The sequence below is a fragment of the Rutidosis leptorrhynchoides genome, chromosome 3, assembly GCF_046630445.1.
Source record: "Rutidosis leptorrhynchoides isolate AG116_Rl617_1_P2 chromosome 3, CSIRO_AGI_Rlap_v1, whole genome shotgun sequence".
NCBI classification, from domain to species: Eukaryota; Viridiplantae; Streptophyta; class Magnoliopsida; order Asterales; family Asteraceae; genus Rutidosis; species Rutidosis leptorrhynchoides.
In genome coordinates this window covers 131,260,387-131,404,565 of record NC_092335.1, presented here as the reverse complement: position 1 = coordinate 131,404,565, position 144,179 = coordinate 131,260,387, and positions in this window count along the sequence as shown.

The following is a 144,179-nucleotide window of genomic DNA, read 5'->3' as shown; positions in this document are numbered from 1 at the left end:
TTATGGAAATACAAAATCTTGTGGTTCAAAAACAACGTTTACAAACACCTATGATTTCACCAACGTTTTTCGTTGACAGTTTTCTATATGTTTCTCAGGTTCATACGTGGCTATGTGATACATGCTTCCGCGTACACTCATACTTGCTTGGGGTCAAGCATACATGCATACACTCTGATTTCTTGCTTGGAGTCAAGCATACATACATACATACGCTAGTGATAGCACATTTGGATTCAAACATTTGTTTACATACTTACGCTATTTATAGCAACCGTGACTTTCAACTTATATTATGTCGCAAGGTTATTTCATTTATACTTTATGACTTTTGTAAACATAGACTTGTTGTCGAACGGTTTTGTAAACTAAACTTGCAAGTCTTGTACCTTTCAAATGAATGCGACATAATTTTGGTCAAACGAGTCTCATATAGGGACTACGACTACGCAACGGGACCTAAGTTAACGGCGCCGTCAATAACGGTTTTGGTCGGGTCGTTACAAGTGGTATCAGAGCGTTGGTTGTAGGGAACTAGGACGTGCATTAGTGTGTCTAACAGAGTCGTTAGGACGCATTAGTGAGTCTAGACTACAACCGGATAGTTAGCATTTGCATTCTGACATACATTTGCTATAGATAGCACTTACTTGACTACTTGTGCATTATACTTGAATCATTCTTAGGCAAACTTTTTAATGGTACCCAACCTTCATCATACGAACTCGTATTCCGCCACTTTTTGGTAACACACGTAAATTCATGATTCATACACGTATGGATGACGACGACTTCATTAGTCACACTTGTTCGGGAACTCTGTCTCCCGGATTGTTATTTGCCACCGTTTCAACTTACTATCGGTTTCCCACTGGTGTTTCTTACTATCTACTTTTTGGTGTTACTACCATCACTACTCTAGGTGAGTATCGTCATCAACATTTATCACTACGGTTGCGTGCTACTCGTTATCATGACTCGTTACTCTTTTCATACCTGAATACCTTATTGTCTGACTCGAACCACATCGACGTGAACAATCATTTATACACTTCCCTCGGGGAACGCTTCTTTATAGTTGCACTAATTCTTTCAATTCAATACGAGTCACGTTAGAGACGTCGTTACACTTTGTTTATTTTAAACTTCACGATTACACGAACTTGAATCTATAGAGTGATGTGGGGATGGAGGTATGAGTTAGCGTAATATAACGACACTCGATCAACGTGGTTATATTACGGTAAGACATACCAAAGTTCTAGTGACGCGTGATGGTGGTTAGACTCGATCAACCTAAACACCACCATGTGCCATGTACATGACTTCATCTTTTCATGTTTGGACATCCGAAAACTCCGAGAATATTGATAACAACCATACCGGGGACACCCCTTCGACTTTTGTCGAACTATACTTATGCTTCCGAATGAATTACCGATTCCTCTCGACTTCAACCGTATGTTACACGTGTATACTATCTCGTCCTCGCACAGTCTTATTGACTAATTACGATTTACTCGTTATGCTCACATCGGGGCGGAAATTTCTCTTGCATCACCCTCGTACTTCCGGTTCAGGAGGTCCTTATTCTAAATTCTCAATGGAGAGCGACTCTTCACGTCATACAAGTATTCGCCTCGAGGGTGGATAGTCCTAACAATCGTTTTCAAAACCCGATAAGAACTTGCCCCGACGAATGTTTTTGGAAACCGATAAATCTTCCGCGACGCGAATTTTCTTGAGAAACTTGTCCTAGCTAACGTTTTCAATTCCTAGCAAACTTGTTCAATATGCCTTAGGGAAATGTACCCCGTTTCGGATCGAGATCCTCGTTTCACTTCTAGATTTTGGAGTACCTTACAAAAAGCCTCGGGACCGCATTTGGACATGAGTACCGCGTACCATCCACAACCCGACGAACTGAACAAACATACGATTTAAGTCTTGAAAACCATAATACGAATTTGTATTACCAACTTCAAATTTACTTGAGAAAAGTATTTTCCTTTAACCGAATCCTCGTACTACAATGATTTTCATTCGAGTTTTAACGTCACTCCTTTTGAAACCACATGTGACCGGAAACGTCATTCTCCTTTGTCGAACCAAGTAAACGATGATCAATTCACCGGGGCCGAGGTTATTCATGAGCAACCGAGAAAATTTATTCATATTCAGGTAAAACCCTACGCGACTCGTAATCACCAAGAGCTACGCCGATGTTAGACGTAAACATTTCAAATTCCACGTGGGAAACCGCGTCACGTTAAAAGTCGCACCTTGGAAAGGTGCAATCCGTTTCGGGAAAACGTAGGAAGCTAAATCCGCGATATTTTGATCCTTTAAATTCTTGGGGTGTTTTGGACCCGTCGCTAGCCGTTTAGACTTTTCCGACTCATTTTGGGTCTCCGTTTATCCTACATTCGATGTATCAACTCAAAGACGTGTTTTGCGAAACAAGAACTTGTCATTCCTTTTCGATAAGCTTACTATCGACAATAAACTTCATTCCTAGGAGGACCGGTTGAAACCATGAATCGTGAACCCAAACTCTAAGACGACGTTAAACCCCGACCGTCCAAGTTCGTTGAAATACCATAGAACGTACTTCTCCCTCATTCGTAGAATTGGCAACACAAGATCTCGAGGAAGATTCAACAACTACTACTTCCAACTAAATTTCGGGACGAAATTTCTTTTGAGGTGTGGATAATGTAACATCCCGCGTTTTTCCGTTAAATTTATTTTAACACCGTCTTTTTTTTTAATGACATCTCTCGTCACCTATATTTGTACACTTCGTTAACTAGTGTTCTTGATAATCCCGTTACTCGATTACAACATCTCTCGTTAACTTGCGTTTTAAAAATATTCGATCGGTTAAATTCCGCACCCGCTTCTAAACTCGAGGGACTAAAATTGACACGGGGCAAACTAGTTGACTAGGTCAACTAGTCCACCCCAATCACCACCATTCAATCACCTCCATCTCTCTCTCTTTCTCTCTAGCAAGAACACACACACAAACACCCAATTCAATCATTCATCATCTAAATTCGATCTAGGAGGCTTACAACAAAACAAATTACATATTTGGAATCCTCTCTTCATCCTCTACAATTTGATACCAACTTCATCTCGTTGGGGTAACATTTCTAAAACTCTAGATTTCTCTAAATTCGTGTTTTTGATTTGAAATGGTGTTAGTTAGTGTCTATGGCTCGTGTCTAGCATGAATATATGATTTACTTGCTCGATTTGTTGTTTTGAGTAACTAGTTTGAACATTTGAAATGGGTTTGCTTAATCTTGCATTTTGGAAGATTAAATGTTGTTTGATTGTTAAAGTTCATGTTTTAATTGTGTTACTAGTATCACTAGCTTCGTTTTGATGCGTAGGTTGATTAAGAAAACTTCAAAAAAACCCGATTAATGATTTTGTGATGTTTGACTAGGGTTTGATAGTTCTTGACATGAACTTTTGATGCTTGAATGCCATGAAGTGGTAATTGTTAGTGTTTAGTGGTAATGTATGCTTCATTACCTTCAAAACGGCATATCGTATGTGTAAATTGGATTCCCGAATCATAAAATACGTTTTACGAACTTGAAACTTTGAAAATAAACCTTCCTTGATCAATTGACGAGTTTTCGGTTATTGTAAATGATGTTTTTGATTGATGATATGTGGTTAGTTGTATTCCTCGTCAAAATACCTTTTCGACGATATATGATAGGCATTATAAGTGTTTGCGGGTCAAGTGTTGTGTTAGAATTGGTTTTGGTTCGTGCATATCTTTGAAAAACAGGAAAATAGCTGAACAGCAGGTGGCGCGGCGCGCACCTCACCCCGCGCGGCGCGCAGAACAACCTGGACAGATTCTGACCTCCGTGTCCCATTTCACGTGAAATGTTTGACTAGCTACCGACCTCCGATTCACATGAAACTTGTTTTAATATACTTATATATGAATAAAAACCTCAGAAAAATAGTTCGGGACCCGACCCGAACGCGTTGACTTTTTCGTTGACTTTGACCAAGTTTGACTTTTAGTCAAACTTAACCAAACTTTTATGCAATCGTTCTAACATGCTTTTATACTTGATTCTCGCATGAAACTTGGCAACGTGATTCACATGCTATATTTAATCGAGTCGTAACGAGCCATAGGACTAATTGAACACATTTCGCCCGACCTTGTGTCGTAACCGGTTAATTGACACAACTTACTTGTTTAGGTCAAGGCTAAGCAACTTTCATGCATACGTTACTTTGTGAAGTACTTTTATACTCGTGCACTCGAGGTGAGATCATAGTCCCATCTTTCAACAACTTTTATACTTTTAAATTATGGGATGAGAAACATATACAGTTTTATACTACATACTTTTATACTTTGAACACAAGTACAAGGAAACAAACATTCCACAGCGAGTTAGAACAAAAATCCTCAATTCGATTATCATTAGTTACACTTGCAGGGTGTAAGCGAGAACTTATATTGTGTGGCCATACGGGTTTGACAAACCCTCATTACGGACGGTTCGCTACCGTCTACGGATGAAATATATTTTCGAGAAACAGTGTATGTTCTAACACTATTGTGATGGGGTTCTATGGAAGGAAACGTTAAGTCTTGATAATTGGGTGCTCGCGAACAATACTTTTGGAATGCAAACGATTTAGATAATCAACGTTATGGAAATACAAAATCTTGTGGTTCAAAAACAACGTTTACAAACACCTATGATTTCACCAACGTTTTTCGTTGACAGTTTTCTATATGTTTCTCAGGTTCATACGTGGCTATGTGATACATGCTTCCGCGTACACTCATACTTGCTTGGGGTCAAGCATACATGCATACACTCTGATTTCTTGCTTGGAGTCAAGCATACATACATACATACGCTAGTGATAGCACATTTGGATTCAAACATTTGTTTACATACTTACGCTATTTATAGCAACCGTGACTTTCAACTTATATTATGTCGCAAGGTTATTTCATTTATACTTTATGACTTTTGTAAACATAGACTTGTTGTCGAACGGTTTTGTAAACTAAACTTGCAAGTCTTGTACCTTTCAAATGAATGCGACATAATTTTGGTCAAACGAGTCTCATATAGGGACTACGACTACGCAACGGGACCTAAGTTAACGGCGCCGTCAATAACGGTTTTGGTCGGGTCGTTACACGACAACCGCTTATGCTAAATACGGCTTCTGTTTGCTCAAACCATCGGGTGAGCACAACTGGTCTCCCGGTTCCATCGAAAGTGTGAGGTTTGCACCCCATGAAAGCTTTATAGGAGCATCCCTCGTTTGAGTTACCGGCTCCATTGTTGTTGTTGTTGTTGTTGTTGTTGTGGTTGTTGTTATTGTTATTGTTGTTGGATGAGTGACCAGCCATGGCCGCATCCACGGTGGTGGCTATCATGCGTTGAAGAGCTTGCTCAGGAGTCTCATGGCGTGGTACACGGCGATGAGGCATTGTTCCTTCAAAACACAAGAATATCGTTGATTAGTATTCTCAATAATACTAACCGTGATATGGAATGAGGATAAAGAGAAAATTTTCCTTGACTTGCCTTAAATTCTTTATGTCATAATGTCGGAATGTTCATATGAGTCACCGTAATATAATATCGGAAATTATATTACCCAAATTCATATGTGCATTCGACATTATTTCACTAAGTCAAGGTGGCGTGTCAATCAAATTAAACAACGTGGGATTAAGATGGAATAAAAATTAGATATGAATAGAAGAGTTCGAGTATAAATGCACAAGTAGTCAAGTAATTTCTACTTCAAGTATATATGCTGGTTGTAGTCTAGACTCACTAATGTACCCTATGACTCGGAGTTGACACCAATGAAATACAAATGAACCACAAGATTTATAGCATTGAAATAAGTAAGTAAGTACAAATGAACCACAAGATTTATAGCATTGAAATAATAGTAAACCATTCTAAAATTTATTATCACGAGCACCCAATTATCAAGGCTTAACTTTCCATCCATAGAACCCCATCACAATAGTGTTAGAACATACACTGTTTCTCGAAAATATATTTCATCCGAATAACGGTAGCGAACCGTTCGAATGAGGGTTTGTCAAACGCATATGGCCATACAACATAAGTTCTCGCTTACACCCGGCAAGTGTAACTAATGATAATCGAATTGAGGATTTTGTTCTAACTCGTATGTAGAATGTTTGTTTTCGTACTTGTGTTCACTTTGTAAAATGAAACGTTTATGTTTTCTCATCCCAAATGTAAGTTTAAAAGAGTAAAGGTGGGACTATGATCTCACCTTGAGTGCAAGAGTAATAAAGTACTTCACAAGTAAACGTGTGCAAGGACAATTGCTAGTCTTGACCTAAACAAGTAGGTTGTATCAATAACGGTAAAAGCAGTCGGTCAAAATGTTCAATTAGTCCTATGGCTCGTTATGACTCGATTAAGGTAGCATGTGAATCAATTGTCAAGTTTCATGCAAGATTCAAGTATAAAAGCATGTTAGAAACGATCGCATAAGTATTCGGTTAAGTTTGATTAAAAGTCAAACTTGGTCAAACTTGGTCAAACTTGGTCAAACTTGATCAAAGTCAAAGTCAATAGGGTCGGGTCGGGTATACGAAAATTTTTCTATGAAAGATAAGCATATATAAGTATGTTGGCCAAGTTTCATGTTAATCGGACATGTATAGCATATCGGGAATTAAATGAAAAAATAAAATAAAATTTTGGACAGCAGCCTTCAGATGCGCTGCATCTGCAAGTGATGCGTCGCATCATTCTGTAGATGCACCGCATCCAGAGGTGATGCACTGCATCCATGTCTGATTCAGTGAAACTGCTTAAAGTTTTACAAGTCTCGGACCAAACTTCAATTTATCATAACTAATGAGCCGTAAACACCTAAAATGCATACCATACATCGTTGGAAAGGTAATTTAATGAAGAATACAACTAAACACTTTTCATCACACAAAATGTCATTTAAAATAACCAAATTCTCGTCAAGTGATCATTAAAGGTTCATTATCAAGGTTTCAAGTTCCAAAATGCATACGATGATTCGGGAACTTAATGCACATATATAATACGCCGTTTCGTAGGTAATTACGCATAAAATACTACTAAACACTTACAAACAACATTGCAAGGCTTTTAATGCATCAAAGATCATATTTAAGGCCACCAAACCGTAAGTAACAATCATAAAATCCTTAATCATGTTAATGAGGCTTTTCCAAGTCAACTTACATACCAAATTGAAGCTAGCGATGCTAGTAACACATTTAATACATGCACTTTTAACATCTAACAACATATGATCAACCAAAACTCAAGATCAAAAACACCCATTTCAAGTTTAAGCTAGTTACATCAAAATGACAAGAACAAGCATATAAATCATATATTCTTGTCAAACTTGAGCCTTAGACAATAATTAACACTTTTATAAGTTAAAAACATCAAGAAAAAAGAATCTAGTGATTTTAGAAAGTTACCCAAACTTGATGAAATCGGTATGGAATTGAAGAGGAAGATGCAAGGATTCCAAATATGTAATTTGTTTTGATGTTTGATTGCTAACTTGAAAATAGATGATAAATCTTTGAATTGGAGTTTGAGAGAAAAGTTAAAGTATTGAAAGAGAGAAGGAGGTGAATGAATGAATGAGAGTTCATGGTTGACTAGTTGACCTAGTCAAGAGTTTGATCTCTTGGCAAGTTTAGTCCCTCGAGTTTCAAAGCGGGTGCGTGAATTACCTAAACGAAATATTTTAAAATGCGTATTAACAGAAGATGTTATAATTATATAACGGACTTTAAAGTAGTATATCATAAGGTAAACGGAAAAAGGAGAGATGTTACAGGTACACCGTGTTGGAAAAGAATTCCCTTCAGTGAATAGTTGTGTAAGTTTTCATATCTCGTCGGTTTCTGAATACGTTTAATAAGGTTATTCCCCTTCGTGGTGAAAAATGGGATTGTATGAGGGGTCCCTCCCCATTGAGAGATCGGATGATAAGATTTCCTTATACGTAAGTATGAGTGTAATGATATGAGGAGTTTTCATTTTCGATGCAGTCGCATCGCGCGTCTTGTGGTCAAATGTTGAGACTTGGTGGAAGGGAGATAGCACACATAGTCATATATATATATTGGAGCTGAGTAGTAGCTGGACGTATATCAGAAGCATAGGGACGATAAGTCAAAGAAGAAAGGGGGTATCCTTGGATTGTATGTTATCTTGGGCTCCAGTAATATCAGACGGTAACAGTGTAATAACCGAGTTATGTATGTGGTACGTGGTGATGAGAAGGTTGATCGGGTCCGAAACTAAGTATTCTAATTCTTCATGCAAAATAACGAATTTCTGTTTCCTTGATTTCGAGTCGAGAGAGGATGCCTTTCAGGCGTTCACTTAGAAGTATTTTCATATTTGAGTTCCATTTTGTGCTACACGAATCTGGCTAGCGAGTTTGGTGTGGATAATCACGTTCAAGGTTCGGACACGGAGATGTTTAATTCTTTCCTTTTGGCTCAAAGCATCGGCTACAACATTTGTCTTGTCCGGATGGTAATCATTTAATGTTTCCGTCCATCGTCGTTGTCTCATGTTTAGTTGTTTTTGATCGAAGATGTGTTGAAGGCTTTTGTGATCGGTAAAGATAGTACTCTTGGTTCCATAAAGATAGTGTCTCCACATTTTGAGTGAAAAGACAACGGCTCCGAGTTCGAGATCATGTGTCGTGTAGTTCCGTTCGTGAATTTTCAATTGTCGGGAAGAGTAGGCAATAACTTTCCCCAGTGGTATTAACACATAACCAAAACCTTGTTTAGAGGTGTCACAACATGCAACAAAATCATCGGTGCCTTCGGAAAGAGATATGGTAAGTGCGGTGGTTAACTTCTTCTTAAAGATATGAAATGTCGATTCTTGTTCGACGGACCAAACGAATTTCTTTCCTTTTATGAGTTAACGAGGTTAAATGACGAGAATACAGAAAAGTCGAAAATGAATCTTCGGTAGCCGGCGAGATCTAAAAATTTACGAATATAAGTCGGAGTCGTGAGGGTTTCCCGATTACGTGTGGCTTCAATTTTTGCGAGATCTACTTTAATACCTTGACCACTAACAACATGGTTTAGAAATTGGACTTCGTTTAACTAAAATTCACACTCAGAGAATTTGGCATAGAGTTGATCTTTCCTCAAGGGTTCGAGCGTAGGACGGAGATATTGTTCGTTTTCTTTTTCGCTTTGAATAGGTTAAGACATTATCTATGAATACGATAATGGATTTGTCTAGATAAGCTTGCATACGTGATTCATAAGGTCCATGAATATGGACGGAGCCTTAGTTAAACGGAATGACACTAAAAGAAATTCATAACTATAGTAGCTAGTTCGAAAAGAGGTTTTGGAGACATCTTCTCCCTTAACCCTCAATTTATGATAATTGGAATGGAGGTCGATTTGGAATATACGCGAGATCTTTGTAATTTATCAAGAGGTCATCGATGCGGAGAAGAGGATATCGGTTCTCAACCGAAAATTATTTAGTTCACGCTAATCTATACACATGTAGGGAAACATTTTCTTCTTAACGAATAGGATTTGGGCTCCCTAGTTCTATAGGTATCAGGTCAATTTCAAACTCTTTAACCAAGAAGTTTCACGTACACCTTCCGATAAAATTTGTCGGCACGCAATAGTTTTCCCTTGGTCACTTGAATGGCATAATTAGCATCTAGGGGAGTGGTGGAGTGCAAAGAGTATGAGCCAAAGCCTTGGATACAAAAAATTTATCGACACCCGAATCGAATAAACATGAAACATAAGAGTCGTTGAGAAGAAACGTACCCGTGACTAGTTCATTGTCACCTCGGGCATCCTTGACGTTAATGTTGAAAGTTCAACCGCGTGCATTGGTGTTAGCTTTCTTCCTTGGGCACACATTCTTAAAATGACCCGGTTGGCCACATCCATAACAAACACCCATTTATGGCGCATTGGGCCCCTTTTGCGCGACGGGGGCGGTACTTTTACAATCGTTGGCCACTTGGCCACTTCTTTGACACTTGATGCAAAATGGTTTGCCACATTCACCCAAATGATGTTTGCGGCACTTGTTACAATAAGGTAGGTTTCCGGCATACCCTTTCTTGCCACCGGAGGCGAAAGGCTTCTTGGTGAAATTGTTGTGGTTGTAGTTGCTTGATTGAGAGGCTTCCCATTTTCTTTTGTTGATACCCGATTGATCCGCGGCCGTTGGTGCCGGTGCTTTAAATCCATTCACCGTTTCTATAAATTGGTGGGCCATCGTTAATGCCTCTTGTAGGTTAGCGGGTTTGGATGACATTACTCCGTGTTGAATGCTCTTAGCGAGGCCATCCATGTAAAGTTCAACTCTTAGGGACCCGGGAGTCATGAGGTTTGGACACATTAAGGCTTGTTCAGCAAACTGTTGATTGTAAGCTTCGATGTCATTCCGAACCGTTTTTAAATTTCTTAGTCCCTGTTCGAGTCTTCGAGTCTCTTCCCGCGGGAATTATTCGGTGATCATTCTTTCTCTCAATTCGGTCCAAGAGAGTGTGTGGGCTTCATCGATACCCACAGATTGTACATACGTGTTTCACCATGAGAGAGCAATACCGGCGAAAGTGTGGGTGGAAAACTTGACCTTATCTTGGTCCCGACAACCGCTTATGCTAAAAACGGCTTCCGTTTGTTCAAACCATCGGGTGAGAGCAACCGGTCCCCCGGTTCCATCGAAAGTGGGAGGTTTGCACCCTATGAAGTTCTTGTAAGAGCACCCCTCGTTTGAATTATTGACTCCATGGTTAGTGTTGTTATTGAAGGAGTGACCGGCCATGGCCGCATCTACGGCGGTGGCTATCATTTGTTGAAGAGCTCGTTCGAGAGTTTCGGGAGGAGTGTTGTGTTGACCTTAGTGAGCCATTGTTCCTTGAAAATGCAAGAATATCATTGATTAGTATTCTCATTAATACTAATCGTGATATGGAATAAAGATAGAGAGAAAATTTTCCTTGATCCGCCCTCGATTCTTTATGTAGTAATGTCAGAATGTCCACATGAATCACCATAATATAATCCCGGCAATTATATTATCCTAATTCATATGTGCATTTAACATTACCTCATAAAGTCAAGATGGCGTGTCAATCAAATTAAACTACGTGAGATTAAGATGAAATAAGAGTTAGATACGAATAGAAGAGTTCGAGTATAAATGCACAAGTAGTCAAGTAATTCTTACTTCAAGTCTATATGCCAGTTGTAGTCTAGACTCACTAATGTACCCTATGACTCGGGGTTGACACCAATGAACTCTAAATCCCTACAACCAATGCTCTGATACCATCTGTAGCGACCCGACAAAATCGTCATTGACGGCGCCATCTACTTAGGTCCCGTTACGTGGTCATAAGTCTTTAAAATGACGTTTGACCAAAATATGTCGCATTCATTTCAAATGTAAAGATGTTTCAAGTTTACAAAAGTAGTTCAACGACTAGTTACATTACAATGTTTAACGTACAAATGAAACCTATGCGACATAATTTAAAAGTAAGTCAAAAGATGCTCCATGTATGCATGTATACTCGACATCCAAACAGGTATCAAAAGTAGTGAACGGAAGCATGTATCACAAAACGTTCAAGGACCTGAGAAAAACATAGAAATCTGTCAACGAAAAACGTTGGTGAAATCATAGGTTTAAGTAAGTAAGTGAGTAAGTACAAATGAACCACAACATTTATAACATTGAAATAATAGTAAACCATTCTAAAATTTGTTGTCATGAGCACCTAATTATCAAGGCTTAACTTTCCACGAACCCCATCACAATAGTGTTAGAACATACACTGTTTCTCAAAAATATATTTCATCCGAATAACGGTAGCGAACCGTCCGAATGAGGGTTTGTCAAACCCATATGGCCATACAACATAAGTTCTCGCTTACACCCGGCAAGTGTAACTAATGATAATCGAATTGAGGATTTTTTCTAACTCGTATGTAGAATGTTTGTTTTCGTACTTGTGTTCACTTTGTAAAATGAAACGTTTATGTTTTCTCATCCCAAATGTAAGTTAAAAAGAGTAAAATTGGGACTATGATCTCACCTTGAGTGCACGAATATAAATGTACTTCATAAGTAACCGTGTAACGAATGCTAGTCTCGACCTAAACAATTCGGTTGTATCAATATCGGTAAACACGGTCGGTCAAAGTGTTCAATTAGTCCTATGGCTCGTTACGACTCTATTAATATAGCATGTGAGTCAAATTGTCAAGTTTCATGCAAGATACAAGTATAAAAGCACGTTAAAACGATTGCATAAGTGTTTGGTTAAGTTTGACCAAAAGTCAAACTTGGTCAAAGTCAAAGTCAACGGGGTCGGGTCGGGTATCTGACAATTTTTCTGAGCTAGTGATGTTATGCGAGGTGTATACGAAATATTATTATTTTTACTACGAAAAACTATTAAATACGATACAATTTTACACAAGTTATTTATTTATTTATAGAGTGGATATACCTAAACTTTGCTACAACACTTATAGGCAGTGTACCTAATCGTACAGTAGTGTAGTTTTTAGTAAGTCCGGTTCGTTCACAGGGAACTTGCCAAGTTTAACGCTATATTTTTAAAAACTGTATTTGTAAAAATATAAATATAAATATAAGTAGTATTATTATTATAAAAGGGGGTTTTTACCGTTTAATGACCGGTTTGTCGATTTTAAAACTTAAGTCGCAGTTAAAACCTAATGTAAAATATTAAAAATAAATATAACTTAATTTAAAGCGTAAAGTAAATAACGATAATGAAATTGCAATAAATAAAAGTGAGATAATTAAAATGACAATAAATTAAAGTGCGATAATTAAAAGTGCAATTAAATATGAAATAAAGGAATTATGCTTATTTAAACTTCCGTAATCATGATGTTTGACGTGTTGATTTTAGTTTATTACCAAGGGTTAATTGTCCTTTGTCCTGGATTATTCAATATGTCCGTCTGGTTTTTGTCCATAACAGTCCATCATTCATAAATATAAAGTGCGAGTGTCCTCGTCAAATTATCCTTATATCCGAAGTAAAATATTCCAACTAATTGTGGACTTAAACTATAATTACACCAAGTGTCCTTATATATAATTCACCCCTGTTTTAATAAGTCCATTGACTATTAATCCATTCCCGTATCCGGTTAAATGAACGATTATTAGTACTTATAAATATCCCGCCCATCGTGTCCGATCGAGTGTATATGGTTATTTATAGGTACGTCCAATTGTAAATCTTTATATTAAATTAACAAACTATCATTTAATTAAACAAATATAAAGCCCATTAATAGCCCATTGTTTAATTTCCACAACTGTCGTTCTTTTGTCCAAAGCCCAATTATGGTACAAAGCCCAATTACCCAATTTTAATATTTAGCCCAAATCACTATTACTTCGGCTTAAATAAGCATAATAATAACTTAGCTACGAGACATTAATTTAAAAAGGTTGAACATAACTTACAATGATTAAAAATAGCGTAGCGTTACACGGACAGAATTTCGACTTACACCCTTACAACATTCGCTAACATACCCTTATTATTAAAATTAAAATTAAAATTAAAATTAAAATTATAATATATATATAATACGTGAGAGTAAGAAGAAAGAAAAAGATGTGTTTTTGTTTGATGAAACTCGTCGCCTTTTATAGATGTGGCCAGCATTTCAGGGCCAGGAGACCGCATGGAATTTTCACTTCAAGGCCATGCGATCGCATGGCCTGCTTTTCCAGCTCACATTTTGTTGTTTGCTTCTTGCCGACGGTTTTATAAATATATATATAATTTTTAAGAATTATTTATATATTATATTATATTTATGTGCATAGTTAACTTGTAATTTTAGCTCCGTTGCGTCGAGCGTTGAGAGTTGACTTTGGTCCCGGTTCCGGATTTTCGAACGTCCTTGCGTACAATTTAATATCTTGTATTTTGCATTTCACGTCTTGTACTCTTGTAATTTTGAGATGTTTCTCATCAATAATTTGAACCTCTTGGATTGTACTTTGTACTTTTTAGCTTTTTGGTCGTTTGTGTCTTCAAATCGTCGAATCTGTCTTTTGTCTTCACCTTTTATTATTTAAACGAATATCACTTGTGAATCGAACAATTGCAACTAAAAGCTTGTCTTTCTTGAGGGATAATGCTATGAAATATATGTTCGTTTTTAGCATTATCAGCTAGTTAATCATATATAAGCATATTAGAACAAGTTACATGTTAATCGGAGGTGCGTAGCATAGTTAGAATTTTACGTGTAATTTCAAAGTGGAACAGTCCCTGAACACAGCAAATGCCGCGTCGCGACAATGGTGGGTCGCGCCGCGACAACGTGCGTGGTCTGGTGCCTGGTCTGTTTCAAAAGTTCAAGCCTCGAACCAAATATCATTTGAACACAATTAATGAACCGTAAACACTCACAACACGTATCTTATATCGTTGTAAAGGTATTTTAACGAGGAATACAACTAAACACTTTGTAACAATGTTTCATAGCATTCAAAACATCAAAAGTTCATTTTAAAAGCTATCAAACCCTAACCAAGAATCGCAAAATCAATAATCATGTTAGTGATGTTTTTCAAGTCAACCTACACATCAAATTGAAGCTAATGATGCTAGTAACACATTTAATACATGAACTTTAACATTTAAACAACATTTAATTAATCAAAATCAAAGATTAAGCACAGCTATTTCAAGTTCATGCTAGTTTATGCAAAACAACAAGATCGAGCAAATAAATCACATATTCATGCTAGACTCGAGCCATAGACACTAACTAACACCATTTCAAGTCTATAAAATTAATTTGAGAAATCTAGAGTTTTTAGAAATCTTACTCTAAGTAGTGAAATTGGTACCAAAATGTAGAGGATGAAGAGAGGATCACAAAAGTACAATTTGTTTTGATGTTTGCTTGTTTGAATTGAAATAGATGATGAATCTTTGAAGTTGGGTGAAAGGGTGTTCTTGGTGACTAGAGAGAAAAAGGAGGAGGTAGGAGAAGAATTGAAATGAATGGATGAGGTGGTGGGTTGACTAGTTGACCTAGTCAACTAGTTTGCCCACTAGCCAACTTTGGTCCCTCGAGTTTAAAGCGGGTGCGTGAATTAACCAAACGAATTAATTTAAATATGCGAGAGTAAACGAGAGATGTTACGATACAACAATCGAAATGTTAAGAGTGCTAGTTAACGGAAGGTACGAATATAGATGACGAAAGATATTATCTAGAAAAAAAAGACGGTGTTAAAATAAATTTAACGGAAAAAGGCGGGATGTTACAACTAGTGTGCATTAGTAAATTACTAAGCGTAATTAAGAAACCAATAAGCCAAGTAATTGTCATTAGAAAATAACAATTAGTATTACGTAGTCATAATATTCCAATTATGACAAAAGTTAAACGTGTACCAAGTACGTAGCTCGCTTTAAATGTCAAGTGACACTAACGGTCATAAAAGCATTCGAGGATCAAGTTAAGTGATTAAACACTTAATAGCACGTTGTAAGGTATTAACGGAAGTAATTTATCATGAAATAAGATTCCAAAGCATAAACTAGCTCAGTACGCACATATACGCAGATTTGTGAATGTATAGAGCACAAAAATATAAGTCGAAAAATTCGGGTCGTTACATTACCCACCTGTTAAAGAAAATTTCGTCCCGAAATTTTAAGGAGTGACCAACCACGGTACCGAATTTGAAGAAGAAGGGGCGTATCAAAGTTCCGAGAGACTCGTGAGCTCAGAAGTGAGCTATTTACCTTGAAAGGTACTTGGGCGTATAAAAGTAAGAATATGTATATGCCATTAATTAAGTCTCTTAACCTTAAGATTAACAAATTGATTTCGTTTCTTGTTAACATGAATATGTCATCTGAATATATACCCACAAAAGGAAAGATGATGTTTTTAGCCTTACATGCATCTTCAGTAAGTTGGATGCATGAAATGCATCATGAATGTTACCAAACTTATCTAAAACATTGAGTGCTTATATCGTAATACAAAGCTGACATGTAGAATGGAAAACATGGTGATCACAACCTTGCGATTTGATGTCTGGATAGTGTTAGCCACGGTTTTTACTAACCCCTTAATTTCATAAAGAGACCATAGGCATAAAGAACCCGATATTTAAGAAACATTTCATTTGAATAAATGAATTGAAATTTTAGCTGAGAGTGACTAATCAGACTTACATGCAATGAAAGCCATAATTATTTATAGTGTCTTCAGGACGGTCTGAACGAACAATGAAAGATATCACCCAGTTTAACATGCTGCAGGTGAACTTATCCTGGGATGGAATGAAAGCACAGTTCCATAATGTAACTATATGCTTTCAGTTACATGCTGAAGTTAGGGTTAACATCGACTAGTACAACATATATTTGCAACTAATGAAGGAAGAAATATATATAGAGTAACCAAGTCAGTGTCATAGATGTTTTAAGCAGTCCCTTCCAAGAGGATAACAAGATTCATAGATTTTTAACGTAATTTACATTACATTTCCGAAAGAAAATCGCAAGGAAGATGTGATCTTTGAACGAGAGTGAACTCTTTGTACAACGAGCGAGTTGATTCTGAATTTATCCTTATACTTAAGGGGATGCACGGATGAGTAGATACGCGAACCCTTGGTCATAAAGAGTGGTTTACTCCAAGTGAAAAGAATCTCAAAAATGATTTCTTGCACCTCAACATACCGATTCATAGTGTTGATGTTTACGAGGGTGTTGCAATTAGCCGTGAAATATTGAGAGTAGAAACCCACCTAGTTCCTTTCCTACAATAGGGTGACCACTGAGTGTACCTCAGAAAACTGATTTATTGGCCCGCTATTTTGCCATTTCTAACCTTAAAAAGGAACATTTTATGAGCGCAAAGACTTCTTAACAAATTTTATAAAACTGCCATCCAAAGTGGCTCAAGAGTTTTTAACAAAGATCTTAATGGTAAGCTTCATCCCTAAACGGGAGACGAGAAGAAGTGTGATCCATACATGGTGCAGTTTAATACGAAAAACTTTAATAAAATCAACCAAGGAAGTTTTGGAAAACCTTTAAACGTTTGATGTAACAACATAAATGGAACGAAGTTCTTAGTAAATTTGGAAATATGTACAACGTGTACCATTTTGCACAAAACTATTTGACTTAAGTTGAACAACTCAATAAAGGAGCGATTTTTAAATAACTTGAAGGTATAACTTAGTATGTACTAACCAAAATAAGTAAAGGTAATTTTATTAACTTAATTATATATATACATATATGATTTTATATATCGCATAAGTGACAGAAAAATTTTATTACTTTAATTTGCCCATAAACCTCGTGAGGACCGCACAAATAAACAACGTGTAAAATTTTTGTTAAACATAGTTTTTCGTATTTCAGAGGTTACGGGTTGAAAAAGATCGAGTGAAAATCTTTGAATCATCGGGTGACATGTTACTAGGTAATGAAAATGTAGTTTTGATAATTATCAAGACATAAGTCTTTGGGACAGAAATGTTCACGTGCGAAGCCGTTGCTAAAAAATGAGGTATGAAGGATAGAGCATGAGGACGAGAAGTTAATTGCTTCTTGACTTTGCAAAATGCCAAACTGGTCATGACTAATATTAAAGTCGGAATACTGATGGTGTTAATATCACTAAATGAGAATCTCTTAGAATAAGTCAGAACTTAGAGTTATGTAAGAAAGAGCATCGTTCCAACAGAGTTATGTAAGAAAGAGTATCGTTCCAACAGGTGTGGCAAATAAGATCCTTGGGGTAACGCAATAATTTTGAGTGGTTTAAGTGTTAGTGGATGCCCGAAGGCTCTGTATGACGTGGTAGTAAGTGCCTTCATCACACACACACACACACACACATGAATCTCTCGATATCAATAGTTGTAAAGTCTTCATGATGACTTGGATACGAATAAGCAACGGAAAATTTTATATAATACGCAACAAATTTTTTTATAGAAATCGTTTTAGGTGACAATGTAAGAAAAGAAATGAAGTTCTTAGTAAACTAGAGTTATGTACAACATGTACTATTCTAAGTAAAATATATTTTGAATAAAAGAATTGATTTGTAAAAGTGAAAGTAAAATTCCATATGTACTAGTCAAAAATAAGTAATTACTTACTTTATTTTATATAACATATACGATTTCAAAAATTTGCACGAATGGCAAACAAAATAAATTTATTTTTATAAAACTTTGAGAGGATCGCACAGTAAAATAGTGTGTGTAAAATTTTGGCAAACAAAATTTTCATATTTCGGAGGTTACAAGTTGGAAAAAGATTGATAAGGATAGAGTTAAAGATTTTTAAAAATTTGGGTGATATTTGAGCAAAAATGTTACGAGGTAATGAAAACTATTGAATTTAAATGTGGTTGATGATTATTAGTAGGGCACAAGTCCTTCGACCAAAAATGCTTAAGTGTAAAGCTGTTGCTTATAAGTGAGATACGAATGGGAGAGTATGAGGATGAGAATTAACCACCCATTGATTTTGGAAAATTTTGAACTGGTATGACTAATATGGAAGTAAGAAGGATGATGTTATGATTATCATCAAATAAGAAATCTCTCGGAATAAGTTAGGATTTAGAGTCGCGTAAGAATGAGTATCAAATAAGATTCTTGGGTAGTCTTTAATATAGAATTTGAATTGCTGAAGTGACGGGATACAATTTCCTTCATGTATCGTTGTGCAAGTTTGTCCATCGTATCGGTTTCCTTCATGGCTAGAAAGTGAGCAGTTTTGGTGAGGCGGTCAACAATAACCCAGATAGTGTCATAACTGCCTAACTTCATGATGAAATCCATTGTTATTCCTTCCCATTTCCATTGTGGGATTTTGGGTTGTTGAAGTAACTAATAAGGTTCAGCTTCGGGCTACTTCTCTCTCCATAAACTATTAATGGCTCACCATTCTCGCGAGGTATATGAATAATCTTCTCACTATAAATAACTTTCGCTTTCATCCTTGAAAGCCAGTCCGTTCCAACTATTTCATCAAAGCTTCCTAACTTGATGAGTATTAGGTTAATCCTAAAGTCCATTCCAACTATTACATCAAGCTTCCCAAATTGATGGGTGTTAGGTTAATCTTAAGGTTAATTCCAACCAAATCTTATTATACTACCCTGAAAAATTCTACCAATCTTCTCAAATAACATCTGCTTGTGCGTAGGTAACTAATCCTTTCCAACTACTACTTTAAAACTTCCAAGTTTTGTTGACATGAGGTCATCTCCAAATGACCCACCTGTTAATTTTAAGGTACTACCTTAAATTATTCCTCTATCTCTGCCAGCTTACCATTAGCTTGTCCTATAGAATACTTAACTCTCATGGTTGTTAATGGCTTATTAGTCATAACACTAGGGTCCTTAGATATAAGGTTTCTATCACTCTAGTATTAAAAAACTTCGAGACAATAAAATGTTGTGATGAATCGTACCCTAACTATAATCAGGATCCATCCGAGTCTATATTGCTAAGATAACGATTGCTCTATCGCAAGAAAGTCCAAAGTTTTTCCTATATGAGAACATTTTCCTTAAGTGTCCAGGGTGTCTATATCTATAACAAATTTCCGGGTTATCAATTCTGCAATCAAGGCCCTCCTTGTACAGTATCTGGGCTAAGTGGTTATCCTTTCCCTACCTCTAATAGACCATAATGCGTATACTCAAGTGGTTCCTACCAAAATTTTCTTTGAATCACTTCATATTCCTTACGTAGTAACATTGGAACTTCTGCATGATTTACTTCAATATAATCACGCTGGCCTGGAGTCATTATATTGTACTAAATCGTATGTTCATTCCAATATCACTCCATATGGTCAATGTAACGTGATCACTTCAAGTTCTACTCAATTTCATCTAACAGTGCTTTATCTATGCTATTTCAAAACAAAATCTATAAAATTAATCTCATGGTTCCTCGGTGTGGGTGCGTAGGTTCCGTAGGTCATGCATCAATGCCTAAAAGTCTCGAAATTTTCTTCAAAATGTTCGGGTTCAGGTAATGTCGTTAGATTTCTTTCTAGAAATTCAATCTGGGTCTCGTGTCGAGTTGTACGTGTAGCAAGTAGTAATACAATATGTCTTGAGGTGACTCCCAAGTCTTTGGGTATGGCTGAGCATCAATAGGAGACACTCTGACCTTGTGAAAGGAGATGCCTTCCCGACTTCTCCAATGCCTAAAAGTGTTAGGGACCTAAGTCCAGAAGTGTCGTTAGATCGTCGAGCAGTGGTGAAGGATGAAAGAGATAAGTGACGGTCATGAATTCGTACGGGATACGGGTCAACTTGCAGAAATTGAACAACCTTCTAATGTTCATACGTTGTACGTGGCTAATTAGGGTGAGCTCGGGGGTGGGGCAAGGTGCGGTTACTCTGACAAGTCCTCACATATCTCCTCCTCTGAGGATCAACTTTAGTGGGCGTGTAATTCGAGGGGTACTCTTCCCAGATTGCGTGAAGTAATGTTTCGATATCTGGAACGGTGGAACGGTAGTAATACGTGGATTACAATACTAGTCATTAGGATTAGACGAGTGGGAAAAGGGTTCAGAAAAACATTTGAACTAGGAAAGATAAATTTTCCAATTCGGTACAGCGAATAGCAGACATGTAGCAAGAACGTAATCATGCATAATAACTACAGCAGCCTAGATCATCTACAGTAGTACATAGCATGGTAATAAGAACAGTATCAAACAGAAGTATCATTCAAAAAGCAGATAGTAGCATGCAGTAGCGAGAATAAGCAGTAGCATACAGCAAGCTCACATGGCAGTAAAAGTAAGCAGTAGCATGCAGCAAGATCATATAGCAGTAAAAGTAAGCAGTAGCGTGCAACAGTTCCACATAATCAAGTAAATGAGCAAGTTGTAGATTAGTCCTATTAGTGAATCATACTCGACTCGGTCAAGATGCACTAATGCAACCTAATTCCCTACAACCAATGCTCTGATACCAAATGTGATGCCCCGTACAAAATCAACGTATACGGATCATCAACAACAGGTCCATTACACGGTACAATACTACATGATGTTTTAAAACAAGTTTTGCATTCATGAAAAGGTGACATCTTTACCAACGTCAAATGTTTTACAAAGATAACGTGCTTCTACGAATAGAAAGCATTAACATAAGTACGTGACACAAAGGTCATTACAAAGTCATTGTTCAAATGTAACATAAGTTGTGAATGCAAAGTAAAAGTTTCATGATTGAGACATCTCTAAACAATGCAGCGGAAGTCTAACACAGCGAGTCTGTAATAGCAAGTCTATAGCACCAAGACTAATACAGCAAGTCTAACAGCGGAAGCAACAACGTCTAAGCACCTGAGAAATACATGCTTAAAAAGTCAACACGAATGTTGGTGAGCTATAGTTTGTTTGTAATCATTAGTGTAATGTAGACCACGAGATTTCAGTGCTTCAAATCAGCATTTAAAATCAGTATGATAAAGTATATGCTTATCCGTGGGCACTCGGTAACTAACTTAATGTAATATTACCCCCTAAAAGTACACTTGGCGAGTGCATTTGTTTACGAAGTATTAAACACCCGTTGAATGCTAGCGCGACTAGCCCGAGTGGGGGTGTCAAACCCTATGGATCCATATCTAAGATTCGCGTTCACCGATTCATAAACCAATGACTAAACGTTACCGAGCTAAGGGGAATCTTTGTGCCGTTATGTCACCCACACATATATAAAGTTTAAGTACTCATGTCTAGTATGTAAAACATAAAAAGCGCATGTATTCTCAGTCCCAAAAATAGTTCAAGTAAAAAGGGAAGCTATAACTCACAGTGAATGTGCGGTAAAATCGATACGAAAATGTAAGCAAGTGTAAGTCGGTCCAAACAAGTAAGTTGGTCGATCCAAAAGGTCCTCAACCTAAGTCAAAGGTTACTAGGTCAGTAAATTGTCCCCAAAAGTTTAAAAGTGAATAAATTAAGTCTTAAGTATCATCATCATCATCATCCGTAAAAGACAAAGTAAGTTTTCAACAAGAATAGAGATCGAAGCAAAGGCTGACTTCGGACAGCTGCTACGACCTCTATACAAGACGAAAAGACGAGTGGTCAGTGGCCAAGGCTCCGTTTGTGAGTCCTTGTACTGCTGTCCAATTTTCAGATCCTAACTCGATGTCGTTTGACCGTGGCGATGGTTCAAGCGCGAGTAGGTCAGAATTTTCAGCACGTCGTTACAAAGGCGTAGTGATTTTCGGAAGGCTATAAATCCTAAATCGTATATCAGATTTAGGCAAGTCTTGAACGAAAAGTCATCTACTCGAACCGAACTATCTGAAAATAAATTTTCCAGAAGTCCCAGGAGTCTGATCAGACCCCGAAAAATAGTAAACAAGTGCTCCAGTGGGTTTCTTGGTGCTTGATGCTCATCACGGTTCTCATCCTTGATGCTCATCACGGTTCTCATCCTTGATGCGTGTAAGCTTCAAGTATACAACTCTTTGATGTTTTAGCATCACTTTGGCCAAGTTTCAACTATAAACACACAACTAAGAGTAAAAGCTAACATTCTACAAGTTTTGAACATCAAGGTTGTCTCTTTATTGGATAAACACAATAAAGCTTCAACCTTTGTCTTTTTGACACAAGTTTATGCATCTTCATCATATGAGATGATGAAGACTTGATTTTTATCACCATAAAAATCATAAAAAGGTTCCAAGTAAGTGAGATCTACAATAATAGCTTAGATCTTCAAATATTAAGAAACCCTAAGCTAGAAAGCTTGGATCTTTACAAGATTAATGAGACCATAAGCTAGAAATCTAAGATCTAGTAAAAGTAATGAGACCATAAGCTAAAAAGCTAAGATCTTTAACAAAATAATGAAACCCTAAGCTAGAAAGCTTGGATCTTTAATGTTCTTGAAGATCCTTAAAGCAAAAGGCTAGATCTTTAAGTTTCATGAAGATCATAAACACAAGTTTTGATCTTTTTAACAAAATAAAGGGATCATAAGCTAGAAAACTTAGATCCAACAAAGTAATGAAGATTCAAAGCTAGAAAGCTTGAATCTTTCATGTTCTTGAAGGATTCAAATCAAAGTTTGAATCTTCAAGATATAACAAGATCAAGAAGCTAAAAAGCTTGATCCTTTAATGATGATGATGATGTCGTGTAGAAGAAGAGAAGAATAAGAAGAAGAAAATTTAAACTTACAATTTTTAGTGTAAGAATAACTAGAGAGAGAATTAGAGAGTAAGTGTGTGTAAAATATGAATGAGATCAAGTGTGAAATGGGAGAAATGAGCTTGGTATTTATAGTGTGGTGGTGGTGGTCTCCAAAACTGGCGGCCAAATGGGGGGGACAAGGGGACACCTTTTTGCTTTTTGTATGGTGGTGGTCTAAAGGTGGTGCTTATTGTTGGGATCCCATGCAACATGTATGGTAATGGTTAACAAAAATGCTAGTATGTTGGCTCATATTAATGAGTTTTTGTCCTACTTCTTAATGGGTCATAATCCATTTAAAATTGGGCTAACTTAAAAGTCCAATAACTAGAGTAGGGTGGGCTTAAGTCCAATAAGGTAGAAAGTCCAACAAGACTAACTAGTATGCATTAGTAAATTACTAAGCGTAATTAAGCAACCAATAAGTCAAGTGATTGTCATTAGAAAATAACAATTAGTATTACGTAGTCATAATATTCCAATTATGACAAAAGTTAAACGTGTACCAAGTACGTAGCTCGCTTTAAACGTCAAGTGACACTAACGGTCATAAAAGCATTCGAGGATCAAGTTAAGTGATTAAACACTTAATAGCATGTTGTAAGGTATTAACGGAAGTAATTTATCATGAAATAAGATCCCAGAGCATAAACTAGCTCAATACGCACATATACGCAGATTCGTGAAAGTATAGAGCACAAAAATATAAGTCGAAAAAGTCGGGTCGTTACACTCTGCACTTAAAAATTAAATGGAGGCCATCAAATCCCTCACGGATAAGATGGAATCTCTCGCCTAACAACTCAGAGAATTGAAGACGCAGCCGCAACAGGTTAACCAGGCTCAGGCCTGGGTTAATTGTACCAACCCGCAACCCACTAAAGAATATCAAGTTGAGTACGAGAACCCTGACGGTTCAGTATGTTACGTTTAATACCCAGCTCGTCAACCAAATCCCGGATTCAATCAACAACCTAGGGTTAACCAATTTCAACTAAGCAACCAGCCTTTTTGCTATCGCTACCTACCTTATCCAGCCCAACAATCTCGATTGTCCTATGATCAACCACTTCCACTCACTGGTCCACCACTCGAGGAAAATTTCCTAACCACCCAAATTACAAAAGTAACCAACCTCAGTCTCGGAGCTGATGATCAGTTGACGTAGTTCATTCAAGGATAACAACAGCTAAATAAGAGAACTGCATCTAGGCAAGACCAGACAGAGATACTAATGAGAAACAATTGGCTCTGCTCAAAAGTCTAGAAACGCAGCTCGAACAGTTATCACAACGCCTTGAAACCCGACCCCAAGGAAGGTTACCAAGTAATAATATCCAAAATTCCACATAGAAGAAGCTAAGCAAATGGATTCCGTAATTCCAGAGGAAGAACCACGGAGAAGGTCAGCTAGGCTCAAGAACAAAACAACATATACTCAGAAGCTGCCCACTGCAACTCCAGTTCATGTACCTTACCCTGGAAGGCTATAGGAGGAACCATCCAAGCTTGATTCCTTCAAACTCGATGGAAGATTCCTGGACACCATGTCCAAAGTTCCCAACCAGAAGAGATACATCCGAAGGCTACTCTCTGCAAAGGAAAGGATACCAGATTCTAACAAAATTCTAGTGAGTGAAGAATGCTCGGCATTACTAAGAAACTCTCTACCGCAAAAGCTAGGAGACATGGGCCGATTCATTTTCCTGTGTTCGATCTACCAATCTGGAACCATTCATGCACTAGTAGATTTAGGAGCAAGTATAAACCTAATCCCCTACTCTCTCTACAAGAGATTAGAGTTAGGAGACTTGTCACCAACTAAAATGACAATCCAACTTTTCGATCACACAATTCGATATCCTAAGGGCATAGTTGAGAACGTCTTGGTGAAAGTCGACAAATTCTTGTATCCTACGGATTTCGTAGTGATGGACATTAAGGAAGACCTACACACACCAATAGTGCTAGGAAGACCTTTCATGAATACGGCTAGGACTGTCATTGATGAGTACAATCAAACCTTGATCTTGCGATCACATGGGGAGAGCGTTACCTTCAAAATTGACCGACCTACCGATCTTTCTGGACAGACATAGATGTTTGCTAATTCCACCAGACAGATCACTTTTGATGACGAGTCTTCACCACCAGCCACTGATATCGAGATGGGTGTCGAATCATAATTTGCAGATGACCCCGAAATGGAAGAAGAGGATCCCAACGAAGAAATAGAGGAAGAGGAAGAACCTGAAGAGGAAGAAGAAATGGAAGACATAAAAGAAATTTCGATAATACCATCTCTAAGCATTAAGCGTCATGAAGAATTAATGAGGCTTGAGAAGGAAGATCACAGTTTAAATATTCGTTTCAAAAAGAAGACTGATAGGGTTAAGGTTAAAGATATAGAAATTGACCCTGCAAGTATCAAAGTAGAGAACCAGAATACTGAAGAAGCCCGCTCATCAGACGAATCCTCAGAAGACCATTATACCGATGATGACGAGGAAGAGCAACATGAAGACATTCTAGATAACTCATATTCTCCAACCGAATCAGATCAAGGAGAACTGGACTCTTCTTCAGATCGGATTCCGGTCATATCTACACACGCCGACATGATAACCTTCATCAATGACACCGATGAATTTGAAGACATTCTCGAAGCCATCCATAAATCAACAATTGATTTCACGCTACGCTTAACGGAACGAATCATGGCTATCCAAGAAGAATACAACCTCCACCTCCAGAGAGAAGACAATAATGTTGAAATCCTAGAAGAGCGCATTCAAGACTTTATCAATACCCTTCACGATCATATCTACCGCGAGAAAGGTAACGAGAGCACAATTCAGTGGTTCCCACTATTCTTGAGACAAGATTCTGTCGAGATCAGAAGATCATTTACTCTAAGGTTTACAACGCCTTAGCCGAATCTGCACTTCTTTTCTCAGCAAACCAACGAGAAATACTGACTCTCATCCGGAAGCATATGGATCTTTCCACCGGACGCCCAACTTATCACTCTGATTTGCAAATGATTGAGGATATTCACAGCTTATTCGGTCTCTTGGAAAGAGATAATTTAGAAAGCACACCAGACAGGCTAGTGATTTATGTAACGATTGATCACCATGCTGATCTAATTATCAAAGAGTTACGAGACGCAGTCACAGAAGAAGTAAGACACAACAATCCGTTTTCTCATCTTGAACCAGACCGAGTCAACATTGCCACCTATGTTACGAAGCAGATAACACGTATCTTCCACGAATTCACGGATCAAAGTTTCATATTTATAGCTGGATGTCGGGAGATATACTCAAAGATGGTGACATTAATGCTCGGGTCAGGATTGCTTTTCACTTCTTTTCAGCTTCGCCTTTTAACTGATTTGTGCAAAGCTACAGATTCTTATTGTGGAGATCACCATTCTGAAGATTTCGAGATACTGAAGATATAGTTTCTAACACTATTTGAAGAGAAATGAGCATCCTCTCAAAGAGATAATCACCACCAGCACTTCCTCAATGATTGACATTCATGGGTCAACCAGCAGAGCCATGGATCATATTCTCATCGGACTACAAGATTTATCACGAGCTGAAATTGCACACTACCTATCTTTTAGAAGATAGTCAAGAGAAGTACTGGATCTTCTACCACTTTTGGTCCGACACTTTCTCAGGATTTACCCACCAAGACTCACATTCCCTCGAGAAGATCAGGATCACAACTACCAGCGGGGAATTTCTGCTTTTTAAGCATCACTACGGTCGAGCCAACGACCTTAAACAAAAGCGCTTCTCGGGAGGCAACCTGTGCAATAAAGTAGAGTAATAGAATAAAGGATGACAAATGAGCCGATCAATAAAGGACGTAACTTCCAAGATTGCAAGCCAGCCAGTTTCTTCAAAAGCAACCACATCTACTGGGGGTACTCCTTTCTTCCCGTTACTAGCTCAAACTTTAAATTATGCCACATGCTAGCTTATCACTAAGTGTGGGATTCCAACCCAAATAAACACTAGACAAATATTCTTAAATCTTCAACTAAAACTCCTAAGTGTGGAATACACTAGGAACATTGAGAACAATGTTTGTCCAAGTGTGGGATGTTGGTATAAACTTTTTATGCTATATTAAGTTTACCCATTACGAAGATTCCAAGTTCTGAAGCCAAATTTCAAAATTTTTAACAAGAGAAAACCTTTCTGAAAAAGTATTTTTGAAAACCTAAAACGTTTGTAAATAAAAAAGTAAGGTTTAAGTAGGGTGAAAATCTTGTTAGGATGAACCAAATCTCTAATAGAGCATTGCATGACTAGGAATTATCGACCTAAATTGATTATGGTGAGGCACCTAAATAAGACCAGCATTCATCTTTAATGCTTCGCTATTTTCCGTTGAGAGTGCCGACGTCTGTACTCAGAATCAGAACTTGCTCTAGATCTACATTTCCAAAGCAGCGGAACGTGATTCAGTTATATTCAGAAGAGCTAGCTGATGTTATGCGAGGTGTACTAGGAAATAGTATTATTTTTACAACGAAATACTATTAAATACGATACAATTTTACACAAGATATTTATTTATTTATAGAATGGATATACCTAAACCTTGCTACAACACTTATAGGCAGTGTACCTAATCGTACAGTAGTGTAGTTTTTAGTAAGTCCAGTTCATTCCACAGGGAAATTAAACAAGCTTAACGCTATATTTTTAAAAACTATATTTGTAAAAATACAAAAATATATAAGTAATATTATTATTATAAAGGGGGGTTTTTACCGTTTAATGATCGGTTTGTCGATTTTAAAACTTTAGTCGCAGTTAAAACCTAATGTAAAATATTAAAAATAAATATAAACTAATTTAAAGCGTAAAGTAAATAACGATAATGAAATTGCGATAAATAAAAGTGCGATAAAATAAAATTGCGATAATTAAAGAGTACGATAATTAAAAATGCAATTAAATAAAATGACAATGAATAAAAGTGCGATAATTAAAAGTGCAATTAAATATGAAATATATAAATTATGCTTATTTAAACTTCCGTAATCATGATGTTTGACGTGTTGTTTTTAGTTTATTCCCATGGGTTAATTGTCCTTTGTCTTGGATTATTCGATATGTCCATACGGATTTGTCCATAATAGTCCATCAATCATAAATATAAAGTGCGAGTGTCTTCGTCAAATTATTCTTATTCCCGAAGTCAAATATTCCAACTAATTGGGGATTCGAATTGTAACAAGGTCTTAATACTTTGTTTAATGAATACACCAGGTTATCGACTGCGTGTAAACCAAGGTTTTACTACTTTGTTAACAACTACTCCAATTACCCTTGAATGTAATCCACCCCTGTTTCAACAAGTCTATTAACTATTAATCCAGTTCCGTGTCCGGTAAAATGAACAATTATTGGTATTTATAGATATCCCGCCCACCGTACCCAGTCAAGCGTATGTGGTTATATATAAATACGTCAAATTATAAGTCTATATATTAAATCAACGAGGTATCGTTTAGTTAATATAAAGCCCATTAATAGCCCATAGTCTAACTTCCACAAGTGTCGTTCTTTTATTCAAACCCCAATTATGGTACAAAGCCCAATTACCCCGTCTTAATATTTTAGCCCAACATCATGATTACTTCGTCTTAAATAAGCATAATAATAACTTAGCTACGAGACATTAATTTAAAAATAACATTAACCATAACTTACAGTGATTAAAAATAGCGTAGCGTTACACGGACAGAATTTCGACTTACACCCTTACAACATTCGCTAACATACCCTTATTATTAGAATTTAAAATTAAAATTAAAATTATAATATATATATATATATATATATATATATATATATATATATATATATATATATATATATATATATATATATATATATATATACGTGATAGATAGAGAGATGGATAAAAGATGGATATATCGTTCACCAAACTGCGAATTTATAGGCATGTGGCCTCTCACCTACTGCCATGCAATCGCATGGTTTTTAGCCTTCCTGGCCATGCGATCGCATGGCCACTTTTTCCAGCCCACATGTTGTTGTTTGCATTCTGCCGACGGTTTATATAATAATATATAATATATAAATAATTTTTATAATTATTTAAATATTATATTTTATTCTTGTGGATAGTAGACTTGTAATTTTTAATCCGTTGCGTAGAGCGTTGAGAGTTGACTCTGGTCCCGGTTCCGGATTTTCGAACGTCCTTGCGTACAATTTAATATCTTGTATTTTGCGTTTCGCGTCTTGTACTCTTGTAATTTTGAGACGTTTCTCATCTATAATTTGAACCACTTTGATTGTATTTTGTACTTTTGAGCTTTTTGGTCGTTTGCGTCTTCAATTTGTCGAATCTGTCTTTTGTCTTCACTTTTTATTATTTAAATGAATATCACTTGTAAAATAGAACAATTGCAACTAAAAGCTTGTCTTTTTTGAGGGATAATGCTATGAAATATATGTTTGTTTTTAGCATTATCAAATATTCCCACACTTGAGCGTTGCTTGTCCTCAAGCAATATAGTCTTGAAAAATACTAGAATCACTTCTTTATTCTTCACAATTTGTACATCAGTGATTTCTATACGGCGGTATAAACAATGGTAGTAACGTTGTGGTTTACAGTCCCACATGACTATAAAAATTTAGATACTTTAAGGAAATTGGATCTTTATGAAAACATTTGATCTTTTGAAAATTTAATCTAGCTTTTACCCTAGATAAGTTTTCTGGAATAACCCTTCACCGGTGTTTGCAAATTGTTTTTGTGGGTTTGGTGGGTTTCAGATTTGAAAATTTTAGCTCAAAACTTGCGGTTTTGTGTCACCCACTTGCTAACCTTGTATTGGGAAAGCAACACGTCCAGTATACTTGCTCCGTATATTACCTTTCGGTAAACTACCATCTGGTTGTAAAGGAAAGCGTTGAACAAGCAACTGTTAAGGCAATGACCCCTGACATGCTTTTAATTATGGTCTATAACGTGTCGGATGCAATTACTATCCTTGGTAGGAGCAATAGTAAGGCTCACCCTTTAGTTTTTCGGTTTGGCACAAGGTCCTGTCTTCGACCATACTATGCAACCACCGTTCTTACGGTTGACACCCGATTTGGTTCAGGTGACCTAATGAATTCCAGGTGAATTCATAGGATTTTATATTTAATGGTAATGAACGTATTAAAAATGGGTTTTCAGAAAACAAATCGGTTTGTAATTTTTATCAAAATATTTTCTCGTTCAAGCTCGAGTTTAGATATCATCGAATTCCATGAGTTTGTAATTCTCAATTTTTAAGGTCAATCTCTAGGATTGAGTAATATCAGGCTTAAAAGCTGATTTTTGATCTTTTAAGGAGATTATCCTTTCTGGGGGTCTGATTCATTAGTCTTATCAAGCTAATTTGCACGGCGTCCTCCCCATTTTACAAGACAGATCCTCTCATAGTTAGGATAAGTCTGACCACTTGGCGACCCTGTTTGATGCTGAGGTCCGTGGATTTCCTGCTGATTTTAGTGATGACTTTTCTAGATTTTTCGTCAACCTACAGCTGGTCTGGACGACAACTTCATGACCTAAATCAAGAAGCGCGTGTCTTTTTCAGAAGACTTTACTTCCTTTTAATGATGGAATTGATTCATCGTGTAGATCCATCTATTCTTTCAAATATATTATAGTAAATCGGGTGAAACTGATTAGTTTAGTCTAAAGCAAAAGCATCTTCAGTTATTTATTACAGAAATATGTGATATATGTTCAAAATAACTTGGTAAATTTTTCCCACACTTGGCATTTTATTTTCTTTTATTTGCCTTTTTATTGTCCTCTATTCCATTTTAAATGAATTCTAACATTTTGGTTTGTTTCTCAATTTATGTCCTTTCCAAGGTAACAATAATTTCGGTGTTAACACATAGTTTTATCGCTCATAAATATATATAAACATGATTTTGAATTCATTTAATTGAAAATTTTGAAAATTTTACTAGAATTGTGTAGTCAGTATATAAGACTAGGGCTGTTCTTTATTATCAGAGAGCACTAGATTCTAATACAACTACTGCATTACTAGTATTTTTAATGGTAACCAAGTGTTTTAAGTTAAAAAATTTTAAAAATCCGAAAGAATTTAACCCCTTCCCACACTTAAGATCTTGCAATGCCCTCATTTGCAAGAAATCAGTAACAATTTAAATTATTGAGGGTGATTAGCGTAGAAAAATGATTAAATTTTACCAAAGTTTCCAAACATATTGGCGTTTGTTTGCTGAATGATAAATGGTGCACATCATTTGTTCATTCCGTCTTGTTGTTACATCACATTTGTTTTTCGTTTTGTCGTCAAAAGTATTAGCTTTTGCTGAACTTAATGCCAGTCTTTGAAAATGCGCTGTTTTACCCTGTTGTGTATAATTAACAATATACATACATACAAATATAAACAAGCATGTTAATTTGAAATGGGACTTAAAATCCCACTTTCAAATCAAATATGAAATATTAGTACAACATAATAAAAATATTAAACAATACATTAATGTATCACAATATCATATGTTTAAACATAAATAAATAGAAATAATAAATAATAAAAATCATAGAAATCACCAACAGGAACTAAATCAATCTGGATAGGGGTTCCAGTTCATGTCATCGTCCGGGTTCCATGCTTGGTGATAGGTGTACTGGTAGGCCTGGTTAGGGTCGTAGAGAGTATATGGTGGTCTAATCTCGGGCTGGTGTGGAGGATAGTAAGCGGGTTGGGTCGAAACGTAGTGATCCTGAGGTGACATCCGGCTCATAATGTGACGCTGATGATGGTCCCATCTATCATGCTGTCGTTGCCTGGAATGTTCGTAATCATTCTGGGCTTGCCACTGCTCCATCCGACGAAATCTCTCCGCGTTTGTCATATCTACCTCATCTATATGCTGGTAGACGTCAGTCATAGCCTCCCGAATGACATCCCTAATGTCATCCGCTTCCTCCATTTCCTCGTCTGATCCTCTCTCTACCTGTGGATGACTACCTTCATAGGGTATTGCCTGGTTGCGTCTACTCTTCAATACCTTAGCACCCGCATAAACCCTCAATCCTAAAGGCTCAACCTGTTCCCTACATTCCAAAAGTGGACCCCCTTGGTCCTTATCTACACCTAAATACTCTTCAATGAGAGTAACAAAAATACCTCCTCCAATTATCCCCCCTTCCTGTATTCCTTCAACCATCTTTGACAAATAAAAACCAACACAGTAAGGGATATTAACAAAGCCTCTTGGGTCTCGAATACACTTTAGGTAAAATAAATCATGTAAGGTCAATTTTTCCTTGTTGTGACCTCTCTGTGTAGTCGAGTTAGCCAAAAATCTATGAATTATACGAAGCTCGGCTCTGTTAATATGTAAGTAGGTATGTGTTCCTGCCCGCCCAAAAATATTATAATCTGACATACGCCTCCAAACGGTGTTCGTATCAAAATTCCTATCTACCCTTTCACCACGATAAATCAAATTCATACAATCGGGTAGTAGTAATTCAGCGGGCGTATATATCTGCAAAGCCCTGGCCATGTCCAGCATGGACATCCTGTACATCCTACGACCAAGTATAAATCTAAGAAAACTTCTATCATCTAATCTATCTACATCTACATTTAATGCTATAGTACTCATCAGCTCAACACACCATTCCTTATATACAGGTCTACGAATGGTGAATAAACGTTCCCAATCAGTAAAAGAAGTGCTGCCATACCTTTGGATCAAATGCTGTCTAACTGAGTTAGCAAGTTGGACCCTTTTCAAAGGATTCCAATCAATTACCCTAGGCACCTCTACATCTTTCGTTACTAATTTGAATTTATTACTTTGATATGTCGGGTAATCTCTCCAGCTTCTATCGAATCTCAGATTAGGATGCAATGTATGTTCAGGAATCGTTGGGTATTCTACTGGCGGATGCATCGGAACTACTATGAATTCATTATCAAACTGTAGCGGATCATAATAAGGTACATGTTGATCAGGCTGATGTTGTTGTTCCTGTTGTGGTTCTTGTTCGGGTTCTGGCTCGTATTGCGGTTCATATTCTGGTTCAGGTTCTTGTTGTGGTTGTCTAGATGATGATGAAGCACCAGCAGTATCAGTTTTCTGCAAAACACATTAAACACAAAATTTGTGCATCCAAATATGCATTAGTGTTAGCAAAATAACAACTTAAATTAACCACAATAACATGTTAAATCAAAATTAAACTTATACATATTTTCACATTTTTTACAATTCTACATTTTTTCAAATTAGCACATATGAAAATGTATACAAAGTTCATAAGCATTTAACTCAAATAACATGTCAAAATAGTCATAACTAGAAATTAAACAAGTCTCAAATGGCAATTATATCAAATTAATCAAGTTCATGAATTTTGTACCTAAAAAGTCTACTTTAATCTCCAAAAATCATGTTTACGATCAATGTTTGGATCATTTAGCTACCTAAACATGTTACACTACTTAATTTAGCAATAATTCATGACAAAAATCGGCCATAACCTGTTTATATCAAAAAGCCCCAAATTGCTCAAGAACACAAACCCTAGATTTCTAAAAATTTTGAAGTTTTTGGCTTCAAATCATGTTAAATAGCATCAATCTAGGTTATACATGCATAAAATGCTAACAATTTAACACTAATTACACTAGAAATTAACAAAATTAAATTAGGTACAATATTGGTAATTATCACAAAAACTAGAAAATTTATGAGTTTAGGGGTGTAATTTTTACCTTTTTGTTGAAGAACCCGAACCTAGGCATGATTAGAGCAAGAAATTTGACGAATTGCGGTGAAAATTTGCGAATTTAAGAGAGAATTTTGGGGTATTTTCGGATGTTTGTGTGTGTTGTGGTGTGAAGACAGAACCAGTCGACTGCCTTTTTATCTTGAGCTGAAATCCAGCTCCATGCGATCGCATGGGTAATGCGATCGCATGGGTAATGCGATCGCATGGGTCTGGTATTTTTTTTTTATTATAAAAAACCTTATAACTTATAAAACATATAATTAATAAAATTTTTAAAAATTTGTTTCTTTTTAGGATGAGGGCGTTTCGGATCGTTGTCCTAGTCCGTCCCTCGATAAAATTTTAAAATTTGTCAATTCAAAGCGCGGTTTTAAAAGTAAAGATTTTTGGGTTTTTTTAAATGTTTTTGGCATACTTTAGTTCAATAAGATTAAAAATAATGATAATAAAAGTTCTCGTCTCTCCCTTGGGTAGAGTAATTTCGGTTCAAAGACCTAGTCTTCAACTCACGACGAATTTTTAGAAATCAATTTTTAACTTAGCGAAATAAAGTAAATTTTTATTTTTAAATTCACACCAAACTTAAATTTAAAATGCATAAAATTAAAAATTCATATTAAAAATTCAAACCAAACTTAAATTATATTTTTTGTTTTTATACATACAAACTTATATTAAAAATATTAAATTTTCAAATATTTACAATTTTAAATATATTAATTTTAAAAAGTTACATTAATAATTTAATATTAATATATTAAATTTAAAAACATAATAAAATTAAAAATTAAAAATCTTTTTGGTCTTTTATCCCACTTTAATCAATCAAATATTATCAAAAATATACGCCCCTCTTTTCGGTAAAGTAATTTCGGCTATATTACCTTGTTTTACTCCTGACGAATTTTTGAAATATTTTGGGTTGATTGATTAAAGATATTTATACCTTACGAATAAACGGTAAATTTCGCAGTGATATAATAAATTTTTGTATGATATCAATAATTTTGGTCGCAAAACCTATTTTTATTGAATATCAATTTAATACTTTATAGCGAACAATTTAGCGTTTAATATCAAAAGGTTAAAAGCAATAAAATAAAAATAAAAACTGTACATACTTACCTGTGAAATAGAATTCTTAGTGACTTGCTTTAGCCCACTCATAAGATAGTCGGAATAATTGGTTTTCCATAGCTACATAGGCGTAACCTCGAGCATTCAACATTTTTTCTTCGAAACATATGAACGGTCAATCTATGCATAAAGTAACAAATTCCGCATTGGAATATGTCTGATTCGTCGAGCATTTTCTTTCGTGTGACCATTTTCCGCATTTGTGACATCTTTCAAGGTGTCGTGCTCTTCTTTTCGCTGCGGATTTTGATTTTCCTTTACCAAATTGTAACTTATTATTTTCGTTTCTGAATTCTTTTCTTACTCCGTCCAATTTACCTCTGATTAATGATACCAATTCACTTGGAAGGGTGTCATTATTACGTTTAGTGATCAAATTGTGTAGCATTATACCATGGTTTAATTCACAGGAAGTCTTCATCTCGTAAAACCTAAAAAAATAAAAATTCAGAATGGGGGGAGAAGACTAGTTCTTTTGGGTCTGCTAGGGAAAGACCATTCGGATTCTATTCTCGAGAACTACACGAAAACAGAAAATCTAACTCTAACAGAAATACATATTACCCTAAAAAGATTCGAACCTCCCCACACTTAGTTGAAATTGTGATTAACGTTATTTTTAATTGGATCATCAACAACTTGTATATCTTTGACTTTTACTTCAATCCATTTGTTGATTTCCTCCGTAACTTTCACAAGTTCAACTAACATCGCCTTTTCTTTTGGCGATAAATTGGATATTAATCAGTTACATAACTTAAAGTTTCCCTTAATCCTAGCATCGTGAATCCGTTTATAAAGTTTCTTCGTTGAACTGTTAAAAACGGGTTCATCTAATTTCTTATCATCAACGGGGTTCTTTGTGATTGGATCATCATTAAGTGTTTCTTCATCTTCCCCACACTTAATCGTTTTTATTGGTTTAACAGTTTTGGTTGGTGGAGATCTAAACTTTCGGTTCACAAAGGTGATCGATTTATCACCATCCCTAAGTGTCATTCTACCTTCTCTTACATCAATGAATGCCTCGGTGGTTGCTAAAAATGGGCGACCTAAAATTAGAGGAATATCGAGGTTTTCCTCCATATTAATCACTATGAAGTTTGCAACAAAGGTCAAACTTCCCACGTTAACAAGTAAATTATTTGCTATTCCAACCGGGTGTTTAATGGTTAGGTCAAATGATTGAACACCTATTTTGGTTGGTTTTAATTTACCCATACCTAATCTTTTGTATAAGGAAAGAGGCATAATATTTGCATTTGCTCCTAAATCTGCGAGTCCATTATATACAGCACCATCATTAAGCAAGTAAGAAATGATAAATTCACCCGGGTCTCCTGCTTTAGTAAGTCTAGTTGGTTTGTAAACCTTTTTCGGGTGTTCTTTTCTTGGTTCTTTCACTTCTATTTGAACTTCTTGTTCACATTTTTCTTCGTTTCTTGGAATGGGAGGTTTGTATAAGAATTCTTCTTCATTACTCCAATTTAAATCCTCCCTATTTTCCAATTTTGATTTTTCATATGTTGTTGATAACATATTTATGTTTTCATTTTGAAGGTTTTCTTGGGTGGTGAAATTATGATTGACTTCATTGTCAACTTCCATCGGACCATGTATGTAATGTTTAACTCTGTGACCATTAACTTTAAATTCAATCCCATTTGAATTTATTAACTCTATTGTTCCGTATGGGAAAACTCTTTTGACTATAAATGGTCCAGACCATCTTGATTTCAATTTTCCAGGAAATAGCTTGAATCGTGAATTGAAAAGAAGAACTCTGTCTCCTTCTTTAAATTCTTTTGAACTTCTGATTTTTTTATCATGCCATTTCTTCGTTTTTTCTTTATAGATTAACAAATTTTCGTTTGCTTCAAGTCTTAATTCTTCTAATTCGTTTAGTTGACTTAATCGTAGACGTCCGGCTTCATGTAAATCAAGATGACATGTTTTCAAAGCCCAAAATGCTTTGTGTTCAATTTCTACTGGAAGATGACATGCTTTTCCGTAAACGAGTTTAAAAGGTGTGGTTCCAATTGGAGTTTTGTAGGCTGTTCTAAAAGCCCAGAGTGCATCCTCCAATTTCATGGACCATTCCTTCGAATTTGATCCTACGGTTTTTTCTAGAATACGTTTTAATGCTCGGTTGGTATTTTTAACTTGTCCACTTGTTTGTGGATGATAAGCGGTGGAGATTTTATGAGTTACTCCATATCTTTTGAGAACTTTCTCAAGTTGATTATTACAAAAATGAGTACCCCGATCACTTATTAAAGCTTTCGGTGTTCCAAACCTTGCAAAAAGACGTTTTAAAAAGTTGACTACAACTCGTGCATCGTTAGTCAGGAGAGCTTGTGCTTCCGCCCATTTAGGTACATAATCAATGGCAACGAGAATGTAAAGATTATTATGAGATTTTGGAAATGGACCCATAAAGTCAATACCCCAAATGTCAAATACTTCACATACTTGAATGACATTTTGTGGCATTTCATCACGTTGACTTATTTTTCCGGCCCTTTGATAAGCATTACAGGATTTGTAAAGAAGGTGTGCGTCTTTGAAAATTGTAGGCCAATAGAATCCAGCATCGTAAACTTTTCTTGCTGTGAGCTGAGGCCCATAATGCCCTCCTATTGGTCCTGTGTGACAATGGTTTAAGATTTGACTAGCTTCATCTCCGAATACACATCGGCGTATTATTCCATCGGGACAACTTTTAAACAAATGTGGATCTTCCCAGAAATAGTGTTTTATATCACTAAAGAATTTCTTTCGTTTTTGGTACGATAATCCTTTTTCAAGGAATCCACATACTAAGTAGTTTGCATAGTCTGCAAACCATAGAATTTCATTATAATCTATCTTCAATAGATATTCATCAGACAAGTTGTCTTGTATGGCCGATTCATTTAGAACTTCTAATTCGGAATTTTCAAGATGAGAAAGATGATCAGCGGCGAGATTTTCTGCTCCCTTTTTATATCGGATTTCAATATCGAACTCTTGTAAGAGTAAGATCCAACGGATTAATCGTGGCTTGGCATCTTGTTTTGAAAATAGGTATCTAAGAGCAGAATGGTCGGTATAGACCACCGTTTTTGCTAGAACGAGATATGAACGAAATTTGTCAAAAGCAAAGACAATAGCAAGGAGTTCTTTTTCAGTAGTTGTGTAATTTATTTGTGCTCCTTGTAACGTCTTACTAGCATAATAAATAGGTTGAAATCATTTTTCAATCATTTGTCCTAAAACGGCTCCCATTGCAAAATCACTTGCATCGCACATTAGTTCAAATGGTAGATTCCAATTTGGTGTTATCATGATCGGCTCATTAGTGAGTTTTTCTTTAAGAATATTAAAAGATTTGATGCATTCATCTAAAAATATGAATGGAGCATCTTTTTCAAGGAGTTTATTCATAGGAGTGGCAATTTTAGAAAAATCTTTTATGAAACGTCGGTAAAAACTGGCATGCCCTAGAAAACTCCTAACTCCTCTAACATTAGTGAGATGCGGAAGTTTAGTAATTACATCTACTTTAGCTCTATCCACTTCAATTTCTTCCTTTGAAATTTTATGACCAAAAACGATGCCTTCTTTAACCATGAAATGGCATTTCTCCCAATTAAGTACTAGATTTGATTGTTCGCATCTAATAAGCATTCGTTCAAGATTAATTAGACATGTTTCAAAAGTATCACCGAAGACTGAAAAGTCATCCATGAAAACTTCCATGCATTCTTCTATCATGTCGTGAAAAATCGCCATCATGCACCTTTGAAAGGTTGCAGGGGCGTTGCAAAGTCCAAATGGCATGCGTTTGTAAGCAAAAGTACCATAAGGGCACGTGAATGTGGTTTTCTCTTGGTCCTCGGGTGCTATTGGAATTTGAAAATATCCGAAAAAACCATCAAGAAAACAATAGTAACTATTTCCGGCTAATCTTTCCAATATTTGATCAATGAAAGGTAAGGGAAAGTGATCTTTTCTGGTGGCGTCATTTAATTTTCTATAATCAATACAAACACGCCATCCTGTTACAGTCCTAGTAGGAATAAGCTCATTTTTCTCATTTGTGATGACAGTCATGCCACCCTTCTTAGGCACGCATTGAACTGGGCTTACCCATGGACTATCAGAGATTGGATAAATTAAACCTGCATCAAGCAGTTTAATAATTTCTATCTTAACAACATCTTGCATATTTGGATTTAGTCTTCTTTGGCGTTGCACATATGTTTTATGACCTTCTTCCATGAGGATTTTATGTGTGCAATACGAAGGACTTATTCCTTTAATATCATGAATCTTCCATGCAATAGCTGGTTTATGAGCTTTTAGCACAGAAATGAGTTGAGATTTTTCATTTTCAGTAAGAGAAGACGATATTATTACAGGTAATTCAGATTCACCATGTAAATAAGCATATTCCAAATGGTTTGGAAGTGGCTTTAACTCTAATGTCGGTGGTTCTTCTATCGATGATTTATATCGATATCTGTCTTCCTCTTTTAGCATTTGAATTTCTTCTGTTGTTGGTTCATATCCATTAGCCATAAGTGTAGCTAACATTATCAGTTTCACAATTGGTTCAGTTCCTTCTCCTAAAGAACATTCTCCTGTTCCTTGTAATTCTGGAAATTCTTCTAACAATTCTGCATGTAATTCTATAGTTTGAATATAATAACATGTATCATCTGCAGATTGCGGTTGTTGCATGGCTCTATCCACTGAAAAGGTAACACTCTCGTCCTCTATACTTAGGGTCAGTTTCTTACCAAACACGTCTATTATTGCTTTAGCCGTGTTTAAGAATGGTCTTCCTAATATGAGAGGAACTCGAGAATCTTCTTCCATATCCAGAATAACAAAATCTACTGGAAATACTAAAGTACCAACTTTAACTAGCATGTTCTCCATTATCCCTCTAGGATATTTTACTGATCGATCGGCTAGTTGTATGCTTATTCGTGTTGGTTTCAATTCTCCATGGTCTAGTTTAGTGTATAGTGAATACGGCATTAGATTTATACTAGCACCTAAGTCTGCCAATGCTTCTATTGAACTAAGACTACCCAGAAAACATGGAATTGTGAAACTTCCTGGATCTGATAATTTTTCTGGTATCTTATTCAACAGCACTGCAGAACAATTAGCATTCATAGTAACAGCCGAGAGTTCTTCCATTTTCTTTCTATTCGTGATTAGATCTTTCAAAAATTTAGCATATCTAGGCATTCCTGAAATCACATCAATGAAAGGAAGATTTACATTTATTTGTTTAAACATATCCAAGAATTTGGATTACTCGACTTCAAGTCTCTCTTTTCTCATTTTACTTGGGTAAGGAAGTGGTGGTTGGTATGGTTTAACATAAGGTTTAGCCTTAACTGTGTTATCTTCATTAACCTTTTCAACTACCGGTTCTTTTTCCTTATCTTGTTCAGACTGTGGTTCTTGTGGAGTAGGAATAGCTTCATCAGAAATTACAGGTATTTCAGGTGGTTTAAGTGTAATACCACTTCTTGTGGTAATGGCTTTAGCTATTTCATTCCGAGGATTAGCATTTGTATCACTAGGTAAACTTCCCGGTTTTCTTTCACCTATCAACCTTGCTAGGTTACTTACTTCTTGTTCCAAATTTTGAATCGAAGCTTGTTGATTTCTAAATGCTTGAGCATTTTGTTCATTGGTTTGTTTCTGAGATGTGAAAAACTGTGTTTGAGATTCAACTAGCTTCGACATCATATCTTTTAAATTTGGCTTTTTATCATCGGTTTGTGGTGGTTTATTTTGAAAATTAGGTCTTTGCTGATTGTAAGTATTGTTGGATACTTGTTGATTGCTAGGACCTTGTTGGTTGTTGTATGAAACATTTCAGTTATAATTCTGGTTTTGATTATAGATTGGTCTTGGCGGTTGATAATTATTCTGATAATTATTTCCAGGCCTTTGGTTTATGTATGAAACATTCTCTCTTTGTTCCATTGTTAGTTCAATACTGAGACAATCTTTTGTCAAATGTGGTCCTCTACACTGCTCACAACTAATTCGCATTGAGTGAATATCCTTAGTCATCTTTTCCATTCGTCTCTCGACAGCATCTATCTTTACGGAAATGGAATCTAAATCATGGCTAGAATCGGCTCTAGCTGCTTTAGATGATCTAACGATATCTTTTTCTTGGTGCCACTCATGTGAGTGGGAAGCAGTGTTATCAATAATTTTATAAGCATCAGTTGCGGTTTTCTTCATAATGGAACCACCAGCTGCTATATCGATGTCTTTTCGTATAGTGATGTCGCATCCTTGGTAGAATATTTGTACTATTTGACAGGTGTCTAAACCATGTTGCGGACATCCTCTCAATAATTTTCCAAATCTGGTCCAAGCTTCATATAGAGTTTCATTTGGATTTTGTGTGAACGTAACAATTTCTCCTTGAAGTCTTACGGCTTTAGATGCCGGAAAGAATTGTTTAAGAAATTTTTCAACTAAAACGTCCCATGTATCAATCGCCCCTGCAGGTAACGATTCTAACCAATCTTTGGCTTCTCCCTTTAAAGTCCAGGGAAATAACATAAGATATATATGTTCATCCTCCACTTCTCGGATTTTAAATAGTGTACAGATCCTATTAAAAGTACGAAGATGTTCATTTGGATCTTCCTTCGGCGCACCACTAAATTGGCATTGATTAGTTACCATGTGTAGGATTTGTCCTTTGATTTCATAATCTGGCGCATTGAATTTGTTGAATCTGAATCACTAGAGGATTCTGATTTAATGGTTGGTTCCTCAACAATCTCTGTTTGAATGATTGGTGGTTCCGGAGGAAAGATTAATGGTTCAGGATCTATGAATTGTCCCTGAATATTCTCCGGATTCTCAATTGTGAGGTCGGGTTCAAAAAATGGATTATCGGAAATTTGAATTGGAGTACTTGGTTGACTAGATGACGATTCTAAAGAAAAATCAACGGCGACAATATTTGCTAGATGTCTTGATCGAGTTACAGGTGGTGAACGTACAAAAGGTGGTGAACGTTTTGCTCGGTGCATTCACTGAATTTCCTATTAGTTATAAAAATAAGAAAAATTATATAAGTTATCAAATTAATAGACTTTTCTGATTTTGCCCACGTTTCGAATAGCCAAAAGATGCAGCAGAGGGGCAGGATTCGTTTGGTCTCAATATAATTGAGTACTGTTTGGCTCCAATAACCCGGTCCACGTACAAATCCAACTATTACTACGAACCAGAAAATGGATGTCTATCAATTTAACCACTTAAAATAATTTTCCGTTTTGAAATTTTAGAGAAGAAATATAAAAAAAAATTCTATGTCTAAAAAACTAGAATGTCGAGAATTAAGAAAGAAAAAGAGCGCGTCGAAAAACGTCGAAAAATAAAAGGGTCGAAAAATAATAGGCGTCAAAAAATAAAAATAAGAAAGTAGCGCGTCGAAACTTAAAAAGGAACTAAAAACTAAGAATTAAAAGTTGCGTCTAAAAATATTAAATCTTAAAAGAAAAACTATATCCCAAATGGCAATAACTTAAAAAGGTACTAAATTTTAAAAACGGCGTCGCAAAATTCTAAAGCACCTAAATCTTAGTCTAAAGAAAAAGCACTTAAGGGATTTTACGGCAAAGCCTAAAAATCTAGAAATAAAAATAACTATGGCAAATACTATGTCTTAAAACTAATTATGAGCGAAAAAAATACAATTATTACGCTAAAAACAAATAAAAAGATACAAAATATAAAAATAAACTTAAAGTTGTAAAAAGTACAATTTTTTATAAAAATATTATTTTTATATTATTTATTTTATAAAACTATTAATTTTATAATTTATTAAAACTAAATAAACTAAATATATAAATTAAATACTAAAAACTAAACTAAATTAATAATAAATATAACCCTAATTAGGGTTTTAATTATAATAATAATAATAATTACATAATGATTGCTGTTGGAGAATCAATTAGGGCGTGTCAGGTACCCTCATGCGATCGCATGAAAATTTGCCTTCGGGCTCATGCGATCGCATGGGCTAGGGTTTTGGGCCAGTATATGGGCTGCTACAGTACGGGCCGAGTAATTTTTTTTTTTTTTTTATATTTTCTGATTTAGATATTTATATAATATATTTAAATAAAACTTATATTTTTATAAAGTAAAAATAAAAATAAAGAAACTTTATAAAACTTAAATATTTAACAAACTCTTAAAAATATATAATTTGTTTTTCTTTTTATATTTTTGAATATATTATTATTATTTTTAAACGTATATTTTTATAAGAAAAATAAAAATCTTTTTTTTTATATATATATATATTTAGCGTTGCGCTTTCGGCGTTTTAACGTCCCCGGTAGCGGCGCCAAAAATACTTGATGTTATGCGAGGTGTACTAGGAAATAGTATTATTTTTACAAAAAAATACTATTAAATACGATACAATTTTACACAAGATATTTATTTATTTATAGAATGGATATACCAAAACCTTGCTACAACACTTATAGGTAGTATACCTAATCGTACAGTAGTGTAGTTTTTAGTAAGTCCGGTTCGTTCCACAGGGAAATTAAACAAGCTTAACGCTATATTTTTAAAAACTATATTTGTAAAAATATAAAAATATATAAGTAATATTATTATTATAAAGGGGGTTTTTACCGTTTAATGACCGGTTTGTCGATTTTAAAACTTTAGTCGCAGTTAAAACCTAATGTAAAATATTAAAAATAAATATAAACTAATTTAAAGCGTAAAGTAAATAACGATAATGAAATTGCGATAAATAAAAGTGCGATAAAATAAAATTGCGATAATTAAAGAGTACGATAATTAAAAATGCAATTAAATAAAATGACAATGAATAAAAGTGCGATAATTAAAAGTGCAATTAAATATGAAATATATAAATTATGCTTATTTAAACTTCTGTAATCATGATGTTTGACATGTTGTTTTTAGTTTATTCCCATGGGTTAATTGTCCTTTGTCCTGGATTATTCGATATGTCCATACGGATTTGTCCATAATAGTCCATCAGTCATAAATATAAAGTGCGAGTGTCTTCGTCAAATTATTCTTATTCCCGAAGTCAAATATTCCAACTAATTGGGGATTCGAATTGTAACAAGGTCTTAATACTTTATTTAATGAATACACCAGGTTATCGACTGCGTGTAAACCAAGGTTTTACTACTTTGTTAACAACTACACCAATTAACCTTGAATGTAATCCACCCCTGTTTCAACAAGTCTATTAACTATTAATCCAGTTCTGTGTCGGGTAAAATGAACAATTATTGGTATTTATAGATATCCCGCCCACCATACCCAGTCAAGCGTATGTGGTTATATATAAATACGTCAAATTATAAGTCTATATATTATATCAACGAGGTATCGTTTAGTTAATATAAAGCCCATTAATAGCCCATAGTCTAACTTCCACAAGTGTCGTTCTTTTATCCAAACCCCAATTATGGTACAAAGCCCAATTACCCCGTCTTAATATTTTAGCCCAACATCATGATTACTTCGTCTTAAATAAGCATAATAATAACTTAGCTACGAGACATTAATTTAAAAATAACATTAACCATAACTTACAGTGATTAAAAATAGCGTAGCGTTACACGGACAGAATTTTGACTTACACCCTTACAACATTCGCTAACATACCCTTATTATTAGAATTTAAAATTTAAATTATAATATATATATATATATATATATATATATATATATATATATATATATATATATATATATATATATATATATATATATACGTGATAGATAGAGAGATGGATAAAAGATGGATATTTCGTTCACCAAACTGCGAATTTATAGGCATGTGGCCTCTCACCTACTGCCATGCGATCGCATGGGTTTTAGGCTTCCTGGCCATGCGATCGCATGGCCACTTTTTCCAGCCCACATGTTGTTGTTTGCATTCTGCCGATGGTTTATATAATAATATATAATATATAAATAATTTATATAATTATTTATATATTATATTTTATTCTTGTGCATAGTAGACTTGTAATTTTTAATCCGTTACGTCGAGCGTTGAGAGTTGACTCTGGTCCTGGTTCTGGATTTTCGAACGTCCTTGCGTATAATTTAATATCTTGTATTTTGCGTTTCGCATCTTGTACTCTTGTAATTTTGAGACGTTTCTCATCAATAATTTGAACCACTTTGATTGTATTTTGTACTTTTGAGCTTTTTGGTCGTTTGCGTCTTCAATTTGTCGAATCTGTCTTTTGTCTTCACTTTTTATTATTTAAACGAATATCACTTGTAAAATAGAACAATTGCAACTAAAGGCTTGTCTTTCTTGAGGGATAATGCTATGAAATATATGTTTGTTTTTAGCATTATCACTAGCCATTTATCAAAAATAAGCCTTTCACACCTCCGCTACTTTTACTTCACCAACTCATCCACATCATCTTTACTATCACTCAAAAAATCCAGAAAATGAGATTCCTTCCGAAAACCCGATGTTATAAACCTCTCGAGTATCATGGCAAAGGTCTTGAAAAAGTTTACCGGCAAAAAGTTTCTCGAGATAAAATCTCCAAAAAAAAAAAATTAAAGTTCTGAAAAAGGAGCAGAACTTATAAAGAGAAATGCCAAAGAAGAACTTGACCGCAAATGCTTATCAAATGAAGAAAAGTTTAAAAGTGTTTCTCAAAAATATCAGCACTCCTATCTATCTTAAATTCCGAATAAAAGTCTACAGAAAGACTGTATTACCCTTTTTCTCACCTCTTGAAAACAAACTTCACTGCCACTCCAAAATTTCCTTTCCATAAAATGACAAATGACCTAGAGGCTATGGTTACTACCGCTCTAACATTAGTAGCAAGGATTTGAGTCTTTATCAAGCCTATGATGATGGGTGCAGCATGACTGGCTATTAGTGAATTCATTTCTTAGATCTATAGGGAACCCTAAATACTTGTGTGATTTGAGTGACCCGTGAAAGCTATCCTAAGTCATGCAACCTCCTCTCATGTTTGCAGAGATAGTTTCAACCCTAACGTAGACGACTCACCTTATTTTTTGCTCTTATAATAAAAAGCAAACCACTTAGGCTAATAGAAAAGAAACTCCGAAAAGATTTTTTAAGGTAAAAATGAGAAGTTTGCTTAAGGATAAGCAAAGTCTAAGTGTGGGATATTTGATATCGGCTAAAAAGTCACGTTTTCACCCCGGTATTTAGGTCAAAAAACAATAAAGTTTCGAACTTTTTCGGAAAAATACCCGCTTCGTCAGTTAAAATTGAAGATCAAGTGATTACGAAGACGGTGCAAAAAGAATCAAGAGAATCAGAGCTAAAACGAAGATTCTAGAGCGAAAACAGTGAAAGACAAGAAATCAAGTTACGATCCAGCAAATCAGCAATCCAAACGGGCTGCCAAACGGCCTGCCAGTATGGCAAACAGCCTGTCACACGCCCAAGGCAAACGGTCATGGTAAACGGGCTGACTGGTCAAACGAGCCCGGCAAACGTTTTGCCAAACGGCCTGCCAGCCATTTGCAGGCAAAATTCAATCTTATTTAAAGGGTCTTTGTCATCCATTTCAACACACACTTCAATTCACTTCATTCTCTCTCTTTCTACAATATTAGTCATACTTTCAAGGTCTTCGACACCGTGCGGGAAATCTACTACCCGGAGAAGAACGCCGAAGATTGCATTAGGAGCGGTATGGAGTTTGAAGTTGTCACTTTTGTATTCGAAACTCGTTTAATCTACTGGTACTTCTATCAATTATCTTTATATAATGTCTTCTATCATTATGTTTTGTGATGTTGTTGCCATGATTAGCGAGTAGTTATCTTTAGTGTATGCTATGATGTAATCAGTTAGAATGCCGAAATAATATTATGGTTTGCGTATGTTGTCGAAATGCTTTCCGATTATGCTTTAAAATCAATTGCTTTTCCAACTAATAGAACGTAGTTATTGGCCCTGTTATTGGGAAGTCGCGAACCCTGATTCAGAGTACACTATCTGTGTCACCCCTTGGTAAGAGAAGTCTATCGGATACAACGCAAGATCGACTGAGGCACACCAGTTGTAGTAAGTCTATCAAGCTTTCGATTCCGACTTAGGACTCTTTCGTAGTGAAACATCTAACTAGAACCTTAGTACATTGTCGGTCCTAGACCATGCTAGTTAATAATGCTAAAAACGAACATATGTTTCATAGCATTATCCTTCAAAGAAGACAAGCTTTTAGTTGCAATTGTTCTATTTACAAGTGATATTCGTTTAAATAATAAAAGGTGAAGACAAAAGACAGATTCGACGATTTGAAGACGCAAACGACCAAAAAGCTAAAATGTGCAAAATACAATTTAAGTGGTTCAATTTATTGATGAGAAACGTCTAAATGTTACAAGAGTACGAGCAGCAAAACGCAAAGTACAAGATATTAAATTGTACGCAAGGACGTTCGAAAATCCGGAACTGGGACATGAACCAACTATCAACGCGCGACGCAACGGAGCTAAAATTACAAGTCAACGGAGTACAAGAATAAAATATAATATATATACATATATATAATTATATAAAATTATATATATTATATTATATATTAAATAAATACGAGCAGCCCACGTTTAAAATGCAATGTGACCAGGAAATGATGGCCATGCGATCGCATGGCCATGAAGGCTTAATCCCATGCGATCGCATGGCACCCAGCCACTTGCCACATCTATAAATTGAAGCGTTTTTCGGACGAATTTTACACACAAAAAATTCAATCTCTCTCACTCTTAATATATATTTATATTTATGTTTATATTTATATTTTAATTTTAATTTTAATTTTAAGTTAATAATAATAAGGTTATAGTGGCGAATGTTTTAAGTTTGTAAGTCGAAATTCTGTCCGTGTAACACTACGCGATTAATACTCATTGTAAGTTATTTTCAACCTTTTTAAATTAATGTCTTGTAGCTAAATTATTATTATGCTTATTTAAATCGAAGTAATCGTGATGTTGGGTTAAATATTAAAGATTGGGTAATTGAGCTTTGTACCATAATTGGGGTTTGGACAAAAGACCGACACTTGTGGAAATTAGACTATGGACTATTAATGGGCTTTATATTTGTTTAACTGAATGATAATTCGTTAATTTAATATAGAGATTTACAATTTGACGTATCTATAAATAACCATATACACTCGATCGGACACGATAGGCGGGATATTTATAAATACTAATAATCGTTCATTTAACCGGACACGGGAATGGATTAATAGTCAATGGACTCATTAAAACAGGGGTGGATTACGTACAAGGAAACTTGGCGTAATAGTTAACAAAGTAGTAAAACCTTGGATTACACGCAGTCGATAACCTGGTGTAATTATTAAACAAAGTATTAAGACCTTGTTACAGTTTAAGTCCTCAATTAGTTGGAATATTTGACTTCGGGTATAAGGATAATTTGACGAGGACACTCGCACTTTATATTTATGACAGATGGACTGTTATGGACAAAAACCAGATGGACATATCGAATAATCCAGGACAAAGGACAATTAACCCATGGTAATGAATTAAAATCAACACGTCAAACATCATGATTACGAAAATTTAAATAAGCATAATTCCTTTATTTTATATCTCATCGCACTTTTATTTACTGTCATTTTATTTATCGCACTTTTAATTATCGTACTTTTTTAATTATCGCAATTTTATTTATCGTCATTTTATTTATCGCACTTTTATTATCGTTATTTACTTTACGCTTTAAATTAAGTTGTATTTATATTTAATATTTTGCATTAGGTTTTAATTGTGACTTAAGACATAAAATCGACAAACCGGTCATTAAACGGTAAAAACCTCCTTTTATAATAATAATAATATTACTTATATATATATTTATACAAATATAGTTTTAAAAATAAATATAGCGTTAATCTTGGCTAGCTCCCTGCGGAACGAACCGGACTTACTAAAAACTACACTACTTTACGATTAGGTACACTGCCTATAGTGTTGTAGCAAGGTTTAGGTATATCCACTCTATAAATAAATAAATAACTTGTGTAAAATTGTATCGTATTTAATAGTTTTTCGTAACAAAAATATAACTATTTCGTATACACCTCGCATAACATCAAGTATTTTTGGCGCCGCTGCCGGGGAAACTTAACGCCGAAGCGAAACGCTATAAAAAAAAGATTTTTATTAAGTTTTAATTTCTTTTTGTAAAAATACGTTTTAAATATTAAAAATACAAAAATATAAAAGAAAAACAAAATATATATATTTTTAAGAGTTTGTATAAAATATATAAAATTATAAAGTATTTCTATTTTTTTATTTTAGTTTTTAAAGGATAAGTTTTTATTTATTTTATATAAATATTTTATAAGTTAATTTTTTTTATATATATAAGTATTCGGGCCTGGTACTGTAGCAGCCCAAGACCTGGCCTAGTATCCGAAGCCATGTGATCGCATGGCCCAGACACGTAAACCTCATGCGATCGCATGAGGCTGTCTGAGAGCTGAAACCCTAGCATTTATTACGGAATTAGGTTAATTATTATTATAAATTAAATCATTTAGGGTTAGATTTAATCATTATTATTATTAATTAGTTTTAATTAGTTTGTTTAATTAAATTTGTATTTTAAGTTTTATTTAGTTTTATTAATTATATAAATAATACTTTTATAAAATAATAATATAAAAATAATATTTTTTATAAAAATTGTATTTTCATAACTTTAAGTTTTATTTCTATATTTCGTACCTTTTTATTAGTTTAATTCGTAAAATTGTATATTTTTCGTTCGTAATTAATTTTAAAATTAGTTTTTGCCGTAGTTATTTTTATTTCTAGATTTTTAGGCTTTGCCGTAAAATCCCTTAAGTGCTTTTTCTTTAGATCAAGATTTAGATGCTTTAGAATTCTGTGACGCATTTTTAAGATTTTAGTACTTTTTAAGTTATTGCCGTTTTGGATATAGAATTCCTTTTAAGTTTTAATTCCTTTAGACGCAACTTTTAATATTTAGTTTTTAGACTTTTAAGTTTCGACGCTGCATTTTATTATTTTTCGACGCTTATTTTCCGACCTTTTATTTTTTGACGTTTTTCGACGCACTCTTTTTCTTTCTTAGTTCTCGACGCTCTAGTTTTTAGGACATAGATTTTTTTTTTCTTCAAAATTTTGACGAAAAATTATTTTAAGTGGTTAAATTAATAGACATTCAAAATTTTCTGGTTCGTAGTAATAGTTGGATTTGTTAGTGGCGAGTTGTGGGCTTCCGATTTAAAGGGTCCTGGCTACCTGCTGCATCTATTGGCTATTCGAAACGTGGGAAAAATCAGAAAAGTCTATTAATTTGATAGCTTATATAATTTTTATCTTTTATAACTAATAGGATATTCAGTGAATGCACCGAGCAAAACGTTCACCACCTTTTATACGTTCACCACCTGTAACTTGATCAAGACATCTAGCTAATATTGTCACCGTTGATTTTTCTTTAGAATCGTCATCTAGTCGACCAAGTACTCCGATTCAAATTTCCGATAATCCATTTATTGAACCCGATTTCACAATTGAGAATCCGGAGGATATTCAGGGACAATTCAGAGATCCTGAACCACTAATTATTCCTCCCGAACCAAAATTACTCATCCAGAGATTGTCGAGGAAGAAACCATTAAGTCAGAATCCTCTAGTGATTCAGATTCAACAAATTCAATCATGGAAAATCTAGAACCTCTAAGTATGGAAGACCGAATGAGGGCTAAACGCACTAGCCAAGGTCACGCAATTACTCAACCAGACATAAATGCGCCAAATTATGAAATCAAAGGACAAATCCTACACATGGTAACTAATCAATGCCAATTTAGTGGTGCGTCGAAGGAAGATCCAAACGAACATCTTCGAACCTTTAATAGGATCTGTACACTATTCAAAATCAGAGAAGTTGAGGATGAACATATCTATCTCATGTTATTTCCCTAAACTTTAAAGGGAGAAGCCAAAGATTGGTTAGAATCGTTACGTGAAGGGTCGATTGATACATGGGATGTGTTAGTTGAAAAATTTCTTAAACAATTCTTTCCGGCATCTAAAGCCGTGAGACTTCAAGGAGAAATTGTTACATTCACACAAAAGCCAAATGAAACTCTATATGAGGCGTGGACAAGATTTGGAAAGTTGTTGAGAGGATGTTCTCAACATGGTTTAGACACTTATCAAATAGTACAAATATTCTACCAAGGATGCGACATCACTACAAGAAAAGACATCGACATAGCAGCTGGTGGTTCCATTATGGAGAAAACCGCAACTGAAGCTTACAAAATTATTGATAACACTGCTTACCACTCACATGAGTGGCATCAAGAAAAAGATATCGTTAGATCATCTAAGGTGGCTAGAGCCAATTCTAGCCATGACTTTGATTCCATTTCTGCAAAGATAGATGCTTTCGAGAGACGAATGGAAAAGATGACTAAGGATATTCAAGCAATACGAATTAGTTGTGAGCAGTGTGGAGGACCACATTTAACAAAAGATTGTCTCAGTATTGAACAAACAATGGAACAACGAGAGAATGTTTCATACATGAACCAAAGGCCTGAAATAATTATAAGAATAATTATCAACCGCCAAGACCAAACTACAATCAAAATCAGAATTATAACCGAAATATTCCATACAACAACCAACAAGGTCCTAGCAATCAACAAGTATCTAATAATACTTACAACCAGCAAAGACCTATTTTTCCAATTAAACCACCACAAACCGATGATAAAAAGCCAAATTTAGAAGACATGATGTCGAAGCTAGTTGAATCTCAAACTCAATTTTTCACATCTCAGAAACAAACTAATGAACAAAATGCTCAAGTATTTAGAAATCAACAAGTTTCAATTCAAAATCTGGAACAAGAAGTAAGTAACCTAGCAAGGTTGATAGGTGAAAGAAAACCGGGAAGTCTACCTAGCGATACAAATGCTAACCCCGGAATGAAACAGCTAAAGCCATTACCACGAGAAGTGGTGTTACACTTAAACCACCTGAAATGCCTGTAATTTCTGATGACTGTATTCCTACTACACAGGCACCACAGCCTGAGCAAGATAAGAAAACAGAACCGGTAGTTGAAAAGGTTAATGAAGATAACACATTTAAGGCTAAACCTTATGTTAAACCATACCAACCACCGCTTCCTTACCCGAGTAAAATAAGAAAAGAAAGACTTGAAGTCGAGCAATCCAAATTCTTGGATATGTTTAAACAAATAAATGTCAATCTTCCTTTCATTGATGTAATTTCAGGAATGCCTAGATATGCTAGATTTCTGAAAGATCTAATCACAAATAGAAAGAAAATGGAAGAACTTTCGGCTATTACTATGAATGCTAATTGTTCTGCAGTGCTGTTGAATAAGCTACCAGAAAAACTCTCAGATCCAGGAAGTTTCACAATTCCATATTTTCTGGACAGTCTTAGTTCAATAGAAGCATTGGCAGACTTAGGTGCTAGTATAAATTTAATGCCGTATTCACTATACGCTAAACTAGACCTCGGAGAATTGAAACTAACACGAATAAGCATACAACTAGCCGATCGATCAGTAAAATATCCTAGAGGAAAAATGGAAAACATGCTAGTTAAAGTTGGTACTTTAGTATTTCCAGTAGAGTTTGTTATTCTGGATATGGAAGAAGATTCTCGAGTTCCTCTCATATTAGGAAGACCATTCTTAAACACGGCTAAAGCAATAATAGACGTGTTTGGTAAGAAATTGACCCTAAGTATAGAGGACGAGAGTGTTACCTTTTCTGTTGATAGTGCCATGCAACAACCAAAGTCTGCAGATGATACATGTTATTATATTCAAACTATAGATTCACATGCAGAATTGTTAGAAGAATTTTCAGAATTACAAGGAACAGGAGAATGTTCTTTAGGAGAAGGAACTGAACCAATTGATGAAGCTGAAATGTTAGCTGCACTCATGTCTAATGAATACGAACCAACAACAGAAGAACTTCAAATGTTAAAAGAAGAAGACAAATATCGATACAAATCATCGATAGAAGAACCACCGATATTAGAGTTAAAGCAACTTCCAAACCATTTGGAATATGCTTATTTACATGGTGAATCTGAATTACCTGTAATAATATCGTCTTCTCTTACGGAAAATGAAAAATCTCAACTCATTTCTGTGCTAAAAGCTCATAAACCAGCTATTGCATGGAAGATTCATGACTTTAAAGGCATAAGTCCTTCGTATTGCACACATAAAATCCTTATGGAAGAAGGTCATAAAACCTATGTGCAACGCCAACGAAAACTAAATCCTAATATGCAAGATGTTGTTAAGAAAGAAATTATTAAACTGCTAGATGCAGGTTTAATTTATCCAATCTCTGAAAGTCCATGGTTAAGCCCAGTTCAATGCGTACCTAAGAAGGGTGGCATGACTGTCATCACAAATGAAAAAAATGAACTTATTCCTACTAGGACTGTAACAGGATGGCGTGTTTGTATTGATTATAGAAAATTAAATGACGCCACCAGAAAAGATCACTTTCCCTTACCTTTCATTGAACAAATGTTGGAAAGATTAGCCGGGAATAGTTACTATTATTTTCTTGACGGTTTCTCCGGATACTTTCAAATTCCAATAGCACCCGAGGACCAAGAGAAAACCACATTCACGTGCCTTTATGGTACTTTTGCTTACAAACGCATGCCATTTGGACTTTGCAACGCCCCTGCAACCTTTCAAAGGTGCATGATGGCGATTTTTCACGACACGATAGAAGAATGCATGGAAGTTTTCATGGATGACTTTTCAGTCTTTGGTGATACTTTTGAAACATTTCTAGTTAATCTTGAACGAATGCTTATTAGATGCGAGCAATCAAATCTAGTTCTTAATTGGGAGAAATGCCATTTCATGGTTAAAGAAGGCATCGTTCTTGGTCATAAATTTTCAAAAGAAGAAATTGAAGTGGATAGAGCTAAAGTAGATGTAATTGCTAAACTTCCACATCCCACCAACGTTAGAGGAGTTAGGAGTTTTCTAGGGCATGCCGGTTTTTACCGACGTTTCATAAAAGATTTTTCTAAAATTGCCACTCCTATGAATAAACTCCTAGAAAAGGATGCTCCATTCATCTTTTCGGATGAATGCATCAAATATTTTAATATTCTTAAAGAAAAACTCACTAATGCGCCGATCATGATAACTCCAAATTGGAATCTACCATTTTAACTCATGTGCGATGCAAGTGATTTTGCAATGGGAGCCATTTTAGGACAAAGGATTGAAAAACGATTTCAACTATTTATTACTCTAGTAAGACGTTACAAGGAGCATAAACGAATTACACAACTACTGAAAAAGGAGTCCTTGCTATTGTCTTTGCTTTTGACAAATTTCGTTCATATCTCGTTCTAGCTAAAATGGTGGTCTATACCGACCATTCTGCTCTTAGATACCTATTTTCAAAACAAGATGCTAAACCACGATTAATCCGTTGGATCTTACTCTTACAAGAGTTCGATAGAAATCCGAGACAAAAAGGGAGCAGAAAATCTCGCAGTTGATCATCTTTCTCGTCTTGAAAATCCTGAATTAGAAGTTCTAAATGAATCGGCTATACAAGATAACTTTCCTGATGAATATCTTTTGAAGATCGATTATAATGAAATTCCATGGTCTGCAGACTATGCAAACTACTTAGTATGTGGATTCCTTGAAAAAGGGTTGTCGTACCAAAAACGAAAGAAATTCTTTAGTGATATAAAACACTATTTCTGGGAAGATCCACATTTATTCAAAAGTTGTCCCGATAGAATAATACGCCGATGTGTATTCGGAGATGAAGCTAGTAAAATCTTAAACTATTATCACACAGGACCAATAGGAGGGCATTATGGGCCTCAACTTACAGCAAGAAAAGTTTATGATGTTCTGCGAGGTGTATATAAAATAGTTTATATTTTACTAGGAAAATACTATTAAATACGATACAATTTTACACAAGATATTTATTTATTTATAGAATGGATATACTTAAACCTTGCTACAACACTTATAGGCAGTGTACCTAATCGTACAGTAGTGTAGTTTTTAGTAAGTCCGGTTCGTTCCACAGGGAAATCTTTAAACAAAGCTCAACGCTATATTAGTTTACTTTTATTAAAAATACAAATATATATATAAGTAATATTATTATTATAAAAGGGGGGTTTTTACCGTTTAATGACCGGTTTGTCGATTTTAAGACTTTAGTCGCAGTTAAAACCTAATGTAAAATATAAAATAAATACAAGACTTAAATTAAAGCGTAAAGTAAATAACGATAATGAAATTGCGAATAATAAAAATGCGATAAAATAAAATTTGCGATAATTAAAAAGTACGATAATTAAAAGTGCGATTAAATAACAATAAATAAAAGTGCGATAATTAGAAGTGCAATTAAAAATAAAGGAAATTAAATATGAAATAAAAGAATTATGCTTATTTAAACTTCCGTAATCATGATGTTTGACGTGTTGATTTTAGTTTTATGCCCATGGGTTAATTGTCCTTTGTCCTGGATTATTTAATATGTCCGTCTGGTTTTTGTCCATAACAGTCCATCAGTCATAAATATAAATTGCAAGTGTCCTTGTCAAATTATTATTATACCCGAAGATAAATATTCCAACTAATTGGGGATTCGAATTGTAACAAGGTTTTAATACTTTGTTTAATGAATACACCAGGTTATCGACTGCGTGTAAACCAAGGTTTTACTACTTTGTTAACAATTACACCAATTACCCTTGAATGTAATTTCACCCCTGTTTTAATTATTCTAGTGGCTATTAATCCATTCCCGTGTCCGGTTAAATGAACGATTATTCGTACATATAAATACCCCGCCCATCGTGTCCGATTGAGTGTATATGGTAATTTATAGGGACGCCCAATTGTAAATCTTTATATTAACATTAACAAACTTTCATTTAGTTAAACAAATATAAAGCCCATTAATAGCCCATAGTCTAATTTCCACAAGTGTCGTTCTTTTGTCCAAACCCCAATTATGGTACAAAGCCCAATTACCCAATTTTAGTAATTAGCCCAACATCATGATTACTTCGTTTTAAATAAGCATAATAATAACTTAGCTACGAGACATTAATATAAAAAGGTTGAACATAACTTACAATGATTAAAAATAGCGTAGCGTTACACGGACAGAATTTCGACTTACACCCTTACAACATTCGCTAACATACCCTTATTATTAGAATTATAATTAAAATTAAAATTAAAATATAAATTATATATATATATATATATCGTTTACATATGAGAGAAGAGAGAAAAAGATTATTAAATTTTGATCAGAATTCGGTTTGCTTTATAGCCAGAGTTGAAATTTGGGGCTCCGCGACTCGCGGCAAAATCCCCTTCAAACTCCGCGAGTCGCGGAGGTTAATTTTACAGCTCAGTCCTTGGAGTTTTCTCTGCCGACGGTTTTTAATATATATATATAATATATATATAATTAATATAATTAATTATATATTATATTATATTATATTTATATACATAGTTAACTTGTAATTTTTAGTCTGTTGCGTCGAGCGTTAAGAGTTGACTCTGGTCCCGGTTCCGGATTTTCGAACGTCCTCGCGTACAATTTAATATTTTGTACTTTTCGTTTTGAATCTTGTACTCTTGTGATTTCGAGACGTTTCTTATCAATAATTGGAACCTTTTTGATTGTCTTTTGTACTTTTGAGCTTTTTGGTCGTTTGCGTCTTCAATTCGTCGAATCTGTCTTTTGTCTTCACCTTTTATTATACAAACGAATATCACTTGTAAATAGAACAATTGCAACTAAAAGCTTGTCTTTCTTGAGGAATAATGCTATGAAATATATGTTCGTTTTTAGCATTATCAAATATTCCCACACTTGAGCGTTGCTTGTCCTCAAGCAATATCGTCTTGAAATACTAGAATCACTTCTTTATTCTTCACACTTTGTACATCAGTGATTTCTATACGGCGGTATAAACAATGGTAGTAACGATATGGTTTACAGTCCCACATGACTATAAAAATTTAGATCCATTAAGGAAATTGGATCTTTATGAAAACATTTGATCTTTTGATATCTAGTTTTTACCCTAGATAAGTTTTCCGGAATAACCCTTTACCGGTGTTTGCAAAATATTTTTGTGGGTTTGGTGGGTTTCAGATTTGAAAATTTTAGCTCAAAACTTGCGGTTTTGTGTCACCCACTTGCTAACCTTGTATTAGGAAAGCAACACGTCCAGTTTACTTGTTCCGTATATTACCTTTCGGAAAACTACCGTCCGGTTGTAAAGGAAAGCGTTGAACAAGCAACTGTTAAGGCAATGTCCCGTGACATGCTTTTGATTATGGTCTATAACGTGTCGGACGCAATTACTATCCTTGGTAGGAGCAATAGTAAAGCTCACCCTTATAATTTTTCGGTATGGCACAAGGTCCTGTCTTTGACCACTATGCAACCACCGTTCTTACGGTTGACACCCGATTTAGTTCAGGTGACCTAATGAATTCCAGGTGAATTCCTAGGATTTTACGTTCAATGGTAATGAACGCATTGAAAATAGGGTTTTCAGAAAACAAATCGGTTTGTAATTTTTGATCAAAATATTTTCTCGTTTAAGCTCGAGTTTAGATATCATCGAATTCCATGAGTTTGTAATTCTCAATCTTTAAGGTCAATCTCTAGGATTGAGTAATATCAGTCTTAAAAGCTGATTTTTAATCTTTAAGGAGATTATCCTTTCTGGGGATCTGATTCATTAGTCTTATCCAGCTAATTTGCATGGTGCCCCCCCATTGTACGAGATAAATCCTTCTCATGTTTAGGATAAATCTGACCACTTGGCGACCCTGTTTAATGATGAGGTCCGTGGATTTCCTGCTGATTTTAGTGATGACTTTTCTAGATTTTTCGTCAACCTACAGCTGGTCTGGACGACAACTTCATGACCTAAATCAAGAAGCGCGTGTCTTTTTCGGAAGACTTTACTTCCTTTTAGTGATGGAATTGATTCATCGTGTAGATCCATCTTTTCTTTTCTTTCATCGGGTAAAACAGTTTAGTTTAGTCCAAAGCAAAAGTATTTTCAGTTATTTGTTACAGATATATGTGACATATGTTTAAGATAACTTGGTAAATTTTCCCACACTTGGCTTTTATTTTCCTTTTTATCGTCCTCTATTCCATTTTAAATGAATTTTAACATTTTAGTTTGTTTCTCAATTTATGTCCTTTCCGAGGTAACAATAATTTCGGTGTTAAAACCTAGTTTTATCGTTCATAAATATGTATAAACATGATTTGAATTCATTTAATTGAAAATTTTTACTAGAATTGGGTAGTCAGTATATAAGACTAGGGCTGTTCTTTTTTATCAGAGAGCACTAGATTCTAATACAACTACTGCTTTACTAGCATTTTTAATGGTAACCAAGTGTATAAAGTAAAAAAATTTTAAAATCCGAAAGAATTTAACCCCTTCCCACACTTAAGATCTTGCAACGCCCTCATTTGCAAGAAATCAGTAACAATTTAAATTATTGAGGGTATTTTTGTGAAAATGATTAAATTTTACCAAAGTTTCCAAATATATTGGCGTTTGTTTGCTGAATGATAAATGGTGCACATCATTTGTTCATTCCGTCTTGTTGTTATTTCACATATATTTTGCATCTTGTCGTCAAAATTAGTTGCTTTTGCTGAACTTAATGCCAGTCTTTGAAAATGCGTTGTTTTACCCTGTTGTGTACATAAGATAAACTGCAAACATATATACATATTTTTGAAGTTTGGTATATTACCCCACATTCAAAAATTATTAAAATCTAAGAATAAAAGTTAGATAATTATAAAAATGATTACAATATTAACAAAAATATTAAATGTATCAATAATTACAAATTACAAAATAAAAAAAATAATAAGTAAACTAAGGATGATATTGGTACCAATAGGGGTTCCAGGCATAACCATAAGTGCTATAAAATGCTTCGGCAGGGTCATACGTAGGATATGGTGGCTGCATCTCTATCGACCAAGGAGGGAAGACGGGTTTCGGTGTAGGAATATAGTTTCTACCTATATGTTGGCAATGAGCTATGATCTGGTTCTGATGAACTTGCCAATCTTCAAATGCTCTCTGTCTAGCATTTTCGTATTCCTGAGAAGCTATAAACCTATGCATTTCTTGCATCTCATTCCCCCCTCCTACATTACCTTGCTGCTGGTTTCTCTCCACCTGTGGATGTCTACCATGGTATCGTACTGCGGCGTTATTTCGCCTCTTCAAAACTTTCGCACCATGGTATACATTTAAACCTATAGTGTCGCGGGGTTCCGGTTCTTCTACTAATAATCCCCCCCGACTTATATCCACACCGAGATATTCACCAATCAAAGTAATAAAAATTCCACCTCCTATTATGCTATGTGGTCGCATCCCCCGAACCATAGCTGATAAATAATAACCCACACAATATGGTATACTTACAGCGCTCTGTGGGTCTCGAATACACATATGGTAAAACAAATCTTGTTCATTTACTTTTTATTTGTTCTTACCCCTTTGTGTAATCGAATTAGCTAAAAACCTATGTATCACTCTTAATTCGGCTCTATCTATATCCAAATAAGAGTAGTTTCCCCCTTTGAAACGGTGATGGCTTGTCATTTGACTCCACACACCGTGTGTATCAAAATTCTCATCTATCTTTCTACCGTTTAGTATCAATCATCTACAATCGGCAGACGCCAACTCCTCAGGCGTATATATACGTAAAGCCTGAGCCATGTCCTGTAAAGACATGTGGCGCATCGAACCGCCTAACAAAAATCTAATAAAAGAACGATCGGTTAAACTAGCTACCCGATCATTCAACTCTATACTACATAACAATTCTTCACACCATACTTTATATACAGGTCTACGTATGGTGAATAAGCATATCCAGTCATTAAAAGAAGAATTACCATACCTCTGTACAAGTAATTCCCTAATTGGCCCGGCCAATTCTACAGCTTCTAAGGGTCCCCATTCTATGACCCTCGGTACCTCAACAACCTTAGAGTGAAGAGTATGCAAACCCCGTTGATATTTTGGATAATCTATCCAAAGTCTGTCAAATCTCAGGTTCGGGTGCAACTCTTCCAAATGCATATCGGAAAAGGTCATGACTGGATGAGGTACATCCTGCTTGTAGTAGTTATCCACCTCCTGTTGTTCCAAATTCTCAGCAGGAGCATTGCGGGCTTGGGATGAAGATTCACCCCTTTCATTCTGCAAAACACATCAAACACAAATTTTGTGCATCCAAATATGCATTAGTGTCAGCAAAATCATCAATCAAAATAATTACAATGACATTATCAATTTATATCAAACTTAAGCTCATTTTCACATTTTTATCAAATCTACACTTTTTCAAATAAGCATATACGAAAATGTTCGCCAAGTTCATAAGCATTCAACTCAAATAACATGTCAAAATAATCATTACTAGCAATTAAACAGGTCTCAAATGGCATTATCTTTCAAAAATCAAGTTCATGAATTTTAGACTTGAAAAAGTCCACTTTAATTCTCAAAATCATGTTTAGGCTCAAAGTTTGGATCATTTAACTACCTAGACATGTTACACTACTCAATTTAGCAACAATTCATGACAAAAATCGGCCATAACCTGTTTATATCAAAAAGCCCCAAATTTGCTCAAGAACACAAACCCTAGATTATTCAAAATTTGAAGTTTAAGGCTTCTAATCATGTTAAACAGCATCAATCTAGGTTATACAAGCATAATACATAAACAATTTAAGTCTAATTACACTAAAAAGCATCAAAATCAAATTGGGGAAAAAATAGCTCAAGAACACCAAATTTCGAATTAAATGGTGTTTAGGTGTAGAAATTTACCGTTTTTCTTGAGTAATTCTTAGATAGCGTCCTTCTCAACATGATTTTAGCAAAAGATTTGGTGATTAACGGTTAAAAATTGGGATTTTTGGGGTGTTTTTGGGTGTATTTTCGGGGTTTTTTCGCAGTTTAATTCGCTGTGTTTTTGTGGTTGAGTGAACTGATCGTTCAGCTCTTTATATATATTTTTTCTGATTTTCGGTCCCTCCGCGAGTCAAACATGATTTTCGGGGTTTTTTTTTTTTTTTATATCATTAACTTATTAAAACAATTAAGTAATTAATTTTAAAATTTTGTTTCCCTTGTTATTTAGGAAGAGGTCGTTTCGGATCGATGTCCTAGTCCGTCCTTCGACAAAATTTTAAAATTTGTCTTTTTGTAGCGATTGTTTTAAAAGCTAAGATTTTTGGGTTTTTTAATGTTTTTGGCATACTTTAAATCAATAAGATTAAAAATAATGATAATAAAAGTTCTCGTCCCTCCCTCGGGTAAAGCAATTTCGGTTCAAAGACCTAGTCTTCAACTTACGACGAATTTTAAAAATCATATTCTTAACTTAATGAGATAAAGTAAATTTTTGTTTTTAAATTCACACAACTTAAATATGAAATTCAAAATTAATATTAAAAATTCACACCAAACTCAAAATTTAAAATGCATAAAATTAAAATTTAATATTTTAAAAATTAAAAATTCATACCAAACTTAATTTAAAAATTTATAAATTCATATCAAACTTATATTAATTTTTCAAATATTTACAATTTTAAATATATTGTTTTTACAAAGTTTACAATATTAATTTAAGATTTAAATATTAATTTTAAAAACATGGTAAAAATAAAATTAAAAATCTTTTTGTCTTTTTATCCCACTTTAATCAATCAAATATTATCAAAAATATGCGCCCCTCTTTTCGGTAAAGTAATTTCGGTTCCAAGACCTAATTTAACTCATGACGAATTTTTGAAATATTTTAGGTTGATTGATTAAAGATATTTATACCTTAAGAATAAACGTTAAATTTCGCAGTGATGTAATAAATTTTTGAATGATATCAATAATTTCGGTCGCCAAACCTAATTTTATTCAATACCAATTTAATACTTTTTAGCGAACAAATTAGCGTTTATTATCAAAAGGTTAAAAACAAAAATAAAAATAAAAACTGTACAGACATACCTGTGAAATAGATTTCTTAGTTATATGATCTATTCCATTCATAAGATAGTCGGTTTAATTGGTTTTCCATGGCTACATAGGCGTAACCTCGAGCATTCAGTGTCTTTTCTTCTAAACATATGAACGGTCCGTCTCTGCATAAAGTAACAAATTCGGTATTTGAATAGGTTTGATTATTTGAACATTTACCTCCATGTGACCATTTTCCGCATTTGTGACATCTTTCTAGGTGTCGTGCTCTTCTTTTCGCTGCGGATTTTGATTTTCCTTTACCAAATTGTAACTTATTATCTTCGCATCTGGATTCTTTTCTAACTCCGTCCATTCTTTCTCTGATTACTGATACCAATTCGCTCGGTAGTATGTCATTATTACGTTTAGTGATCAAAGCGTGTAGCATTAGACCATGGTTTAGTTCACAGGCAGTCTTCATTTCGTAGAAACCTAAAAAAAATAAAAATTCAGAATGGGGGGAGAAGACTAGTTCTTTAGGGTCTGCTAGGGAAAGACCATACGTGTTCCATTTTCGAGAACTACACGAAAACAGACAATCTAACTCTAACAGAAATACATATTATCCTTTAAAGACTTGATTCTCCCCACACTTAGTTAGCTGTGGTGTCGAAATTGTGATTAACTTCGTTGTTGACTTCCATCGGACCATGTATGTAATGTTTAACTCTGTGACCATTAACTTTAAATTCAATCCCATTTGAATTTATTAATTCTATCGTTCCGTATGGGAAAACTCTTTTGACTATGAATGGTCCAGACCATCTTGATTTTAATTTTCCAGGAAATATCTTGAATCGTGAATTGAAAAGAAGAACTCTGTCTCCTTCTTTAAATTCTTTTGAACTTCTGATTCTTTTATCATGCCATTTCTTCGTTCTTTCTTTATAGATTAACGAATTTTCGTATGCTTCATGTCTTAATTCTTCTAATTCGTTTAGTTGACTTAATCGTAGACGTCCGGCTTCATGTAAATCAAGATTACATGTCTTCAAAGCCCAAAATGCTTTGTGTTCAATTTCTACTGGAAGATGACATGCTTTTCCATAAACAAGTCTAAAAGGTGTGATTCCAATTGGAGTTTTGTAGGCTGTTCTAAAAGCCCAGAGTGCATCCTCCAATTTAATGGACCATTCCTTCGGATTTGATCCTACGGTTTTCTCTAGAATACGTTTTAAAGCTCGGTTGGTATTTTCAACTTGTCCACTTGTTTGTGGATGATATGCGGTGGAGATTTTATGAGTTACTCCATATCTTTTAAGAACTTTCTCAAGTTGATTATTACAGAAATGAGTACCCCGATCACTTATTAAAGCTTTCGGTGTTCCAAACCTTGCAAAAAGACGTTTTAAAAAGTTGACTACAACTCGTGCATGGTTAGTTGGGAGAGCTTGTGCTTCCGCCCATTTAGATACATAATCAATGGCTACGAGTATATATAGATTATTATGAGATTTTGGAAATGGACCCATAAAGTCAATACCCCAAATGTCAAATACTTCACATACTTGGATGACATTTTGTGGCATTTCATCACGTTGACTTATTTTTCCGGCCCTTTGACATGCATCACAGGATTTGCAAAGAAGGTGTGCGTCTTTGTAAATTGTAGGCCAATAGAATCCAGCTTCATAAACTTTTCTTGCTGTTAGTTGAGGCCCATAATGCCCTCCTGTTGGTCCTGTGTGACAATGGTTTAAAATTTTACTAGCTTCATCTCCAAATACACATCGGCGTATTATTCCATCGGGACAACTTTTAAACAGATGTGGATCTTCCCAGAAATAGTGTTTTATATCACTGAAGAATTTCTTTCGTCTTTGGTACGATAATCCTTTTTCAAGGAATCCACAAACTAAGTAGTTTGCATAGTCTGCAAACCATGGGATTTCTTTATAATCTATCTTCAATAGATATTCATCAGGAAAGTTGTCTTGTATGGCCGATTCATTTAGAACTTCTAATTCGGGATTTTCAAGACGAGAAAGATGATCAGCGGCGAGATTTTCTGCTCCTCTTTTATCTCGGATTTCAATATCAAACTCTTGTAAGAGTAAGATCCAACGGATTAATCTTGGTTTAGCATCTTGTTTTGAAAATAGGTATCTAAGAGCAGAATGGTCGGTATAGACCACCGTTTTTGCTAGAACGAGATATGCTCGGAATTTGTCAAAAGCAAAGACAATAGCAAGGAGTTCTTTTTCAGTAGTTGTATAGTTCGTTTGTGCTCCTTGTAATGTCTTACTAGCATAATATATAGGTTGAAATCGTTTTTCAATCCTTTGTCCTAAAACGGCTCCCATTGCAAAATCACTTGCATCGCACATTAGTTCAAATGGTAGATTCCAATTTGGTGTTATCATGATTGGTGCATTAGTGAGTTTTTCTTTAAGAATATTAAAAGATTTGATACACTCATCTGAAAAGATGAATGGCGCATCCTTTTCTAGGAGTTTATTCATAGGAGTGGCAATTTTAGAAAAATCTTTTATAAAACGTCGGTAAAAACCGGCATGCCCTAGAAAACTCCTAACTCCTCTAACATTTGTGGGATGTGGAAGTTTAGCAATTACATCTACTTTAGCTCTATCCACTTCAATCCCTTCTTTTGAAATTTTATGTCCAAGAACGATGCCTTCTTTAACCATGAAATGGCATTTCTCCCAATTAAGTACTAGATTTGATTTTTCGCATCTAATTAGCATTCGTTCCAGATTAACTAGACATGATTTAAATGTATCACCGAAGACTGAAAAGTCATCCATGAATACTTCCATGCATTCTTCTATCATGTCATGAAAAATCGCCATCATACACCTTTGAAAGGTTGCAGGGGCGTTACAAAGTCCAAATGGCATGCGTTTGTAAGCAAAAGTACCATAAGGGCACGTGAATGTGGTTTTCTCTTGGTCTTCGGGTGCTATTGGAATTTGAAAATATCCGGAAAATCCATCTAGAAAACAATAGTAACTATTTCCGGCTAATCTTTCCAACATTTGATCTATGAAAGGTAAGGGAAAGTGATCTTTTCTGGTGGCGTCATTTAATTTTCTATAATCAATACATACACGCCATCCTGTTACAGTCCTAGTAGGAATAAGCTCATTTTTCTCATTTGTGATGACAGTCATGCCACCCTTCTTAGGCACGCATTGAACTGGGCTTACCCATGGACTATCAGAGATTGGATATATCAAACCTGCATCTAGCAGTTTAATAATCTCTTTCTTAACTACATCTTGCATATTAGGATTTAGTCTTCGTTGGCGTTGCACATACGTTTTATGACCTTCTTCCATAAGGATTTTATGTGTGCAATACGAAGGACTTATTCCTTTAATATCATGAATCTTCCATGCAATGGCTGGTTTATGAGCTTTCAACACAGAAATGAGTTGTGATTTCTCATTTTCAGTAAGAGAAGACGATATTATTACAGGTAATTCAGATTCACCATGTAAATAAGCGTATTTCAAATGGTTTGGAAGTGGCTTTAACTCTAATTTCGGAGGTTCTTCTATCGATGATTTATATCGATATCTGTCTTCTTCTTTTAGAATTTGAATTTCTTCTGTTGTTGGTTCATATCCATTAGCTATAAGTGTAGCTAACATTTCAGCTTCATCAATTGGTTCATTACCTTCTCCTAAAGAACATTCTCCTGTCCCTTGTAATTCTGGAAATTCTTCTAATAATTCTGCATGTGCATCTATAGTTTGAATATAATAACATGTATCATCTGCAGATTGTGGTTGTTGCATTGCTCTATCAACTGAAAAGGTAACACTCTCATCCTCTATACTTAGGGTCAGTTTCTTACCGAACACGTCTATCATTGCTTTAGCCGTGTTTAAGAATGGTCTTCCTAATATAAGAGGAACTTGAGAATCTTCTTCCATGTCCAGAACAACAAAATCTACTGGGAATACTAAAGTACCAACTTTAACTAGCATGTTCTCCATTATTCCTCTAGGATATTTTATTGATCTATCGGCTAGTTGTATGCTTATTCTGGTTGGTTTCAATTCTCCAAGGTCTAGTTTAGTGTATAGTGAATACGGCATTAAATTTATACTAGCACCTAAGTCTGCCAATGCTTCTATTGAACTAAGACTACCCAGAAAACATGGAATTGTGAAACTTCCTGGATCAGATAATTTTTCTGGTATCTTATTCAACAGCACTGCTGAACAATTAGCATTCATAGTAACAGCCGAGAGTTCTTCCATTTTCTTTCTATTCGTGATTAGATCTTTCAAGAATTTAGCATATCTTGGCATTCCTGAAATCACATCAATGAAAGGAAGATTTACATTTATCTGTTTAAACATATCCAAAAATTTGGATTGCTCGGCTTCAAGTTTTTCTTTCTTCATTTTACTCGGGTAAGGAAGTGGTTGTTGGTATGGTTTAACATAAGGTTTATCCTTAACTGTGTTATCTTCATTAACCTTTTCAACTACCGGTTCTTTTTCCTTATCTTGATCAGGTTGTGGTTCTTGTGGAGTAGGAATAGTTTCATCAGAAGTTACAGGTATTTCAGGTGGTTTAAGTGTTGTACCACTTCTTGTGGTAATGGCTTTAGCAGTTTCATTCCGGGGGTTAGCATTTGTATCGCTAGGTAGACTTCCCGATTTTCTTTCACCTATTAACCTTGCTAGGTTACTCACTTCTTGTTCCAGATTTTGAATAGAAGCTTGTTGGTTTCTAAATGCTTGAGCATTTTGTTCATTGGTTTGTTTCTGAGATGTGAAAAACTGTGTTTGAGTTTCAACTAGCTTCGTCATCATATCTTCTAAATTCGGCTTTTTATCATCGGTTTGTTGTGGTGGTTTGTTTTGAAAATTTGTTCTTTGCTGATTGTAATTATTATTGGATACTTGTTGATTGCTAGGACCTTGTTGGTTGTTGTATGGAATATTTCGGTTATAATTTTGGTTTTGATTGTAAATCGGTCTTGGCGGTTGATAATTATTCTGATAATTATTTCCAGGCCTTTGGTTTATGTATGAAATATTCTCTCTTTGTTCCATTGTTAATTCAATACTGAGACAATCTTTTGTCAAATGTGGTCCTCCACACTGCTCACAACTAATTCGTATTGAGTGAATATCTTTAGTAATCTTTTCCATTCGTCATTCCACAGCATCTATCTTTGCGGAAATGGAATCTAAGTCATGGCTAGAATCGGCTCTAGCTGCTTTAGATGATCTAATGATATCTTTTTCTTGGTGCCACTCATGTGAGTGGGAAGCAGTATTATCAATAATTTTGTAAGCATCAGTTTCGGTTTTCTTCATAATAGAACCACCAGCTGCTATATCTATGTCTTTTCTTGTAGTGATGTTGCATCCTTGGTAGAATATTTGTACTATTTGACAGGTGTCTAAACCATGTTGCGGACATCCTCTTAATAACTTTCCATATCTTGTCCACGCCTCATATAGAGTTTCATTTGGTTTCTGTGTAAACGTAACAATTTCTGCTTGAAGTCTTACGGCTTTAGATGCAGGAAAGAATTGTTTAAGAAATTTGTCAACTAAAACATCCCATGTATCGATCGCCCCTTCAGGTAACGATTCCAACCAATCTTTGGCTTCTCCCTTTAAAGTCCAGGGAAATAACATGAGATATATCTGTTCATCCTCCACTTCTCGGATTTTAAATAGTGTGCAGATCCTATTAAAGGTACGTAGATGTTCATTTGGATCTTCCTTCGGCGCACCACTAAATTGGCATTGATTAGTCACCATGTGTAGAATTTGTCCTTTGATTTCATAATCTGGCGCATTAATGTCTGGATGAGTAATTGCGTGACCTTGGCCAGTGCGTTTAGCTCTCATTCGGTCTTCCATACTTAAAGGTTCCAGATTCTCCATAATTGAATTTGTTGAATCGGTATCACTAGATGATTCTGATTTAATAGTTCGTTCCTCAACAATCCCTGTTTGAATGATTGGTGGTTCCGGAGGAAAGTTTAATGGTTCAGGATCTACGAACCGTTCCTGAATATTCTCTGGATTCTCAATTGTGAGGTTGGGTTCAAAAAATGGATTATCGGAAATTTGAACTGAAGTACTTGGTTGACTGGATGACGATTCTAAAGAAAAATCAACGGCGGTTATATTTGCTAAATGTCTTGATCTAGTTACAGGTGGTGAACGTACAAAAGGTGGTGAACGTCTTGCTCGGTGCATTCACTGAATATCCTATTAGTTTTTTTAAAAAGGAAAGAAAAATTATAATAAGTTATCCAATCAATAGACTTTTCTGATTTTGCCCACGTTTCGAATAGCCAAAAGATGTAGCAGAGGGGCAGGATTCGTTTGGTCTCAATATAATTGAGGACTGTTTGGCTCCAATAACCCGGTCCACGTACAAATCCAACTATTACTACGAACCAGAAAATTTTGATGTCTATTAATTTAACCACTTAAAATAAATTTTCGTAATTTTAAGAAATTTAGATAAGAAGTAGAAAAAATTCTAAGTCCTAAAAACTAGAATGGCGAGAAATAAGAGAGAAAAAGAGTTCGTCGCAAAAGGTCGAAAAAGAAAAATGGTTGAAAAATAAAAGGTGACGGAAAAATAAAAGAAACTTATAAAAACTTAAAAATACTTAACTAATTTAACCTTATTACTACAACTAACTTAAAATTATAATCGCAAATTGATATTACTAATTGGAATGATAATTGGTACATAGTAAAAGGTCTAAAAATATTAAAGCTTACAGGAAAAACTAAATCCCAAATGGAAATAACTTAAAAAGAAACTAAAACTTAAAAAGGCGTCGCAAAATTTTAAAGCACCTAAATCTTAGTCTAAAGAAAAAGCACTTAAGGAATTCTACGGCAAAGCCTAAAAATCTAGGAGTAAAAATAACTATAGCAAAAACTAAGTTTAAAATTAAATATGAGCTAAAAATACAAAAGTTATGCTACAACGATTAAAAAGGTACAAAATATAAAAATATACAAAAAGTTGTAAAAAGTACAATTTTTATAAAAATATTATTTTTATATTATTTATTTAATAAAACTATTAATTTTACAATTTTAATAAAACTAATTAAACTAAAATATATAAATAAAAAGTAAAAGTAAAAATTAAACTAATAATAATAATAATAATAATAATTAGGTTTAAATAATAATTATAATTAATAATAACCCGTAATTAATGCTCGATTAGTGCTTCCTGTCGCCTGTCAGATACCCTCCGCGAGTTGCGGTGATTAATGAAGAAAACCCCGCGAGTCGCGGGGTTCAGAATTTCAGCTGACAGGTTTTATCTTCAACGCGTTTTTCTTTATTTATTTATTTATTTTATTTTTTGTTTTTAATTTTTATATAAATAAAAGATATTAAAATTAAACTTATATTTTTATAAACTAAAATAAAAATAAAGAAACTTATAAAACTTAAATATTTAACAAAATCTTAAAAATACTTATATTTTTGTTTTTCTTTTTATATTTTCGAATTTTTAAAACGTATTTTTACAAAAATGACTTTTAATAAAAGTAACTAAAAATCTTTTTATTTTTTATTTTTTATATTAGCGTTGCGCTTCCGGCTTTTAAGATAGTCCCCGGCAGCGGCGCCAAAAATGCTTGATGTTCTGCGAGGTGTATATAAAATAGTTTATATTTTACTAGGAAAATACTATTAAATACGATACAATTTTACACAAGATATTTATTTATTTATAGAATGGATATACTTAAACCTTGCTACAACACTTATACGCAGTGTACCTAATCGTACAGTAGTGTAGTTTTTAGTAAGTCCGGTTCGTTCCACAGGGAAATCTTTAAACAAAGCTCAACGCTATATTAGTTTACTTTTATTAAAAATACAAATATATATATAAGTAATATTATTATTATAAAAGGGGGGTTTTTACCGTTTAATGACCGGTTTGTCGATTTTAAGACTTTAGTCGCAGTTAAAACCTAATGTAAAATATAAAATAAATACAAGACTTAAATTAAAGCGTAAAGTAAATAACGATAATGAAATTGCGAATAATAAAAATGCGATAAAATAAAATTTGCGATAATTAAAAAGTACGATAATTAAAAGTGCGATTAAATAACAATAAATAAAAGTGCGATAATTAGAAGTGCAATTAAAAATAAAGGAAATTAAATATGAAATAAAAGAATTATGCTTATTTAAACTTCCGTAATCATGATGTTTGACGTGTTGATTTTAGTTTTATGCCCATGGGTTAATTGTCCTTTGTCCTGGATTATTTAATATGTCCGTCTGGTTTTTGTCCATAACAGTCCATCAGTCATAAATATAAATTGCAAGTGTCCTTGTCAAATTATTATTATACCCGAAGATAAATATTCCAACTAATTGGGGATTCGAATTGTAACAAGGTTTTAATACTTTGTTTAATGAATACACCAGGTTATCGACTGCGTGTAAACCAAGGTTTTACTACTTTGTTAATAATTACACCAATTACCCTTGAATGTAATTTCACCCCTGTTTTAATTATTCTAGTGGCTATTAATCCATTCCCGTGTCCGGTTAAATGAACTATTATTCGTACATATAAATACCCCGCCCATCGTGTCCGATTGAGTGTATATGGTAATTTATAGGGACGCCCAATTGTAAATCTTTATATTAACATTAACAAACTTTCATTTAGTTAAACAAATATAAAGCCCATTAATAGCCCATAGTCTAATTTCCACAAGTGTCGTTCTTTTGTCCAAACCCCAATTATGGTGCAAAGCCCAATTACCCAATTTTAGTAATTAGCCCAACATCATGATTACTTCGTTTTAAATAAGCATAATAATAACTTAGCTACGAGACATTAATATAAAAAGGTTGAACATAACTTACAATGATTAAAAATAGCGTAGCGTTACACGGACAGAATTTCGACTTACACCCTTACAACATTCGCTAACATACCCTTATTATTAGAATTATAATTAAAATTAAAATTAAAATATAAATTATATATATATATATATATCGTTTACATATGAGAGAAGAGAGAAAAAGATTATTAAATTTTGATCAGAATTCGGTTTGCTTTATAGCCAGAGTTGAAATTTGGGGCTCCGCGACTCGCGGCAAAATCCCCTTCAAACTCCGCGAGTCGCGGAGGTTAATTTTACAGCTCAGTCCTTGGAGTTTTCTCTGCCGACGGTTTTTAATATATATATATATAATATATATATAATTAATATAATTAATTATATATTATATTATATTTATATACATAGTTAACTTGTAATTTTTAGTCCGTTGCGTCGAGCGTTAAGAGTTGACTCTGGTCCCGGTTCCGGATTTTCGAACGTCCTCGCGTACAATTTAATATTTTGTACTTTGCGTTTTGAATCTTGTACTCTTGTGATTTCGAGACGTTTCTTATCAATAATTGGAACCTTTTTGATTGTCTTTTGTACTTTTGAGCTTTTTGGTCGTTTGCGTCTTCAATTCGTCGAATCTGTCTTTTGTCTTCACCTTTTATTATACAAACGAATATCACTTGTAAATAGAACAATTGCAACTAAAAGCTTGTCTTTCTTGAGGAATAATGCTATGAAATATATGTTTGTTTTTAGCATTATCAGTTTACGATGCTGGATTCTATTGGCCTACAATTTTCAAAGACGCACACCTTCTCTATAAATCCTGTGATGCTTGTCAAAGGGTCGGAAAAATAAGTCAACGTGATGAAATGCCACAAAATGTCATTCAAGTATGTGAAGTATTTGACGTTTGGGGTATTGACTTTATGGGTCCACTTCCAAAATTTCATAATAATTTCTACATTCTCGTTGCCATTGATTATGTATCTAAATGGGCGGAAGCACAAGCTCTCCCAACTAACGATGCACGAGTTGTAGTCAACTACTTAAAACATCTTTTTGCTAGGTTCGGAACAGCGAAATCTTTAATAAGTGATCGGGGTACTCATTTTTGTAATAATCAACTTGAGAAAGTTCTCAAAAGATATGGAGTAACTCATAAAATCTCAACCGCTTATCATCCACAAACAAGTGGACAAGTTAAAAATACCAACCGAGCTTTAAAACGTATTCTAGAGAAAATCGTAGGATCAAATCCAAAGGAATGGTCCATGAAATTGGAGGATGCACTCTGGGCTTTTCGAACAGCCTACAAAACTTCAATTGGAACCACACCTTTTAAACTCGTTTACAGAAAAGCATGTCACCTTCCAGTAGAAATTGATCACAAAGCATTTTGGGCTTTGAAGACATGCAATCTTGATTTGCATGAAGCCGGACATCTACGATTAAGTCAATTAAACGAATTAGAAGAATTGAGACATGAAGCATACGAAAATTCATTAATCTATAAGGAAAGAATGAAGAAATGGCATGATAAAAGAATCAGAAGTTCAAAAGAATTTAAGGAAGGATACAGAGTTCTTCTTTTCAATTCACGATTCAAGCTATTTCCTGGAAAATTGAAATCAAGATGGTCTGGACCATTTATAGTCAAAAGAGTTTTCCCATACGGAACAGTAGAATTAATAAATTCAAATGGGATTGAATTTAAGGTTAATGGTCACAGAGTTAAACATTACATAGATAATCCAATGGAAGTTGAAGATGAAGTTAATCACAATTTCGACACCACATCTAACAAAGTGTGGGAAGATTCGAATCTTTTAAGGGTAATATGTATTTCTGTTAGAGTTAGATATTCTGTTTTCGTGTAGTTCTCAAGAATGGAATCCGAATGGTCTTTCCCTAGCAGACCCTAAAGAACTAGTCTTCTCCCTCCATTCTGAATTTTTATTTTTTTTAGGTTTTACGAGATGAAGAATTCCTTTGATCTGAACCATGGTCTACTACTACACGCTATGATTACTAAACGTAATAATAACATCTTTCCAAGTGAACTGGTACCATTCATAAGAGGTAAAATGGACGAAGTAAGGAGAGAACTCATAAACAATCATCATAAGACACATTTTGGTAAAGGAAAATCAAAATCCGCAACAAAAAGAAGAGCACGACACCTTGAAAGATGTCATAAATGCGGAAAATGGTCACACAAAGGTAAATGTTCGAACAATCAAACATATTCAAATACCGAATTTGTTACTCTATGCAGAGAAGGACCGTTCATATGTTTAGACGAAAAGTTATTGAAGAATCGAGGTTACGTTTATGTAGCTATGGAAAACCAAATCACACGACTCTCCTATGAGTCGGCTAAAGCAGGTCTCAGAGAATTCTTTCTCACAGGTAAGTATGTACAGTTTTTATTTATTTTTATTTATTGCTTTTAACCTTTTGATAATAAACGCTGAATCATTCGCTATAAAGTATTAAATTGATATTCAATAAAATTATGTATGCGAAACCGAAATTATTGGTATCATACAAAAATTTATTACCACACTGCGAAATTTACCGTTTATTCTTAAGGTATAAATATCTTTAATCAATCAATCCAAAATATTTCAGAAATTTGTCAGGAGTAAAACTAGGTAATATAGCCTAAATTACTTTACCCAAAGGAGGGGCGTATATTTTTGATAATATTTGATTGATTAAAGCGGGATAAAAGACCAAAAAGATTTTTAATTTTATTTTTACCTTGTTTTTAAAATTAATATATAAATATTAAATTAATATTGTAAACCTTTTTAAATCAATATATTTAAGTTTTTAAATATTTTAAAAAATTAATATTTTCAATATAAAGTTTGTAAAATTAATGTATAAAAATATTAATAATATTAATATGAATTTTTAATTTTATTCATTTTAAGTTTAAGTTTGGTGTGAATTAAAAAACAACAATTTACTTTATTTCATTAAGTTAAAAAGTTTATATTTAAAATTCGTCGTGAGTTGAAGACTAGGTCATTGAACCGAAATTGCTTTAAACGAGGGAGGGACGAGAAATTTTGTTATCATTATTTTTAATCTTATTAAATTAAAGTATGCCAAAAACATTTAAAAAAACCAAAAATCTTTGCTTTTAAAACAATCGCTTTAAAATGACAAATTTTAAAATTTTGTCGAGGGGCGAACTAGGACAACGATCCGAAACGCCCTCATTCTAAAAGAAAACAAATTTTTAAAATTAATTAATTGTTTCATAAGTAAATGATTTTATAAAAAAACAATTACCCCCATGCGATCGCATGGGGTTTACACTGCCAACCCATGCGATCGCATGAGCTGGAAATGCTGGTCAGGAACAAAAGTTCCAGTGAGCTGCTCTCTGTTCCCATTTCACACACACACATATATACGAACACATACACAAAAACACCCCTAAAATCACCAATTTTTCACCAAAATCAATGAAATTCGTCACAATAATCCGCTACAAACATGTCTTTTCTCAGATGGGGAAGCAGGAAGGTAAAAATTTCACTCCTAAACTCATAAATTTTCTACTTTTTTTGATAATTTTAATTAATTGCAATAATTTGATTTTGTTAATTTCTAGTGTAATTAGAGTTAAATTGTTAGTATATTATGCATGTATAACCTAGATTGATGCTATTTAACATGATTTGAAGCCAAAAACTTCAAAATTTTTAGAAATCTAGGGTTTGTGTTCTTGAGCAATTTGGAGCTTTTTGATATAAATAGGTTATGGCCGATTTTTGTCATGAATTATTGCTAAATTAAGTAGTGTAACATGTTTAGGTAGCTAAATGATCCAAACATTGATCCTAAACATGATTTTTGAGAATTAAAGTAGACTTTTAAAGTATAAAATTCATGAACTTGATTAATTTGATATAAATGCCATTTGAAACTTGTTTAATTGCTAGTAATGATTATTTTGACATTTTATTTGAGTTGAATGCTTATGAACTTTGTAAACATTTTCATATATGCTTATTTGAAAAAGCGTAGAATTGATAAAAATATGAAAATGAATATAAGTTTAATATGGATTAAACATGTTATTATAATTGTTTTAGTTTGTTATTTTGCTAACACTAATGCATATTTGGATGCATAAATTTTATGTTTAATGTGTTTTGCAGAGAAATACAGATACGGACGGTGCATCATCGTCTAGGCAACCTGATCCAGAACCACAGCCAGAGATGCAATATCACGAACCGGAACAACAACCTGAACAACAACAATATTATGATCAACACGTACCATACTATGAACCAGAACCACAATTTTTTATTGCCTACATAGTATTTCCCGTTCACCATATAATAGAACACCCAACGATTCATGAAGAACAGTTGCATCCCAATTTAAGAATTTATAGAAGTTGGAGAGATTACCCGACGTACCAAAGTAACAAATTTAAACTTTGGACCAAAAATGTAGAAGTACCAAGGGTAATAGATTGAGAGCCTTTGGAAAGGGTCCACCTAGCTAACCCAGTTAGGCAGCATCTAATCCAAAGGTATGGCAGCTCTTCTTTTACTGATTGGGAACGTTTATTTACCACTCGTAGGCCTGTATATAAAGAGTGGTGTGTTGAGCTAATGAGTACTATAGCTTTTAACAAAGATGTAGATAGGTTAGATGATAAGAGTTTTCTTAGATTTTTACTTGGCCGTAGGATGTACAGGATGTCCATGCTGGACATGGCCAGGGCTTTACAGATTTACACTCCCGCTGAATTACTGTCACCTGATTGTACAAATTTGATTTATCATGGCGAGCGGGTAGATAGAAATTTTGACGCTAACGCCATCTGGAGGCGTATGTCAAATTTTAATGTGTTTACGCGGGGAGGAAGACACTCCTATTTAGATATTAATAAAGCCGAGCTTCGTATAATACATAGATTCTTAGCAAACTCGATTACACAAAGATGTAACAATAAGGAGAAAATGACCTTACATGATTTATTTTACCTTAAGTGCATTCGAAACACTAGAAGCTTTGTTAATATCCCCTACTGTGTTGGTTTTTATCTGTCCAAAATGGTGGAAGGTATACAGGAAGGGGGAATAATAGGAGGAGGTATTTTTGTTACACTCATTGGAGAGTATTTGGGTGTAGATAGGGATCAAGGGGGTCAAATGTTGGAGGTTAGGTAACAAGACAAGACTTTAGGTTTGCAAGTCTATCAAGGTTCAAAGGTATTGACTAGGAGACGCAATCAGGCAATACCATATCAGGGCCGCCATCCACAGGTAGAGAGGGGTTCGGATGATGAGATGGAGGAAGCGGATGACATTAGGGATGTCATTAGGGATAGTGCTACTGACGTTTTCCAGCGTATAAATGAGGTAGAAATGACTAATGAGGATAGGCATCGTCGGTATGCGCAGTGGCAAGCCGCGAATGAGTATGAGACTTCCAGGCGACGCCAACACGATAGCTGGCAAGTTCATCAGCACCAAATCATGAGCCAGCTATCATATCAGGTACCAAATAACTACATCCCGACTCGGCCTGCTTACTATCCACCACATCAGCCCGACATGTGACCACCCTATGACATGTACGACCCCAATCAAGCATACCAGAACACGTATCACCAACCATGGAACCCGAACGATGATATGAACTGGAACCCTTATCCAAATCAATAGTGTTCCATTGGTGATGTCTTCTCTTTTATTATTTTTATCTATTTTAACATTTTGATAATTTAATGTAATGTTTAATATTTTTATTTTGTACTAATATTTCATTTTTGTAATTTGAAAGTGGGATATTAAGTCCCATTTCAAATTACCATGCATGTTTATATTTGTATTGTATGTATTTGATTTCATGTACACAACAGGGTAAAACATTGTATTTGCAAAGACTGACATTAAGTTCAGCAAAAGCTATTAATTTTGACGACAAAACGAAAAACAAGTGTGATGTAACAACAGATGGAATGAACAAATGATGTGCACCATTTATCATTCAACGCAAACAACAATATATTTGGAAACTTTGGTAAAATTTAATCATTTTTCTACGCTAATCACCCTCAATAATTTAAATTGTTACTGATTTCTTGCAAATGAGGGCATTGCAAGATCTTAAGTGTGTGAAGGGGTTAAATTCTTTCGGATTTTTAAAATTTTAATTTAAACACTTGGTTACCATTAAAAATACTAGTAACGCAGTAGTTGTATTAGAATCTAGTGCTCTCTGATAATAAAGAACAGCCCTAGTCTTATATACTGACTACCCAATTCTAGTAAAATTTTTAAAAATTTTCAAATAAATGAATTCAAAATCATGTTTATACATATTTATGAACGATAAAACTAGGTGTTAACACCCAAATTATTGTTACCTCGGAAAGGACATAAATTGAGAAACAACCCAAAATGCTTGAATTCATTTTAAATGGAATAGAGAAGAATAAAAAGGCAAAGAAAGAAAAATAAAAGCCAAGTGTGGGAAAAATTTACCAAGTTATTTAGAACATATATCACATATTTTTGTACAAATAATTGAAGATACTTTTGTTTTGGACGATTTTAATCAAGTTTTACCCAGTTTATTGTAATAGACTTTAAAAGGAAGTAAAGTCTTCCGAGAAAAAGATACGCGCTTCTTGATTTAGGTCAGGAAGTTGTCATCCAGACCAGTTGTAGAGTCTACGAAAAACCTTGAAAATTTTTCTCGAAATTCAACTGGAAATCCACGGACCTCAGCATCAAACAGGGTTGCCAAGTGGTCAGACTTATCCTAACCATGAGAGGATCTGTCTCGTAAAATGGGGGGCACCGTGCAAATTAGCTTATAAGACTAACGAATCAGATCCCTTGAAAGGATAATCTCCTTAAAGATCAAAATCAGCTTTTAAGCCTGATATTACTCAATCCTTGAGATTGACCTTAATGATTGAGAATTACAAACTCATGGAATTCAATGATATCTAAACTCGAGCTTGAACGAGAAAATATTTTGATCAAATTACAAACTGATTTGTTTTCTGAAAACCCTATTTTCAATGCGTTCATTACCATTGAACATAAAATCCTAAGAATTCACCGGAATTCATTAGGTCACCTGAAACAAATCGGGTGTCAACCGTTAGAAAGGTGGTTGCATAGCATGGTCGAAGACAGGACCTTGTGCCAGACCGAAAAACTATAGGGTGATCTTTACTATTGCTCCTACAAAGGATAGTAATTGCATCCGACATGATATAGACCATAATCAAAAGCATGTCACGGGACATTGCCTTAACAGTTTCTTGTTCAACGCTTTTCTTTACAACCGGATGGTAGTTTACCGAAAGGTAATATACGGAGCAAGTAAACTGGACGTGTTGCTTTCCCAATACAAGGTTAGCAAGTGGGTGACACAAAACCATAAGTTTTAAGCTAAAATTTTCAAATCTGAAACCCACAAAACCCACAAAAACATTTTGCAAACACCGGTGAAGGGTTATTCTGAAAAACTTATCTAGGGTAAAAGCTAGATTGAATTATCAAAAGATCAAATGTTTTCATAAAGATCCAATTTCCTAAAGGATCTAAATTTTTATAGTCATGTGGGACTGTAAACCACATCGTTACTACCATTGTTCATACCGCCGTATTAAAATCACTGACGTACAAAGTGTGAAGAATAAAGAAGTGATTCTAGTAAAGTTATATTCAAGTTCTATATTGCTTGAGGACAAGCAACGCTCAAGTGTGGGAATATTTGATAATGCTAAAAACGAACATATATTTCATAGCATTATCCTTCAAAGAAGACAAGCTTTTAGTTGCAATTGTTCTATTTAAAAGTGACATTCGTTTAAATAATAAAAGGTGAAGACAAAAGACAGATTCAATGATTTGAAGACGCAAACGACCAAAAAGCTAAAATGTGCAAAATACAATTCAAGTGGTTCAATTTATTGATGAGAAATGTCTAAAAGTTACAAGAGTACGAGCCGCAAAAAGCAAAGTACAAGATATTAAATTGTACGCAAGGACGTTCGAAAATCCGGAACTGGGACATGAACCAACTATCAACGCGCGACGCAACGGAGCTAAAATTACAAGTCAACGGAGTACAAGAATATAATATATATATATATATATATATATATATATATATATATATATATATATATATATATATATATATAATTATATAAAATTATATATATTATATTATATATTAAATAAATACGAGCAGCCCACGTTTAAAATGCAATGTGACCAGGAAATGACAGCCATGAGATCGCATGGCCAGGAAGGCTTAATCCCATGCGATCGCATGGCACCCAGCCACTTGCCACATCTATAAATTGAAGCGTTTTTCGGACGAATTTTACACACAAAAAATTCAATCTCTCGCACTCTCAATATATATTTATATTTTAATTTTAATTTTAATTTTAAGTTAATAATAATAAGGTTATAGTGGCAAATGTTTTAAGTTTGTAAGTCGAAATTCTGTCCGTGTAACACTACGCGATTAATACTCATTGTAAGTTATGTTCAACATTTTTAAATTAATATCTTGTAGCTAAGTTATTATTATGCTTATTTAAATCAAAGTAATCGTGATGTTGGGCTAAATATTAAAGATTGGACAATTGAGCTTTGTACCATAATTGGGGTTTGGACATAAGACCGACACTTGTGGAAATTGGACTATGGACTATTAATGGGCTTTATATTTGTTTAACTGAATGATAATTCGTTAATTTAATATAGAGATTTACAATTTAACATATCTATAAATAACCATATATACTCGATCGGCCACGATGGGCGGGATATTTATAAATACTAATAATCGTTCATTTAACCGGACACGGGAATGAATTAATGGTCAATGGACTCATTAAAACAGGGGTGGATTACGTACAAGAAAACTTGGTGTAATTGTTAACAAAGTAGTAAAACCTTGGATTACACGCAGTCGATAACCTGGTGTAATTATTAAACAAAGTATTAAGACCTTGTTACAGTTTAAGTCCCCAATTAGTTGGAATATTTGACTTCGGGTATAAGGATAATTCGACGAGGACACTCGCACTTTATATTTATGACTGATGGACTGTTATGGACAAAAACCAGATGGACATATCGAATAATCCAGGACAAAGGACAATTAACCCATGGTAATGAATTAAAATCAACACGTCAAACAACATGATTACAGAAGTTTAAATAAGCATAATTCCTTTATTTTATATCTCATCGCACTTTTATTTACTGTCATTTTATTTATCGCACTTTTAATTATCGTACTTTTTAATTATCGCAATTTTATTTATTGTCATTTTATTTATCGTACTTTAAATTATGGCACTTTAATTATCGTTATTTAATTTACGCTTTAAATTAAGTTGTATTTATATTTAATATTTTACATTAGGTTTTAATTGTGACTTAAGACATAAAATCGACAAACCGGTCATTAAACGGTAAAAACCCCCTTTTATAATAATAATAATATTACTTATATATATATATATATATATACATATATATATATATATATATATATATATATATATATATATATATATATATATATATATATATATATATATATATATATATATATACAAATATAGTTTTAAAAATAAATATAGCGTTAAACTTGGCTAGCTCCCTGCAGAACGAACCGGACTTACTAAAAACTACACTACTTTACGATTATGTACACTGCCTATAGTGTTGTAGCAAGGTTTAGGTATATCCACTCTATAAATAAATAAATAACTTGTGTAAAATTGTATCGTATTTAATAGTTTTTCGTAACAAAAATATAACTATTTCGTATACACCTCGCATAACATCACTAGTGTAGTCACCAAGCATATAAACTTCGTACGTGCATGCTGAAGCACAACGGTTGTTGTAAGCTGTACCTTTGCTAAGTAAGGCCATGGAACCCGGTCAGTGCTGATTAATACACTTCACCATAACGCGGTCTCAAGCATTGCACCTCTCTTGAGGGATTTTTGGTTGATTAAGGAACTGTTTGTTTAAACACATAAAGGATTGGACCATTAGGATAACCGAACGTGTTCATGGAAGTCAACTTGACTTGGCCATGGTGTTCTTTATGGTTGAACTCTTTTTAACGGCCTAACTATCTTTTAAACCCAATCATTAATGAAAACATCGAAACACATTACGTCTCTCGAATACGGTAAACCCCGTATTCTATTATGCTTAAGAAAGTTTAGACCTTTGTGGAATGTTAATACGTCACCCACCGAGTCGCTCAATTGGATGAGCCGTCTGAACGTGTATGCCTGTAGTCAGACTGCACAGGCGTCGGGGGTAAGGGACGTTACTGTCTATTCAGAATCTTCAAGCCTATCGCATTACCCAGTGACATGTCTTACGACAGGGGCGTTTAGGACCAGTGTAATGAATACAAGGTCCCTACCTATTCATGAGCCAGCATTCCATAATCCCGGCAGAATAACTGGTGAAATCATAGTATGCACTTGTTTTAACCTTATCTGAATTACGAATTTTATTGCATTTACTTTATCTGTATTATAAACGAGAAAACCCAAATTTAGGTAACCACTACTCCTTCACCTTATAATCATCTTAAGCTTTAAATATAGGTTCGATTCTACTGATATCTTAAAAATACGACCCTAGGTCATACTTCCCTTACTCAAAATAAGGAGTAGTACGATTTAGGCCCCGCTAAATATAAATATAAAACCAGTACCCCCCCTTATGGTGACTGATTCTAACGTGTTGCGACCTAAAGACACCGCACGAATAAAACCGTCCGTTTCGGCCATATCAAGGGGCATTTTGAAAATAGTATGGATGAGAGACAAGAAATTAAAAGCCGAATTAGATCAATTGATCTTTGTTGTCATCATTCAGATACTATTCGGATAATATGTAGTCACCAAAGTCGCTTGCATGTTGTTGTACCAATTGTTAAGCCAAAAACAGAATCCAAAGGCATATGGCATTCCCTACAATTTTAAATATGCTCACAAGGTACAAAATGTGTGGGGTAATACTCGGGGGAGTATGTGCACCCACAATAAGAATCAAAGAGTTCCAACGTCATCACAAAAATAATCCAAACATCCATAGGTATAATGACGAACTCAACCAAATAACTTAATCATCATGATCACAAACAAATGATAATCTCTATGCTAAGCAAACAAGAATAAGATAGTAATGATCATCAACAACAAATGCACAACCAATGAATTAATCAACATATTCATCAACACCATATGCATAACAAGAACAAATATAAACATTACAGTCCTAAATAGTGTCGAATTATTACATGCCAAGTTCAAATTCATCATTGTTTTATTCGGGAATTACATACCCTCCGGATATGAATAACTACCATCCATCAAACATTAATAAACATAAGCTAAAGTGTTTCACCATGCAACCAAATTAACACAACCAACATCAAATTATTTTAACTTCCCAAACCATCTGCCAACCATTATTACAAACCAATTGTCTTAAAACAAGCTTCACAAATCAATAATTCAAAAGTTTAATTCAAACAACCAAAAGGAAGAGTGAGAGCACAAGAAACCGAGTTACCACCAATTATACCCACCATAGTAGGAACGTCCAGATTGGTCCGGATTCAGGTAATCTTCGTAGTTGGGTAGCCTACTCCATTCGTCTTGTTGTTGTTGTTGTTGTTGTTGTTGTTGTTGTTGTTGTTGTTGTTGTTGTTGTTGTTGTTGTTGTTGTTGTTGTTGTTGTTGTTGTTGTTGTTGTTGTTGTTGTTGTTGTTGTTGTTGTTGTTGTTGTTGTTGTTGTTGTTGTTGTTGTTGTTGTTGTTGTTGTTGTTGTTGTTGTTGTTGTTGTTGTTGTTGTTGTTGTTGTTGTTGTTGTTGTTGTTGTTGTTGTTGTCGTCGTCGTCGTCTCAATCTCTCAAAATTCTCAAACTCAAGAGCTCTCCTTAATGCTTCATTGTGGTCATAATCAATTAAGGGTTGGCTTCTTGGGTGCTCATAATCATACGGGTTGTAGGTGGGGGCAAATGGCATCGGGGGACTCGGGTCCGTGCGATTTAGTTGATTGCAATGGACTTGCCATTGAGATTCTGCACGGAGGCCCGAAAAATTATAACGCGCCTCGTACTCTTGGTTGCCTTGATTGATATTAAGTTATGAAAATTGGTTGGCAAACCAAGAATAGTCATATTCCCCCGGGACACCACTTCGTGAACCTTGTGCTCCACTACTAGACCCTATGTTTCCTGTTTCAAACTCATGCCTAACCCTTTCTTCTTCTTCTTCTTATTCATCTTCTTCTTCCACATTAATGTTTCGTATATCAAACCATCTCCTCATCACCTTGTTTTCGTCTTTCTTTAAAATCTTACCCCCCTTATAGTCCATGTAACTGAATTTACTTATTTCCTTAGCCGCACACCCCTCTAAATCAATCCCCAAGTGCCTAGCGATCTGGGTCACAAAAACTCCACCTACCGTTCCTTTCTTACCCTTGTTCCCGTGTTTGTCGAATAGATAATCGGCTAGTATGTGTGGGACATGAACATGGATCTTGTTGAAGATGCGGTCGGTAAGCCAAATGTCCAAATAAGACATTTATCGTTGCTATGAAAACGGTAGTTCACCGTATTAGCAAAAAAACAGGCTATGATCCGAAGTGGAATGGTCCTTAAGGTGTTGGCCACGGTTTTTCCTGGGCTAAATGGTCCAGTGCTCATTTGGTGCCAAACACCAGGATAGTCAAATTCTCTAGTGTTGGTGGTGGGGATCTCGCATGCGCAAAGATAAGCCCAAAGGATTTCAGTTTTGTTCCTATATCGCGGTAAATTCCTAAGGCCTTTAAGAATTGAAGCATACTCATGCTTCGGGCTTATCCCGCTAGGTAGAAGTGCATGTAATTTGGGTCATCAATCTCTTCTACCCTAAAGTTGACCCTTAGGGTGGATGTGAACTCTAGGGTGGGGAAAATGTATGCCAGCTCGTTCAAGTTAAATAGTGGGATCCAAGGGCTAAGTGCCAATCCCTTGAAATCAACCTTAAACAGGCTCTCACACTCTTTACGCATTCCCACTTCATCTAAGGGGGACAAATCGATGTACTTTCCTGGGTAAAACTGATCCTTAAGCCTAAGTTCAAGGCCCGCTCTATAACGCTCATTCATCAGGATGTGTTGTAACTAAGGGTCTAATGAAAGCCTTTGTATATCTTCCGGAATCATTGTTTCTTCTTCTTCTTCTTCTTCTTCTTCTTCTTGATGTTCCTGAGGTGGTGCTGGTCGCTTTCCTCTTCCCTTTACTCCAATCGTCTTTTGTCGTTTTCCGCCACTCTCGGTAGCACCGTGTGTTCTTTGGGTTTCGTTGGTCTACAAAACAAGATAAACAAGAAAAACATTGTGGAGAGGTATAGGTTAGCTTATAAACAATTTGCATTCAAGTTTCAATCATCATCACCAAGTTGATTCCAATAATTCGCAACAAGTTTTATCATGCAATTCATGTGAATAGATAGCATACATGACTAAAACAAATGCAATTAAGCATGGTAAAGCATGAAGTAAAACAAGGATAAACCACTTGGCACAATCTCAAGTTCTTCAAAAAGTTGCAACATTTAGCTTATGCAATGAAATGTCAAAACATATGTAATATCAAAAGCTAAACATGCATTATCATCAATCATTAAACTTCATACAGTCAAACATGGTCAACATGAAACAATTGCAAAAAGTCAACCCTAGTCAAAGTCTAAGTTGTTCAAAATTTGGCTAAGACAGAGAGCATTCATCAAATTATCGCAATTTTTCATGTTATAACATTCATAGGCTGCAAACAAGTACATCATCACTAATCACATATCAGATTGGTCAACCAAGTCAAACCCTAAACTTATGAACCCTAATTTGTAATTTCAAATCATACAAGCATGAAAGACGGATTCAAAGCAAGATAATCATGGTAACCGATCAATTAAGCATCAACAACATCAATTAACACTCCAATTTGGCTCAGAATTAGAAACCCCCAAATTGGATGAACCCTAGAATTTCAAAGTCAAAGTCAATGTAACCAGTCATGCAAATCATGTTAATAAACATCAATGTAGTCTAGAGTCATCAAAATTTGACCATTAACATCATTAATCAAACATAATCAACAAATCAAGCATAAAGAGAAAAATAGCAAAAATCACAAGAATCATGTTAAAGATTGAGTTTAAGTGATGGATTCTTACTTTTCCCATGTTAGAGATTGAAGATTTGCAAGAAATTGAAAATTGAAGTTTTGTGGTGATTAGGATCGATTAGTGTTGAAGAACGCCGCTATTTAGAGAGAAAATTGAGTTGTGGGTGAAAAAGTGTGGTTTTGGGTCGTGCAGAATGTTTAAGCAATTAGGTCCAGAAGCGCCACTTTTGATTTAAAAGCGTCGTTCCTAGCCCACAGAAGCGCCACTTTTATAATCAAAAGCGTCGTTCTTGGAGAATGAAAGCGCCGCTTTTGAAAACAAAAGCATTGCTGTTGCCTATTGCCCATTTTTGGTCCCAAAACACAGGTTAAAGCGTCGCTTTTTAAAACAGGAGCGCCGCTCTTATTGAGTAAAAGCGCTGCTTCTGGTTCAAAAGCGTCGCTTTTGTACCTGAATGCAGTTTACTCAGTTTTAAGTCCATTTTGACCCGTTCACAATCTATTTTTGGTATTTTTAAGTTTACCCATATGCATGAAATGCAACTACATGAAAATGCAACTAACAAAAGAAATATCATACAAACCTAAATGAAATGCAACTAAAAAAAAGTTATGTACACAATTGCAGAAATTTTTTAATGAGTCTATCACCCGACTCCCATCCCCTTGAAACTTCAACTAATACCGGGGTGGTAAACCTCCCCTCCCTTTGAACTAAGGGAAACATTTTCATGACCACCATCATCTAGCATTAACATGAATCAATCATTTGTTACTTTAGCTTCGTTAATTAACTCCTTGAGTTTGACTTTTTCATGTTTTGCAAGTTCGAAACTAGGCGTTTTTTCAAATGTTCATCCTTTTTAGATGAAGCCCGATGCACCCGCCCGTACAATTTTCGCATGGACTTGTCAATAACATCATTTTGATCATTAGGTTTACTTGTGGTTCCTTTGGTTAATCCCCCCTACATTCATTTGATGAGCCAACTTGTGTTGTGCTTGTAATGCATTGCATACTAGCAATAATTTGTGGTGTGGTCAAGGGTGTGGATGACGATTTAAAACATTTGGTTCGTATGCTACTGCATTTACCCTTATCTCTAAGTGTCAATTTCCTGGTTCTAAAGTCAAATAAAGAACCCGCGGTTGCCAAGAATGGTCTTCCCAAAACAAGGGGTACAATCGGGTCTTCCTTAATACCGACAATGACAAAATCAATTAGAAATTCCATGTCCCCTACTTTCACTATTAGGTCATCGGCGATCCCCACACTAGAGCTAACAGATTGGTCAATTAACTTTACTCCCATTGTAATAGGTGAAAGGTCACCTAAGCCTAACCTTTTATAAATATAATAGGGCATGAAGTTAATACTTGCTCCCGAGTCAGCTAGGGATGTGAATATCTCTGACCCGTTTATATTACAAGGGATAAGGAAAGGTTCGAGATCACCCACTTTTGGTGGTAGGCTACATTTATTTAAAATCCCATCACAATCCTTTTTCAAGAAAGCGGTGGATGCTTGCTCAACATCTCCCTTTTTGGCCATAAGTGTCTTCAAAAATTTCAAATAATTGGGCATATTCTAAAGCACTTCCGACAAGGGGAGTTTAACATAAATGTTTTAGTTATTAGTTAGAGTTGACTTACAATCCACATCCTTTTGATGTGGAGGAGGCAATGGTTGTGGATGTGAGACCGATGTCCCATTTTTCTCCTTGGTTGTTGTAACAAGAACCACGACCTCGTTCTTTTGCTCCTTTGCATTCAAGACATTTTCGAACTTAAGCTCTTTCTCAACCTTTCCCAACACGATTCGCTCAAAATCACCATCTAATTCCTTGTATGTTGACTCGGTAGCCTCCATGGACATTACACTTTTAACTTGATAGGGAATGAACTTTGCATCTTCCGAATCATCTGAAAATTTGAATACCCCTAGATCCATTGTATCGCTTTCCAATGCGTCATCTAAATCAAACTCATTCTCTTTAACATCAAATGTGAAAGCATGATGATATTCGGGTTGATCCTTGATATCGGCCAAAAAGTCACATTTTTATCCCCTATATTAAGCCCTAAAACAATAAAGATTTAAACTTTGTCGACAAAATTATCGCTTTTTCGGTTGATTTTGTAGATTAAGTATTACAAAGGCGATGCAAAAAGAATCAACTAAAATGGAGCTAAACGAAGATTCTAGAGCAAAAACGGTGAAAGACAAGAAATCAAGTTACGATCCAGCAAACCAACAAGCCAAATGGCCTGCCAAACGGCTTGCCAAACGGCTTGCCAGTATGGTAAACGGCCTGCCAAACGGTCAGAGCAAACGGGCACCTTAAACGGGCAAACCTGGCAAATGGCCCCTGCAAACGGCCTGTCAAACGGCCTGCCAGCCGTTTGCAGGCAAATTTCAAGTCTATTTAAAGGGCTTTCTCCATCCATTTCAACACACACTCAATTTGTAATTCATTTCATATTTTCAAGCTTTTAGTTAGTTTTTAGTAGTAGTTAGCTTAGCTTTTATTTTCCGGAGGATATCCCGGCGAGTCCCTGCGATCTCGGGCAGATTTCTTCGGCCTTTTCAGGTTTTTATCCGAAACGCTTGTCTTTTGTATTAAACATGTGTTCTTACTTTTTATGTTTAATAATGCATTCCGATGTTACCATGATAGCTTAATTAATATGTATGTTGCCATGATAGAAGTTTGAGTTAGCGTAATTATGTTAATTTAGTACGATTACTCTTATAATACTGAACAAGGAAGTCTGATAGATTTGTATGCTAGCATCTTAAGGATTGACCAACCTAGGTTGTGATTAGGACTTGTCCACCTATATGAAATTAGCTACTTCTTAGGATTAAGACCCCTGGTTATACTATATCTGAAGATTCTATGAACTCGGTATGGCCGGAGTTCCCGAAAGGCATTTAATTAGCTTTTCGGACACGAAACTTAGGAATTGAGACATGAATGACCTAGTATGCCTATTGACTGTTCCAAAGAGACTTCTTAGGAGCTGTTAAGATCTAGTTAGTGCCTTCACTGTGTGACCCAAGCCTATTGCATGTTCTTGCTTGATTGTTGCCTTAGGTCTTAGTCATATTAACTGTTTAGGTATTCATTAGATTTCTATCTGCTTTACTATCAGTATATTAACTGTGATGCTGTATAATGTTTGAATTGTTATGATCTCATTAGTATGATGGAATGGTTGTTAGTTTTCATTTAAGGTTTTGCCAACTTAAACTGACGGATTCCTTCCGTTTGTGATCAGTGTTCAATCAACACGGTACGTTGTTATTCAGTTAACTAAACTAATAACGAGGGTTAGGATTAGAGCTTAACTCAATAATAAACCTAGTACTTTACTGAGAATAACCTCCGAGGTATTGTTACCTTTCAATTATACGACCAAGTGACATACTTCTCACTGCTCAAAGAGAACTCCGAGAGTTTAGAGACAAGTAGGTCTGTGTAATTGGCTTATCCAACCAGATCTACATCATTCCAAGCATAGTCTTAACATAAGCATAATTACCTTTCCCTAACCCAATACTGATATCTTGGTCAATATTTCCCTGATCTGCATACTCTGGATATCCTTCCACTTATTTACTTTCCTGCATTTAGGACTTTTAGCTAAAAACAACTACTATCTTTTATCCAGGTAATTTAACTAAAATACAATTATCCACTTGATCTTCAATTCGTTAATCAGTAAAAAAAATACGACACTAGGTTAACTTACACCTTCTACACCTTAGAAAGTAAAAGTAAATTTAGGCCCCGCACAATATAAATAAACGAAGACACTGTATGCTACCGAACCGGACATCCTGCAACCTAACAACACCGCACAAATAAAACCGTCCGTTAGTAGCATATCAGTAGCTTTCTCTTGGCGCCGCTGCTGGGGATTGAATATTTTGATCGAGAAAGATTTTTAACAGATAAAAGTATTGTTTGGTGGTGTCTAAGAAAGACAATTATACACGGACTTGGTTGTTGGATTTTCCGAACAGTCTCCAATTATATTGGAACCAAAAGGATCCTGCCTCTCTGTAGTCGGCCTGGCCACCTCGATACAAGTAATCTGTAAGAAATCCTATCAGTAAAGATATCCGATCTGGTTAGCGACCGAATTTCAAGAATATTGTTTTTATTAAATTATCGATCCTTTTAGTAAATTAATATTTTCTAAAAGTTACTTTTAAGTCTTTTTAAACAGAAAATCTAAAAATGGAACAACAAGATACCCTTGCTTCTATGCATAAGTCATGCTTAGAGGAAAGAGGAGGACCAATCACCTTGGGAACCGAAGAAATTCCTGAAATCAGTTCACACATGATTAAACTAGTCAATATGATCTGTAAATTTCAAGGATTACCGACTGTCTATCCAAACTTTCATCTAAACAAATTTATCAGTCTGATTGACTCTTTTAAGAAGGAAGAAAACAAGAAAAATATTTTAAACTTCATCTTTTTCAATATTCACTTTCTGCACACGCTTTAGCATGGTTTGACGAACTTAACCCGAATTTAATCCATTCATGGGGGGTTTTAGCCACAAAATTTCTAAACAAATTCTATCCACCCTCCCTGCAAACCTGTTTAAGAAATGACCTCACAAACTTTTCTCAAAAATAAAATGAGTCATTGTGTCTAGCATGGAATAGAATAAAGATGATGCTTAAAAGATGTCTGAATCATTCGTTAAGTCGGGCATACATAATCTGTACGCTTTACAATGGTTTGACCAAGGATGATAAGTCTCTCCTAGACATGGCCTCGCAAGGCAATTTCATGTCCCGAACAACAGACGAAACATGGAATCTCTTGGACACAATAGCTGCACAGCAGGAAGATTGGAACAATGAAGCTGCTGAGAAGGATGACGTCTTTGCTCATAGGGTAAAAATGCTGGAAACCAGGTTACAAGATCTCACCCTCACTCTTCAAAATTTACAAATTTCTAGAAACTCCAATGCTACTAGAAGCAATCTAAGGTATCCTTACCCTAGATGGGCACAAAAATAGTAAAATAGCTCGGATCATAATATAATCTTCCAGTTGCACAAACCTACTCTCCACTCTAAGGAAATTTTAGTTGAATTTATGAAAAAGCAATACACAATAAATCTTCAAGTCATAGAATGTCAAAATAAGTTTGATACTTTGATAAAGACTTTTGAAGAATTAATCACCAATTTTTAGCTTACGCTTAAACGATTAACCACTAAAATTGAAATAGAGTTCAGTGAGTTTGATACCCATACAAGATTTTTCCGATAAGGAACCTGTGCCAATTGACCCAGTTGTCAATCCACCAGAACCTATCTCTCCTAAGGCCCCAGAAATTATTCCGCGCGCCCGCATACCTTTCCCAGATAGGCTTAGGAAGGAAAAACAAGAAGCGCAATTCGCTGAGTATTGGGATATTATTAAGGATTTGCATTTGAATGTATGACTAGTAGATGCTTTAGTAGAAATGCCAAACTGCGCTAAATTTTTCAAAGAACTGCTTTCAAACAAAGAGAGATTAAGAGAGATAGTTAGCTTGCCCTAAGTGAAGAATGCTCGTTAGTGTTACAACATGGAATTCCCCCTAAGTTAGGAGATACCGGAAGATTTACGGTACCTTGCTACCTGAAAGATGTCCAAATTAGCAATGAGTTAGCAGACTTAGGAGCCAGTGTAAACCTAATGCCCTATTAATTATTTAAAAAGCTAGGATTAAATGACTTAAGGCCTACCAGAATGACTGTCCAACTCGCGGACAGATCAGTTAAGATTCCTCGAGGATTAGCTGAAGATGTCCTAGTTAGAGTGGATAAGTTCGCGTTTCCCGTTGATTTCGTCATTATGGATATTGAGGAAGACACAAAGGTCCTACTCATTCTTGGCAGACCATTCCTAAATACTGCCAAGGTCGTAATTGATGTGTACGAGAAATCATTGAAATTAAGGGTTGGAAGAGAAGAAATCACATTCAATGTTTATCGTTTCATGAACCATCCTAAAGAAGAAGATGTGAATCTCTCTGATTCTTTTCAAGAACTCGTCAACGAATACCTGGAAGAAACCATGACTATATGTAGTCAAGATCAAATTTCTAAGGATCTGTTTTTTACAACTCCTGAAGAAAATCTCGACAACCATTCTGCCATAAACCTTAGTCAACACAAATCTCCCCTCTCTGAAAGTAATTTTATTGGTAAGACTATTCAAATAGCACCGCTAGGACAAGGCATTCCTTTACCTTTATTAAGGAGAAGACTGAATGAAGAGACAGATTTCATTCCGGTATATCAGGAACCCCTGTCAAAGGAGGACTGTGAGGAGTTTTCCGAACCTACCTTCGAAACTAAAGAAGACGTTTCTGAAGAGGAAGCATTAAGAAGGACAATTTTCATAAATGAAGAACAGATAGCATCAGTGACCGCTACTGAAGAATCAGAATTCCAGGAGAAGTATGACTCGTTAGACGGAAAGGAGATAGCTAGGATGAAGCCATCTATCGAGGAACCTCCGGAATTGGAATTAAAGAAGTTACCCGACAATCTGGAGTATGCATTCTTAGAAGGAGAATCGCAACTCCCTGTGATCATCTCGAAAGACCTCACGCCACAAGAGAAGGAAAAATTAATTCAAGTTTTACAATCACATAAGAAGGCAATTGCTTGGAAGATCTCCGACATAAAAGGGATCAGCCCCAACTATTGCACCCACAAGATCTTCATGGAAGATGATTTTAAACCTTCAGTTCAGAGGCAAAGTAGGGTCAACCCTATGATTCAAGAAGTCGTCAAGAAAGAAGTAATCAAACTTCTGGATGCCGGTCGAATCTATCCCATCTCTGATTCGCCATGGGTTAGTCCTGTTCAAGTGGTACCTAAAAAGGGAGGGACATGCCGTAATTCAAAATGAGAATAATGAGCTTATTCCAACTTGGGAAGTCACCGGTTGGAGGGTTTGCATAGATTCTAATAAACTAAACGATGCAACCCGAAAGGATCATTTTCCATTACCTTTCATCGATCAAATATTGGAACATCTATCAGGAAATGAATGATCATATACATACATATGTATATGTATAATTTTAGTGCGAAATATTGCTTAAAGGCAAAGACGCGAAACTGATGAACCGCGTTGAATGTTAATGAATTCGGTGAGATTACGCAGAATATTAAAGAGTGCGTAGGATTCTCGCAGTACTTGTGCGGAATGCCTAATTGCGCGCACGTCTTGCTTCCGCGTAGATCTCAAACCTATAAATAGGGAGCTTGGCCTCTCATTTTAGGTTGTTGATTCTGGAAGAATTGCTTTAGCCATATTAATCTCTCTCGTGAGTTTGTCCGAGACTTGATCTTTGTTAGTTAAGGTAATCTACAAAGACCGGGACATGGTTGTTGATCGTTTAGCACTTAACGAAATATGACAATAAGGTCCCAAAATCCTAATCGACATCCATTATAGCCCCTCATTGCACTCAATCCTTGATTAGCCTTTATAGGATAATCTAGGATTGATCAATTGGTGCCATCCATGGGATACGAATAGAATTGAAATGAGAAATTCACGTTCGTTTTAATCTAGCTATTAAACTCATTTTCCAATTCTAATCGTGTTATTTTCTTTATTGCATTGCAGGAAAGCGTTCTTGATTCCTAAAAAGTGAAAACTTGAAGGTGCTGATGAATAAACATGACTACGTATAATAAAAAGAAGAATACAAGCACTATAGGTGCATCTGATCCAAAAAATGCTCGAATTTTGACTTTCAAACAAGTCCTGAAGTTAGCCAACAAACTAAAGAGTTACTTGTAAAAGCATCTGCGAATGTCAAAGTAACTGAAGAAACGCAATCAAATATTATGGTTGAAAAATGAACGCGGCAAAACAAAATTTTCAGCAAGCGCGTGAAGAACAAAGATCCGAAGAAATGCGGTTAAAATTGGACTCTACAAATATGCTGGCAAATGCAGATAAAAGTTTAGCCAAAGAAAGTAATGTGCATAACAACATTGAAAGCGCAGTAAAGGAAATGCCCAAAAAGACTGCGAAACAAGTACTTACGCCCTTAGAGGCCAAGCAATTGCTGAGGGAAAGAGGTTTTGACCTCTGTATCCCAAACAACTATGAATGGCCGCTCAATGATATATCACCAAATGTGCAACGATTAAAAACACATCATGATACAAGTGCGCGAAATAAAAGCCAAGAACAAAACGCTTTTGGTTCACCAGTATTAGTTTTGAAGAAAGTAAAACGTACTAAACCTCTCTTGCAAAATTCCGATAATTCTGATACTTCTAAAAAATCTGAAAGTGATCAAGAGATGGTTGAAATTTCCAAATTAAAATGCAAAAGACCTCCTACGCCTGTTCCGCGTTGTTGCGAAGAAGGAGAAACATCTCAAGCCATTAAAATGCAGAATGCACAGACATTTTTGGCAGATATGTTCAAAAAGTTGGTACCAAAAGATATGCAACATAGATTCAAACAGCCAGATGTCATTCAGCAAATGATTGAAAAGTACTGCGCGGAAAATAAAGAAACGCGGTCGAAGAAAGCAACTGAAATAACAACCGCAATAGACAAATTTGTAGAGCATATATCTGATTACCCAATTACTACACCACCCATTGTACCTGCAAATCTGGGTGTATATTTGGGGTTAACAGATCCACTTGATTGTTTGCAAAGATTTGAAGGGGTTGTAAGCACGTATAATTGGGATGAGCCGGTTGCGTGCCGCATATTTCCAATGGTGCTGCAAGGCTTAGCGCGTGAGTGGTTCCATAATCTAAGCGCAAGAAGCATTGTGGGGTTTGTTGATTTGAGATAAAAATTTCTTTTGCAGTTTCAAAATTTGCTTCCGCAGAAAAAGACGCACATTGAGTGCCATGATATTAAACAAGGCTTCAAAGAAACATTGGGAAGTTTATTGATAAGGTACATTTATGAGTGCCAGAAAATCCCAAATCTCAATGAAGATTAGAAAATTTCTGGGTTTGTGCAAGCGATAAATCCGCAGAGGCACCCAACACTTGTGCGGCGTTTGTGAAGAGATGTACCGCGTAATTTTGCCAAAGTCATGCAAGAAGAATATGACTATATTCGCTGTGGTGAGGACAGCAATATAGTGCAAAATTGTGCGTGAGGCAAAGACAGAAATTGGCACGATGATAATGACACATACCGTGATGGTAACGGGGATGGACATCGAGATTACAACCGCAGATCTGGACAGCAATGAAGGAATAATAATGGTGGAAATTGGCACAATGATCGGCAGTACAACAATGGCGATGGTAGTAATCAAGGCTATAACAACCGAGACAGGAATTACACGCGAAAGTGGAATAATGATTCCTTTGCTGTAATTCAAACATTCTCAAAAACGCCAAAAGAAATACTTCTGCAAGAGCGTATTGCTAAGGCATTTCCAGATCCTCCGCAGTTGAGTGATAATAATAGGCGTGACAAATCTAAATTTTGTATCTTTCACGATGATTATGGGCATGATACAAATAGATGTCGCGACCTTGTTGAGCTAATTGCAGATGCGGTTGCGCAAGGGAAATTGAATCATTTCTTACTTAACAAGGAAACAAGCACAACAGATGCAATGGTGGTACCCGCATTGGCGGCTACTCCAAAAACACCAAATGTCAATACGGTGGTGCAACAAGAACGCAAAGCGCCCGCGGTCAAACACGTAGGTGTAAAGGTGGTGGGCAAAAAGGAAAGTTTGCAACAAATTCAAGTAATCAACATGGTGACTGTTAATGGTAATGCGCAAAAGCAGAAACTTGTTGAAACTTATGCGAAATGGCAGCTTGAGCCTATAACTTTCACATCAGAAAAAGATTGCGGATTTTTGGAGGAGCCAATTGTGATATCATGCAGGATTGCGGAAGTTGGTATTCAAGTGATGAAATTACATGTCGACACTGGTAGTAGTGTTGATGTTATGTACAATTAGTGTTTCCGCAAGCTGCCAAAGGATATTCAATCCAAGCTTAAGTCAACCACGATGTCTTTATCGGCTTTTTCAGGAGAATCTGCGTGGCCTATAGGGCAATTGGAGTTAGAGATTGAAATCATGGATGAACAAAACGTAATGCTTATGCGTAAAGCTTTGTTGAATCTGTATGTCATGAATACTATGTCGCGTTATAATATTCTTCTAGGACGCACAGCTGTTTGTAAGCTGGGGATTGTTTCCTCACCAATCCATGGTATGGTAAAGTTTGCAACTTCTAAAGGCATTGCAACAGTCACATATGCAGTTTCAGAATCATTATGTGCATCTATAATGGTGGATGACAATATTGGAACAGAAGGCCATGTTGTAGTTGCAAATATGGAAGTGATGATGCTTAAATGATCTTTCTAGAGAAGTATGAAGTTGAGATAAGATGCTGTAATGCGAATGTGGGTAGTGTGGAAGTTGACGCAGATATTATTGTTTAGAAATGGATATGACAAATGCATTTAGCCAGTGTATGTTGTTTTTTTTTTAAAAAAAACAAAGCAATGTGCATAAATAAAGAAAGTGTTTTGGTTTCTGTCAAGGTATCATTATATGCGAGTAAAATTATGATTGCGTAAATTTTTAATAAATATAGCATAAAGTGATAGAAAAGCCCACTTAATGCAGAATTATATTAACATTCATGATGAAATTGATCTTATGAAAATAATGATGTTTAAGCTGATAGTCATTGCAAAATCGCATTCGTTGCCTTGTGCGAAATAGAATGATGATAGAAAATGTAAACTTATGCGAAAATTGTTGACTGGAAACATTATATAAGTAGCAAACTCGCAATTATGTAAGTGATGGTAAAGCCCACTTGTTGTTTTATAAAAATAATTGAAAGGTGTATGTTAAAAGATGGATATTTGTAATTTTCCCAAAGTATTTAACTTGGCAATACTTAGATGCTTCGCATATAACACATATTTGCCTAAGGATCGATTCGACGGACTTAGAAGATTCATAATGTGCATGCTGCACACGCATACAGGTTGTTTCACATAAAGTAATTGTTAATTATGTGCACAATAATAAGTAATGAAATTGCAAAGGGCAAAGCTAGTAATTATGAATATTAATAAAGTACTTAAGTTCTATAAAAGTAAACAGTTGCAACTGATATAAAAAAAATTTTCTATTGAAAAAACCGCGTAAGAGTGCGGTTATGTGTTACAAAATAAAACGCAAACTTAATTGCGGAATGACTACAAATTTACAGTTTCAATTCTACAACATCTTTAAAGCTGACATTTTCTTGTTGGCTAAACGCGATAACATTCGGAATGTTAATATGTTCTATTGCTTTGCTGGTTTCAGTGCAAACGTCATTGGCAATCTCTATGTCGCATACCTCCTTTTCAATAACTTCTGGGTATGGGGCGCCAATACCATAAGCAGTTGAGATTAACGCTAAAAATTCACAGCGTTCGCGGAGTCTAACCGCGTTAAGATATGCTTAGAACTTTTCAGAAACTGGCTTGGAGTCCATAATCTTATGGCCAAGGTCATGAAGGTATGCAATAAGTTGCTTAAATTGATCGTCTGTGGTTGCGAATTGATGTTGAGACTCTGCGGCGGTAATAAGCGTAGTTACTTGAGAAAGTTGTTTAATCTGGTCCGCGACTATTTCTCGATCGATATTCACGTGTTCAAGGAGATGATCAAATCTAACAGATGTCACTGGACTCGCTGGGGAAAAATTTTTGTCAAAAATGCCCTCAGGTATGTCTTGTGAAATGTTAAACTGTGGACCCTCTTGAGAACTCTTGGTGAGATCGATAGGCGCTGCGCTGCATGCAAATATTTGATAAAATTATTCTTAAGAAAACGCAGTATGAATGCGAAGAATACGCAACAAAGTATGCAAAAATAGTTCGCATACCTTCTTCAGACTCTTCATGAGAAGCGCGTTTAGCAAGTTTCTCTGATATTGTTGCTGGAATAGGTCCGGTGCTTTTGCGTTTCGCTTTATCATGAATCTCAGGAATTATGTTCTTGTTTATTAATGGCTCTTCAATGTCGGTGGCTTCATTACCATTTTCTAGAGAGCGACGGTATGAAGTGAATCCTCTAATATCCTTCTTGCGCATAAGATTTGCAAGAGAAATCTCTGCGAAAATAAAAACAAGTGTTAACAGTAATGCATATGTGAAAATATGCGTTAATCGTAAGTAAATTGTAAAGCAATAAATGCATATCATCACCATTTACATCTTTGATGATGCCAATTTGGTTGGACCATGGCCAATGGGTAGAAATCCTGCCTACATGAAGAGGCACAATCCCATACGGGCGAATCTGTAGGCGTGCGTTTGTGATTAACTGCAATGTTTCTTTTTAATACTCATCAAGGTCAACACGGTTTTTGCTATTTTTTGAGTATGCGGTAACCCAGGTATCAACATTGTGATACTCGCGAAGGGCAGTAGTTTTAACAAAAAAGAAAGATTGTTGCCAATTGCCAACGTTTTCTTTGGGAGTATCCATTACTCCATTGCGACATTTGAGCGTAAACCAGCTGGTGTCATGTGTCAGAATAGTATAAAACTTGCGGAAGACATCTAGTGAGACGGGCCTGTTTAGAGCGTTGCAATACATCTCAAACATAATGAGTTTCGCAACCGCATTAGGGTGAAATTGGCTGGGGCTCACTGCGTAGAATTGACACGCACTTAAGAAGAAATTAGTAAAAGGGAACCTAAGGTTGCCTAAATATAATGAAGTTTCGTATACAGCAAAGTAATCCTTTGGTGGATTATTAGCAGTGGTGCCCGATGTAGGTGCTATAGGCTCAAATAACTCAAGCATTGGGTAGTTGAGTTTGATTTGTGTAAGTTTTTTATCCGTAATAAGTGACTCAAAGTCGTTAACGGATGGACCAGCAGCAGCGGGAGAAGGTGTCGCAGACATAATGAAGATATAAAGTAAAGGCTTTTGTGTAAGCATGCAAATGTAGCGTAAACGCAGAAAGTTAGAAAATTATGTTGAAGATTATAAGTGTAAGTTTTTGAAAGAGAAAATGGCAAGGGTAAGTGAACTTTCAAATATGCGGTTATATCTTCTATTTATACTATCAAGATCGTAAAGTGCCGTTTAAATGTAATCATCACACATCAACGGCTATTAAAATGCGAAGGGATTTCAACGGATGGAAATATGGCCGTTGGAATAAAATACTATGATGCAGATGGATCATTTGAAAGATGTGCGGTACTGCATATCAAAATATACCTATGCGAATATTTTTTTAAAAGGATCATGTACACTACAATTTTTATTTTTAAGAGTTTATTGTATTGCATTTTCTGCGAAAATGTAACACAATAAACTGGGGGGACTTGATCATATACATACATATGTATATGTATAATTTTAGTGCAAAATATTGCTTAGAGGCAAAGACGCGAAACTGATGAACCGCGGTGAATGTTAATGAATGCGGTGAGATTACGCGGAATATTAAAGAGTGCGTAGGATTCTCGCAGTACTTGTGCGGAATGCCTAAGTGCGCGCACATCTTACTTCCGCGCAGATCTCAAACCTATAAATAGGGAGCTTGGCCTCTCATTTTAGGTTGTTGATTATGGAAGAATTGCTTTAGCCATATTGATCTCTCTCGTGAGTTTGCCCGAGAGTTGATCTTTGTTAGTTAAGGTAATTTACGAAGACCGGGACATGGTTGTTGATCGTTTAGCACTTAACGAAATATGATAATAAGGTCCCAAAATCCTAATCGACATCCATTATACCCCATCATTGCACTCAATCCTTGATTAGCCTTTATAGGATAATCTAGGATTGATCAATGAATACTACTGTTTCCTTGACGGTTTTTTCGGCTACTTTCAAATTCCCCTAGATCCAAAGGACCAAGAAAAGACAACCTTTACCTGTCCTTATGGAACATTTGCTTATCGACGCATGCCCTTTGGGTTATGCAATGCACCAGCTACATTCCAGCGATGCATGGTAGCAATATTCCACGACATGATTGAACGTTGTATGGAATTCTTCATGGACGACTTCTTAGTTTTTGGTAGTACCTTTGATTTGTGCCTTTCAAACCTTGACAAGATGCTCACCCGGTGTGAAGAGTCAAATTTAGTTCTGAATTGGGAAAAATTTCACTTCATGGTTAAAGAAGGAATAGTTTTAGGACATAAGATTTCAAAAGCAGGAATGGAAGTTGATAAGGCTAAGAGTGAGACCATCACTAAACTTCCAGAACCTACCACAGTAAGAGTGGTAAGGAGTTTCCTTGGACACGTCGGTTTCTACCAACTCTTCATTAAGGATTTTTCAAAGGTCACACGACCTCTCACTTATCTCCTAGGAAAGGAAGTCCCGTTTGTCTTCAATGAAGAATGTCGAAAAACATTCAACTATCTGAAGGAACAGCTAACACATGCACCCATCATGATAGCTCCTGATTGGAGTCTACCGTTTGAAATCATGTATGATGCGAGTAACTTCGCAGTTGGATCTGTGCTTGGACAATGGGTAGATAAGTACTTTCATCCAATCTATTACGCAAGCAAAACCTTAACCGGAGCTCAAGAGAATTACACTACCACGCAAAAGGAGCTGCTAGCTGTAGTATTCACCTTCAACAAATTCCGTTCCTATCTCATCCTGTCCAAAACTACAGTCTATACAGATCATTCAGCCCTCAAATATCTATTCACTAAGCAAGACGTGAAACTAAGAGTCCTACGATGGATCTTACTCCTTCAGGAATTCTATATTGAGATTAAAGATAAGAAAGGAGCAGAGAATGTCGCAGTAGACCATCTTAGTCATTTGGAGAACCCAGTGATGGAACAACTTGCTGAACAAGATATCAGAGATAAATTTCCAGAAGAACAGCTTATGAGTTTAGGACAAACTCACATAGGATCACAATTTACTGACACTCCTTGGTATGCCGACATGGCCAACTACCTAGTTGCCGAAGTAGTACAAAAAGGAATGAGTACCTCCCGAAGAAGGAAGTTCTTCAGGGATGCCAAGTACTACTACTGGGAAGATCCTAATCAGGAGGTGCGTAGATGAAAAACAAGCAGCAGAGATTCTTCACCAATGTCACCATGGACCAACTGGAGGTCATCATGGAGCAAACTTAACCGCAAGAAAAGTCTATGAATCAGGATTTTATTGGCCGTCTATATTCCGAGATGCGTAAGAGCTTGTAAAGCGTTGCGACGCATGCCAAAGGCAAGGTATTATCTCTATGAAGAATGAGATGCCTCGGACTAATATCCAAGCTTGCGAGATCTTCGATATATGGGGATTAGACTTTATGGGGCCATTCCCAAAGTCTAATGGGAAAGAATACATCCTCATAGCAGTAGATTACGTCTCCAGATGGGTCGAAGCCCAAGCATTTCCAACTAATGATGCCAAAGTCATCACCAACTTCCTGAAGAGACTCTTCTGCAAATTTGGAGCTCCCCGTGCTATAATAAGTGATAGAGGCACACACTTCTGTAATACTCAATTTATGAAGGTGATGTAATAATACGGAGTTACCCAAAAGATGTCCACTGCCTATCATCCGCAGACTAACGGACAAGCAGAGGTCACGAACAGAGCACTCAAAAGAATCTTAGAACGAACTGTTGGCCATCATGAAAATAAATGGGCCGAAAAACTAGATGATGCTCTGTGGGCATTCCGGACTGCTTACAAGAATCCTCTAGGGACTACACCCTACTGCATGATCTATGGAAAAGCCTATCACCTTCCGCTGGAACTCGAATATAAAGCTCTCTGGGAACTGAAGACCTGCAACCTCGATCCCTCAGTTACCGCAAAGCATCGGAAGATGCAGATGAACGAACTCGCCGAATTAAGAGACCAAACATACGAAATGTCATACATCTACAAGGAATGAATGAAGTTTACGCATGACACAAAATTAATCCCTACGAAGTTCGCCCCTGGATATAAAGTTCTACTCTTCAATTCTCGGTTCAAGAAGTTCGCTAGAAAATTTAGATCAAGATGGAGTGGCCCATACAAAGTTTTACATGCTTTTCCACATGAAGCCGTGGAATTGGAAGGACCTACTGGAAATTTCAAAGTCAACGGCCACTGGTTAAACGCTTATCTAGAAGACCACGATAAGGAGGAGCACCTCTTCTCCTTTGATCCATTCTGAAGATCTGGCAAAGAAAAGTCGACCTGTAACGACTTGATAAACAAAGCGCTCTTGTGAGGCACCCCTTGCTTATCCTTTTATTATTATTTCGATTATTTTCAGTTTTAAGATATTTTCTCTGTGTACTAACAACTAAGCGCCGTACTTGCGCTTAGTACTTAAAAGTTTGTTGAATGTGTTCAGGCAAAAATGCCAAGTTCAAGAGCTTCAGTTTACATCCCAGTTTGCAGGAGGAGGGCTCCTAGAGTTTACTCATCCGAAAGCAGTGCTGATCAGAACAGGCTATCAATAGGGCAATTAGGCCCAAGGCGATTGATATTGGAGAGTGTTGAGGAGGACATTGGCACAGCACCACCAGCTCCTCCCGTTCGACGATCTAGACGTTTAGCCAGGAGACCTGCCGAGCACACACAGCTACCAGAGACACATGAGCCACAGATAGTGATACACTATGGAGCCACTTTAAGTGACCCTGATGTTACATGGGCACTACTCAGAGACCAGCAGAGGCTCTACCGAGCTCTTAGAGCATACCTTCAGCGCGAGGGGATGCCGCGCAGTACTCTGGGCCTGTCTTCATTTAGGCTAGCACGCCGTGTTCAGCCAACACGACAAGCTACCCTCAGGTGTTCCATACTGGCCTCAGTTCACTCAATTGCCTCAGATGCCATGCCTGCACATGCTACTCCTATTCACATCACGCCGCCTGCTCCAGTCACCGAGCCAGTTCCAGTCACTGAGCTACCTGAGGGTTGTCACTTAGTCACTATTCCCATATCAGTTGAGCTACCAACGACCCGGGAATTTGAGATTACCGGGAGCATACCTGACGAGGAGCCTTTCCCGAGCCTATCCCACCTGGAGTTGCCATCAGACCTCTGTCTGGATTCACTACTAGGCCCTGAGTTGGATATAGGGCAACCTCTTGAGTACTTGCCGAGACTAGAGGATGATGATGATGATCCCTTTGGATACTTCTCAGCGCCGACTCAGTACATCGAACAGGATAGTATCCCATAGACTACTTTACTTTATTTTATTTTTAGTTTTATCTTTTTGAAGCATTGTACTAAAAAAGTTATATATAGTGGAAATGCTGTCTTTCTCATTTTGTTCTTCATGCAGAAATATTATCAAAAGAGACTGGTCCTTAGGAGATTGACCGTAGGAAGGCCAAGCACTAGAAAAGTAACACGACCATAGGGAAGTAATCCTTCCTCAAACCTATTTCAATTATAAGGCACTAAAATCTCTAAGTGTGGGGTAACCCCGCAACTAACTTGGAAATTTTAGAAGTCAATGTCCTTAATTTATAAAATATTAAAATATTCTTTCTAAGAGAACATTAGGGACAATGTTCTTCTAAGTGTGGGGTAATGGGTAAAGGTCAAAGGTTTTAAAGGTCAAGTAACCGTAAAACGCCAAGTTTTGAAAAATTCTTTTGTCCAAAAAGTAATTAAGCAATGGATATTGGGTAATTTCAAAAAATTCTTAACTTGTTTTTGCCCAAAAGATCTAATAAAATTGCTAGAAATCGGTTTTAGGAACATTTATTAGAACGGAACGATTAAGCTGAAACTTATGTTTTGTGTCAAAAGATTTCTTTTAAGAAAATATGTAAAAGGCTACGCATGATCAAGCACGACCCCTACTCCCAAAAAATGTAAGGAATTTTGGACCCAAAGTATCTGTATGACCCATCAAATCTACAGTACTTTGTCATTTCGATTGATGAGCGTGCTGGTGTACGGTTCAAGTTAGAACTTGGTTCAGACATACGTTTCAAGACCAATGGTTAGTAAGCGCCATACATGGTGCCGGTGCGATACTCCTTTCGAAATCATTCTGAATAAAGAAGACAAAAAGCGATCCGTTTCCGTTTCCACTCCATGCAATTTAAACCGACCAACTCACATAAAGAGTTGATGAATCAGAAATATTCACCCCAAATTCACTCCCAAAATACACCATTCACATTCACTCCCCTTTCCATTCATCGAAAGATCCAGAGATTAGTAAAGAGATAGATCGATCAAATTCGCTTCAAAAGCATTTGTTGAAAGATTCCGAACCCCTGATTTTTTTTGATAGGTCAAAGACCTATTTTCAGTGGATTATCACTTCCTCTCTGGGCACCAGGAATGAAAGACAAAAGTTATGAAGAAAGGGTATGCCGAAAAAAAACAAAAAATGATGATGAAAGAGCAAAGTCTCTATGAATAAGGCAAAGAAACACCCGAGAAGTTGCCCTAAAGAAGGATGCCGGAAGAGCCAAAGAAAATTCTAGACAAAGTCTTAGCAAAATCCGCCTCTTGCAAAGAAAGCTTCTACGAATTCCAGGCCTTCTCTATCCAAAAATGGATACTCTAAAGAAACAAAAGTCTATCAATTCTCTCAAAAATCAAAAGATCTGGATACCTTTCACTTATCCATAAATTTCTCAACCAAACCCTATAACCCGTCTTCCGCTTGAAAGAATGCTTAGAAAGAAGATCAGTGTCGTCCCTACTTAACTGGTGGAGATATCGATGCTTTACCAAGCCTATGATGAGAACTGTTACACGACTGGCTTCTGAGCGACAATACAATTAGAATAGGACACCCTAAACACTTGAGTGATATGAGTGATCCGCTATTGAGGAGCCTGATCATGTATACTCTACATCTGAGAGTTGGAAAGTACGCCTTTTTCACTATGGACGTGATTGAAATCTAGCGACCAAATCATCGAAGCTCGAAACTTTTTCTAATACTTTCGAAAGATGTGCCAACTTCTGATGAAGGCATAATAAAAAGATCTACGGGTGGGCTAAGGGAGAGTCTATTAGAAAGATCCTTATATTCCCGGTTTTTGCTTGAGGACAAGCAAAGCCAAGTGTGGGGTATTTGATATCGGCCAAAAAGTCACATTTTTATCCCCTATATTAATCCCTAAAACAATAAAGATTTAAACTATGTAGGCAAAATTATCACTTTCTCGGTTGATTTTGTAGATTAAGTAATTACGAAGGCGATGCAAAAAGAATCAAGTAAAACGGAGCTAAACGGAAGATTCTAGAGCGAAAACTGTGAAAGACAAGAAATCAAGTTACTATCCAGCAAACCAGCAAGCCAAACGGCCTGCCAAATGGCTTGCCAGTATGGCAAACGGTCTGAGCAAACGGGCACCTTAAATGGGCAACCTTGGCAAAAGGCCCCTGCAAACGGCCTGCCAAACGGCTTGCCAAATGGCCTGTCAGCCGTTTGCAGGCAAATTTCAAGTATATTTAAATGGCTTTCTCCATCCATTTCAATACACACTCAAATTGTAATTCATTTCATATTTTCAAGCTTTTAGTTAGTTTTTAGTAGTAGTTAGCTTAGCTTTTATTTTCCAGAGGATATCCCGGCGAGTCCCTGCGATCTCGGGCAGATTTCTTCGGCCTTTTCAGGTTTTTATCTGAAACGCTTCTCTTTTGTATTAAACATGTGTTCTTAGTTTTTATGTTTAATAATGCGTTCCAATATTACCATAATAGCTTAATTAATCTGTATGTTGCCATGATAGAAGTTTGGGTTAGCGTAATTATGTTAATTTAGTACGATTACTGTTATAATACTGAACTAGGAAGTCTGATAGATTTATATGCTAGCATTTTAAGGATTGACCAACCTAGGTTGTGATCAGGACTTGTCCACCTATATGAAATTAGCTACTTCATAGGATTAAGACCCATGGTTATACTGTATCTGAAGATTCTATGAACTCGGTATGGCCGGAGTTCCCGAGAGGCGTTTAATGCGCTTTTAGGACACGGAACTTAGGAATTGAGACATGAATGACCTAGTATGCCTATTGGCTGTTCTGAAGAGACTTCTTAGGAGCTGTTAAGATCTATTTAGTGCCTTCACTGTGTGACCCAAGTCTATTGCATGTTCTTGCTTGATTGTTGCCTTAGGTCTTAGTCATATCAACTGTTTTGGTATTCATTAGATTTCTATCTGCGTTACTATCAGTATATTAACTGTGATGCTGTATAATGTTTGAATTGTTATGATCTCATTAGTATGATGGAATGGTTGTTAGTTTTCATTTAAGGTTTTGCCAACTTAAACCGACGGATTCCTTCCGTTTGTGATCAGTGTTCAATCAACACGGCACGTTGTTATTCAGTTAACTAAACTAATAACGAGGGTTAGGATTAGAGCTTAACTCACTAATAAACCTAGTACTTTACTGAGGATAACCTCCGAGGTATTGTTACCTTTCAATTATACGACCAAGTGACATACTTCTCACTGCTCAAAAAGAACTCCGAGAGTTCAGAAACAAGTAGGTCTGTGTAATTGGCTCATCTAACCAGATCTACATCATTCCAAGCATAGTCTTAACATAAGCATAATTACCATTCCCTAACCCAATACTGATATCTTGGTCAACAATTCCCTGATCTACATACTCTGGATATCCTTCCACTTATTTACTTTTCTGCATTTAGGACTTTTAACTAAAAACAACTACTATCTTTTATCCAGGTAATTTAACTAAAAGACAATTATCCACTTCATCTTCAATTCGTTAATCAGCAAAAAAATACGACACTAGGTTAACTTACACCTTAGAAAGTAAAAGTAAATTTAGGCCCCGCACAGTATAAATAAACGAAGACACTGTGTACTACCGAACCGGACATCCTATGACCTAACGACACTGCACAAATAAAACCGTCCGTTAGTAGCATATCAATCCTCTTTTGTTGAAGCTATTGAGTTCACTTGAGCATAAGTAATATTGGGATTTGATGAACTCGCTTGGTTGTTATTTGGATTGGTAGTGTTGCTTTCTATCGGAATAACTCTCGTGTTATTGTGATTTGGTTTTGTTGGTGTTGTTGAGGTTGTTGGTTGTTTCGGTTATTGTTGTAGTTGTTGTTAGGGTTAACTTGAGTGTTTGAAGGTAAAGTTCCTGGAGGTCTTTCGGAATCTTAGTCTGAAAGTCTTCCAACGTACTTTCAAGGTTTTGGAATGAGGCTTGTTGGTTTCGTATTTGTTGTTTCAATAGCTCATTCTCTTTCAATAAGGGTGCTTCGGTCGATTCTACCTTCTTCATATAACTTTGCATCAATTCTTCTAAACTTTTCGAAGGTTGGGATTGTTGAGTATTTTGTTGAGGTTGTTGATTGTAACCTTGGTTATTTTACGGTTGACTAAAACTTTGGTTGTTTTCAAAATTCGAATTGGATTGGTTATTGTAAGGTTAGTTGTTGTAAGGTTGTTGGTTTTGGTATTGGAAGTTGTTGTTTCGGTTTTGGTTATAGTTGTTGTTGTAACTTTAGTTTCGGCTTTGGTTTTGGTTTGTAAATCCGGGTGGTGTATTGGTTTGATTGTTGAACAAAACTTGCTTTTGGTAATGATTGTAGTAGCCTTGGTTTGATGTTCCACCCCGTTGATAATTTTAATTGCTCACATAGTTGACATGAGCATCCGAATTCATGGGATTGTCATCTAGATCAATATGGTTGCAATGACTAATTTGAGGACAATTCTTGGTGAGATGTGGCCCTTCGTACCTTTGACAACCTACTTGCATCGCGACGACCGATTGTTGTAGCCTTTTCAACTCTTTCCCATACTTTTGAAATTGATTATTTAAGCTTGCAAGCGTGACTTGCCCATTATCGCTATATACTTGTGCTACACTTTTCCTTGTCAAATCTCGCGGTGAAGGTGCCCACTCGCATGTATTAACCGAGATGTCCTCTAGCAAAGTTTCGGTCGCGTTTGGTGATTTATACATAAATACTCCCCCCCCCCAGAAGATGAATCAAAATATTGCTTAGTCAAAGCATTAGTACCCCGGTAGAACGTGTTGATGTACTCCTTCTTAGACAAACCGTGCTGTAGGCAAACTCTTAGCATCTTCTTGAATCGTACTCACGCATCATACAAAGTTCATCACCCTGTTGCATAAATCCATTGATTTCCATTCGAAGACGTTGTACCTTTGACGGTGGGAAAAGGTGATTGATAAACTCATTGGTTAAGTCTTGAAAAGTCCTAATAGAATCGGGTGGCAAATTCCGTATCCAAACTTTTGCATCTCCTTGAAGTGTAAAGGGGAATGCCCATAACTTAAAAGCGTCATCGGTGACATCTTTGGTTTTGTAGAGATCACAAATATCGTTAAAGTGTTGAATATGCTCGAAAGGATTTTCTTCTATTAACCCATGGAAAAACATATCTTTGATCATCGTGAAAAAGTTACCCCCAATCTTCCAATTATCGGCTCCAATTGGTGGTTTTATAATAGCCGGAGCTATCACTGTTGGTGCCACCAATCTAGCGTTCCACATCGATGTATCATTCAGATCGTTTAGTTGCTCTTGATCAACCGGTGGACCTTGGTTGATTGGATCACCCTCTTCATTGTGAATTGGTTGACCATTTGGTCCAGTTCTTCTAAATAAAATGGAAAACCTTAAAATTTTTCCTTAATACATGTTCTTCTCTCCGCTTATAAACCACGTGCACGTATTTTTTCGGATCGGAGAATGGATGTGTAAACTCTTGATCCTTTTGGGATCTCCTTTTCATACACCAAAGGCACCTATCCTTCAATCACAACATAAACACAAGCGGTTTTCCAAATACAAAATAAAAATATAAAAAACAAGAAAAGTAACTTTTGTAAGGGCGAAACCTTACAAAAGGATCGGACGATTAAAAGCTTAAATCAAATATCCCACTAGCTAACCGCTCCTCGGCAGCGGTGCCAAGAAATTGATGATGCGTGCGTAACAATACATCATTACCCTCTAAGTTTATACAAGAATCAAACACTAAAAGCAAGCACACACAACTAATGAGCAATTAGAACCCGGTTATTATAGCACTTCAATGTAAGTATTCTTTTCAAGTTCATCCCAAGAGAGCGGTGTAAGTAAAATAATTGAAACTATTAATTGTCCTAAGGTTTGTTTGATTGGGGGGTTTTGATTGATTTTTATTAACAACTAAACGTGCACACGTAAATAAACTTAAACTTAACAATTAAAACTAGTTGCAAATAGCAAGTAACTAAATATTGAGAACTTAAATCAATTAACTAAGTAATGTTCACTTATCTAATCCTCTATATGCTTAGATTGTCCCGTTGTACCCAAATTGCTATCGCACTAGTTATTGAACTATTAAATGTTTAGCATTACTACCAAACCTTAATGAAATAACACTTTACGAATTCACATAAGCATTGCATTCTAAATCAAGTTAAGCATGAATGGTTATTGAGATTATGCTTGGGTTGAAATTACTTAAAACCCTTCAACTATCGAAATCACTTAAGATAATCGAACACCACTATTTGACTAAAGGCCAATTGAAAACCAACTTAGATCAAGAACACAATCACTTGAAATCCCTAATCTAGTTGTCTAGATCACTCAAGGTTTTGAAGCACAAATTGATTCACTTCTCAAATCACTAAGAGAGCTACTCAACCTATGTAATCAAAGTAAAGCCTAAAACAAATGCATAGCAATGGATCTATAGCTAACACAATAACACTTTATCATGTATTTCATTAAAACAACATCATTCAATTGATTTAGGGGCAAATCTTTGCATTAGAGATTCATAGATAAGCAAACACAAGAGAGTTAGCCAATCATGGCTAATATTACACTAATAATAAGTATAGAAACATAAATAATCATCATCTTAAGTTATTACAAGCAAATGATTCAAAATAGAGTAAGAAAAGTAGATATTACAACCCAAATACAAAGATGATGAAGATTTAGAGCTAATCTATGATAGAACTTGAGCTTGCTTCCTTCAATTCACCTTTAAACCCCAATGGATGTAGAAATTAGGGTTTTGTAGGTGAAAATCGGACTTAGAATTGCAGCTCTCTAAAAAATGGCCTCATCTCTTTCCTTTTATAGTGTTGAAAATTCTGGGCTGATCGGCGTCGGGAGCACCGCTTTTGGCTCAGGAGTGGCACTTTTGGCTATCTTTAGGAGCGTCGCTTTTGTGATTAGGAGCGGCGCGTTTGCTGGCTAGGAGCGGTGCTTTTGGTAATGAGGAACGGCGCTTCTGGCTACTGGTGGAAAATGGTGCAAAAACATGTACAAGAACGTCGCTTTTAGATGAGGTGCGGCACTTTTGTCCATAAGAAGCGGCGCTTTTGTTGTAGGAACGGCGCTTCTAGAGCTGAATCATGCACTTTTCATTTTGTTTGCCACTTTTAATCAAGACTTGGTCAATTTTACACCAAATCAAGCTTTTAGCCCCCAAATTACCATTTAGCTCATAAGCATATCAAATAGGCTCCATAATCATCAAAAACCGAGTGAAGTGAGGAAGATATTGCGAGATAAACATGTATAATTAGAGCAATATCAATACTCATATAGAACCGAGATCGTTTTCCAAAGAAAAACGCCCTCAACAGGGATAACGAAAATCGGGAAAAATGAGGAAGCTCGCACCTAGAAAGCAATATCTACACACAAACTCTCTATGAACGAGCTAATAACCCAACATCAAAAAAACAAAGTAACTAACTAATCAAAGCCGAAAACTATACGAAAATAAAAGGACGAAATTAAACGAAGTACACAAGACGAAACACAATAATCAACCTCTAGGACCCGCACTTTTCAATCTACCATTGACCGTATTTTTCAAAGTATTCTTCACGGACCGATTCTCCATCTTTTACGATAACATATTGGCGAATCCAGACCGCGACGCACTATTCTCGGCCAAACATGACATCATATCAACAAATGCCCCAAAAGCCTCCACAAACATATATCATCTCCCGATAGCCGATGAACCGCTATCTTTTCCATCTTGAAGACCCATAAACAAGTTTTGTGTAGCGTCCCCATAATCCCAGTCAACAATGTTATCTTTAAGATTAAAAGCACCCAACGTAGAAGCCTCATTTGTCTTCTTCCATGACATCGGGTTAGCATCACTAATGAAATCTCTTTGAACTTCTTTATTCATAACATACTTTGCAGAAACCTTAGCACGTGGGGTCCTTACAATCGAAATAACAAAATAACATCTTCCACTACGACCAATCAAAATTGTTTTAGGCCTTTCAACCTTCGAATCTACCTTACTTTTTCCAACAAATCTTCCTTCCTTTTCTTATTCTCCTTTATCAATTAATCCAATCTAATCGTAAATGTAAGGTTATCATCATTCAGCTCTGACACACCAATAGAAATGTCATTATCCACATCATTAATCTGCATCAAATAATTACACTTCAACCCATGAACTGACGATCTGTCTTTTGTGATGAAATGGAGCTGGTTATTTCATTAACAGAAGCTCCATTGCCTATTTTCTTAATCTCTTCAAACTTAACCTGCGCGGCAGTGACACCTTCTAATCCTTCTGTGCCTTGTGCTACACTAACTAGTCCGTCATCAAAACTGAGCCTTTTATCCGATCCATTAACGAGAGTAGACAGTTTAACCGAATTAGAAACATCGTCCATCAACGAGGCAATTCCTGAGACAGAATTGGTTCCATCGCTATATGTAACGACCCTGGATTTTCCAACGTTTAATTAATAATATTTATTATTAATGCTTGTGTTTAATGAATGTATTTTTATACGTTTACTTGTTATCGTACTTGACTTTACATGGCCCGCCACGTCTTTGTGACACGCGTACTTTTCACGAATAATATTTTCAAATGTTATTTACATTCATGATTAAGTTTTATTAATCATTTTTAATTAACTAAGGTTACTAGTTAATTACTTGGGCTTTGTTTATTTAATTGTTACTTATTTACATACTTGGGCTTTATATATGTACATGGACTTAGAAGCCCACCCTACACACTTAATGGACTAATTAGCCCATCTTTCATGTAAGTATTACACTTAAGGCTTAACTAGAGTAATTTGCTTGTAAGGAGACTAGTTACTTATACACTTACACACCTTTCCCATGCAAGCTTGCTTTATTACCATTTTTAGATGGCATCTTCACAAATACATGCATGTAACTAGTGGGCTTTTCCCTTCCCCCTTTTGTTGTGGAAACCGTCAGTTTTGATGGGAGTAAGGAGGGATTCAAAATTTGCTTTTTGATTACTTATTACTTGTATCCATTTCACTCTTTCACACACTTCACTTTACTTCACATTTTCTCTCATCTTTTCTCTCCATTCTTGTAAGTAACAAGGCTTCTTTCTCTTCCTTTTTCCTCATCAAAACCGAACCTAAACACTCATCATCATCATTCTTTGATTGTTGTTTTGTTACTTGTTCTTGTTGTTGACTAATTACTTGTTCTTTTGTTATTGTTATTTACTTACTAGTATTAAGAATCAAACTCTCTAGTTTGTTCTTCATTTTATCTTGTTCATACAAGAACATACAAGGACCTAAGCTTTCTAGTTTATGGTTCTACACTTAATGTTTTAAAGATTTAAAGTTCATGAGTTGTAAAAACCATACTTGAATCCATGTTTGTAAACTTAAGGTTTACTTTCTTAAAGATCAAAGCCCTGGCTTGAATCTTTAAAGTATGAACAACCATGAACTTGTTACTTGTAGATTTAATTTATTTCTTCATTTTATGTACTTAAAGTTGAAATGTTGTTAAGTTGGTCAAGTATTACTAGTTAATCTTGATCTCATATTTCTTGAAACTAAAAGTTAACTTTGTAAGTTCAAGAACATGGAAGTATAACTTTCTAGTTATAACTTCATATACTTGTGTTGTATCTAAGTTTCTATAGCTTATGGTCTTCTTAATTTGTTGTAAACAAGAGCTTGTAAGCTTACATACACTTTACAAGATGAGAATCTAAGTTTCATAACTTATGGTTTCATTAAAGTAAAGATTCAAGTGTTATGACTTAGGATTTAACTTAGTAACTTTAGATCTAGACTTTTGGGTCTTGGATCTTCAAGATCTAACTAAGAACTATGTTCTACGACTTAAGATCTTGATTATTTAGTTTACTTTCAAGTTTGTAGCTTAGTATTACTTTTAGAGTTCATGTATGTGTCGGATCTAAGATCTTGATGTAACTTTGGTTCATCAAACTACTTGCAACACTTAAATTGAGTTGTGCTACTTATCTTAGACTTACACTTGTGTTATGATGGTCAAAACTTGGTAAATATGATGCAAACACATCAACGAGTTGTACACTTGAAGCTATATGCATCAAGGATGAGAACCGTGATGAGCATCGAGCACCAAGAACCCACCGGAACACTAAACCTACTATTTTTGGGTCTGATCAGAATACCTGGGCTACTGTAAAGTTGATTTTTAGTTATCTCTATTCGATTAGATAACTTTTCGTTTAAGACTCATCTTAATCCAAGTTACGGTTTAGGGTCTATGGCCCTCCGAACGTCACTATGTCCTTTTAACGTTGTGCTTAAAATTCTGACCTATTCGTACTTAAACCATCGCCACGATCAAACAAAGATGATTTTGCTTCTGGAATTTTTACAGCAACTAAAGGACTCATATACGGAGCCATGGCCACTAGTCTCACCTCATTTCAGTAGGTATAGAGGCCGTGACGACTGACCGAAATCAGCTTTTGTTTTAAACTCTTTTCTAGAATGAAACATACTTTATACTTTTGTTTGATGATGAATGATGATGACCCTTAAGACCTAATTTACATATATTTAAACCTTTGGGAACGATTTACTGATTTATTAACTTTTGACTTAGGTTGGGGACTTTCCGGACCTACATACTTGCTTACTTTTCCCGAGTCAACTTTACTACTACATTTCCACTGTGAGTTATAGCATCCCTTTTTACTTTAACTATTTTGGGAACTGAGAATACATGCGCATTGTACGTTTTACATACTAGGCACGAGTACTTAAACTTTATATATGTGTGGGTTATACAACGGCATAAACTTTCCCCTTAGCTCGGTAACGTTTAGTCATTGGTTTTTGAACCGGTGAACGCGAATCTTAGATATGGATCCATAGGGTTTGACATCCCCACTCGGGCTAGTAGCGCTTGCATTTAATGAGTGTTTAATACTTCTAATCATACGCACTCGCCAAGTATACTTTCAGGGGGTTATAAACGTTAAGTTAGTTACCAAGTGCCCACGGTTAAACATATACTTTACATACTGTTTTGAAACGCTGTTGAAGCACTGAAATCTCGTGGCCTACCTTACATACTGTTATACTTAAACTATAGCTTACCAACCTTTGTGTTGACGTTTTTAAGCATGTTTTTCTCAGGTGCTTAAGGTTAGCCGCTTCCGCTGTTGTAGTCTTGCTGTAGACACCCGCTGCTTTAGAGATGTCACCGTATGAACGTTTATCTTACATTCATAAATATTATTACTTCTGAAACTATGATTTGTAACGACCTATGGGTCACATACTATTATCCTTGCTTCTATTCATTGAATCATACTTTTGGTTGTTAAACATTGATGTTGGTTAAGACATCACCTTTTATCATGAATGCAAACGTATTTTGAAATAGCTTATAGTGTTTGACCTTGTAATAATCCTGTTGTTGATGGTACGTACATGATGATTTAGTACTGGGAATCACATTTGGTATCAGAGCATTGGTTGTAGGGAATTAGGTTGCATTAGTGAGTCTAGACCCGACCGAGTAGGATTCACTAATAGGACTAATCTACAACTTGCTAGTTTACTTGTTCTGCGGGATTTGCTGCATGCTGCTGATTACTTTTACTGCTATATGCCGTATGCTACTACATGACTTCACTACTGCATGCTATTATCTGTTTTCGATTGCACGATACTTGTTGTTATTGCCATGCTACTTACTGTTACACATGGTTTACACTATCATAGTTACTTTGCCTAATACGTGCTTGCTTTATGACTTACTGACAAGGAAAAAGTTATTTTTCCTTGTTCAGATGTCGGATATTCCACCTGTCATCATTTTGGACAGCGACACAGACTCATCAGCCACCTCACTGACCATTGTTGCCGATTCTCAGATGCCGTCGTCGACGCCCTCCAGTGACTCAGGCGCTTTGTCCTCCGGAGCTAGTAGCCATGTACCTGGCCCAGTGATTACCTCAGACGGATCGGAGGACCCACCGTAGATACCAGCTCCACTTGCCCCAGGACCTCCGGAGCCACAGCACCATCCCGGTGGTGCTGTGATTCCCGCGGAACTTGGGGAAGGTCCGGTCCGTAATGAGCATAACCATTGGTGCCGACGCCTTCCTGATGGACGTCTCGTGCCGATCGGACCCACCAGATACCGACAGATGATGGATGCCCGAGGAGAGCCACCCGTGCAGCCACCCCCAGTCGATCTATACTACCCATCACCCTCTGACTCATCATCTGAAGACACCTCCTCAGACGACTCCAGTGACGATGATTCTGATGAGGACCCTGATGATGCACCTGTACAGCCACCCTCCACCCCGCCGAAGAAGCGGTACCGTTTTGATGGTACCGTTATTCCAGGGATTAATGGAGGTCGAGCATTCACTGACGCATATGGTCGGCATCGTAGGGTTACCGCCCGTAAGCGGCTTGTGCCTTACCCTGCTGATCCTTTTGTGCGTAAGCCTTACCGCTTTGCAGCCTCTACTTCTGGAGCCGGACCGTCTGCATCACCAACTCCACCAGCACCACCCGTACCGACTGCACCACCTTCCCCACCATCTTCCTCTGTCGAGGAACTGATGAGGGAGGTGGAGATCCTCCGTGCTCTGGTAACTGAGCTCGAGGACCAGATGTCCCACGTATTGGACATCCTACACCCACCATCACCTTAGGGCTTTTGTAGTAGATTTCATTATGTAATCTCATTTGTAGTTTTATGTTCTACTTATGTATTGTACGAACCTATGCGGATGTATGCAACTTATTATTAATGAATGGAACTTTGTGTTGTTTAATTCTTGCACAGTGTTCTATTTACGTTACTGTATGATGACTTTGTGGTATCTGAATCTATTTGCGTTACTTAATTAGCATGTGTTGTGTTAATTCCATGCTGGTTACCATATACTGTATTATTACTATTTGAATGATGGATTTTGACTAGAGTTAAAATTTTTGTTTAGAACATCATGGCCAACGGAAGATCAACACCGACCACAGCCCAAATCGAGGAAATGATCAATGAACGAGTTGCCACAGCTTTAGCAGAAATGAACCCCCAAGCTCCACCGCCACCGGTTATCCAGCCCATTCGTAATGGGTATACATACAAAGAGTTTCAAAGCTGCAAGCCCCACAACTTTAGTGGAACGGAGGGGCCAGTTGGTCTCACTACGTGGTTCGAGAAATTAGAATCTGTGTTTCGAGTTAGTAACTGCTCAGAGGCGAACAAAACCAAGTTTGCTTCATGTACGCTGTCTGACGGCGTACTAACTTGGTGGAACACACTGGCACAAGCAAAGGGTATTGATGAGGCGTTTGCTACCCCATGGGAGGAATTCAAAGGGGCCCTGATTGAAGAGTATTGCCCTAGGACCTAGATCCAGAAAATGGAGATTGAGTTTATGCAGTTGAAGGTTGTGGGAAACGATCTCGATGGTTACAACCGTAGGTATCTGGAATTAGCCCTGATGTGTCTTACCATGGTTACCCCGGAGTTTAAGCGCATGGAAAGGTATTTGTAGGGACTTCCTAAGTCCATTAAGGGAAATGTCACCTCGTCTAAGCCACCCAATGTCCCGGAAGCAATGCGCATGGCGCATATCTTAATGAACCAAATCATCATCGATGAACCGGAAAAGGCAAAATCTGAAGCGGGTAGTAGTGATAAGCTTAAGTGGGATAACAACAAGGGTAGAGCCTATGATCAAAATCCGGCGAAGCGACATGAGGGTTTCAAAGGAAACAACAACGGTGGGAATCCCAATCCGAACACCAACTCGAACCCCAACTACAAGGGTACTCTACCACAGTGCAAGAGGTGCTACAAGCACCATACCAGGTACTGTAACGTTGTTTGTGAAAAATGCAAAAAGACCGGGCATATTGGCAGAAACTGCAAGATCACCACCATGACTGGGAAGCCGAACCCCAATGGACCGAGAAAGTGTTATGAATGCGGACAAACGTGCCACTTTAGAAATGAGTGTCCCAACAAGTGAAAGGACGGCGGACCACCGCATGGACGAGCTTTCAATGTTAATGCAAGGGATGCTCGTGAGAACCCCGACTTGGTGACAGGTATATTCACTATCAACAATCTACTAGCTTCTGTCCTATTTGATACTGGTGCCGATAGAAGTTATGTATGTAGACACTTTTGCGATAAGATAAATTGGTCGTTAGTTCCTTTAAATGAGAGTATGCTTGTAGAGGTAGCCAATGGAAAACTTGAGAAAGTTGACCATATTAGTCGAGGAGCCATTATCAACATAGCTGGTGTGGATTTCGAGATTGACCTGATACCCATTAAGTTGGGAAGCTTTGATGTTATTGTCGGTATGGACTGGTTGACCAAGATAAGGGCTGACATTATCTGTGGAGATAAAGCTCTTCGTATACCACACGGAGACGGCGAGCCACTGATCATTTACGGAGAGAGATGTACCTCAAAGCTGAACCTCATTAGTTGTGTGAAAGCGCAAAAGATCATGAAGAAAGGACGTCTTGCTGTACTAGCACATGTGAAAACATTAGAAACTGAGGTGAAGAGTGTGAACGATGTTCGAATTGTGAACGAGTTTTCTGATGTTTTTTCGGAGGAATTGCCTGGATTGCCACCACCAAGAGCAGTAGAGTTTCAGATCGACTTAGTGCCAGGAGCTGCACCTATAGCTCGCGCACCTTATCGACTCACACCTTCTGAAATGCAAGAGTTGCAGAGCCAATTACAAGAACTTCTAGACCGTGGATTCATCCAACGAAGTTTCTCGCCTTGGGGAGCACCAGTTTTGTTTGTGAAGAAGAAGGACGGATCCTTCTGCATTTGTATCGACTACCGTGAACTCAACAAATTGATGATCAAGAATTGGTATCGTCTTCCCCGATTTGAAGATCTTTTTGATCAACTACAAGGATCGAGCGTTTACTCTAAGATAGATTTGTGATCCGGTTATCACCAGTTGAGGGTGAAGGAGAGTGATGTGATGAAGACTGCATTCAGAACTCATTATGAGTTTCTCGTGATACCATTCGGTTTAACCAACGCACCTGTCATATTTATGGACCTTATGAACCGTGTCTGCAAGCCATACTTGGATAAGTTCGTTATCGTCTTCATAGATGATATCCTCATCTACTCCAAGATAGAAGAAGAACATGAGCAACATCTTCGACTGGTACTCGAACTCTTGAGACAAGAGCAACTTTATACAAAATTCTCCAAGTGTGAGTTTTGGTTGAAGGAAGTCCAATTTCTGGGTCATGTTGTGAGCGACCAGGGTATCAAAGTTGGGCCCGTAAAGATTGAAGCTATCAGCAAGTGGGAGACCACCACTACTCTGATGCACATTCGCCAATTTTTAGGTCTCGCCGGTTACTACCGAAGATTTATTGAAGGATTCTCTCTGATTGCGCGTCCTTTAACCGCGCTGACTCACAAAGGGAAGAAGTTCATTTGGGAACCCGAACATGAATCAGCATTTCAAACCTTGAAAAAGAAGTTAACCACCTCACCTATCTTATCACTTCCTGAAGGCAGTGACGATTTCGTCGTTTATTTCGATGCTTTGAAAAGTGGTTTTGGTTGTGTACTGATACAACGAACAAAGGTTATCGCTTATGCCTCTCATCAACTAAAGAATCACGAGCAAAATTACACTACTCACGATCTCAAACTTGGAGCCGTTGTCTTTGCGCTCAAATTGTGGAGACACTATCTTTATGGAACTAAGAGCACTATCTTCACCGACCACAAAAGCCTCCAGCACATCTTTGATCAGAAGCAACTGAATATGAGACAGCGTCGATGAATCAAGACGCTGAACGACTATGATTGTGAACTTCGTTATCATCCTGGTAAGGCAAATGTTGTAGCCGATGCCTTGAGCCGAAAGGAGAGGATGGAACCTCTTCGTGTCTGAGCTTTGAATATCACCATTCATTCGAACCTCAATAGCCATATCCGAGCAGCCCAAGATGAGGCTCTCAAGGAAGAGAATATATCTCACGAACACTTGGACATCCTCGTTTCTCGATTCGAGGTTAGGGAAACTGGACTCCGATGTTATGCCGAAAGAATTTGGGTACCTCTTTATGGAGATCTACGGAACCTTATACAAGATGAAGCCCACAAGTCGAGATATTCGATTCATCCCGGAGCTGGCAAAATGTACCACGATCTTAAGGAACGGTACTGGTGGCCTAATCTTAAGAAGGACGTTGCAACTTACGTTGGTAAGTGTTTGACTTGCTCAAAAGTTAAGGCCGAGCATCAGAGGCCCTCTGGATTACTTCAGCAACCAAAAATCCTGCAATGGAAGTGGGAAAGGATAACGATGGACTTCATTACTAAACTACCAAAAACGGTGGGCAGATATGATACCATTTGGGTTATCATTGACCGACTTACCTAATCTGCACACTTCTTAGCCATGAAGGAAACTGATACGATGGAGAGACTCACTCAACTATACATCAAAGAGGTTGTATCTCGTCACGGTGTACCTTTATCGATCATCTCAGATCGTGATCCCCGTTTTGCTTCTAGATTTTGGCGTTCTTTGCAAGAAGCCTTGGGAACTCGTCTCGACATGAGTACTGCTTATCACCCACAGACCGATAGTCAGAGCGAACGAACGATTCAAACTTTGGAAGACATGTTGTGTGCATGTGTCATTGATTTTGGAAAGGCTTGGGAAAGTCATTTACCGCTAGCCGAATTCTCTTACAACAACAGTTAACACTCGAGCATTAATGCCACACCTTTTGAAGCATTGTATGGCCGCAAGTGCCGATCTCCTATTTGTTGGGCCGAAGTAGGCGAAATGCAAATCACCGGACCCGAGATAGTCCATGAAACCACTGAGAAGGTTGTCCAAATTCAAGTGAGACTCAAGACGGCCCGTGATCGCCAAAAGAGTTATGCCGACCTTAAACGAAAAGACTTTGAATTCAACGTGGGTGACCGTGTAATGTTGAAGGTCGCGCCTTGGAAAGGTGTGATCCGTTTTGGAAAACGTGGAAAGTTAAACCCACGATACATTGGTCCTTTTGAAATCTTGGAACGTGTTGGACCCGTTGCCTACCGTTTGGATCTTCCGACTCAATTAAGCTCAGTTCATCCTACTTTCCATGTATCGAATTTGAAGAAGTATCTTGCTGAACCGAAACATGTCATACCATTGGAGGAACTTACGATTAACGACAAACTCCACTTTGTGGAAGAGCGTGTTGAAATTATGGATCGTGAGGTCAAAACTTTGAAACACAACAAGATTTCGATCGTCCGAGTACGATGGAATGCCAAACGAGGACCTGAGTTTACCTGGGAACGAGAGGATCAAATGATGCAGAAGTATCCTCACCTTTTCCCGACTCCTCCATCTATCTCAGCTTAAAATTTCGGGAAGAAATTTTATTTAACAGGTGGGTAATGTAACGACCCTGGATTTTCCAACATTTAATTAATAATATTTATTATTAATGCTTGTGTTTAATGAATGTATTTTTATACGTTTATTTGTTATCGTACTTGACTTTACATGGCCCGACACGTCTTTGTGACACGCGTACTTTTCACGAATAATATTTTCAAATGTTATTTACATTCATGATTAAGTTTTATTAATCATTTTTAATTAACTAAGGTTACTAGTTAATTACTTGGGCTTTGTTTATTTAATTGTTACTTATTTACATACTTGGGCTTTATATATGTACATGGACTTAGAAGCCCACCCTACACACTTAATGGACTAATTAGCCCATCTTTCATGTAAGTATTACACTTAAGGCTTAACTAGAGTAATTTGCTTGTAAGGAGACTAGTTACTTATACACTTACACACCTTTCGCATGCAAGCTTGCTTTATTACCATTTTTAGATGGCATCTTCACAAATACATGCATGTAACTAGTGGGCTTTTCCCTTCCCCCTTTTATTGTGGAAACCGTCAGTTTTGATGGGAGTAAGGAGGGATTCAAAATTTGCTTTTTGATTACTTATTACTTGTATCCATTTCACTCTTTCACACACTTCACTTTACTTCACATTTTCTCTCATCTTTTCTCTCCATTCTTGTAAGTAACAAGGCTTCTTTCTCTTCCTTTTTACTCATCAAAACCGAACCTAAACACTCATCATCATCATTCTTTGATTGTTGTTTTGTTACTTGTTCTTGTTGTTGACTAATTACTTGTTCTTTTGTTATTGTTATTTACTTACTAGTATTAAGAATCAAACTCTCTAGTTTGTTCTTCATTTTATCTTGTCCATACAAGAACATACAAGGACCTAAGCTTTCTAGTTTATGGTTCTACACTTAATGTTTTAAAGATTTAAAGTTCATGAGTTGTAAAAACCATACTTGAATCCATGTTTGTAAACTTAAGGTTTACTTTCTTAAAGATCAAAGCCCTGGCTTGAATCTTTAAAGTATGAACAACCATGAACTTGTTACTTGTAGATTTAATTTATTTCTTCATTTTATGTACTTAAAGTTGAAATGTTGTTAAGTTGGTCAAGTATTACTAGTTAATCTTGATCTCATATTTCTTGAAACTAAAAGTTAACTTTGTAAGTTCAAGAACATGGAAGTATAACTTTCTAGTTATAACTTCATATACTTGTGTTGGATCTAAGTTTCTATAGCTTATGGTCTTCTTAATTTGTTGTAAACAAGAGCTTGTAAGCTTACATACACTTTACAAGATGAGAATCTAAGTTTCATAACTTATGGTTTCATTAAAGTAAAGATTCAAGTATTATGACTTAGGATTTAACTTAGTAACTTTAGATCTAGACTTTTGGGTCTTGGATCTTCAAGATCTAACAAAGAACTATGTTCTACAACTTAAGATCTTGATTATTTAGTTTACTTTCAAGTTTGTAGCTTAGTATTACTTTTAGAGTTCATGTATGTGTCGGATCTAAGATCTTGATGTAACTTTGGTTCATCAAACTACTTGCAACACTTAAATTGAGTTGTGCTACTTATCTTAGACTTACACTTGTGTTATGATGGTCAAAACTTGGTAAAGATGATGCAAACACATTAACGAGTTGTACACTTGAAGCTATATACATCAAGGATGAGAACCGTGATGAGCATCGAGCACCAAGAACCCACCGGAACACTAAACCTACTGTTTTTGGGTCTGATCAGAATACCTGGTGTGACGATCGTTCCAAATCCATATGGACAAACACGTCATTCATTAATTTCATTGCGAGGTATTTGACCTCTATATGATACGTTTTGTAAACATTGCATTCTTTTCAAAAGGTACACAATAAATGAATATCAATTTCTATGGTTTTCAACGTTTGATGATTTCTACATATAGACAATCACCATAAATAATAGTTTACCATAATACATCCGTTGACAATGAAGTCAAAATAAGATACACGGTGAAGATTTTGTGAATGCAAAGTTTTCTTGAATAAAGCATGTATGACTCCATGCACATAGCTTGTATCACATATAAGCAAACAGCGGAAGACTTCTAGAAACCTGAGAATAAACATGCTTAAAAGTGTCAACAAAAAGGTTGGTGAGTTCATAGTTTTAATGTTGCGCATAATCTGTATATAAAGGTGAACCACAAGTTTTCAGTTGTTTCATCCAGAAACGTTTATCAAAATATTCTACGAAATTGAGCACCCTGGTAACTAAACTTAACGTATATATAATTTATACCCTTTGTATAATCATCTTAATAATACACGCAAACCAACGTGTACGCTTCTCAAATAGCATACGTCCGTTAAAAGGCTAGTACTCTAGCTCAGACGGGGATATCAAGCCCTATGGATCCATATACTACTACTCGCGCCCACCAGTTCTTATAACTGGCAGTTACTAGTTACCAAAGCTAAGGGATTTTCGGTTCAAACTCGGTGTAGAATTTTGTATGTACTTGTATCCATTGCGTTTAAAATAAAGTGCATGTATTCTCAGCCAAAAATATATATTGCAAAAGCAATTAAAAAGGGAGCAAATGAAACTCACCTTAGCAGCACATAAGGTCATTCATCAAAAAGTGACTGTAACTCGGAATGCAAGATTAACCGTAGATCTCAACCTAGAGAACATATGTTGGTCAATACATGTCTAATAAACTAGGTTGGGTTATAGTGTATCACAATCCTAATGCTCGAGATCGACATACAAAAGTTATCAAAAGTCATTTCAAAAAGTAAGTTTTGATAATTGTTCAACAAAACGAGACGTGCCTTACATAAGGATTCATTTACTTGGCTAGTAGTATTTTATCAATCTCATAAATAGGTTATTTAAATATTAATTGCAGATTCAAAAGTAATTCCAATTAACGTCAATTATAATTCAATTGACCATATCTTTTGATTCGTTCATCGAAATTACGCGATTTCTAAATGAAAAGTTATTGATTTTTCGCCAGCTTTCCGAAAACATGTATATCATATACCTTTTACCAGTAATATATGTATTTAATTCGTGATTCATTATAAACTGTTTAACGACAAAATTTAGCATACAAGCATGTATAAATATATACTCGAGCACTAGACATGTATACACTATTAATATATAAAAGATAAGATATGAATGCTCACGTATCAATATTGAGATTCAATATTGCAGGAAAGTACGTAGACACAACAGAGATGATAAATACTAGGTTTGACTTGCGAACAATACCCATGAACATTACCCATAACCTCCATAGCTATAACCCATAATTTCCTTAGTTCTATCCCGTTTGAAGCTTGTTTTGAAAGTGACACGCTCATGACCTCGTCGTAATATTTTATGTATAATATTACTAAAAATATTAAGATTAATAATAATAATAATCTTAATAATATAATAATAATAATAATAATAATAATAATAATAATAATAATAATAATAATAATAATAATAATAATAAATAAATACTTACGAAGTAATATGTGTAAAAAAATATGCGCAAGAAACCTGGTATTTATAGCCATAATTCCCGATTCTGATGCCCATGCGAGTGCATGGGATTTTAGTGCAAATCTCATGCACTTGCATGAGCTCATGCACTCGCATGGGTTTTATGCCTATTTCCCATGCGATCGCATGGCCGTCAGATCCAGCTCACATATCTTTTTGTTTTCATGTTTGTCAACATAATTAAATATAATATATATAATTTAAATAATTAATTATATATTATATTAAATTCATGTGCAAAGTTGACTTGTAATTTTCATTCCGATGACTCGTACGTTGTCACTCGACTTATGTCCCGATTCTGGTTTCTCGAACGCATTTTCGTACGCTTAGAAAACTCGCAATTTACGTTTTGTGACTCGTACCTTTGTCAAAATATAGTCTTAAATTATCAATAAACTATATCATTCAAAGTGTATCTTAAACTTTCGAGTGTTTTGGTCATTTACTTCTATAAATCATTGTCTCGCTATTTTTTGATATATATATAATAACAAATCGTTTTATGACCAAGTTAATATATATTTTCAACATTCATAAACACGTTTTAAATATACGTCGCAAGTTATTCATACAATTAATATTCTAACTTATCATATATATTCAAATAAATATTTAAACCAATAAGTTTAATGTACGGTATTAAACAATTAATACATTGTTATGTTTTCAAGTTATAGTATATATATATGTATCTATATACATATAATTGTTCGCGAATCATCGAGAACAACCGAAAGGTATTTGAATAGTTCAAAAATTTTGAGATTCAGTTTTACAGACTTTGCTTATCGTGTCGGAAATATTAATCATACAAAGATTAAGTTTAAATTTGGTCAGAAATTTCCGGGTCATCACAGTACCTACCCGTTAAAGAAATTTCGTCCTGAAATTTGAGTGAGGTCATCATGACTAACAATAAAAATGTTTTCATGCCGTATATGTGTTGATAAATAGAGTTTTATCACCATTAAATAATATGGATAAAACAATCCGATTATTCGAAGCGTATGAGAGAAGTTATCGTAAAAGAGTGAAAAGAAGAATAGAGATTCGTCTTAACTCTTGACGTATTAACGATTGATTTCCGTAATTTAAGGAATAGAAAATCCTCATAATCTAAATAAGATTTGATTCTTCGGAATTTAAGGAAATTAAGATTTCTTTTGATTAAATGCGTAATTTGCCTCGATTGCTATGTTTGATATTTCGCTATAAATTGACCTCTTCCGTTTCATTATTTTCATCATTCTTACATCTTCTTCCTCATTTCCTATCTTCAAAAGATTGTAAAAATGCTTCATCCAGTTCTGATTCTTGATATACTCCTAACTTTCATATCTGTCATTCTTCTTTTTCATCTACCACCGGAGGAAGTTATTTTCTTCTACCATTACCTTGGGGTTATAGTGTTTTTCATTCTCGCGTGTCTTTATATTGCTATACGCATTGATATACACGGTTTGTAATTTCTGGGTGGTTGTTGGGTTTTATATCTTCCCTTATATTTCGATGTCTCTGTTTCTGTCTTTCCATAATCATTGACATCCACAGTTAATACTCTCTCCAATTTACTGTGATTTATATATACTCCCATTGATATTTTGAAGCTTCATGCTTTTGTTTTATCTTCCCGACTTTTAAATCAAGCGAATAATGGTCCAGAATTCGTAGGTATGAATTTCGGAATGAACATAATTAATGTTCTAAAAAAAGAAACGGTAATAGCACAATCAGACTTGTCAAATTACCAGAATACCTCAAAAAAGACCGAATCATTAAGAATATATTTTCTTAATAGTTTAGAGGTTAAATAGAATGAAAGAGTTATGTAACATGGTTTATAATGAGGGTATGATCTGTGAACCTTTATCACGTTCCATTAGAAACTTAGCATGACTTACTGTAATATAATCACGTTGATCAAGTTTCATTATATTATACTAACTCATGCTTCAGTTCCCAACACCACTTAAAAAATATTCATATTTTAAACTCGGAGGTTTCAGAATTTAGAAACTAAAATAGTTTCTTTTATGATGTTACACAGATATCGCAAGGAGAAAATTGATTTCCGATGAGAATGATTATGGAATTATCTCCAGAAATATGGAGGATATTTATAATGAAAGATACGATGATATCTTAGAATTTCTAATATCAGAGGATGATGAATAATATTGTCCGTAAGGGTTTAGATTCGGAAGCAAGGTATTCGTTAATGGCTTCAGCAGATACTGAATAATTTGGATTCTTTGAAGGCAGGTTTAGTCTTTGTGATTTATCCATAGCCTCCTTCATACTTTGCTCAATCCGTTTTCCAGTTCCAAACCTTCACTTTTTCTGAGCTTTGCCAACACACTATTCTTTATCATCAAACTTTTGGCTGTTAAGGTCGTTTACAGTTTTTGCTGCTTCATCAGCATTCAAAGTTATCATAACCGAATCGTTGGTTATCAATCCGAGGTGTTTTCAAAAGTTTGAAGGGTTTGCATGAAAATTGTAATTGTCAAGATACATATGATGTTCTAGAATTTTGAACGGTACAAAAAAAAAATTCTTTTTTTCTTCTGGGTTTATGAATAGAAGTGATGTTTTAGCACAGTTTTGAAGTCAAAGTATAGCATTTGAAAGATGTAAGAATCTAAGAGTGATGTTTTATGTTAAATCTTGGCTTAGATTCTGATTTTTCAAAATCAGAATATGTAATTGAATTTGTATGGAAACGATTGTATATCGCTGTGAGCATAGTTAATAATTTTTGAATCAAAGTTGAAGAATGTACAGTATAACATATTAATTGTGAACTTATATATTTCCCGAGTATTACCTACCCGTTAAAGATTTCACAATTAATACTTTGTACAAAAGAATTTTTTTATTACCGTCTTTATGAAAATATATGTATGTATATTTTCTTCAGATATAATACAGATTTGATGAGTTAATATCATATTAAGCTCATTTGATTTTTGAATTGAATGAATAATCTCTAAAACATTAAGGATTACATAATCTTCGCGGAGTATTTCACTAATGAAATCAATACTTCATTATTTATTCTTATTCCTCGGTGAAGGATGTTGATGCTCGTGGAATTCTTATGAACTTCATAAGATATAAATGATGTTTTCTAGAAAGTTTCGAGTACATCAAAGATAAAAGTGTAAAATCAAACATGTAATTGATTAATACACTAAGTTCATTATGAAATGGAATTCATTGAGTTGAAACAGATATTTGTAGTTAACGATGGTTAAGTTGTTAACGAAGGATGTACATTATAGCATATTAGTAATATGAATTAACCGAGTAGTATCTACCCCTTAAAATTCACACGTAATAGCTTAGTACGAAAAGATTCATGATGGTTTTAAAATTTATATATATAAGATATACATATAAATTCTTTAGATGAATTGAGTTATTACTTCATAACTCATTGATACAATATACTCGTTGTTGACTCGTAATGATATCCACGGTGCTTTCTTGAACTGACGGAGCTCATGATGTTACAGGTGCTGCTGATTCTGACGATGTTGACAGCACTGACTGTGCTGGTGAGGCTAAGGGTACTGTTGATGCTGTTGGTAAAACAAGTCTAGCTTATATCTTATTCCATTCAGATAAGGGTTTCTACTCTATCTGATTTAGGGTTAAGGCTAGAATAGATAATCTCTAAACTTTAGAAATTACATAATTGCCGTAGAATGTTTCTCCGATGAAGTTATGAATCCATACTTCATCGTTTGTCGTTGCTGGTACTTCTTGGTACCTATGGTGCGTATGATGTTGATATCTGAGGTACAAATTGTGATGTTGAGGCATGTGATGCGGATGTGGTTGTTGGTGGTGGTAATGATCCTGTTGGTGTGGATGATGGTGGCACCGGTTATGCTGCGGGTGCTGCTGCTGGTGTTCGTAACCCTTGCACCATATTCTCCAAAGCCACTACCCGAGCACGAAGCTCGTTAACTTCTTCTATTATACCGGGATGATCGGTGGTTCGGACGATCGGATAAATAAGATTTATAATATGGGATAGTATATAATCATGATGAGATACTCTGGAAATGAGAGAGAAAATAGTATTACGAATAGGTTCGCCGGTAAGTGCTTCAGGTTCTTCGCCAAGAGGTGAATGTGGTGGATGGAAGGGATCACCTTCTTCTTGTCTCCAATGATTAAGTAGGCTATGAACCCATCCCCAATTCATCCAGAATAGGTGATGGCTGATTGGTTGATCCATTCCGTTTACACTTTCTTCAGAGTTCAGGTGAATATCCATATCGGAATAGCTGTCGGAATTTAAGGAATTTGAACTAGATGCGGGATCTGTAACACCCCATTTTCTCGTGCGCGTCTAAAGGTACGTACTTAATCAATAGTACGCTTATAACTTACTCATCATGTGATTAAATGAACTAAAGTGTTAGTTAGGTGTAAGTGCATATATGTATATGTGTATATATATAGGTATATTCAAATGCGTGCGTGTACGCGTATATGAATGTGTCGTGTTTGGCGTCGAGTCGTGTGAGACTTAAGGTCGAGGTTTAGATGTGCATAGGAAGGGTGAAAGTTGTTGTACTTGTGTTTAAACCTTTGTTTTATGATTTGTTGTTGAAGTGACCAGGAACAGGCCAATGCCGCGCCGCGAGGAATGGGGCCGCGACGCGACAATCAAAGCAAATCCAGATCAGAACTTGAGTTAAGAAGGGTGGTTTTTCCTTCTTTATGTCGCACCGCGACAAACGAGCCGCGTCGCGGCACATCTGCAGTTCAGACTCCAAATTCCACTCAAATTAAATAGGGTTTAGGGGCAATTTGGTCTTTTCGCGTATAGATCAGATTGGAGCCTTTAATCTCAACCACTTGTTCTCCATTTCTCATTTTCTTTTCCATTTTCTTCCACATATTCCTCCCAAAACATAAAACCCACTAAGTTTAATTTTGAGATTTGAAGGTGAAGAGTTGTGAATCAACCCTAGGAGCAAGAATTAAAGTTGTTCATCGTATCTCTAGCTACACGTTCATATTCTTGGTAAGTTTTAACTCTAAGTTTTGAGTTTTATTTAGTTTAAGCTAGGGTTTGGTTCATATGGAACTCGTGTGACCCATTTGAGGGTTAAATGGGTGGTTTTTGGGTTAGATTGTTGAAAGGAAACCCTAATTACCATAACCTAGGGTTTGGTCTAATGAAATGGGGTTTGTAAGTGTTAATGGTGTTGTAAGCATTAAATACACTTGTTAAATATTGTTGAGATTGTGAATAGGTCATGTTTGACAAAGTTTAAATGTGTAAGTGTCAAAATGGGTCATATGAGTCAAAGTTGAACTAATTGGGTAAAATGGGTATGAAATACACCAAGTTTATGTTAGTTGATGTTAATAGACCCTAATCACTAGCTTTTAGTGATTTATGACAAGGAATGGTCATTAATGGGCGGTTTTGGTGTAGTGAGTCATTTAATGCAATAGGGTCATTAAATGCTCAAGGGTTAGAAGTTGGCATTTAATACAACTAGATTGTATGTTAATAAATGCATAATGTAATAGGTACGTTACATTGAAGGATTGCAAGCTCGGTTAGCTTCCACAAGAATCTTGAGGTGAGTGGAATGATTATGCATATGTGTATATAATGTATTTACTTGTACGAGATTCGATGTGGGTTTAAGTTCAGGCGGTCGATACCACATCGGGTCAATATATGATATGGATTTAAGTTCGGGCGTTCGATGCCATGTCATGTATGTGTGTGGGCGTGTAGCGTGGGTTTAAAATTCGGGCGTTCGATACCACATTACACGTGACGGGTGGGTTTAAAGTTCGGGCGATCGATACCACTCCGGGGTTAATGTTATAATTCGTTGCACGCTAACGGTTGTTGGGAACACCAATGGGAAACTCGAAGTACCATTCCTTGTACTATTGGTTAACCATGGTTATGTGTTTGTTATGTGGTGTTTTCACAATATTCGAGTTATATATGTTATCGTTGTGCTAGCTTGTGGTCTTGGAGATTTAGCATTATGCCTTGCGTTGGTATGTCTTTTAAATTGCTAGCGTGAATGAGGTAATTGTGTATGTGATTGCATGTAAGTAGGTTATATATGTATGTGTATAATTATTGCATTCACTAAGCTTTGCTTACCCCTCTCGTTGTTTATCTTTTTAGATGCAGGCGCGGGCAAGGGCAAGGGGGTCGTTGGGCACTAGGTGTCCCTTGTTGTTGTTATGTTGGAGCTTTTGGAAGCTGGCCTAGTTTTGGGTAGTTTAGTCCCAAACCATGCTCGGAACGTCGTTTGGTTTATAAACTATCATTTGTAATGGGTCAAACTTGTACTAAACTTTATTCGTGGCCCTCGTGCCTATTGTAAACAATTAATTGTTGTGCGTTTTAAATAGAACTCGTGAAATAGGTTACATATTTAATTGGCGTGTAATTGTGTAGTATAAAAAAATTTATCGTAAGGATTACGGGTTGGGTTGTTACAAGTGGTATCAGAGCGTGGTCTAAAGGATTTAGGTGACTTGAGATAGGCGCCTAGACTTAGACTTTTGTGTTGTGGAATTATATGCGGGACTTGTAGGACTATGGGTCGGTGCGGGCTTTGATTAGTTCTTTAATGCATAGGTGGACTAACTATGCTACGATATGATATTACTAATCATTTGTTATTGTTTTGAACATCGAGCGAGATGGTTGTGATACGTTTGAGCATGGCACGGCATGTGAGCGTAATAGTGAGTCGCGACCACTATTACGGTTGCAAGTCAAGTCAAGCGAGGATGTGCGACAAGTATCGAGCTAGATGTGGTGCGTGTGCGGTCATATGCATAGGTATATATGTGTATTAAATTGTTGGTGATGTCTAATCCATTTTTAATCTTTAGAATGAAGACGAGAAACGGAATGAATACGAATGGCAACGGTGGTCCTTCTCATGTGGAGGAAATGGACGAGATGACCACCAAAATAGAGGCCACTCTAGAAAACTATGTTTCGGTTTTCTCTCGAAAGGTTAAGCAAATTCTCGAAGAGTCGGTTTCGGAACAAATTGTCGATATGATTCAAGAACGGATGACTAATTCCGTTAAAGAAGAAGTTGAAAGGAGGTTTCCTAGACCTCAAAATGTGGGCGAGTTGGAGTTTAGCTACAAGAACTTCTTGGCGACTAAGCCTCCTCACTTTCACGGGGATCCCGACCCCATGAAGAGTGCGGCTTGGATTTCCGATGTTGAAGGTTGTTTTTTCACGACCGAGTGCCCTCCACAAAAGAAAACAAAGCTTGCTACTAGTTTGTTAAGGGGCCATGCTAAAGATTGGCTCGATGGCAAGATTGATATGGTGGGTGATGCGGATTTTGTGGGGTTATCTTGGGCAGATTTCAAGAAGGTGTTTTTTCTTGAATATCGTACGCAAGCGGATCTTTCCAAATTTCACAACGAGTTAAGGAACATGCGTCAAGGGTCTATGGACCTAAACACTCTTAAAACCAACTTTCTCGCTAAGGCACGTTTTTGTCCCGAGTATGCGGGAAATGATCAAATGCTAATGGAAGACTTTCATGCAACCCTTAGAGATGCTTTAAAGGGTAAAATTAGTATCGGTCATGTTGAAACTTTCGCTAAGCTTTTGGCGGTGGCAAAAGGGTTTGAAGCGCAAGCTCCGAGTTCGGTTAGTTATGCGCCAAGTAAAAGAAAGTTTGAAGCTTCTAGTTTTTCGAACAAGAAGAGTAAGGGAGCAAACGAAAGTGTCGGTAGCATGAAGAGGGGTGCTTCTAGTGGTCACATGGTCACATGTTTCAATTGTGGGCAAAAGGGTCACTACTCTCGTGACTATCCCAAACCGCCTACTAATACAATCACGTGTTTTAATTGTCAAAAAGAAGGGCACCGGAAGTCAGAGTGCCCCGAACTCCGAAATGACCAAGTTAAGAGAATGGAGAAGGCGGCGGGGTCAGCTAGGGGACGTAATTATTTGATGACCAATGACGAAGCCAAGTAATCCAATGAAGTCGTTTCAGGTACTTTCATGGTTAACTCTAATCCGGCAAGGATTCTATTTGATAGCGGTGCAAATTTATCATTTGTGTCTCCAAAATTTGTGCCTAAACTTAATAAACCATTAGCTAAGTTAAGTCGTCCGGTAGAAGTCGAAATAGCGGATGGCAAGACGGTGCTAGTGGTTGATGTGTGTAAGAATTGTAATGTCGTGTTTGGTTCGTAGAACTTTAATATTGATCTCATTCCAATGACGTTGGGTGATTTTGATATCGTGGTTGGTATGGATTGGCTCGATCATAATAGAGCCAATATTGGGTACCATGAAAAATCTATTCGTGTGAAGACCCTAAGTGGGGGAGAGTTAATTATTCATGGTGATAGACGTGGAAGACTTGTACCGATATGCACTTTTGCACGGGCACGTCGTCTCGTTGTTACCGGTGGCATGGCTTTCCTTGCTCATGTAGTTGATACTCGTGACGAGCCACCACCCATTCGTGAAATTCCGGTGGTGAGTGAGTTTGAAGATGTTTTTCCGGATGAGTTACCGGGTGTTCCGGCGGAAAGACAAGTCAAATTTCGCATTGAGTTGGTTCCGGGAGCTACTCCCATTGCTAAAACTCCTTATCGTTTAGCACCGACGGAAATGCAAGAATTGTTGAATCAAATTCAAGAGTTACTTGAGAAGGGTTTTATTCGACCGAGTACTTCGCCATGGGGTGCTCCGGTTTTATTCGTGAAAAAGAAGGATGGAAGTATGCGTATGTGCATTGATTATCGGGAGTTGAATAAAGTGACGATCAAGATTCGTTATCCATTACCTAGGATTGACGATTTGTTTGACCGACTCCAAGGTGCGACGTATTTTTCAAAAATTGACCTACGGTCCGGCTATCATCAAATGCGGGTCCGTGAGGAAGATATTGAGAAAACGGCCTTTCGAACGCGTTACGGGCATTTTGAGTTTGTGGTGATGCCTTTTGGTCTTACGAATGCGCCGGCGGCATTCATGGATCTTATGAACCGAGTGTGCCAACCTATGTTGGACAAGTCGGTAATTGTGTTCATCGACGACATACTTGTCTATTCGAGGAGTATGAAGGAACATGAACACCATTTGCGTAGTGTGTTGAAGACGTTGCGAAAGGAGAAGTTGTATGCTAAGTTCTCAAAATGTGAATTTTGGCTAAGGGAGGTTCAATTCCTTGGCCATATTGTGAACGAGAATGGCATTCAAGTAGATCCGGGGAAGATAGAGACGGTGAAGAGTTGGGGACAACCGACTACGCCTTCGAAAATCCGAAGTTTTCTCAGATTGGCCGGTTATTATCGTCGGTTTATCCAAGACTTTTCAAAGATTGCTTCTCCATTAACTAAGTTGACAAGGAAGAGTACGAGATTCAATTGGGAGAACGAGCAAGAAATCGCTTTTCAATTGTTGAAAGAGAAATTGTGTCAAGCTCCGGTCTTAGTATTGTCGGAAGGTGTAGATGATATGACAGTTTATTGTGATGCTTCTTTGAATGGGCTCGGGTGTGTTCTAATGCAACGAGGTAAAGTCATCGCTTATGCCTCTCGCCAATTAAAGGAACATGAAAAGAGATACCCAACTCATGATCTCGAGTTAGCAGCGGTGGTCCATGCTTTGAAAATTTGGCGTCATTACTTGTATGGTGTCAAGTGTACGATTTATTCGGATCACAAGAGTTTAAAACATCTTTTTGATCAACGGGATTTGAATTATCGTCAACGTAGATGGATGGATGTGGTGAAGGATTATGATTGTGAGATACTTTATCATCCGGGCAAGGCGAATGTGGTCGCGGATGCGTTAAGTCGAAAGAGTCACCACCCGGCGTTACAATTGGGATTGTTACGTATGATTATTACTAACGATTTTCTTGAAAAACTTGGTGTGATTCAAATAGAGGCTTACGTTCACAACAAGCATGTGGAACGAATTGTGGGGCAATCGGAATTCATTACGATAGGTTCGCGTGGTTTATTGTCTTTTCGAGAAAGATTGTGGGTGCCTAAGATGGGTGATTTCCAAAAGGTGCTTCTTGATGAGGTGCACAAGTCTAAGTATTCCATATATCCGGGTACGACGAAGATGTACCATGATTTGAAGAAAGATTATTGGTGGCCGGGCATGAAACGCGACGTTGTTAAGTATGTTGAGCAATGCGTCACGTGTTTGCAAGTTAAAGCCGAACACCAAAAGCCGTATGGTAAGTTGCAACCGCTAGAAATTTCGATGTGGAAGTGGGAGCATATTACCATGGACTTTATTACCAAGTTGCCGAAAACGGCAAGAACCCAATTTGACACTATTTGGGTGATTGTCGATAGATTGACGAAGAGTGCGTTGTTTCTTCCTATTAAAGAAGCAATTTCATCGGAGGCACTCGCGAAGATGTTCATTAAAGAGGTGATATCGAGACATGGCGTTCCCGCGTCTATCGTTTCGGATCGGGACACGCGTTTTACTTCTCGATTTTGGAAGAAATTTCATGAAGATATGGGTACGAGGGTAAATATGAGTACGGCGTACCATCCTCAAACGGACGGTCAAACCGAACGTACGAATCAAACATTGGAGGATATGTTACGTGCGTGTATCATTGACTTCGGTGGTAGTTGGGATGAACATTTACCTTTGGTGGAATTCTCGTACAATAATAGTTTTCACTCTAGTATTGGAATGCCACCGTATGAGATGTTGTATGGTAGAAGGTGTCGAACCCCGATTTGTTGGGGCGAAGTGGGACAAAGGGAAGTCGGGAGCTCCGACTTGGTATTGGAGACAAATGATAAAATCGTTATGATTCGGGAACATTTGAAAAAGGCGCAAGTTAGGCAAAAATCTTACGCCGATAAGCGTAGACGTTTGATCGAATTCCAAGAAGGTGATATGGTGATGCTCAAGGTTTCTCCATGGAAGGGTATTATTCGGTTTCGGAAACGAGGAAAGTTATCTCCTCGGTTTATTGGGCCGTTTAAAGTTTTAGCTCGTGTTGGTGAAGTCGCGTATCGTTTGGAATTACCCGAAGAACTTGCGGGGATCCATAATACATTTCATGTTTCCCATCTCCGAAAGTGTCTTGCGGATGATTCTTCATGGATGCCTTTAGACGAAATTGAGCTAAACAACAAGTTAGAATACGTTGAAGAGCCGATTGCTATACTCGATGAGAAGTTAAAAATGTTGCGTAACAAAGAGGTGAGGACCTTTAAGGTCTAATGGCGTTGTAGTAAAGATTCCGAGTTTACTTGGGAGCCCGAAGAATTTTTGTTGGTTTATCTTCCCTCGTGTCATGCGGCTTGGATCGCGAGGACGCGCTCCGATTTAAGTGGGGGAGAGTTGTAACACCCCGTTTTCCCGTGCGCGTCTAAAGGTACGTACTTAATCAATAGTACGCTTATAACTTACTCGTCATGTGATTAAATGAACTAAAGTGTTAGTTAGGTGTAAGTTCATATATGTATATGTGTGTATATATATATATAGGTATATTCAAATGCGTGCGTGTACGCGTATATGAATGTGTCGTGTTTGGCGTCGAGTCGTGTGAGACTTAAGGTCGAGGTTTAGACGTTCATAGGAAGGGTGAAAGTTGTTGTGCTTGTGTTTGAACATTTGTTTTATGATTTGTTGTCGAAGTGACCAGGAACAGGCCAATGCCGCGCCGCGAGGAATGGGGCCGCGACGCGACAATCAAAGCAAATCCAGATCAGAACTTGAGTTAAGAAGGGTGGTTTTTCCTTCTTTATGTCGCGCCGCGACAAACGAGCCGCGCCGCGGTACATCTGTAGTTCAGACTCCGAATTCCACTCAAATTAAATAGGGTTTAGGGGCAATTTGGTCTTTTCGCGTATAGATTAGATTGGAGCCTTTAATCTCAACCACTTGTTCTCCATTTCTCATTTTCTTTTCCATTTTCTTCCACATATTCCTCCCAAAACATAAAACCCACTAAGTTTAATTTTGAGATTTGAAGGTGAAGAGTTGTGAATCAACCCTAGGAGCAAGAATTAAAGTTGTTCATCGTATCTCTAGCTACACGTTCATAGTCTTGGTAAGTTCTAACTCTAAGTTTTGAGTTTCATTTAGTTTAAGCTAGGGTTTGGTTCATATGGAACTCGTGTGACCCATTTGAGGGTTAAATGGGTGGTTTTTGGGTTAGATTGTTGAAAGGAAACCCTAATTACCATAACCTAGGGTTTGGTCTAATGAAATGGGGTTTGTAAGTGTTAATGGTGTTGTAAGCATTAAATACACTTGTTAAATATTGTTGAGATTGTGAATAGGTCATGTTTGACAAAGTTTGAATGTGTAAGTGTCAAAATGGGTCATATGAGTCAAAGTTGAACTAATTGGGTAAAATGGGTATAAAATACACCAAGTTTATGTTAGTTGATGTTAATACACCCTAATCACTAGCTTTTAGTGATTTATGACAAGGAATGGTCATTAATGGGCGGTTTTGGTGTAGTGAGTCATTTAATGCAATAGGGTCATTAAATACTCAAGGGTTAGAAGTTGGCATTTAATACAACTAGATTGTATGTTAATAAATGCATAATGTAATAGGTACGTTACATTGAAGGGTTGCAAGCTCGGTTAGCTTCCACAAGAATCTTGAGGTGAGTGGAATGATTATGCATATGTGTATATAATGTATTTACTTGTACGAGATTCGATGTGGGTTTAAGTTCGGGCGGTCGATACCACATCGGGTCAATATATGATATGGATTTAAGTTCGGGCGTTCGATGCCATGTCATGTATGAGTGTGGGCGTGTAGCGTGGGTTTAAAGTTCGGGCGTTCGATACTACATTACACGTGACTGGTGGGTTTAAAGTTCGGGCGATCGATACCACTCCGGGGTTAGTGTTATAATTCGTTGCACGCTAACGGTTGTTGGGAACACCAATGGGAAACTCGAAGTACCATTCCTTGTACTATTGGTTAACCATGGTTATGTGTTTGTTGTGTGGTGTTTTCACAATATTCGAGTTATATATGTTATCGTTGTGCTAGCTTGTGGTCTTGGAGATTTAGCGTTATGCCTTGCGTTGGTATGTCTTTTAAATTGCTAGCACAAATGAGGTAATTGTGTATGTGATTGCATGTAAGTAGGTTATATATGTATGTGTATAATTATTGCATTCACTAAGCTTTGCTTACCCCTCTCGTTGTTTATCTTTTTAGATGCAGGCGCGGGCAAGGGCAAGGGGGTCGTTGGGCACTAGGTGTCCCTTGTTGTTGTTATGTTGGAGCTTTTGGAAGCTGGCCTAGTTTTGGGTAGTTTAGTCCCAAACCATGCTCGGAACGTCGTTTGGTTTATAAACTATCATTTGTAATGGGTCAAACTTGTACTAAACTTTATTCATGGCCCTCGTGTCTATTGTAAACAATTAATTGTTGTGCGTTTTAAATAGAACTCGTGAAATGGGTTACATATTTAATTGGCGTGTAATTGTGTAGTATAAAAAAAAATATCGTAAGGATTACTGGTTGGGTTGTTACAGGATCCATCTTGTATAATTAGAGAGATGATTTTTGATATGAAATAGATTATAGAATTTGATTGGTACTCTTCAATACATAATTTACATATGTATATATAATACCAAAATCCCGTAAATTACGGAGAAATTTTCGGAAGATGGCAGTCAAAGTTTACTGTAATAGATATGCCAAGATATGAATTTTGTCTATACACTATCTATGCAATCAATGCAATAAGACGCGTTTAGACTTAAGATGATAGACAGGTAATTTCTGACAAGAAATGATAAGCAAAACTTTTGACATGCAGACACAGTCAAAGTCCAGACTTACTAATGCATCCTAACAACTATCAGTTAGACACACTTATGCAAGACCTGGTTCACTAGGACCAACGTTCTGATACCAAATGTGACAATCGCTCCAAATCCATATGGACGAACACGTCATTCATTGATTTCATTGCGAGGTATTTGACCTCTATATGATACGTTTTGTAAACATTGCATTCTTTTCAAAAGGTACACAATAAATGAATATCAATTTCTAAGGTTTTCAACGTTTGATGATTTCTACATATAGACAATCACCATAAATAATAGTTTACCATAATACATCCGTTGACATGAAGTCAAAATAAGATACATGGTGATGATTTTGTGAATGCAAAGTTTTCTTAAATAAAGCATGTATGACTCCATGCACATAACTTATATCACATATAAGCAAACAGCGGAAGACTTCTAGAAACCTGAGAATAAACATGCTTAAAAGTGTCAACACAAGGTTGGTGAGTTCATAGTTTTAATGTTGCGCATAATCTGTATATAAAGGTGAAATACAAGTTTTCAGTTGTTTCATCCAGAAACGTTTATCAAAATATTCTACGAAATTGGGCATCCTGATAACTAAAATATAATTTATACCCTTTGTATAATCATCTTAATAATACACGCAAACCAACGTGTACGCTTCTCAAATAGCATACGTCCATTAAACGGCTAGTGCTCTAGCTGGGACGGGGATATCAAGCCCTATGGATCCATATACTACTACTCGCGCCCACCAGTTCTTATAACTGGCAGTTACTAGTTACCAAAGCTAAGGGATTTTCGGTTCAAACTCGGTGTAGAATTTTGTATGTACTTGTATCCATTGCGTTTAAAATAAAGTGCATGTATTCTCAGCCCAAAAATATATATTGCAAAAGCAATTAAAAAGGGAGCAAATGAAACTCACCTTAGCAGCACATAAGGTCATTCATCAAAAAGTGACCGTAACTCGGAATGCAAGATTAACCGTAGATCTCAACCTAGAGAACATATGTTGGTCAATACATGTCTAATAAACTAGGTTGGGTTATAGTGTATCACAATCCTAATGCTCGAGATCGACATACAAAAGTTATCAAAAGTCATTTCAAAAAGTCAATTTTGACAATTGTTCAACAAAACGAGACGTATTAATTGATTCATTTGCTTGGCTAGTAGTATTTTATCAATCTCATAAACAGGTTATTTAAATATTAATTGCAGATTCAAAAGCAATTCCAATTAACGTCAATTATAATTCAGTTGACCATATCTTTTGATTCGTTCATCGAAATTACGCGATTTCTAAATGAAAAGTTATTGATTTTTCGCCAGCTTTCCGAAAACATGTATATCATATACCTTTTACCAGTAATATATGTATTTAATTCGTGATTCATTATAAACTATTTAACGACAAAATTTAGCATACAAGCATGTATAAATATATACTCGAGCACTAGACATGTATACACTATTAATATATAAAAGATAAGATATGAATGCTCACGTATCAATATTGAGAATCAATATTGCAGGAAAGTACGTAGACACAACAGAGATGATAAATACTAGGATTGACTTGCGAACAATACCCATGAACATTTCCCATAACCTCCATAGCTATAACCCATAATTTCCTTAGTTCTATCCCGTTTGAAGCTTGTTTTGAAAGTGACACGCTCATGACCTCGTCGTAATATTTTATGTATAATATTACTAAAACTATTAAGATTAATAATAATAATAATCTTAATAATAATATAATAATAATAATAATAATAATAATAATAATAATAATAATAATAATAATAATAATAATAATAATAATAATAATAATAATAATAATAATAATAATAATAAATAAATAAATACTTACGGAGTAATATGTGTAAAAAAACATGCGCAAGAAACCTGGTATTTATAGCCATAATTCCTGATTCTGATGCCCATGCGAGTGCATGGGATTTTAGTGCAAATCTCCTGCACTTGCATGAGCTCATGCACTCGCATGGGTTTTATGCCTATTTCCCATGCGATCGCATGGCCGTCAGATCCAGCTCACATATTTTTTTGTTTTCTTGTTTGTCGACATAATTAAATATAATATATATAATATATATAATTTAAATAATTAATTATATATTATATTAAATTCATGTGCAAAGTTGACTTGTAATTTTCGTTCCGATGACTCGTACGTTGTCACTCGACTTATGTCCCGGTTTCGGTTTCTCGAACGCATTTTCGTACGCTTAGAAAACTCGCAATTTACGTTTTGTGACTCGTACCTTTGTCAAAATATAGTCTTAAATTATCAATAAAGTATATCATTCAAAGTGTATCTTAAACTTTCGAGTGTTTTGGCCATTTACTTCTATAAATCATTGTCTCGCTATTTGTTGATATATATATAATAACAAATAATTTTATGACCAAGTTAATATATATTTTCAACATTCATAAACACGTTTTAAATATACGTCGCAAGTTATTCATACAATTAATATTCCAACTTATCATATATATTCAAATAAATATTTAAACCAATAAGTTTAATGTACGGTATTAAACAATTAATACATTGTTATGTTTTCAAGTTATAGTATATATATATATGTATCTATATACATATAATTGTTCGCGAATCGTCGAGAACAACCGAAAGGTATTTGAATAGTTCAAAAATTTTGAGATTCAGTTTTACAGACTTTGCTTATCGTGTCGGAAATGTTAATCATACAAAGATTAAGTTTAAATTTGGTCAGAAATTTCCGGGTCATCACACCTGGTCTACTGTAAAGTTTATTTTCAGTTAGCTCTGTTCGAGTAGATAACTTTTCGTTTAAGACTCGTCTTAATCCGAGTTACGGTTTAGGGTCTATGGCCCTCCGAACGTCACTATGTCCTTTTAACGTTGTGCTGAAAATTCTGACCTACTCGCACTTAAACCGTCACCACGGTCAAACAAAGACGAGTTTTCTTCTAGAATTTTTACAGCAACTAAAGGACTCATATACGGAGCCATGGCCACTGGTCTCACCTCATTTTAGTAGGTATAGAGGCCGTGGTGACTGACCGAAGTTAGCTTTTGTTTTAAACTCTTTTCTAGAATGAAACATACTTTATACTTTTGTTTGATGATGAATGATGATGACCCTTAAGACCTAATTTACATACATTTAAACCTTTGGGAACGATTTACTGACTTAGTAACTTTTGACTTAGGTTGAGGACTTTCCGGACCTACATACTTGCTTACTTTTTCCGAGTCAACTTTACTACTACTTTTTCGCTGTGAGTTATAGCATCCCTTTTTACTTTAACTATTTTGGGAACTGAGAATACATGCGCATTTTACGTTTTACATACTAGGCACGAGTACTTAAACTTTATATATGTGTGGGTTATACAACGGCATAAACTTTCCCCTTAGCTCGGTAACGTTTAGTCATTGGTTTTTGAACCGGTGAACGCGAATCTTAGATATGGATCCATAGGGTTTGACATCCCCACTCGGGCTAGTAGCGCTTGCATTTAATGAGTGTTTAATACTTCTAATCATACGCACTCGCCAAGTATACTTTCAGGGGGTTATAAACATTAAGTTAGTTACCAAGTGCCCACGGTTAAACATATACTTTACATACTGTTTTGAAACGCTGTTGAAGCACTGAAATCTCGTGGCCTACCTTACATACTGTTATACTTAAACTATAGCTCACCAACCTTTGTGTTGACGTTTTTAAGCATATTTTTCTCAGGTGCTTAAGGTTAGCCGCTTCCGCTGTTGTAGTCTTGCTGTAGACACCCGCTGCTTTAGAGATGTCACCGCATGAACGTTTATCTTGCAATCATAAACATTATTACTTCTGAAACTATGATTTGTAACGACCTATGGGTTACATACTATTATCCTTGCTTCTATTCATTGAAGCATGCTTTTGGTTGTTAAACATTGATGTTGGTTAAGACATCACCTTTTATCATGAATGCAAACGTATTTTGAAATAGCATATAGTGTTTGACCTTGTAATGATCCTGTTGTTGATGGTCCGTACATGATGATTTAGTACAGGGCATAACACTATACCCAATATTCGTGACAACCGACCCAAACATAATAACCTAATTAGGCCTGTTAATAGATGGGCCAAAGGCAGGCCCCTTTAGTCCAATTTCGTGACCAGTTTCAACAACAGACGCATTCTTTACATTTTTAACCTTTACAATAACATCATCCAACTGTAGGGATGGCATCAGGTCGGGTTTAGGTAATCCCGGACCCGAACCCGAACCCGATTAAGAAACCTCGCCCCAAACTCGGCCCAAACCCGTCGGGTCCTCATTTACTTACATACTATCGGTTTTCGGGTTTTCCCACGGGTAAACGAGTATACCCAATTAGTTATTCTGTATCTATTTTTCAATAAGTTATCAATCAAAATATCGAAAAATAACTTAACCACTTCATATTTAAAGTATTATAAAATATCACAAACAAAAAGTTGACTAAAAAGTTTCTAAAATACTCAAATACACAAATTATATAAAATCTCACATCTCGAAAACTTATTGTTTAAGATTATATTGAATAAAATTATACTCGTTTTCAAAAGAAATAAGAGATCTCTTTCATACATTAACATTAACAATATAATACTAATACTAAAATTTTACATAAAAATTACTATTAAAATTTCTCGGGCCGGATATACGGGTATGCGGGTCGGATATACGGGTCGGGTATACGGGTTTGTATCCAAAACCATACCCGAAATTAGAAATTTTTTTGTAACCATCCCCATACCCGGCCCATGACCCGACGGACACGGGTCAGACCCGGCCCAATTATAACGGATTTCGGGTTTCCCCATCGGGTACGAGTCATTTTGCCATCCCTATCCAACTGTGTTGGAATAGAAAAGATGTTCTTTATCCGAATCCCAACCCCGAACAACAATCTCATGAATCGTAACACCACTCGACACTACAAACTGGTTAGTGGACTCTAAAAGCTTGTAATCAAACGTATTGAAAAGAATACGGTTTAAACTAGAGGTCGGAGATTTTCGAACCCAAACATTACACTTTGAGCGTCATTGTCCTTAATGTCAATTTAAGCCGACCCATGAATATGTTTAGCACAATTCGAATTGATAAAAGCGAATAAAGAGTCAACATTACCTAACGAGGATGACGAGCAATCCACAGTAATAACTTCACCAAAAAGTCCGGCCACTTCTACAACACTATTATTGGACATACAAGTAACCGGATACCCGAGACTTCAATTCACGCAAACCTGAAAAAGTCCAGGCTACCCTCGATAAAGGACGAATGACCACGAATTCGTTCGAAGTGAAGGATAATAACTTTGTATATCTATCTATTTGGCCGTTAAAAAAAAAAAAAAAAAAAAAAAAAAAAAAAACTTTATATATCTAAAATCGACGACGCTTAAAATAAACCACGCCTAAATAACTGATAAAAAGTTTTCATCTCTACATAGATATTATGCAATCTATCTATCTATACATTACGATAAACCAAAGGTGAAAGTTGAAAGATAAAATCTGAAATAAGGTTTCATATTCGGTTCAACGTGTCAACCTGTCTAGTGATTAAAACAAACAAAACTCTTACAAATGTACCAACAACGATAGTTGTCAACATGATAAACATAAACAACGATTGTACTCTTTACATTAGACAACACTATAGCAATTATCTCACATATTACCATCATCACACGCTACTCTAGTTTGTCCCAAATTATCACTTTAGTCCTATCAACGATATAATCACCACATATATCAACTAACTTCGACTTTAGTGTTGATCACTATCCCTTAAGAATTTAGAATTCAATTTCTGTAACCTTATAATCTATACATCAAACATGTGTCGTCTCGGTAACAGGGACGTTTGTTATAATCTCAACCTTCAAACGCGATTCACAAATGAATCATGCAGGATAATTACTAACGTTTGGAGTCACTTTCATAACGCCAAATCAACATATGTAAAAGCTTGTCATATTGTACATGACCTAAACATGTAGTCATGAATCATGATCAAGTATTTCAAGTAAGAAATGAATGAAGCAAATACACAAACAACAACTTTTATCCAATTCCGTTATTTGTGTCAATTCAAGGATCAAAATTTTAAAGGTTCATGTAAAATCGGAGTGGTAATTTGTATTTTTTTTTTTTTCCAAAAAATGTTTATTTACTTTTAGGAAAACATTGATTTAAAAAACATCACATATACATATGGGATC